This window comes from Perca fluviatilis, chromosome 14 (genome assembly GCF_010015445.1).
Source record: "Perca fluviatilis chromosome 14, GENO_Pfluv_1.0, whole genome shotgun sequence".
Lineage (NCBI taxonomy): Eukaryota > Metazoa > Chordata > Actinopteri > Perciformes > Percidae > Perca > Perca fluviatilis.
In genome coordinates, this window is record NC_053125.1 from 3,672,397 (window position 1) to 3,816,575 (window position 144,179).

A 144,179-nucleotide genomic window follows, 5' to 3' on the forward strand; every position below is an offset into this window, starting at 1 on the left:
CAATGCATTTGAGCGTTAAGATTTTTCATACAATTTGTTTCATATTTCTGCATATGTGAGTCATTATCAGTTAGAAAATATACTCAGACCTCACAATGTTCTACATATTTTGTCATATTCAACCTTTAAAGGCAACAGTTCAGTTTAGCATAAGCTTTTAACTTTTTAATGAAATTCATACTTATTAAAACGATTTCCATTTTTTCAACTATTCTCACTACTTCAACTTCTTCTTACGGATTTAAGCTATTCAACCAGTTTAGCTTTAGCAATTCAGCTATTCAGCATTCCCACGCATTTTCTGCAGGAAATGCATTTTCTAGTTTATTTATTTTTCCTGCTGTCATTTTTAGTCCTCCATATTTTAATGCAGTTTGTTATTTGCATGAATAAAAAGCCGTCAGAAAAGTGTGACTTGCTCTGAAACTTTTTTTAAACATTTTTGTAGTGTTCCCTGGACACAAACCAGTGAGAGCCATTAAAAAGAAATAATGATTATACATTATAGTTCTGTTAATGATCATGGTGCTGCAGCCTCAGAATGGGATTAGTATAGTTTACTTTTTCGGCCACAGGATTGCACCTAAATGTAATTAGGCTATAGGTGTAATACAATTCCAGTTTTCACCAGTAGGCTAATATTATAAATTAACTGTGATTAAATATGAAATTAATACACTGTTAATGCTTATATGTATTGACTCGAGCAGCAATTTTTTCCCACACCAATTCTCTCTCTTTTGCAGCAGCAACCGCTGTCTTACTTTTTTAACAAAATGCATGTTCAAACCAAGGGGGTAAGCTTCGCTTCAGAACTCAAACCTCCGATGGCGCCATTTTGTTGCTACAAAGGTATCTGTCAGTACCCGATCCGTTCCACCGGCACGATTCATTCTGCGCATGTGCAAGATGACACGTATGCCATGACGTATGCGCAGATGATAATACCGTTTTACGACCTGCCCAATCTGTTCCACGCTAGCCTCCACCGGGATAGCTAGCAGCTAATTCGGCTAACCGCTAGCCGACAGCCTTCAGTCTAAAATAACGCATGCGCAGAACGGATCGTGCAGGCAGAACGGACAGCTAGATTCAGTCTAAAATAACGTTAGGTCAAACATAATGGGAAAAGCAGGCTACAGCTAAATTAAGACTTTACAGTAATAACAATAAAGACAAGTATTGAGTGATTGTATTTTAAATGAGCACAAGTAGAACTGACATAACAGCTGTTATATATGTTTTATTTTGAGGGTCTTTTAAAGTTTACATGCTGTCTCAGCTAGCGGTTAGCCGAATTAGCTGTTAGCTAAACTAACGTTAGCTTAACTGTGGAGGCTAACGGCAGACCGCTATAATCACTTAGCGGTTAGCCAAATTAACCGTTAGCTAAACTAACGTTAGCTACCCGGTGGAGGCTAACGGCAGACCGCTATAATCACCTAGTGGTCCGCCGAATTACCTATTAGCTAAACTAACGTTAGCTGGAGGCTAGTGTGGGAACAGATTGGGTAGTGTCGTAAATTCTCGTACCACAGCACATGCGTGAACATTTTGTGCATGCGCACAACGGATCGTGCCGGTGGAATGGATCGGGTACTGACAGTATCACCTCCTGTTAGCATTCCACTGACCGCCATTTTTTTTTTACGTCACTTGACTGCAAATAACTTTACATCTGAAGTGTTTAAAGAGTCCATTGTTTAGTTCTAAAGAAACACGACAACGTATAAAAGGCTCCATTACCTTGTACCTCACGTTATGGCTCCATAGCAGACGTTTTTGTAAAAATAGGCTAACGATTGTGTCATAACCAAGTGACTTACTGTCGCACAGTAGAGGAATTACCGTATAGTACAGGAGAAGCTCGCAGGCAGTTTCGACTTACATTAGCTGTTTAGGTTTAATTACTAATGTTAACTAGCATGTTAGTTAGCAATAATTAGCCTGTGCTTATGTTATCTCCTTACATATACCTACGCTCTCCGTCTCTGTAAGATTGGGAATGATTGAGATTTCTCTTGGCACAGCTACCAGAAGACTTACAACTTTCAGACACGTTGCTCACGTCACATTTATGTTGTCTCTGTCAGTTGGAGGCTGCGCAGTAAAGCAAGAGATCACTGGAAAAGTGCTTCTAATAGCCTTCACTGGTCTCCGTCCAGAGCAACGGGGTCTATCTACAGTTTTCATATATATGTCAATGGTTCAAACTCGCTGTTTGTGCGCATGAGTATTTGGGTCATTCTACAGATTCGGTGCCATTTGTGATTGAGGAGGATGAAACAATGAACATTAAAATCTTAAGCTTTTTTTTATTTGATGTGACAAAGTAATGTGTGTACTTGACAGAAAATACCTTTTCCCATCTCAACGTAGAGTATTAACTTATTATTCTGCATTATTTTCTCAAACGAGTCCCAATTTAATTCAACCCCGTCACAGTCATTTTGTTATTCAACTATTAATTTTTCCAATAAGCTTGAGATCAGCTTCTGGCATAATCTCACAGTTTAGATGTCCCTTGTAAATAATGGCATATTGTAATTAATGAGAAAATCAAGGAAAACTGACCAGCACCATCCTTTCCAGTTTACGATGAAGAAATTTCTAATCCAACTCCACATTTTTGCTAGAAATGTGCAAGAATGTGCGTAATTCCTGACAAAATTTAAATACTTATTTACCCTGATTTAATACACACAATAAAAACACTATTGATTTTATATTTTGTGTATTTAATACAAAAATGTAAAAAAATTATCTCGTAACAGGGATGAATGAACAGGGTTGAAAATCATGTAACAGGGTTGAGTGAAAAGCATCACATGTGATATGTTTTATCCTTATTTTGTGAGATCAATCACATGTTGCCATTTTCTAAAAAATTTTAAACTTACTGTCAACATATCTAAATCTAGATGAAATCTAGACAGATTAAAACACATTAATAAACTAACAACAGTTACAACATTTAATTGATTTCATAGAAATATCCAGAGTAATGGCAGGAATGTCTCCTTGAACATTGAGCAAACATCTTAACATTATAGGCAAGGCAAGGCAGCTTTATTTATTAGCACATTTCAGCAACAGGGCAATTCAAAGTGCTTTACATAAAACATGAAAGAGCATTCAGAAAACAATTAAAAACAATTTAAAAACATTCAAAGTCAAGAATAAAATTTACAGTGCAGTATAAGAATTTAAGGTACTGTTAGGTAAAACATTAAAACAGTTAAACTTTTAAAAGCAGATAAAATAGGTTATTTAAAGAAAGGCAAGATCAAAAAGATAGGTCTTCAGCCTTGATTTAAAAGAACTGAAGTTGAAGCCCCCCCCCTTTTTTCTTTTTTCCCCCCCCCCTGCCTCGTTTAGTTACTTTACTCTGTTTGACAAATCAAGTAGACCTGTCCCAGACGACCTGAGAGGTCTGGGTGGCTCATAGTGTAGTAGCAGATCAGAAATGTATTTTGGCCCTAAACCGTTTAGCGATTTATAAACCAGCAAAAGTATTTTGAAATCAATTCTTTGAGGCACTGGAAGCCAGTGTAGAGACTTCAGTACTGGAGTGATATGATCCACTTTCCTGGTTTTAGTGAGGACTCGGGCAGCAGCGTTCTGAATCAGCTGCAGTTGTCTGATTGATTTTTTAGGGAGACCTGTAAGGACACCGTTACAGTAGTCAAGTCTACTGAAGACAAAAGCATGGACAAGTTTTTCCAAATCCTGCTGAGACATAAGTCCTTTAACCCTTGATATATTTTAAGGTGATAATAGGCTGATTTTGTAATTGTCTTAATGTGGCTTTTAAAATTCAGGTCTGAGTCCATGACTACACCAAGATTTCTGGCTTTGTCTGTTGTTTTTAACATTGTCGTTTGAAGCTGAGCGTTGACTTTTAATCGTTCCTCTTTAGCTCCAAAAACAACCACCTCAGTTTGCCCTAAGCCTACAGTTTGTTCACCATTTTCTAGGGCTGTGCTCGATTGAAGAAATTCTTAGTCGACTAACACTCATTCAATTGTATCAACTAATCCATTAGTTGATTTAATCGACAGATCTGTAAATCGGAGTTTCTCCACTAAGAATCATGTTAAAGCACCACTTTAATTCTTGTGTTTACCAGCGATTTGCTTGTACGTTTCTTGTAAATAAGTCATTCAGCATGAAAAAAGCATAAAACATGACTAATCGACTAAAGAAATCTAAGTTGACCAAGACCAAAACGACCGATTAGTCGACTAATCGACCAAGAGGGAGCAGCCCTACCATTTTCACTTACCATTTTTAACTTATTATTTTCAATAATTCCTTGTACTTTTAGTTAATACTTTAAAACCGTAAACAACAAACATTCACATCAACAAGAAAATATGATTGGTATTAAGCAATATACATTAAATATTGCTAAGATTTAACAGCTATTCAACCCTGTAACAGCCATTCAACCCTGTAACATTGAAAAATGTAGGGTTGAAGATTTCGTGCTAATCTGTTGCTAATTCGGGATGCTAGCAGCTACTAGTGTGTCACATGGCCTTATTCAATTCAGACATTGTTATACTTCATAGCTATAAAAACCATTTTTGGTAAAATCTTCTTAACTATGAATTTCCCGCCCAACAGAGTTGAATACCTGAGATTGACAAGGCCCATATGTGCTTAAAAAACATGAAATATTTATAAAAGGTGAGAGAGCAGCTTACCACTTGTCACACCAGGATTCTCTGAAGACTTTTATGATGTGACTTCCTCATAAATTTTGTCCCAAGGATAAAAACCATTATTTCATTGTGAGTGGGGGAATTGTTACGTTACGGGGTTGAAAGAAATACAAGGACAGGGGTAAAAGCCTAAATTTCTCTGACAATAAAATGTCTTTTGCTGAGAAAATGCATTATGCATGAAAAGGGGCATATACAATTAATTTAACAAAAAAAAACATTATTATTTAACACTGCGTTCTCAAAATGAGTCACGCCATTTACATGATGGTCAATGGGGACAGGCGAAATTCTTAATACTCTTAAGAAAAGCAAACTTATAAGTATTGAAATTCATCTCTGTTTAAAATCATATTCTCTACTCTATATTAACAACATGTAACACTTTGAAACGTTGTAATTTAAGTGTAGTTTGATAACTGTTCTGAAAAGTTATAACAGTAGTACATCTTGGGACACCGACACAACTGAAATGTCACCAAATCTGTAGAATGACCCATTTCCGCCGACCCGTTTGTTTGTGGTTGTTACCATGGTGAATCGTAGAATCATGGCTCCATTCATGCTGCCTTTTTATAGTGGTGGTGCACGTGCGTAACCCTGAGTGAACCTACTGTTGATTGAACCAACTCAAATCAGCTGTTCTGGAAAGTTTCCCAACTTAGGGTAAATCAACTCAGACATCAGGGTTAGACTCAGAGTTTGTTAAACCTCCTTCCTGGAACGGACCCTAGGACGGATGCATGTTTATGTAGGTGTTGTTGTTGTTGTTATGAGACGTCATCGCGGGAAGAGGTTTTAAGGCAAGAGGTCGAGGGGTGTGGCGATGACATCATCGATACGTAAGTATGCGGCTTCGGCGTCCAAACGAAGCTGCGAGGGCGGCGTTTTCAAATTTTTTCACCCTGGGACCAGGGGCTTGTTTCACAAAAGCAGAATATATAAATCCAGTATAACAGATAAAGCGAGGCTTGACCTAGTCTAATCTGTGCATCCTGGCTTGGTGCGTTTCACAAAGGCCAAGCCAGGCTGAGGAGGAGTGACTAGGTCGAGCCAGGCTAAAGTAATTCAGATAGATGCGCGTCCACGGCTTTCCTCAAAAGACCGCGAGGTCGATCACAGATTTACTGATGCCAAAATGGAGAATACGCGTTGTACATACTTTATACAGAGTGAGCAGCAGCTTCTTGTGGAAGTATGACGACGTGAAACACAGTATTTATATAAAAAGAAAAGAAACACGGCCGCAATCATTTGCACACATTAACAGTTGTACTCTTTGCCTTAAAAGTGAGCAGAAGATAATGTTACTCAGGAAATTTACAATGAAGATCAATTTTCTACAACGCCAGAATATGATGCGTAAATATCTCTTTCACTCTGTTCCTCCCTCTCTCTCATGGGCTAAAATATAAGTTTCCTAAGTCATATTAACTTCCACTGCTTTAATGCAAAGTGTACAACTGTTTTTGCAAATGACAGTGACCCATTGAATGGTTTCAGTTAAGAGCAGTAGTTCATAAATGTATATTTCGGTCCGCTATTATCTGCCACGCTTTTTCTCGCATTTCATTTTTTTATTTTTTATAGAGGACGAGTTTCCTTCTACATGTCTACATGTGTTTTGTGGATTTGGAGAAGGCGTATGACCGGGTCCCCCGGGAGATACTGTGGGAGGTGCTGCGGGAGTATGGGGTGAGTGGGTCTCTACTCAGGGCCATCCAATCTCTGTACGACCAAAGTGAGAGTTGTGTCCGGGTTCTCGGCAGAAAGTCGGACTCGTTTCGGGTGAGGGTTGGCCTCCGCCAGGGCTGCGCTTTGTCACCAATCCTGTTTGTAATATTTATGGACAGGATATCGAGGCGTAGTCGGGGGGGGGAGGGGTTGCAGTTCGGTGGGCTGGGGATCTCATCGCTGCTCTTTGCAGATGATGTGGTCCTGATGGCATCATCGGCCTGTGACCTTCAGCACTCACTGGATCGGTTCGCAGCCGAGTGTGAAGCGGTTGGGATGAGGGTCAGCACCTCTAAATCGGAGGCCATGGTTCTCAGCAGGAAACCGATGGAATGCCTTCTCCAGGTAGGGAATGAGTCCTTACGCCAAGTGAAGGAGTTCAAGTACCTTGGGGTTTTGTTCGCGAGTGAGGGGACAATGGAGCGGAGATTGGTCGGAGAATCGGCGCAGCGGTGCGGTATTACATTCCATCTATCGCACCGTTGACGAAAAGAGAGCTGAGCCAGAAGGCAAAGCTCTCGATTCCCACCGTTGTTTCGTTCCTACCCTCACCTATGGTCATGAAGGCTGGGTCATGACCGAAAGAACGAGATCCAGGGTACAAGCGGCCGAAATGGGTTTCCTCAGGAGGGTGGCTGGCGTCTCCCTTAGAGATAGGGTGAGAAGCTCAGTCATCCGTGAGGAGCTCGGAGTAGAGCCGCTGCTCCTTTGCGTCGAAAGGAGCCAGTTGAGGTGGTTCAGGCATCTGGTAAGGATGCCCCCTGGGCGCCTCCCTAGGGAGGTGTTCCAGGCACGTCCAGCTGGGCGGAGGCCTCGGGGAAGACCCAGGACTAGGTGGAGGGATTATATCTCCAACCTGGCCTGGGAACGCCTCAGGATCCCCCAGTCGGAGCTGGTTAATGTTGCTCGGGAAAGGGAAGTTTGGGGCCCCCTGCTGGAGCTGCTCCCCCCGCGACCCGACACCGGATAAGCGGACGAAGATGGATGGATGGATGGAGTTTCCTTCTCTACATATTATATGCCTTGCTCCCTGTATATATGGATATAGAAAATAAAGACACTGAAGAAACTGGACTCTAAAATCTAGAAACTATGAAGATAATTAAGTGATAAATTCCATGCACACTGTAAACATGAATGGAACAGAGTGATATTAATCAGTTATTTCCCCCCAAATATGAGGTCAAAAACCATTTGAGGTGTCCTCTCCCTGTTGTTACATGAATGTACAGTAGCCTACATCACTAGATAGTTACTGGTCCAGTGAACTAAGACTATCATTTGGGAGGATTGTACAATTAGGATATGTTCTTAAATTGTACAATCCTCCCAAATTATATTCCCAGTTTACTGGACAACATAAATTGTGTGCTAAGAATGCCAAATACAATGCACATGGAAGTGGAACAAACATGATCCTTATTGTTAAAGAATTAAAAAAAATTAATCAACTAAAATAATTCAAGGTGCATTGGTAACAGAGTAACAGACTTCATTTAAAACACATTTGAAATTTTATCAGCCTTTTCTAATTATCTCAACAACTGCCATAATATATTCATCAAACTTCTAACAACAATATGAACAGCAGTCTTCATACAGCAATATAACAGTAACAATGACTGTCACATGAATAATTATAAATAAAAAAATAATGGTCACAACTTTAAATAATAACAGTACTTAAATAAACAGCAATATGCACCTGTTGTATTTTAATCCAGGCTGATAATAACAATAGGGTAAAACCACTGCTGGGTGATCAGAAAAGGCTCCAGGATTAAATAAATCCTGACTGTTAGCCTGGTCAGGAGCAGGCTAGCTGTACAGAATAAATCTCCATGGTGATTTATGTGCCTCCGCTTTCGTGAAACCGAATCAAGGCTAAATTCATCCAGGATAACTGGGAAATCCCGGCTTAATCCCTTATCTTGGTTTTGTGAAACAGGCCCCAGGTTTCAAAAACGTTTGTCTTCAGGCAGTGCGTTTACAGGATTTGTTTGGACGATCAGCCAAAACAATGTAAAACGTGCGTTTGCACCAAAAAGCATCTCTTTGTGGATGGCCCCTTAGAGAGAAGGGATATAAAACCGACAATGTCTCTACAACCCACTGAGGGAGGGGGTGGGGGTCGGATAGGGAGAGCTCAGAGGACGAAGGGATGGACAAAGAGCGTGAGAAACTGACTGTGATGTCACTCTGCCTGCTGGAACTCAAGTAGAAACAAAAACAGAAAACATGTTTTGGTGGGAAACAATTCCGAGCTGTTCAGAGCTGGGTCACTGGTCTGCCAAGACCTCAAGACTAAGTGGAGACCTCTTTAATAAATACATCCAGACAACATCAGCAGTGACATATTCATTTAAAAGGGACCATGTACAGTTTTTAAATGTTCATGTCACCATGAATAGCAACATACACGGGACATTCAGCTCCACCGATTGGTCGCAGTGTAAAGCGCATGAACATTCCTGCTCATTAGCAGGCTTTACTTCATGTTTCTGCTTCTATTATTGTCAGATCATGTTGTGTATCCATTCTACTGACTCAATGGCTACATCTACACTGCTACCTTTTCATTTTTAAGCTGTGTTTTAAGACAAAAGTGATCTCCGTCCACACAGTTTTAGCTCCCTGTAGCAGAACTAATCTGCGTCCATATTAACACGTCTGACAACATATATCACATGACCATTGACACACACTGGGCATGGGCGGCCCGGTAAACAGGAAGATTGTCTGACGTCACTGCAGTTGAAAATCATGGATGTAGGAGTTAATAAATACAGAAAATCCTTTGGAGAAAGAACAACAATGGTAACTAGAAAATGCATTTCCTGCAGAAAATGCGTGGGAATGCTGGATAGCTGAATTGCGAAAGCTAAACTGGTTGAATAGTTCGCGTAAGAAGCAGTGTGAAGTAGTGAGAAGTAGTAAAAAAGCGGAAATCGTTTTAATAAGTAAGAATTTTATTAAAAAGTTCAAAGTTGAAGCTAAACTGAACTGTTGGCTTTAAAAGTTGAAAATTGACAAAATATGTAGAACATTGTGAGGTCTGAGTAGATTTTCTAACTGATAATGACTCACATATGCAGAAATATGAAACAAATTGTATGAAAAATCTTAAAGCCCAAACGCATTGCACCGCACTGCTGAATAATCTGGAAAATTGTCAGAGAAGGAAGCTTAACTGCATTACCTTAAAAAGGTAAGAACTGAAATACATTTCTAGAAAAGCTGGAAGCTAAACTGTAATATTGTCAAAAGTGGAAGTTCAAATAAATTGACTAGAAAAGGTTGAAAGAAGAAATACTTTATCAGACATATACACTGCATAGAACGAAAAAGCATCAATCTAGCTGAGATGAGATGTGAAATATATTAGGTGCAAAGAATCGGGCTGAACAAGAACAAAGAGAGGAAAGAGGAGGAGAGAAATAGAGAAGAAAGAAGAGCATGGGAGAAGAGAGGAGATGAGAGAAGAGAGAAAGAGAATAAAGAGAGAAGGAAAGAGAGTGGGAAAAGAAGAGAGGAAAAAGAGAGGAAAAATAGAAACATTGAGAAAGAGAGCAACTTTGACTAAAATTGACTAAAAAGGCTGAAAGTTTAAAGACTTTGTATTATTATCAGCCATATCCATTGCGTAGAACAAACAAGCATGACCCTAAAGAGCTGAGAGGTGGATATATTGGCTGAAAAGAAATGGGCTATCTACATGGATGAAATCACAAATCACAAATGACCCTGAAAGGAGAGACAGAAGGAGGAAGGGAGAGAGGGAGTGAGAGAGAGGAAAGGAGGGAGGGAGAGAGAGAGAGAGAGAGAGAGAGAGGAGTGATAGAGAGAAATTGAGAAGGATGGAGGGAGGGAGAGAGAGAAAGGGGGAGGGAGGGAGAGAAGGAGGGAGGAAGACTGAAGGAAGGAAGGAGGGGAAAAGAGGAGGGAGGAAGACAAAAAAGAGAAAGGAGGGAGGGAGGCATAGAGAAAGAGAGAGGGAGACAGGAGGGTGGGATACAGACAGAGGGAGGGAGACACAGACAGATAAGGAGACAGACAGACAGACAGACAGACAGACAGACAGACAGACAGACAGACAGACAGAAGTGGAACGCAAATGATATAGACTGATGATCATAGTTAGTCTAGTTAGTTGACTCCTACAGCAAGCCTGGAGTAATCAGGTAGACTGTCTGTGAAAGGGTTGTCATGGTTACTAAGGGCCTGGGCCATGTTTATAAACATCTCTTTGATGTGTTAACGATCGCACCTGCTCTTAATATGTCTCCTGTAGCACACCGCAGCAATTCAGACACTGAGAGCAAGCTCTCAAATAAAGCCTCACCCTGCCAAAACTATAACTCCTATCAGTCAAATGACGTCATCGTGAGCACCACAAGGCCTTTGTGAACGTATCGGTATAAAATTTATGTTGATAAACGTAGAAATGTGGGCATATCAGCGATTTCATTTGGAAGCTCAACCAGCCAAAAGTAAAAGGCGTATCACAAAACTGAGCAGATTGGCTGAAACTAGACAAAAATACCTACGTTTTGATGTATAAATTGTGTATGACAAGTAGATATTGTGGGCGTGAGAACAATTTATTGAGAAGGGACAAAGATAATTTTTTCGAAGCTTCACCCTCTAGCTATGACATCATCCACTCTAAGCAGCGCAATACACACTCTGTTTAATCGATAAAATTTCCTGAAAAGATCACTAAACTTAAACAGCTTTTTCATAAAAACTGTAAAAGGTATCAAACTGAAAAGCCATAGCCGGATAGCTGAATATTTTGTGAACATTTTAAAGTTTGTTTGGCGTCTGTAGGTGAAAGTATGAAGGAGCTGAAAATTTTGGGAGCGGAAGAAGATTTTAAGGATTTGAAGCAAGCTCTCATTCGCTTCAATGTTAAAAAAAAGTGTTAAAAAGCTTAAAATTTTAAAAAGTATAAATAGTAGAAAAAAAGTTGAAGAAGTCATTCAATTAGCTTTCATTTTCATTTCGTTAGCTGAAAGAGGTGAACATTTGAAAAGTTGAATGGTTTAAATAGGTGAAAGTATGCAGAAGTTACAGAGAGCCAAAAAACGTACGGAAGAGGGAATAATAAATAAAATCGAACTAGAAAATGCATTTCCTGCAGAAAATGCGTGGGAATGCTGAATAGCTGAATTGCTAAAGCTAACTGGATGAATAGCTCAAATCCGTAAGAAGTTGAAATAGTGAGAATAGTTGAAAAAGTGGAAATCGTTAAAAAGTTCAAAGTTGACGCTAAACTGAATTGTTGGCTATAAAAGTTGAAAAATGATAAAATATGTAGAACATTGTGAGGTCTTTAGCTGAAGCTGAAGAATAGTTGAAACACAGCTCTTACTGACAGAAAGAAGAAAGAAGCGGACAGAAAGACGACAGAGGAAAGAGAGCGAGAGGACAGAAAGAGGAAAGAAGAAAGTGGAAAGAGGAAAGAAGAAAGAGAACAGAAAGAGGAAAGAGAACAGAGAGCGAGACGATAGAAAGAGGAAAGAATAAAGAGAACAGAAAGAGGACAGAAAGAGGAAAGAGAACAGAGAGCGAGAGGACAGAAAGAGGAAAGAGGACAGAAAGAGGAAAGAATGTAGAACATTGTGAGGTCAGAAAGAGGAAAGAAGAAAGAGGACAGAAAGAGGAAAGAAAGAGGACAGAAAGAGGAAAGAGAGTGAGAGGACAGAAAGAGGAAAGAAGAAAGAGGAAAGGGAACAGAGGACAGAAAGAGGAAAGAGGACAGAAAGAGGAAAGAGGACAGGACAGAAAGAGAGTGAGAGGACAGAAAGAGGAAAGAGAACAGAGAGCGAGAGGACAGAAAGAGGAAAGAAAGAGTACAGAAAGAAGAAAGAGGACAGAAAGAGGAAAGAGGACAGAAAGAGGAAAGAGGACAGGACAGAAAGAGAGCGAGAGGACAGAAAGAGGAAGGAAAGAGGACAGAGGACAGAAAGAGGAAAGAAAGAGGACAGAAAGAGGAAAGAGAGCGAGAGGACAGAAAGAAGAAAGAGGACAGAATGAGGAAAGAGGACAGAAAGAGGACAGAAAGAGGAAAGAGAACAGAGAGCGAGAGGACAGAAAGAGGAAAGAAGAAAGAGGAAAGAGGAAAGAAGAAAGAGAACAGAAAGAGGAAAGGGGACAGAGGACAGAGATGAAAGAGAACAGAGAGCGAGACGATAGAAAGAGGAAAGAAGAAAGAGAACAGAAAGAGGACAGAAAGAGGAAAGAGAACAGAGAGAGAGAGGAAAGAAAGAGGAAAGAGGACAGAAAGAGGAAAGAAAGAAGAGGACAGAAAGAGGAAAGAGAATAGAGAGCGAGAGGACAGAAAGAGGAAATAGGACAGAAAGAGGAAAGAGAGTGAGAGGACAGAAAGAGGAAAGAGGACAGAAAGAGGAAAGAGAGTGAGAGGACAGAAAGAGGAAAGAGGACAGAAAGAAGAAAGAGAAAGAAGAAAGAGGAAGAAGAAAGAGGACAGAAAGAGGAAAGAAGCGGACAGAAAGACGACAGAGGAAAGAGAGCGAGAGGACAGAAAGAGGAAAGAAGAAAGAGGAAAGAGGAAAGAAGAAAGAGAACAGAAAGAGGAAAGAGAACAGAGAGCGAGACGATAGAAAGAGGAAAGAAGAAAGAGAACAGAAAGAGGACAGAAAGAGGAAAGAGAACAGAGAGCGAGAGGACAGAAAGAGGAAAGAGGACAGAAAGAGGAAAGAAAGAAGAAAGAGGACAGAAAGAGGAAAGAAGAAAGAGGAAAGAGGACAGAAAGAGGAAATAGGACAGAAAGAGGAAAGAGAGTGAGAGGACAGAAAGAGGAAAGAGGACAGAAAGAGGAAAGAGAGTGAGAGGACAGAAAGAGGAAAGAGGACAGAAAGAAGAAAGAAGCGGACAGAAAGACGACAGAGGAAAGAGAGCGAGAGGACAGAAAGAGGAAAGAAGAAAGTGGAAAGAGGAAAGAAGAAAGAGAACAGAAAGAGGAAAGAGAACAGAGAGCGAGACGATAGAAAGAGGAAAGAATAAAGAGAACAGAAAGAGGACAGAAAGAGGAAAGAGAACAGAGAGCGAGAGGACAGAAAGAGGAAAGAAGAAAGTGGAAAGAGGAAAGAAGAAAGAGAACAGAAAGAGGAAAGAGGACAGAGGACAGAGATGAAAGAGAACAGAGAGCGAGACGATAGAAAGAGGAAAGAGGACAGAAAGAGGAAAGAAAGAAGAAAGAGGACAGAAAGAGGAAAGAAGAAAGAGGAAAGAGGACAGAAAGAGGAAAGAAGAAAGAGGAAAGAGGACAGAAAGAGGAAATAGGACAGAAAGAGGAAAGAGAGTGAGAGGACAGAAAGAGGAAAGAGGACAGAAAGAGGAAAGAGAGTGAGAGGACAGAAAGAGGAAAGAGGACAGAAAGAAGAAAGAGGACAGAAAGAGGAAAGACGAAAGAGGACAGAAAGAGAGCAGAGGACAGACAAACAGACAGAGACCAGGACAAGAGAATAGAACAGAGAAGACAGACAGACAGAAGTGGAAGGCAACAGATCTAGACTACTGTTCATATTACTGCCTGTAGTATCTGTATAGACTACTGTTCATATTACTGCCTTGCCTGTAGTATCTGTATAGACTACTGTTCATATTACTGCCTGTAGTATCTGTATAGACTACTGTTCATATTACTGCCTGTAGTATCTGGGTGTGTCTGTGAAAGTGTTGTCATGGTAACGAATGGCAAGTGGATATGTTTATAAACATGCTTTGATGTCTGTAATCAAGTTGATGAGCAACACCTGCTGAATCTGTCAGCTGTGCTGTGCTTCAGCTATTCAGAGTCCCTGAGAGCGAGCTCTCAAACAAAGCCTCACAGTGGCAAAACGATAACTGCTATCAGTCAAATGACGTCATCCTGAGCACCACAAGGCCTTTGTGAACGTATCGGTATAAAATTTATATGGATAAACGTAAAAATGTGGTCATATCGGTGATTTCAAAAAGTGGTTCGTTCAGTGTTTCGCTGGGAAATATCCAGGAGTTTTAACATTGGAGCCAATGCAGAAAGATATGGACCTCTTGTCATTTGGAAGCTCAACCAGCCAAAAGTAAAAGGCGTATCACAAAACTGAGCAGATTGGCTGAAACTAGACAAAAATACCTACGTTTTGATGTATAAATTGTGTATGACAAGTAGATATTGTGGGCGTGACAACAATTTATTGAGAAGGGACAAAGATAATTTTTTCAAAGCTTCACCCTCTAGCTATGACATCATCCACTCTAAGCAGTGCAATACACACTCTGTTTAATCGATAAAATTTCCTGAAAAGATCACTAAACTTAAACAGCTTTTTCACAAAAACTGTAAAAGGTATCAAACTGAAAAGCCATAGCCTGATAGCTGAATATTTTGCGAACGTCTGTAGGTGAAAGTATGAAGGAGCTGAAAATTTTGGGAGCGGAAGAAGATTTTAAGGAGTTGAAGGCTGCTCTCATTCACTTCAATGTTAAAAAAAAGTGTTAAAAAGCTTAAAATTTAAATAAGTATAAATAGTAGAAAGAAAGTTGAAGAAGTCCCATCGTTAGCTGAAAGAGCTGAACATTTGAAAAGTTGAATGGTTTAAATAGCTGAAAGTATGCAGAAGTTACGGAGAGGCAAAAAACGTACGGAATAATAAGAAGTATATAAAGAACCGAATAACAATAGTTGGAATGCTGTTGAACAGCATTCCCACTAATAACAATAGGTGGAATGCTGTAAAACAGCATTCCCCCAATAAAGAACAGGATAACAATAGGTGGAATGCTGTAGAACAGCATTCCCCCAAAAAGTAAGAGCAGGGAGTTATTATCTTGGAGTAAAGACGAGGTGGAACTGTTACTGAAAGGTATATAAGCTACCTCACCGATAAGACTGACTGACGGGTGTCGTTGTGTCCAAAGGTCTCCGTTTGTGCCCGTCTAGACTACAAAGCAACCATGGAGTTTTTAAACCACAACGGTGCTGCAGTGTTTCCAAATGTTAAAGTTTTAGGGGCTCGGAAGGATGCCAGGCGTAAACGCAGCAAATATATTAGTGTTTAAACCAAAACGTAGCAGTGTAGATGTAGCATTTGGTTCAAATGGAAATCAGAAAGCGTATTTCATGTGTACTCCATTCACGAAAATCCATTTAGCCTGTTGTTGCGTGGGCACACAAATGAGTAGCCTACCTATTTCCTCTTACGCAGAAGTCAGTCGAGTAAGCTCTTCTTCAGTGTGGCCCAGGACACATTCACATACACACTGCTAAAAGGAGTCCACTTCCGAATGTTGTCTGAGCCATCAAATCCCGACTAAACTCGACAATTAGATGGAAACATCACTACTGTTGCTGGTCTCTCTTCTTGGGTTGATCACATTTTGGGTCTGGTCTATTATCCTCTGGGCTGCAGAGATTTGACCAAAACCCAATCTATGACATTCCATTCAGAATCAACACATGCCACTATAACATCAGCCACTTTCCAATCTCAGTGCTGCTGCCTGAAAGACCACGATGTGACACTGTCCTCCCCTGAAAATAACGCCCTCATAAGTCATTTGTTCAAGCAGCAATTACGACACATATTTATATTTATAGTGGCGCCGCCCTCTAGTGGCCTTAGTTATGATGGGAGCAAAGCAGGAAGTAAGGTGAGAAATAAAATAATTTACTCATACGATGTGCCAGCAGTAGTAAGAGCCTCAGCATTTAATAAATGGCTTTAATCGGTTTACTATTTTCTATGTTTCAATATGTTTTATGCGGTTTCGCAGGGACACCAAATGAATGTGTATGTAAGTCCTTAAACTTTCGGCAAACATGTGGCCTGAAGCTGGTCTCTAATTGGTTTCTTAAAGATTTATTAAGATTCTAATTGGTTTCTTAAAGATTTATTAAGATTCAAATTGATTTCTTAAAGATTTATTAATTCTTCCGGTTCTCCTCCGGGCACAGCTTGCTGCGTCCCTGGCCAATCAGAATTGGATAAATGTTATTTTATCCAATCTGATTGACTCTCGACACCTGTCATTCAACTTTATGCTCTTGGCCGCTACTCGCACAGGCGATGCCGTCACTCCGCCAAAACCTTGCAAGCTGACAATCACACAAATCACTTTCGTAGAGATAATGGCAGCAGTTTAAACCAAATTATGTCAATGATTTACAAAAAAAAACTTTCACAAGACGTTCGCTGGAAGAAAAAAAGATGATAGAGGACCAGACCAACCCGATTTACAAATCTGTCAGCAGGCCAGTGACCGAGGACGAAGCTACACCGGGGCTTCACCGTGGGCTTCACCCGCTATTGTTATGCGAAACGGAGTCGGCTGGCTGGATGTGATGTTAGCAATGCATTTTTTTGCTTTCCCTGTCGGCACTGAGGTTTTGTGAAGGCTTATCTCGTAGCTGGTAACATTACGCTAGAAAGGCCTGGCCAGCAGGATGCGGTCATGCAAATTACTAATAACTATTTTGCTTTCATGCTTGCTTTTTAAAACAATGGGGACTAACCCAGAATGGACCATACCGGAGTGAGGGCTATGAAGTACCTACCTGTCTGAAGAAGTAAACATGATAACACCAGAGCACACATGGATAATTCAGTTAAGCTATATTCGGAAGAGTGAACACTACTACGCAACTGGACGATGGGCCACAGAGTTGCGGTGAAGAAACACAGGAGGTGGATAAAAATCTGCATATCTAATCCCAAATAATAAACTGTGTAAAGTTTTATGGGGCTTTTGAGTTGGCCTTGCGTGGGCATGACGAGATCGACACCTGGAGCAATCCTGGCATTTTCAGGGGACTGGTGGACTTCGTTGACTCCCTCGAAAGTGTGCTGGAGGAGCGCTTTAACCCTCATTTTGTCCTCGGGTCAAATTGGAAGTTTATATATCATAAATTTGTGTTTCTTTTAACCAAATTGCAACAAAATAACACGGATGGTTCCATAAGATGCTCTTCACAAAGTAAATTAACAAAAAAGCAACATAAACATAAAAACAGTGTATAAGAGTGTTAATTTTGACCCGGGAGGACAACACAAGGGTTAAGACAGCCACCTTTTTTAGAGGTACATCAAAAACCTTACAAATCGAGCTGTCAGTGCTGAGGGATTACATTCTGGAGTAAATAAAGACTGCAGATTTTATCGCCATTCAAGCTGTAATTTGTGTTAAATTGTGTTGGGGTGGCTACTGAAACTGACTGATTATGGCACAGCCCCACCTAGGATATTTTTCACCAGTTGCCACTGCTGGAACCGTCTCACAACGTTAACGATGTGTTAAAAACCATGACTGTTACCTTCTCTGGTTCAGATATGAGGACGGAAAATGCTCATGTGCGTTGTATCATAGGGTAGGAATAAACGACCGATATCATGTATACCCTCCAACCCCCACCTGCAGATCCGAGCCAATGACACAGAGAAGAATGGGTTGGAAGAGAAATATCAATTATTGCTGGGATTGTCTATTATTTCTACAAAATATGCTATAATCACATACAAATTCCACACAAAGGGGACTTTAAATCAGTAGTCTTGGACCACTGAGACCCTAGTCTCGCATTTCCAGACCTTCCTCCACAACGCTGCAAAGGAGGGTCTGGCTAGTCCACACAGCATTCCTGGATGGGACAAAAACGTGCTCTGGTTTATTGGCATTTCTTTAAACCAATCACAATCGTTTTGTATTGGGTGTGGATGGAGCCACGGTGCCTCTGCAAAATAGCCTCCGGAAGGAACTTGTTTTGGTGGAACATACAGTATGTACGTTCAAAAGTAGTTTTAGTCGTGCAACAGAAAACTCAGATTGGACAGATAGTCTAGCTAGCTGTCTGAATTTACCCTGCAGAGATCTGAGGAGCAGTTAACCATAGTCCTCAGAAATCCACCAGAGTTTAGAACGCCAACACAAAGAAATAGGAAGGAGACAGACATCCGGCCGGAAATGCGGCACTGGAACAATCTCATATCACGTGTAAAATCAAAACCTGCAAACTCTTTTGCAACAAACATCTTAAAGTGTCTTAGCCACAATGACAAGACAGTTCCTTAAGTGGAAAGGATGCTTGTGCCAAGACCGTCCATCACCATTGGCAATTCTGTGGTGGTGCCAGCTGGGACACCATGAACTGTTCTCAGCAAACATGGCAGCAGTAGCCTGCTCCTGTAGATTCTGATGTACACGTTCAGAAGGTGCTGGCCAACTTACCTCCAGGCCATGGTCCAACCCTCCACTCCTGTTGACCATTGTGCTCCTCTGCCCCTGGCTGACTCATAGGAGGACCCTGTGGTTGCTCATATCCATCAAGACTCTTCTCTTTTCTGGGCCCCACAGTGGTGGAACTTCCCACTGAAGTCAGGACAGCAGGCACTGCCCATGTATTTTGCTGCAAACTTATTTACCTCAGTATTTATCACAGTATTACCACTTATGACCAAAATGTATACACTGATTGATTCATTTATTATTTATTCAGTTATGTCCATTTATAATTAATATGCATCATCAGTTAGCCCGACATACTGCAAACAGCATCTCCTTTAGTGACTGCATATTGCTCCTCCATAGACTTTACAGGTTCATAAGATGGAGAAAAAAACACACACAATGGAGAACTCAAAACAGCAGACCAAGCAATATCAAAACATCACAGTGGCCAATGAGTTAATTAACCAGTGACTGTTTATGGATTTTGCAAGTGCATATAGTGAAAGTTAACTCCTACACACACACACACACACACACACACACACACACACACACACACACACACACACACACACACACACACACTATAGCCCTGCAGCTGGACACCTAGTCTGACAGGACTTTGCCAGATGGTCCAATGGGACGCTAGAGAGGGAGGGAGGGAGGGAGGGAGGATATAAGAGCTAAAGAGAAAGATGGAGAGGAGGGGACAATGCTAATGGATGCAGAAGTGTGTGCGTATGTGTGTGTAGGAGGGGAATCATCTGTTCCTGAAAGAATGGAAGAATAAGAATAAGGGTTATAGGGGGGTGTATGTAGTCCTGCTGAAGCTGCATTTGCACTTGAATGGATACTTGGACACATGCAAGTACTCATGCACACAAATACACAGAAAGACACTGGGCATACACTAGTGTAGTACTTTATTTTGGGTAATTTGATCTTGTTATTTACTACAAGGAAGAATAAGGTCAACAACAATTGAACAAATTGAATTAACATGACATGAGCTTTCATTCATTATAAATTGGACATGAATTGGATCACTGGCTGCTACCCACACAGCTATATGATTGGTTAATATTTTAATAATATCACAGGACTTGTCTGTACTACTCTTATTCTGATATGGCGCATATTAGCATTAATATAACATTGTTAATCATGAAATTCAAGCTGCATTCAATATGCAAGCTAAGACCCCGCCCCCACGAGTGTCAGTCAAAAATACTCGCGTTGTGACCACGCCCATTTCCCCTCACTCCCTTGCGCTGGCTGCACCCTTCCGAAAACCAGGTAGAACGAAAAAACTGTTTTGGTCAACTTCCGGTTGTAACTACCAGAGTAAAATAAGCAACACAATTTCCGTAACAGAAGTTAAGGAACATGTTTTATATTTTATTTATTGGGTTAGCTATTTGATTATATTGGCTATTATATATATATATATATATATATATATATATATATATATATATAGGAACTGATTAAGAAAATGATGGACCCATTACAATGCTCTCAATGCTTTTTCCTGTAGCCAGAAATAACATGGTGGTGAAAATTCTGAATCTTCTGAATGGGTCTTAAAATATTGGAATCAGTTTAAAAAGATGGAGGCCCACATTTTTATTGTTGAATGTAAACAGGTGCTAAGGAAGATCTGATATTTCCTGAGATTTGAGTCGGCTGCCAAACCATAGGCTACTGAGTTTAACAGGTTCTGTATGACGCTAAAAAATCACTCCCAAAAGACCAACAAAAGGCAAACACTGACCAACAATTTTTTTTTATTACATTACGACATAATTGAGAGTCTTTAAAACAGTCTCTTCTTATATCACAGATGTTTTTCTGAAGTTGTGAGCTTTTATTTTGAAGCAAAGACATAATGTTCCCGTATTATTGTTGCGAAATGTGCCAGCTTGATGTAACTTCCTGAAAGATTGACAGCTTGTACCGCTCTCTTTTACTAGTGGAAACGATAGCACCCGTTGTGTGAGAGACGCAATCACAACTCGCCAACCGATTTTTCTCGGATTTAATTTTGTACTTTTTGAAAAAAGTTTAGAAAAAACGCACTCAGTTTGGAGTTAATAACAATCTACGTGGTATGAAAGTGGAGCGGACGATTCAAACTAAGTAAAAGAGGAGGTAACCGTGTCCGTTTGATGGCTGCTGGGGATGGAGCCCAGCTGCCTGCCACAGTAGCGGCCAGCCGGAGCGTGGAGAAGGCGCTCGAGGAGGCTGCCGCGAGCGGGGCTCTTAACTTGGCCAACCGAAAGCTGAAGGAGTTTCCCCGGAGCGCCAGGAACTACGACCTGTCCGACATTACACATGCAGGTCGGTTTGCTTCCCACTGTTTCCCTCAACTCAGAAAGCAGTACGAGCGAGCTAGCTGTTATAATGAGAACAGCCTTTTGTTTTATCGCCACCTGCTTCTTTCGGAGAAGGCACATCCTCTCTCGACACGTTTCACAAGACTCCAGTTATTTTGCCCTGATGACTGTCACAACCGTATACCTCGTAAATTATGAAGTAAGGACTTCTTTCAAATTGTCAGGACCTACCTCTTATTTCGGCACACGGAAACCCCACAAAACTGTTGTTAAATCAATAAGAATTATTAATTAAAACTGGCCCGTAACGCTTCTTTTACCAAACTGCAGTGTGAACTCAGTGTTGCCGTTACCACGCATTGTACAGCAGAATTGTATTTATAAAACAAAAGACCCTTCTTGGTGAAGTCGAGTCTTACTTCATGGAGCATTTACTACTCTCTTTAAACAAATCCACATGAAGTTCCAGCTCTTTAAACGAAGCTTAACTTGTTCTCTTAAAGTAGACTTCAAAGAAAAAATGTCAAATCGTCAGACATCTGAGTTCCTCTTCCTCAGCATACACTCCTTTTAAGCGACTGTAGCATTTTTTACATTGCCAGTCCCCGTATGTTTGTCAGTGTGTTGTTAGAGCTTCACTCACTATCGTGTCACAACTTTAGGCTACTGTTTGGGTTTAACAGTGGTTTTGGTATTTTTTTTTTCTGTTTTGAGTGATGAGCCCATCGTGTAACAACATGGCAACCTTTTAGTAACCAGCTTCCTGGTCTGAATGTGTTACTTCATCTCTTTGAGCTAAATTGCCCAGGCCATTGTAGAAGGCTATTGCTAACAACAACAGAGTAAAACTGAACAGTGAAGTGGGTGTGGATGACACTGTGGATTACAGGTAACTACCTTGGCCTCACCTGGTTGAAAAGAGGATTACCCCATCCAGGTTGCTGAAATCAATGTGACTATGCAGCACCCCCTATCCTCTGCTGCTGCTTTCTGTGCTTTGGTAATTATGACCATCTGCTCATAACAAGCCAGGTCTAGGCCCTGTGGGAAGAGGAGACCTTGAAAACACACACACACACACACACACACACACACACACACACACACACACACACACACACACACACACACACACACACACAGGCACCTGCCACTAGAGCAACCCAACCCTAATGACTATACATGCATGCCATACCTACGGTAATGCTACTTGATTAGGATATGTTTATCCAAGTGCAGGTTATTGGATAAACTAATAATCCAGCTCGGCAAATAGGGAAAAGATCTAACTCTGGTTCTTTTAGTTAGGTTTAAAGGGGCACACACACTGATTTTATACAGTTTACTCATTGGATCTGTATTGCTCAGCCTGTGAAAATAGTTGTATGATGTCTTCTGTGGCTCTGGAGGAGCTTTGTCTGACAAAATAACCCTAAAGATTTCATAGTGATTGTAATCTAAATCCACAATGTTCCACTTCCATGATTGCTCCATTGCCGACGAAAATTCTGCTGGATTCCAATCGTTTAGGTCGGACATCCTTTCTTTGTGTTGGCGTTCTAAACTCCGGTGGATTTATGAGGACTATGGTTAACTGCTCCTCAGATCTCTGCAGGGTAAATCCAGACAGCTAGCTAGACTATCTGTCCAATCAGAGTTTTCTCTTGCACGCCTAAAACAACTTGGGGGTTGGAGGAGAGAAAAAAAAGAGATTTTGAGAAAAAAGTAGATATTTTTATTAAAGGGGTGATAGAATGATTATTTATGGTATTTGACACTGTTCCTTAAGGTTTCCTAATAGGGTATGTAACATTGGTTGGGCTGAAAATTGCCCAAATGCTATTTTATGGGCCCTTAACTACCCTGTGAATATGGCCCTATTTGTAACAAGAGCTTTTCTTCCAAATATGGTATGCTCATGAATATTTAGATGAGCTGCGCGCTGATTGGTTTGAGTGAACCACATAGAAACACATTGGAGACGAGACAGCAGGTCTCATATTTCAGACACTGCAAAGTTATACATTGTTTGTCTACTATTTCGTTATTAAATTCACTTCTGAGACTTTTTTATGTTAGAAATCAACTATATGCTATACGCCACTTATATTACAGCTACCCCAAGGTCTTATAAAGCTAACAATTGTGTCCGATTTCAATTTAAAGTGCCCATATTATGAAAAAAACACTTTTTCTGGTATTTGGGGTGTTCTTTTGTGTCTCTGGTGCTTCCACACACATACAAACTTTGAAAAAAATCCATCCATGCTGTTCTGAGTGAGATACGGTTTCTGAATGTGTCCTGCCTTCAGTCTCCTGTTGAGCTGTTCAAAATCGGCTCGGACTGTGACGTCACAATCCGAAATGAGCTGGCTAACCGCAACCGTTAGCTCGTAGCGTTAGCATTAGCATGCTAACGCTAATGCTAACACTAGCATGGTACCTCGTTCTCAATAGCAAAGCACTGCTACAACACACACAAGTTCACCATAATCTACAAAAGAACTACTTACATGTGCGCCCTCATTTAGAAGTCTCCCAGCTAATCCTGCCTTGTAACTGACTGAAGTTGGAGAAACAGCCTGTCTTTTACTTCTATGGAGCTAGCTAGCTGACATGCTCTACATCTGAGCTACTGAGCATGTGCGAGTGCAATCAAAGATAGTACAGAAGAAGAAAAGAGGTCTCACTCTGTAGCTAAAACAGAAACCAGGTGAAAAGAGGATCTACAGCAGTGAGAGAGCTGTGCAGTACAAAAAAAATATGGTGTTTTTTGAAAATTAAACCATGTAAACCTTTTCTGGTACAACCTTAAAATACAATTATGAACCTGAAAATGAGTATAATATGGGCGCTTTAATAAATTTTTGTGAACACCAGGGGTTTCGTTAGCTGCTAGTGTCCCTTCAATCTTATGTGTACAGATTGCAGCTAGTTAGCTACACTTTCAGCATAACTAGAGTATATTTACAGTCTGAATTTCGTCACGCCACTTATATATCCGCTACCCCAAGGTTTTATAAAGCTAACAATTGTGTCCAATTTCAATTTAATGCATTTTTTCTGAATTTTAGGGGTCTCCTTAGGAGGAGCTGCTAGCTAGGCTATATGTCCCATTTAATCCTATGGGAAAAGATTGTTGCTACACTTTCGGCATAACTATCGTTTATTTACAGTTTGAATTTCGTCACGACATGTATATCACAGCTCCCTAAGGTCTTAACAAAGCTAAGCTTTGTCCGATTTCAATTTAATGCATTTTTGTGAATTTTAGAGGTCTTGTTAGGAGGAGGCAAGCTAGCTATCTCTCATTGATAGAGCTCCATCCAGCTCACTCGTGGACAAGAGGCGTTTATTTCGCGATCGTTTGTTTAAATAACTCAATACACATATCCATTATAAGATTAACTGGAACCTGTGGTAAGAGATTTGGGGGCGTAACAAGCTCGCTGACCGCGCCTTCACTTACACAGACCGGTCATTTAGCAGGAAGAGTGGAGCTGCAGGCCCTGGAGCTCTGTCAGGGCAGCGGCGTTTGGTAGTTCACTAACCCAGAAATGGTGACTTTGCGCGGGTATCGAGCACCGTGGGCTGCCAGCCGTGACGGAGCTCCATCTACCTCATAGCAGGCCGGTTTAGCCATACATTTTCGTAGAACAGCCCATATTTGACCTCTACATAGTTGATTTCTCGCAAAAAAAGTGAATTTAGTGGTAAAACAGCAGATTAACAATTTCTGAGATCTGCGCGACCTATTCAGAAGACTAACTGACCTCAGATCAGTTAGTGGCCTATGTAAATTTTGGGGCGTTACAAAGATAGAAGGTAGAGCCAAATAAGGAGGAGTTGAGAAGTTGACGTCAACTTTTAGCTTTGTTCAGATTCGCCCGTTTTCAGAGGCAATTTCAAATTGTGAGATGCAGAGGAAAGAGGTGTCAATGGGATTTTGAGGTTCTATGTATGTCCTATTTACCCACCAAACTGTCGTTATTCAACTATGACAGGGTAAAATCGGTTTTGCATTCTATCACCCCTTTAAATAACATTTGAAAAACCTGTATAAACTTTTTAAAGGTCAAAGAACAATATTAACTATGCTAATTATTAACAATATACCTTAGTAAAACAAATAAATAGCCAAAGCTATAACACTTCTGTTTTCTTTGTAACAAAATACGTTTTAAAAACAAACTCCATTGTGGAGATGATTTGAGCATGTTCAAAATTCTTCTTCAATCAAGTTCTCTTACATTTACAAAGTAAATTAAATGGCCACTGTTTCACAGCACTGTGCAGGGTCTGAAATTAACACTCGCCAGCCGCCAAATGTGGGGGCGGTCCAACACACAAACGCATAAACACTGGCGCAGCCACTACCTTCTGTTTACTGATAGCTAGTGTTTAACTCAGGCTAATTAATTAGCTAGTAAGGTGCGATTTCTGGCAGCCAGCCTTCCAAAAGAAAGCACAGGAAACCGAGTCTCATTTCACCTGTCTGGAAGTCTCTGACACACTTTCCACACTCCGTGTCCACGGACAGCTGTAGGCTTGTACCGGTGTTGATGTTTTGTGCATTATCAGACACACGGCGCCACTTTCCTGAAACAGCTTGCGGGACTGACGCAAGTCCACAGCAGCGTATATGTCCGAGTCGGTCTCCAGCGTTTCCACCTACAGGTTGTCAGCTGTATGTCAATATAGTTTTATATGTCACGTAGCTCTCCACAAGCAGAAAAAAGAGGAGCTTAAAACGCAATTTGCGATGTGATCTGGACGGGAAGGATAACCTGGGAGTTGGAAGGGGTGTGTCGCGATTCTGCCTTCTCACAGCGCAACACAGGTTCGTGGATCTGAGTGTTGCGCTTTCGGTTTCATATCGTTACAGCCCTAGTTGTACGGAATTATTATTATTATTATTATTATTATTATTATTATTATTATTAGATGTTTTCCATGGCAGACATTTTGACACGTCATAGCAGGAAAAGCACAGGAGGCCTATGAAGCTTTTCCGTAGTTTCTGTCAGATCTGTATAGTTACAATATCAGATGTTCATGTTAAACCTAGCCTAAGCTTCAAATATTAAGATTTCCAACTGTTCTGAACGCTCTGGTTTCAACAGTTTTTCTACTCTCTGCCCGGAGTCAAACCGATGTCATACCGAGCAGGTTTTCTAAATATATGGTCATTTGCTCCAGGCAGGCACGCTATTGCACTGTTTATGTTATGTAATCTTGACCCCAGTTTTGAGTCACATTCATGCTGGAGCATGTCCGGCTGTGTAGTTTCTGGTTTTAGAAGCCTTTATTGGTGATTTTTCACCGTAGGAAATCTCATTATGTACTCTGTTGCAATGGACTGTACAGAGGCAGCAGATGCAGAGACCTGGAAAAGCTGACCAATCAGAGCAGACTGGGCTTTTTAAAGAGACAGGCCCTCCAACAGAGCTTCTCAGACAGAGGGTGAATAGAGCTCAACAGTGCCGCCCCTCCTCCGAAAGACCTTGGGTTCCGGAAGTAAATTTCCCAATTCATATCTCTCATTGACATCTGGAAAAATCATAAAACATATAATTCTTAGTGAAAAAATTCAGAAAAAAAACAGAAAATCAAAAAGAAGTCAAAGGTACAAGACTGTGTACATATTTTCATTATCGAGCGAAGGAACTACTTACTCATCCCATAAACCACCACGCACCACTGAATACAGGAAGCTAACGTTAGTTTAGCTAACAGCTAATTTGGCTAACCGCTAGCTGAGACAGCATGTAATGACTTTTAAAGACCCTCAAAATAAAATCTGAAAATATATAAAATATATAACAGCTTTTACGTCAGCTGTAGTCTGCTTTCGCCAGTGTTTAGTTTGAGTTAACGTTATTTTAGACTGAATCAAGCTGTCAGCTAGCGGTTAGCCGAGTTAGCTGTTAGCTAAACTAACGTTAGCTTCCCGGTGGAGGCTAACGGCAGAAGTGTGGAACAGATCGTGATTCGTGCAGTGTCGTAAATCCTCGTAAAACAGCATTATCATTTTGCGCATGTCAGATTTTGCAGGCAGCACAGATCGGGTACCGACAGCTCACTGTGGGATTGTGGTATTGTTCAGGATTGTGGGCAATGAAGTACTTATCCAAGACATTGTGAATGAAAGACATCTCAAAACAAGGTTGGTGCCTCATGAACTTTTGGCATCTATATGAGCATATACAATCGCTTAGTCATGTCGTAGCTGGTTTCAGGTCTACCATCGACGGTTACGACAATGGAGAAATTGCATTGTATTTTTACTTCCGGAACCAGCTGTGGGTGGGACTGTTGAGCTCTATAGGTGCAGCAGCCATGGGCAGTATGAGCTGAAAATAAAGTGTTTGAACATAGGCCTAAAACCTGTAAATATGTTCTAGTAGAAACCAGTCCCTCCAGGATTTTGCGATGTCGTGATCGTGCCAATTCACGCGAATTCAACCAATCGCCCTGAATTTGGTGCAAGTCGCAATTTTGACCAATCACCGCAACTTTTCCGCAAATTTGATCAATAACCTGAAGTTTCCCGTGACTTCAACCAATCCAATGTGACTCTGAGAGCCAATGACCAAGCGGGAGTGAGAATGGCCACGGCTGGATTATTTCCTTGTTTCTGATGAAGACGAGACGTGTGTGACCGACTCGAACATCTCACATTTACCAACAAAACGTACAGCGAAAGACAAGCGTGCAAAACATTTCAGACCGTCCTGCCAACCTGTAGACATTTTAACATCAATGTACGCTGTAATGTTTTTTCACTCTAAAGTCACTGAAGCTGCTGTTTCAATTCTGTCGGCTCTCTGCAGTGGGCGGTGCTGCTCAGCTCCCCCCGCGACTGACGCGCGCGCACACGCACACACACACACACACACACAGACACACACACACACACACACACACACAGCCCAGAGTAATTTTATTCTCCCCAAAACAAGTTTACTCTTTATTTTTAAAGCACTACTTGCAACTTTCACTGTCTCCCGCAACTTCATTGCAACAAACATACAAAAGACATCGCAACTTTTATCGCAGTTTTTTTTTTTACAAAAGCTCTTGCGAAATCGGGCATTTTGGGCCGCAACAATCTCAAAAAAAGGCAGCGAATCCTGGAGGGAGGGACTGAGAAACGCAAAATACATGAACCTGAAAACAAGTATATCCCAGATTCTCCACTGTGCTGCTTTCCGGTTTTGTTCCATCCTCCACCACGCGCCATGCCGCACTGGGTTGTTTTGGTAAATGCCTAGATTAGCATTTTTGGTAAATGCCTAGATGCTCTTGCGGTTTCACTTCCTGCCCGGCTGTCGGAACGGCTCGCGTGAACATAGACCTGGAGCGTATCTTTTATCTTTTAGCGGAGCCGAGAGCAGCTTCACTGTGGAAAATAGGGGTAACTAGAAAATGCATTTCCTGCAGAAAATGCGTGGGAATGCTGGACAGCTGAATTGCTAAAGCTAAACTGGTTGAATAGCTTAAATCCGTAAGAAGTTGAAGTAGTGAGAATAGTTGAAAAAGTGGAAATCGTTTTAATAAGTATGAATTTCACTAAAAAGTTAAAAGTTTATGCTAAACTGAACTGTTGGCTTTAAAGGTTGAATAATGACAAAATATGTAGAACATTGTGAGGTCTGAGTATATTTTCTAACTGATAATGACTCACATATGCAGAAATATGAAACAAATTGTATGAAAAATCTTAAAGGGGTGATAGAATGATTATATAGGGTATTTCACACTGTTCCTTATGGTCTCCTAATGGGGTATGTAACATTGGTTGGGCTGAAAATGGCCTGGTTGATATTTTACTGGCCCTTATGCATCCCTGTGTTTTGGCCCTATTTGTAACAAGAGCTTTTCTTCCAAATATGGTATGGTCATGAATATTTAGATGAGCTGCGCGCTGATTGGTTTAGCGACTTGCCATACGCAGACATTAGAGACGCGCACTGATTGGTTGAGCAAATCCCCAATACACATACATTAGAGAAGCGACAGAATCTCATATTCCAGACACTGCAATGTTTCATTACCAAATTCACTTCTGAGACTTTTTTAAGCGAGAAATCAACTATATAAAGCTGAAATATGGGCCGTTTTATAAAAATTGATGGCTAATTGCAAATTTGGTAAGACGTGTCGGACTTAAGGAGCTCCACACAGTCTGACGAGAAAGCGGCAGCCTGCTGGGCTCCATACCCAGCACAAAGTCACCCTTTGTGGATACTGCACTACGGGGCTCCGCGGCCAGCTGCCGGCATAACTCTTAATATATTTACGGTTTGAATTTCGTCACGCCACTTATATAACATCATTCCGCAATGTCTTATAAAGCTAACCGTTGTGTCTGATTTGATTTTAAGGCATTTTTACGGACGTGAGGCGTCTTTGTAGGACGAGCAGCTGCTTGCTATATGTCCCATTCATTACAATGGGGAAATACCGCAGCTAGCTAGCTACACTGTCGCCATAACTAAATTATATTTACAGTTTGAATTTCGTCACGCCACTTGTATAACATCATTCCACAATGTCTTATAAAGCTAACCGTTGTGTCCGATTTGATTTTAAGGCATTTTTATGAACGCGAGGCGTCTTTGTAGGACGAGCAGCTGCTTGCTATATGTCCCATTCATTACAATGGGGAAATATCGCAGCTTGCTCACTTTCGCATAACTAAAGTATATTTACAGTTTGAATTTCGTCACGGCATGAATATTACAGGTTCCTCAAGGTTTTACAAAGCTTAGCTAACACTTGTCCGATTTCGGATTTCAATTGAATGTATTTTTGTGAATGTCAGAGTTAGGAGGAGGCTAGCTAGCTCTCATTGATGGACTCCATCTCACCGTGGCTCTATCAATGAGACTCTGACAAGAGGCATTTATTTCCCCGATTGTTTGTTTAAATAACTCAACACACATACCCATTATAAGATTTACTGGAACCTGCGGGCTGCGATAAAAGATTGCGGGCGTAACAAGCTCGCTGACACTGCGGTCAGGGCGCGATGTAGCAACCCAGGCAGCACCAACACCGGCACTAAACTCCGACACACAGTCGGAGAAAATTTGCAATTACCCATCCATTTTCGTAAAGCGGCCCATATTTGAGCTTTATATGGTTGATTTCTCGCATAAAAAAGTTTCAGAAGTGAATTTTGTAATGGAATAGCAGAGATCTGCGTGACCTAGCTAGATTCAGAAGACTACCTGATCTCAGGTCAGTTGTGTAGCCTATGTAAATGTTGGGGCGTGACCGTTCTCTTAATACACCCATGGGCTGACAAAGGTTCCGGTTTTTGGGAGGTTGACGTCAACTTCCAGCTTTGTTGGGATTCGCCCGTTTTCAGCGGCAGTTTCAAAATATGAGATTTTCATAGTAAAGGGGTGTCAATGGGATTTTGAGCTTCTATGTATGTCCTATTTACCCACCGAACTGTCCTCATTCAACTATGACAGGGTAAAATCGGTTTTGCATTCTATCACCCCTTTAAAGCTCAACTGCATTGCACTGAACTGCTGGAACATCTGGAAAATGTTCAGAGTTGGAAGCTAAACTGCATTACCTACATAAGTGAAGAGCTTGTTAGAAAAGCTGGAAGCTGAACTGTAATACTGTCAAAGATGAAAGTTGAAATGAATTGTCTGAAAAGGCTGAAAGAAGAAATACTTTGTATTATTTTCAGACATATACACTGCATAGAATGGAAAAGCATCAATCTAGCTGAGATGAGATGTGAAATATATTAGGTGAAAAGAATGGGGCTGAACAAGAAGAGAGGAAAGAGAGAAGGAGAGAAGAAAGGAGAGGAGAGAGAAGAGTGAGGAGAGTGAGGAAAGAGGAGAGGAAAAAGAGAGAAAAGAGAAAATATTGAGAGAGAGCAACTTTGACTAAAATTTACTAAAAAGGCTGAAGGTTTAAAGACTGTATTATTATCAGAGGAGGAGAGACAGAAGGAGGGAGGGAGTGAGAGAGGAAGGGAGGGAGGTAGAGAGAGGAGTGATAGAGAGAGAGAGAAAGATTGAGAAGGAGGGAGGGAGGTAGTGAGGGAGGGAGGTAGAGAGGGAGTGAGGGAGACAGAAAAGAGAAAGAAGGAGGAAGACAGAAGTAGGGCAGGAGACAGCGAGAGACGGAGAATGAGGGAGGAGGAGGAGGGAGACAAAAACAAAAACAGAGGAGACACAGACAGACAGACAGACAGACAGACAGACAGACAGACAGACAGACAGACAGACCAGAACAAGAGAATAGAACAGAGAAGACAGACAGACAGAAGTGGAAGTCAACAGATCTAGACTAGTGTTCATATTACTGCCTGTAGTATCTGTATAGACTACTGTTCATATTACTGCCTGTAGTATCTGTATAGTCCAAAATTAAAAGGCTTATCACAAAGCGCAGCACATTGGCTGAAACTAGACAAAAATACCTACGTTTTGATGTATAAATTGTGTATGACAAGTAAAAATTGTGGGTGTACGAGCAATTTATAGAGAAGGAACTAAGATCATTTTTTTGAAGCTTCACCCTCTGAATGATGACATCATCACTCTAAGAAGCCACATACACACTATGTTTAATCGATAAAAAATCCTGAAAAGATCACTAAACTTAAACAGCTTTTTCACAAAAACTGTAAAAGATATCAAACTGAAAAGTAGACCCCGGATAGCTGAATATTTTGTGAACAGTTTAAAGTTTGCATCACGTCTTTAGGTGGAAGAATGTAGGAGGAGATACATTTTGAAGCAGAAGAGGATTTGAAGGATTTGAAGCTTGCTCTCATTGACTTCAATGTTAAAAAAAAAATGTTAAAAGGCTGAATATTTTAAAAAGTATAAATAGTAGAAAAAAAGTTGAAGAAGTCCCATCATTAGCTGAAAGAGCTTGAATTTGAATGGTTTCAATAGCTGAAAGTATGCAGAAGTTACGCTGAGCTAAAAAACGTACGGAATAAAAAAAATGGCTGACACAAATAACAATAGTTGGAATGCTGTTGAACAGCATTCCCACTAATAAGTCCAGTGTGTCCCCTATAATAACCACCAGGCTAGAGAAATAATTTTATTAAAGCGCCCATATTATGCTCATTTTCAGGTTCATAACTGTATTTTAAGGTTGTACCAGAATAGGTTTACATGGTTTAATTTTCAAAAAACACCATATTTTTGTTGTACTGCACAGCTCTCTCTCACTGCTGCAGATCCTCTTTTCACCTGGTTTCTGTTTTAGCTACAGAGTGAGACCTCTTTTCATCTTCTTCTTCTGTACTATCTTTGATTCACCCGGTACGCGCAGCTTAGCTCAGATGTAGCTAACTCTAGAGACAGTAAAAGAGAGCCTGTTTCTCCAACTTTGGTCAGTTACAAGGCAGGATTAGCTGGGAGACTTCTAAATGAGGGCACACATGTAAGTAGTTCTTTTGTAGATTATGGTGAACTTGTGTGTGTTGTAGCAGTGCTTTGCTATTGAGAACGACGTAGCATGCTAGCGTTAGCGTTAGTATGCTAACGCTAACGCTACGAGCTAACGGTTGTGGTTAGCCAGCTCATTTCGGACTGTGACGTCACAGTCCGAGCCGATTTTGAACAGCTCACTAGGAGACTGAAGGCAGGACACATTCAGAAACCGTATCTCACTCAAAACAGCATGGATGGATTTTTTTCAAAGTTTGTATGTGTGTGGAAGCACCAGAGACACAAAACAACACCCCAAATCCCAGAAAAAGTGTTTTTTTCATAACATGGGCACTTTAATGCCAAAAGTAACACCAAATCTCCTTTGTGTTTCCCCTGGATTCGTGCATCGCTGTGAGTCCATGAACGAGGCAGCTGTCTTTGGTTAGTTCAGTCTGTAACAGCAGGACAGTCCAGTGTGTTATCTGAACTGATAAATCTGTAGCGTAACGGTTACAAACAGGCTCAGTAGTGAAGGACACGCTAATGTGCTGATGGATTCGATGTTGTTTTTATCTGAGCTGGACCAGAGAATATTCGGTTAAAACGATCAGATCGGTGATGCTGTTTTGCCCTCATTGTTCTCTGGGAAGTTAGCTGAAAGTGATGTAATGTAGCATTTTATGTGGAGTGAGCACTTTAAATGCTACATTGCTTGTCAGGAAATGGAGTAACAGGTGAACAAGCTTTAGTATTATCTGTTCAAATAAGTGTTATGGGGGGAATCCAATTCATGCCTATGTGAAGAGTACTTCATGTGGATTCCAAAAAGTAACTGATAAATATTTGAAGAAAGTTTAAAGGGTTAGATCTGGTGTGGTGGGGGCTACTGCCAGGCTGCAGGCATGCTACTGACATTACTCCAAACCTAAATGGAACTGAGCTATCAGTAATGTTATTAATTACATTTGCGCTTTTCCTACTATGAATTATTATTATTATTATTATTATTATTATTGAACCTCAATAAGAAATAATAATTAGCCTGGGAAAACCCTGATGAACTTCCGGCAAATTTTGAGATTTGCAAGTCAGTCTGGCCAACTAACAACATCGAGGCACCAATCACAACCGTTGAGGCGGGCTTTACATAATGACGATAGCGCAGCGACAGCAAGCACCTTTTTGTTTACATTCAACATGACGGCCACCGAAGCGCAGCAACCCGTTGATGCCGCGGTCGCTGCTATGTCACCCGGATCATTGGTCTGATTGGTTGAAGGACTATCCAATTATGCCCAGAGGTGTTTGAGCGCCATCCGTTGGTGACGCCCCTTTGGAAATGAAACAATTTCATTACAGGGCTCTTCCAGACTTTTTAAAAAACAACTATTCTTTATAATGAAAATAATAAATATAAAGTGGGAATCTAAAATAAAGGTTACAGACAATATGTATTGATATGTTCAATACATATATCGATAATACTGGATTGTGGATCATATCGTCCAGTATACTTGTGGGGTCCCGACAGCTTTGTGGGGCCAAAATGCTGGACCCCACAAGTTTAAAGGGCTGTTTGAGGGTTAAGACTTGGTTGTAGGATTAGGGATAGAATTAGGTTATGGTTAGGGTAAGGGTTAAGGTTAGGCATTTAGTTGTGATGGTCAAGGTTAGGATAAGGGGCTAGGGAATGCATTAGGTCAATGACGGGTCCCCACAAAGATAGTGTCATAAACCTGTGTGTGTCACTGTGAGATCTGAGAGCACAGAGCTAACGTTACGGTAGAGACCAGGGATGCACGAATATTGGGCTTTTTGACGGGGTTCGGTTTCTGCCAAACCTTTTAGAATTTTTTTTTCACCGAACCCTACGCTTGCACTACGCGTGCTATGCTGGTTGACGTAATGACGCTGCTTTTGATTCTGGGAAGGTGTTTACATAGGTGAACCGTTCAATGCAGTAGGCTGTGAGAAAGTGAAAATGGAACTCAAAAGCAGAAAAAGTGTTTTTTGGCAGTACTTTGTTGTAGCTAAATGTTCAATTTGCAATGCCGATTTGTCTCGTGGTGGCAAGGACCCTAAACGATACACAACATCGCTGCTGTTAAAACATTTGCGTATGAAACGTCCAAAAGAATGCGAGTTGTGCATGAAGGAATCTACACACAGCAGCCAGTTAAAATAAAATAAAATGAAAAATACACTGCTGTGGACGTTGTTTACTTCATTAATGTGTTTACTGGGCTAATGGACTGAGATGGGAGTAGGATTCGGTATTTGGTTTCGGATTCGGCAGAATCTTAACCAGTGGATTCGGTAGTCGACCGAACCCCAAAAATCTGGATTCCGTGCATCCCTAGTAGAGACTGAGTAACGTTAGTAAAGAGGGAGTGACAGGCTGGGGATCTAAAGAAGGATGGGAAATACTGTTCTAAGTTATAGGAGCTTAGCTGGGAGCTTCATGGAGACAGCTAATGCTAACGTTAGCTGCCCTTCAGCTGTCAGTCCGCTTCCACTTCATGTTACCTTCTAGTAGCTGTATTCTCAGTAACGTGAGACAATCTGCAAGAAACAGGTTGCTTATAAACCACTAAAATAGGCTGAGGTGAGGCCAGTAAGCCTATCATCAATGTTTGTTTTCACAAATAGGCTGATTTCTATTTGCTAATATGTTGGATTCATGTTAAGACATTTAAACTTGTAAGTGATTTTCTCCAGTGATTTCTTGCCCTGCTGCTTCCACACAGCTCAGCAGGGAGTGTTGCTGGGCAGCGAGAGGGAACAAAGAGCTTTGCGTCATGCCTAATAATAACAACATAACATGGTGAATTATTTGAAATTATGGTAGTTTTTTTTAAATAATTGATTCGGTGGATGACTTTTTCCTTTTCCAGCACATTTTCATATTTAAGTTTCAGCGAGGCATTTACACCGGTAAAGACGCAGCTCATCTTCTATCTAGAGTGAGTTGGAAGGCTATTATAGAAAGACATGAATATGAGAGGCCCAGCAGTGTGTATGATAACATCAGTGGAGCAGCTTCCCTCAGGAAGGTCAAAGGTTTACAGGAGACTTGGCGTGCCTCCCCCAGTGTTTCCTGCTAGCTCAGAGCCTCGCGTGGAACAAAGCCCAGCTATTGTATGTTGTGTGCACCTTGTGGACCCACAAGAGAATATCCACAGCCTACCCTTGGGCTAATGCTTTAATAACTATTTGACCAAGTATTGGTTTTGAAATGATGATATTGGTGTTACTATATAAAAGATTAAAGCTGTGAAATCAGTGATTTAAAAAAATAAGATCACTTTCATGCCAAAAAGGAATGCATAAATATTATTTTATAAATTACTTTGTCCAATGTCCCACTGAAGTGTGCAAAATGACCGATAGGCAGTGAAATAGGAAAAAAAAAAAAACTGCAGGTGTTCTCTGTAGCGGTGGATGATATGGCCCTAAAATACAATGAGGATATTTCAGGGTAGTGGTCGTTTGACCTAGTTAGTTTGAAGCTTACTTTAAGGACCTGTAACTTGTGTTGCCAGCTGGGCATATAAAGATTTCATTTCTTTTCTCTAGGAACGTCAGCTGTAAAAAGCATTGTGAAGTGAAGTGTACAACACAGTTAATGAATTTTCAACATTTGGTGCTTTGGTTTAAAGCAGCCGGACCCCTTTGCTTGTTTGTCAATATCATTTTGCACCTTGTATTTGCTGCTAGATGAAAACTTGAACTTTGAACTTGTGTTCATTTAAGTTCAGACCTTCCTGCCACACTCATCTTCATGGATTGAACTTGCTTTTCTCATTTTAATTTAGGCCTACCTAATAATTGAGCACTGAAAAGTAGAAATGTAGAAAATATTTGTGTAAATCAGTTACTCAATATTAAAGAAGTTTTATTCCTTCATTTATTCTTTATTCCTTTATTTGGATCCCCATTAGCTGCTATCAATGTAGCAGCCACGCTTCCTGGGGTCCACATACAACAATCACAACACCAAACATACATTTAAAACAAGACATACAGTATAGTCCAAGTAAGAGTATCACTGTGTATGTTTCTTAAATTAGTGTCAAATAAAATAACCTCACATTCTGACAATTAAAGTCCATCAGATTTTGGATGAAATAATGTTTAGTTATAGTTTTCTAAGTAGTCTTTTAAAACTGGCCTCACTGGTGCCTCCACTATGATAGTTGGTGAGCTATTCCACATTGTAATGACTCTAAACATAACCGACCTGCACACTGCATCAGTCCGGGGTTTTTGCTTGACTAGATAACCCCTAGCAGCCTGCCGTGTACGGTTGCATGCCAACCACTTGAGACTATGAGAGACTGGCATGCACACTCTCTGTACTCAGCCTGGCACCTGATGGACAGGCCAGTGCCAGTTCTGCTGCTTATTTGGAGCTGTTTGGAGCTTAGACTGATCTTTTTTTGCTGCAACCGACCAGACTGGTGAGCAGTAATCAAGGTGAGATAAAACTAGTGCCTGTTTCATCAACACTCTAGTGGCAGGGATAAGAAAAGGAAAACATATTTTTAATATATGATATTCCATTACCCATTTTCATAACAACTCAGATTGGGATCGGGACATCCCTCTTAGTATACAGATATTGAGTTGTTACTTTTTTACTTTATTAAAAAAGGATTGTTTGGACCAACAGCAGCTCATGTAAGTGCAGTAACAGAAGCAATGGAGATGTTGCATGGGCACAAAGTTAATAAATGAAACTGCGCTCTCATATGTTCTCTGGGGGAGTGAGCACAGCCGAAGGCCAGCAGCTTACTGACGTGTGTGTGTGTGTGTGTGTGTGTGTGTGTGTGTGTGTGTGTGTGTGTGTGTGTGTGTGTGTGTGTGTGTGTGTGTGTGTGTGTGTGTGTGTGTGTGTGTGTGTGTGTGTGTGTGTGTGTGTGTGTGTGTGTGTGTGTGTGTGTGTGTGTGTGTGTGTGTGTCCTTTTCCACATTGTGTAAATTGAAGTGAAAATACTTAATTGTCCATGGTGTTGGTTTGTGCTGTTTAGGCTTTTAGTTGAGCAGTTTTAAGGCCATGACAGCAACTCTATTATTGCCATTATTCAGACACTATAACCCTGTGTCTGTAGTCAAAACCCCCAAATTCCTGTTTATTTCCTCCTGTTGCTTCTCAGGCACTAATGCCTAGAAGAAGTGGAGCTCCTCAGGGCAGCTTCAGCCCTTTCTGTGCAGGGACTCTGAGACCAGTGTAGTTTAGGCGCTAGCTCTGGGACCCCCTCTAGCTCATACCATGTAGGCTGAGTCCTGAGTCTGACCCGCGGTCCTTTGCTGTAGATTTTAGCTTTGTTTGTGACCTGGTACTAGGGTTACTAGGAATTACAGTGTTGGTCAGTCAGTCAGTCCACTGAAAGATGTGGGCAAATATCTTGACTTGGTTTTGAGTGTTGAACACTTCATTTCCTACATTCTGGTAAAATTGTGTGCACCAATTCATGTTGAGAATGTCTGTATTTATGTAAAGGAAAACAGAATTCAGCAAGATGGTGACAATTCAACATATAAAATATGAATGGAATACAACGCAGGAAGGCTCTCAGTCTGTATTCTGTAGATCAGGTTCTCTCATTGAATCTCTGCTGAGTCAGCACACGTGTGGGCATGATTTAGTCTTCTGTCCTCTTTTGTGTCATCTGTTTGGGGAAGTAACCGCCTTAAATGTGCATGTGGCACCTGTTCACGTCAATGATAGCCTATAAACCCTTGGACTTTATTTACTTTATGTGTTTTAGCAAGATTTCTGCTCACGTTCAAAACTTTAAAAACATATTCCACATATCTGTTTTCGAGAAAGTAGTATCATTTTGAGAAAATTGTCAATATTAAGAGAATAAATTGTGATTATTATGAGACTAAAGTCATAACATTTTCAGTTATAATGGTTATCTAGCTGTGCTCCAACATTTAAGGCTGTGGGCATGTCAATAAAATTGTCAAGTGATACTGCCTAGCTCTGATCTGTTTAACAAAGTAATGCAAATCATTGACTGAATAGGACAGTAACACTTTAGATGAGTAATCCAGAACAACACATTGTTGAAATTGTTGAATTCATTAAATCAAAGCATTCCTCATTTAATTGACTCAAACGTAACTTAACTATGTCATGTGATGTGTTACTTCCGTACCCTTTAAGAACAAATATTTTTCTGGTAGCAGCTAGAAGCTGCAAGAGATACACATGCGCGTGTGTGCGTGCAGTTTGAACTCAACATATGGCTGTTATTTACTGTGTGTGTGTGTGTGTGTGTGTGTGTGTGTGTGTGTGTGTGTGTGTGTGTGTGTGTGTGTGTGTGTGTGTGTGTGTGTGTGTGTGTGTGTGTGTGTGTGTGTGTGTGTGTGTGTGTGTGTGTGTGTGTGTGTTTCCTCTGGGCTGCGGATGTGGGCTCTTTTCACTCAGTCTTCACTTCTGCTTTGTCTGTCTTCTTCTCGGAGTCCTTTCTGGTTTCCCCACACTTTTTGTCTGCCATATCCAATTCAATCCAGTTATTAAAGGACTTTTGTTGAAAATGTCACAGGAAATAAAATGCCAGATGGATACATTTCCTCAAAGATATGCATGGGGAAACTGGAAGGAATCTTTCATGAACTGATAAATCCTGTCTTTGGTGTCAGCTAGTGAATGCTATGGCTTGTATCATTCTAGAATGAAGTTCCCCACTTGTAGCACAGAGTAGCGTGTACATCTTCATGCATTATTGCATTACCAGAAGTCAGTTTATTCCAATGGGACAGCAATTTTATAATTCTTTGACATGCTTTAATTGACAGTATTTCCAGTTTCAGGTCTGAACATTTCTCTCTCTGTCTCTGCATCTGAAAGCTGGCAGTGTGTTTTCTCTCTCCGAGTGCAGCAGCTGGTATCCCATGGGAGGTAACTAGAGAGAAGCACAGACACAGACATGGAACGCTGTAGGACAACACCAGCAGTCTGCCAACAAACATATACTGGGCCATACATAGCCTGCTCTGGAGTCTGGCTGGGTGCATGTGTGGAGGAGGCAGCATGGGCCACTCCCCCCACTGCTCATAGCTATTGTTTCTATCCAGTCAGGAGGTATAGACATGTTTCAGGACCTGGATGTCCGCAGCATTTAGCTGGTCTCCCTGCACAAGCCGTTACCTTTAAAGATGAAAGATGAGACAGCCAAACAGCCAGCTGTTTGTTAACGCTGTTTGAGCATTTTAAGCTTTTCATGTTCTGGTGGGAACTTGCACAAGTTGCATCATATCTGACACTTGAGAGTGAGATTGCATTCACAAGCTAACTTCTAAATAGGGAAGTCCCTTTTTCTAGCCTTGATGGTTGTTTACAGTTCTTTATTCAACTGCATTAAGGTTTAAAGCTAATATTCCTATACATTATGTTATGTTCCGCACATAACACCCATTCAACTGTATCTCCATCCATTTTCTCACCCGCTTATTCTGTTCTGGCTTTTCTGTCCCAGCTCATACTCTGTGAGAGGCAGGTACACCTGGATAGGTGTAACAAACCACAGTATGAGTAGGGCTCAGTTAGTTATTTTCACTATCTACTCATGTACTGATTCATTTCTCACATAATTATTTAATCTGTAAAATGGCTCTGTAACTACATTGTAAAGAAATGCCCATCCCAATTCCCCATAGCCCATAGTGATGTTTTTAAATGTTTTGATATCCAATTAACTAACATAAAAACAGAAATATGCATTTAAAAGGTTGGAATCACTGAATCTTTGCCTTTTTTGCATAAAAAGTTGCTGAAGTGGTAAATCAATTATCTGAATTGTTCATTTATTTTGTGTTGATTGACTAATTAATGCAGTTTACTAAGGTAAAGGGATTTGATACTGCTTTTACAGCAGACGGAACACTGAAAGTGTGCATGCAGCAGCATCCTTGGAGTACATGAACACAGACTTCAGCATGTTCTGAATCACTTGATAACATCTAAGCTGCCCTTATTTACAAATAAATAATACATTGGTTGCTGACGCTCAGCCGTCCTCACCAAAACTCCAGAAGCAGCCGAGCTTAGAACATAAACACGACGCACGTGTTTATGTTCGTAATGTTTCACCCTCCTACTGGTTCTGCCCTAAGGAACGTACAGCCCGGTCCTACCAAACGGTTACAGGCCATCATAATGTTGAGAATGGACTTTTCTGCATCGAGACATAATCTTTCAAGAGGGTATCCCGATGCATCTTAGAAACTGTTTGTTTGCCAACGGCTAGTCTCTACTTTATTTATTTCCTTGTTCTGTGGTAGCTACTGTGTGCTCGGGCTCAGCAGGCTGCCATTAGTTAATGGGCCTCAGATCCAGGCCTTCTGGCTGTGGGATTGTTCCGCAACACAATGTAACACTATAAGAGTGTGTGTAAATAATCTAACGGTGTGGAGTGGCCTGCTTGGTGAATAATGGAAGCTCTTATGTAAGCCAGCAGATCCATTAACTCCCTCAGTGTTTGCTGTCCAGATGGCTGATTCACTGAGGAAATGGGCACACCATAGAGTAGGCATGGGGCCTAGCAGGGGTTGAAATGGCAGGGTTTGTGGAGGCATATATAATACTTGCTATAGACTTATCATAGGATTAGTGTTTGACTTATTACATGTGCTCTTCTCAGTCTCAGAGGCTGTGATCCAAGAGAGAAGCATGTTGCTGTAACTTTTCCTAAGGATAGCTAATAAAGGAAGTCCAGAGACTATGTTTAATGGACTGAAAGACTTAGATTTATACAAGGTGTAATTGAGCAGTGATGTGTGGAGAACAGGCCTGTGGGAACTGTGATGACAAGGTATTAACCATGACCTTAGTCTGGCTGGAATGGCTCAAAAGAGAGTTGAATGCATGTTCAGTATCCTGCATTGTGTGTGGAAGTTGTATGAAGCACTTGCTCCTGGATAACAGTAGTAGTAGTAGTAGTAGTAGTAGAAGCGCTTTGAGTGTCTATGATAAAGCAATGAATGAATGAATGAATGAATTAATTAGTAACAACAAAGTCTCTTAGGATAAAAGCGTTAGCTAAATGAATGTAATGTAGTAGTATTGAACACAAATGCTGCTCTTTTAGATTACATAAATGCTTTAAGATAGTTGAGTGAAGCATAAAAAATACAATATCGTACTTAAATACACTGTATTTTTATTATTATTATCATCTATGCACATGGCATAAATCGTCCTTAACTAGACGTCCTAAAACCAGCAATTATAAAAACTATCCATTTTTGAACAAGTTTAAACTTAGTGTTTAAACTGTAGTGAGATCCAGGCTATATGTGTAGTATTTAGTAGTATTTGTGATGTGAAAGAGTTTGGTTTTTATCTGTTTATTATCATACAGTGGCTTCACTTTTTGCACATTTTATTGTGTAGATAGATGTAGATGCCATTTTAAATGGATAAAATTGTCATGTTGTCCATCAATCAACACTCAATAATCCATAATGACAAAGTGAAAACAAGTTTTTTAAACTTTTTGCAAATGTATTAAAAATCATAAAGGTAGGCTATATAAGGGTATAAAACTATTTCAAAACCAGACCATGCTGGAATTGCATAAATACTTACTGCATTTTCTTTTCTGTGGTGATTTGGCTTTGACACTACTGCAGTGCCCATGTTGTTGCCATGACGATTTGGATCGGTTTTCTTGTTTGTCACTTCTGTTGCTCAGAGTTGGAGAAGTTTCAGCTACAGACAACGTCCCTCTGCCTTCAGTGTATTTTGAAACTGAAAAAGCTGAAGTTTCTGGAAGAGGGCTACATGTTGCTGTTAGCCTACAGTAAGATTAAAACGTATCCCAGTCTGTTGGGCCCATTGAACATGTTTTCTGTGTCCTAGTTAGGTGCTGCAGGAGTTCAGAGTGTGTTCGTAGTGTATTTCCCCTTTTGCATAAATGCACTAAGCTTTGCATATGAGAGCTAAAGCAAAGCCTGCAGTCTGTAGGAGGGAAGGAGATAGAAGATGGAAAGGAAATGGAAGGAGAAAGACTTAGGGAAGTGCAAGTGAATAAGGTCGGACCTGATTTGCCAAAGACAATAACTCAAAAGGAGAGTTCCTCCCTATCATCTGGAAAGGAATCTCTCATCAAGGGTCTCATTCCACTGCCTTTACTCACTTAAACTGCTGTGAGAAGTAAAAACATCCCTCCTTGGTCTCTCTTTAGCCTATTTTTCACCAGACTAAGGCCCCTTCTCCACATTCAGAGTATGGGTATAGTGTGTATAATGTGTGTTTGTAACATGCCTGCAGTTCAGTGTGGCTGCTATCTTGTGCTAATCTCTCCTTTTCTCTCTGTCTTTGTAAAATGAGTCATCTGGTCTCTAGGGGGCTCCAGCAGAGATCTTCAGCTATGCTAGGTCAGGGTTAAATTGGCCCAAAACCTCTGTAGTCTGAGCCCGTCTGAGCCTGAGCACAAAGATCAGAAGGCTTTGATGGGAGTATGCCAATGGAGCTCCACCAAAACTAAAAGAGTTGACTAGCAGAGCTCAGCAGAGATCTTCAGCAAGGCTAGGTCTGGTCTCTAGGGGACTCCAGCAGAGATCTTCAGCAAGGCTAGTGGTGCATTCTTTTGTAATCTTGTAATCGCGACTAGTAGCTCGAGCGTGACGTCACATCCATGTCGAAAAACGAATAACCGCGGGTGGTTGCATTCTTTTTGTCACACAATACTAAGAGTCGGAGAAAAGATGGATTTTTGTAACATTTTTAGTAACATTTAGGATTCTATTCACCCAGTTATTGACATATTACACACATATATTTAACAGTTTGATACATGAAAATTACGTTTTGATTAACGTTAACGTTAGGCTACTGCTCTGCTTTCTGCTCAAGACTCGGCTTAAAGCCATTGTTGTCATATAGCAACCGAGCGTCTCTAGCCAATTTCAGCTGCACAAGCTACAAAATAACTAATTAGGCGGTATTTAACTCCTAATAAGACTGTAGCGACATGCCTATAGGTAGCAGTATACAGTGCTATGTGTACGACTTCTTCATTTGGTTACAACAAAGACAAAAGTGCTTAAAATTGTAGATAACCACAATGTTTACTAAGTGTGATGCACGACGTAGCCATCTTTGAAAGTGAGCTCGGGGTCCTCTGAGTTCAGACGAGTTGACGAGTCGTAAATACGACCTCGGGAGCGTTCTTTTTGCAACTTCCGGGTCGTAACTCCGGAAAACAACTTGTAAAACGACTTCGGTGGACAAAAAGAACACACCATTAGTCTGGTCTCTAGGGGACTCCAGCAGAGATCTTCAGCTAGGCTAGGTCTGGTCTCTAGGGGACTCCAGCAGAGATCTTCAGCTAGGTCTCTAGGGGACTCCAGCAGAGACCTTCAGCTGGTGAGTAGTTTGTGCTGAGTGAAGTTCAGACTGTTTATCGGTGTTCACTGGTTAGGGTTAGGGTTAGGTGTCTTGAAGGAGCAGTTGGGGGCAAAAAACATCATTGAGCATTCAGACTAGCCATGTAAGGGATGCATCTGTCATCTTGTTGAATTAGCAATGTGCTTTGTTTTTCATAATTGGTACACATAGCTAGGAAGTAACCATTGACTTTAGAATATTCAAATGAAGTTGAAATTGATTGTAACGATCTAAGTCCGGTAAGGCATGTCACAGAGTGTATTTCACAAAATGTTTGTTTTGATCAGATTGGGAAAAATCTGCCCCTCAATAATTACAGTAATAATATACAGAGTGACGGACTGAGTGAACATCCACATGTCTTGATCTGAATGTTAACTTATCGTAGTAGCCAGCACCAGTTCCATCTCCATTACTCATCTACAGAACAGTTAGCTCTCTCCATTCTCACACTCGGGCCATGCAGCGCTCTCAGCCACATGTACTCACGGAGCTGTGGTGTTCAGCTTCTGGCTACGCTTCTGCTCCTCAACTTGCTGTGACTAACAGTGTAACAGGAATCACCAGCACCACATCCTGTCTTACAGCACATACACAGTTGTTTTGTCATTGGCAACATTGTGAAATAAACCTAAACCGCATCAGACCGAATGGCGGGCTCAAAGAGTTAGGGTAAGGTGTGGCTGGTAAATAGAAAATGCTGATTTGACACAAAATGCACATGTTGTTATTCATACAGAGATAATTATATATTTTTTATTTTATATAATTTTCAAACCACCATTAGCTCCATGCCTGTAGCTGAGGGACTGGAGGTGGTGGACAGGATGGAGTCCTTCCTTCTGCCCCTGACTCCTCATTGATCAGTTGGCTTTCCACACATTTTATTTTGAATCAAGGCAGAGGAACAAAGCTACCTCTGTCAGACATACTCCACATCTTTTGCCAGCAAATATATTTATTTTCCTTCCATTTTTATGTAAATGTCAAAACCTTAAATCTAGCTATCACCTTACCGCTGCACTGATCAATAATTTATATTAACAATGGATTGAAAGACTATGTATAATGTGAAAGTGACGCTTGTAGCAACAAACCAACAGAATTATTATGAACTTTGCAGTTGCTCTCAATTTTCAGCTTTTTTGTGTTTTTGGGTGAATTATTTTGGTTTTGTTTCCAGCAGGCAGTTTTTTGAACTTCACAACAATACCTAATGTAGAAAAAAGCCCACAGTTATAAGTTGGCGTTGCTGTTATTAAGTATTGTGTTTCTATGTTTCACTTTTATATCGATTTATTCATTGATGGTAATATATCATGGGAGCCACAGCACGTGCTGGTTGTATATTATAGCTGACGTCGCACAGTAATAAGCAGTATGATACAGTTAGTCGATCAGTCGATGGATTACAGTTGTGAGCAGTAACTTTCTTCAAGAGTATGTGTGAATGAAAGGAAAAATCCCCACATAACATGGAACATGTATGTTACTGCAAAGGGAAGAGTGAAAATCAGCTCTTTATTCCAGACTCTGGAAGATTAGGCCTTAGTGGTGTTCTGGCGACACACCTGGGGTAACCCAGTGACTAATGCAGAACTAGATCCTAGACTGAGCATTTACCTGTTATCTCCACTACACCTAACGCTTGCTAACATTAGCCGCCATAAGCTGCCTGTCATCTCAGCCAAGTAGACTATAGCTGTGAAGTGGATTGAACTGAGCAGTAGGGATGTTACCCTACACTCAACTCACGATCCCTTACCATTTACGAGTTTAAGTTCACGATGAATGAAATCACTGAAAAATATTCCTTTATATCAACTGCAAAACAGCAGATGTGTCCCATTATCAAAAGTGCAACTGAAATAGTATTTTATCTTAAATTAAAAAATAATTAAAAAATCAAAGACTATGAAAGGCTTGTTTATTGCTAAGGCCATATGGTTATAATCAAATGATTTATTTTAAATGTAATAGCAATAACTTATAACAACCTTTTTCACCAGTCATTTGCTGTTAAACGACAAAAAGAAGAGAAACTAGATGGGAGAAGGGTATTTTACAATAACAGAACCAAATGCAACACTAAGTCTCTGTTGTTTATCTGACAGTGTCCACGGTGTCTCAAAGGTCAGCTAGTCTCCTCTGTGTCTTTAGCTGCAGACTGTTGGACGTCCTGCTGTAATTTCCAGTGAAATACAGACACATGTTAGACCATTTAGCTGTCAGCATTTTAACCCTGTTTAAAGCTTAATTTATGGTAGCCTGGTGCGATGTGCATGCGCCATAAAATGACATCACCACACTGTCGTTTCCAGCGTGAAGGCTCCGAAGCTCTCACGTTGCGTGGTCGTGCACCTCTGAATGTCTCTGTGCATGCTCGCACGCTAGAGGGTGCGACGGGAATCATTCGTCGCTCCCATCCCATCCCGAGCCCACGAAAATACTCCCGTCACATCCCGATCACGGGACTGCCCCCCCCAAAAAATCCTGTCCTGCAAAATCCAGAGAAAAAGACTCCCGAATCCTGTTCCGCTCCCGTTGTGTTCCCTATGTTGTCTAAAGTTATCAGACTCTCTCTGTGTGTGTGTGTGTGTGTGTGTGTGTGTGTGTGTGTGTGTGTGTGTGTGTGTGTGTGTGTGTGTGTGTGTGTGTGTGTGTGTGTGTGTGTGCGTAGCCCGAGGGAGCGAGAGCAGCTCTGCTGCGCTGATGTTGTTGTGTGAATGCAGCGCTGCAGAGCCGTACGTCTCTCACTGCTGGGTGGGTTAGGTAGTGACAATTTTTGCATGCTGTCACGCTTGAGTATAGCCAGCTAATGGTAGGCTAATGTTATCTGCCGTATGTTGGCTAGCGTTGTGCCCTACACTGTTTAAAAATGGCATCGTGATTCATTTTTATCTCAACCGGTTGTAATCTTTACACATTTAAATGGTTTTGAACTGATTCACGATGCATTTTTACATCCTTACTGAGCAGCGACACCTTTTACTGCTGTATGTAACCTTTCATTCCCACTTAAATATAAATGTTGCACCGTTTACTCAAGTATTGTACTGGTGGGAAATACTTTTGACAAGTAAAGTAAAATTTTAACATAAAATGTTGCATATTATTCCAGACGGCATTGCCATGCTTTGTAAACAGCAGCATTTGAAGTCCACCATAGTGCTCTCGCTGTGACTGAGGGCTTTCCCAGCAGTCCCCTTTTTGTTGAGTCATTCCTTTCGGGGGTTGTGTTGTCTTGGCTTCCTCATGCACGGCCTCTTTGTTATTTCATCCTCTTTCTTGCTGCTCCTTTGTCCATGCTCTCCTGCTGGTATTATCTCATTCACCCCTCCCCTCCCCCCTGTACCACACCTCCCTTCTTCAGAACGTGATATGAGTAGAGTCTCCTAAACATGTCTCTGTACACACAGGGAGGCCCAGCATCTCGGTGTCAGGCTGAGGGCTGAGAGGACTGTGAGTTTCCATGAGTGACATGGAATAAATCTTCAAGCTTGCTGCTTTTGAAATTGCCATTGTTGGTACTTCATTAACACCACACAGCTTGTAAGATGAGATGAATGCACAGTTTATGAACTCAGAAACACTAATCAGAAAACCTTAAATATATCTCAGGTAAATCCTAGATGAGTTAGTTTTAGAGTCTGCAAGTGTGAACACATTTTACCTCCTCATCTTTAAGCAGCTGAGCGTGGGTTGGGGTGTTGAGGTTGTATTTTTCTCCCCTTCATTCCTCTTCTTTGCACTCTAAGGTTAAGAACCTTCCTTGTCTTTTTCCAGTTCTAGTCAGATCTTCATCAGCTGCTCACATGTACTATTAATCATCCACTCTTTTTATGTTTGTCTTTCATGGAAAATACAGGTTATTAATGCCGCCTAATACTTCAGTCCCAGCCCTTAAGCAGGTGAGGCATTCAGAAATCTAATATCCTCTTATTTCTGAAGGTATTTCTTGGGTAAGCATGACAAAACATGGTAAAACACAGGGACGGAAAATCTGAGTATTTTACAGCTAAGGGCAACAGCCTTGCAGTAAATACTACCAATTTTTAGTATGTGTTTAATAAAATGCATTAGTCACATTAATACAGAAATGGTTCAGTATGGCAGGTGTCAGTGGTGCTTGACAGTGTTGGGTGTTACACCCAAAGTAACATAACTACTTTTTCGGGTAAAAAAACGCTCTACTACTGAAAATTTGGTAACGAAACATAGTTCCTTTTTCAATTCGGCGCAACTTTACTTTTCCCAGGGACAGATTTGACAGCGACGCTGCCTTCTCAGCTGCGCGCTCACAAGCTCCACACGGGACGTGACAGAGGCTGGTAGCACAGCCAAAGCTAACTTTTGAGAGCATTTTAAGCTAAGAGACAGGCAGACACAAAGCTGACAACCTCACAGATGGATGCGGTGGAGATGGCATTATACATACACGCAGCGGACCGCTGTGGACTTGTCGATTGCACGGACACGCAAGGGTAGGGTCCGGCGCAGGGTCCGGCGTAGACGCAGACCCCTCTGCGTCTACGCCGGACTACGCCGTAACCTGACGTGCACCTCTCGAAAAATGTAACTACACATCGCGGCGACGCATGTCGCTCGGCCGTGGCTTGGTAGCGTTGCATTTCCCTGCATTTCCTCCATAAACAACATGAAATCAAGGAGAGGGTTAACTTCTCCTGCTCCAGATTTCCCACCGTGGTCAGAAAGAACAGGGGAGACACTTTGTTTCTCTCACTATTAGGACTGGGTGTATCGATCTAAATATCGATAGTATCGATACCAAGATGAGTATTGGTATCGGATCGATACTGTCGTGATGAGATCGATACTTTTGTTGTAGTTTCTCTCAGAGTTCATGCGAGCAAACAGTCTCTCCAAGTCTGTACGCAGTGTGCAAACAGCGCATCTCTCTCTCTCTCCCTCTCTCTCTCTCTCTCTCTCTCTCTCTCTCTCTCTCTCTCTCTCTCTCTCTCTGCCCCCTCCCTGCTCTGCCGGAGGCGGAGAGTCAGAACAGTGAGAGAAGCCCGTGATGATGGCGGAAAGAAAGAGAAGCGCTGTGTGGAGTTTATTCACTCCAGCTGATACGGACACTGCCACATGTGATGTGTGCAAAAAAAGTAATTCGCGACTGTGGTAACGCCACCAATTTGCATGAACACATTAAAGCAGTTCACCCGAGAGAGAACTCCGAGCTGCAAAAAAAGTTGGAGGAGGAGGGGGGGGGAGAACCCCAAACCAGACCCCCAAACCAGACCCCCAACAGAGAGACAGAGATCTCTGGCAGAGGCTTTTCAGCCAAGAAATCAGGAGTATCCAGGTAATCTCCAGCATTAAGCAATGTTGTTCACAGTGATCAGAGAGGCAATTTTAGCAGACTGATAGAACCACTATCATAAATTCAGCCAGTTGAAAAAAATCTTAATTAAGTTTCACTGGAATTCAAAAATATACACATATATTATTTTATTATTTTTATACCGTTACATTGTTTTATATTGTTCTAGTTAGTAAATAACATTTAGATTTGCCTAAAATCTTTGTCCTGTGTTTTATCATAATCATAATCAACTAACTAAAGGCAAAATCACAAAATTATTCAATGATCATGACGTTACAAGTAAAAAGTATCGGTATCTATATCGTCGATACTAGCCCTGTATTTACTTGGTATCGGATCGATACTAAAATTCCCAGTATCGCCCACCCCTACTCACTATGATTCTAGAGTCGGTACTCGCTCCGAAGCTAATCGCCGGCACTCTCTCACTTCTCTCATTACCACACACTCCCCCACCCCACACACACACACATGCGGCTCGCTCGACGCACACACCAGCGCACAAGTATAAACATCAGGCCACTTTTAAGACTACGGCGAGAGCTCTGCGTGGAGCCTCCGCACAACTGTAAAACGGCCTTAACACCGTGTAACGCTGATGACCTGCTGATGTGCATTCAACCCGCGCTGGACTCGTTCATAATGAATCAGCCGTTACTCTGTGAGTAGAGAATCCAGTCTGCAGTGTAGTTCAGGCGTTTCACTGATAAACCCATAGATTGGCTTTATGGTCAAAGATAGTTTTTGTATAATTAACTTCAGTCTCTGCCAGAGACGCCTGCTTTTAAAAGTAACGAGTAAAGTAAAAAGTTACTTTCCATAGGGGGTAACTAAGTAAAGTAACAGATTACTTTTTTAAGAAGTAATGAGCAAACACTACTTTTTAAAAGTAACTTCCCCAACACTGGTGCTTTTTACACTTTTTTGGATTGTGTTAAAGGAGTTGATTAAACTCTGGCTAGTTGTGTAAAGATTAAATTCAAACTTTCACACCTCTGTACACCTGGCCAATCACTGTGTGTGGAGTGGGCATGCATTGGAAATGTGTGTGTAAAGGGTGACATTGTCTGACAATCCAGATTTCAGAAAAATAAATAAAACTTGCATGCAAATTAATTAATGTAATGTGGAACTACTGTTAGATACGCGTTTCTTAGGGTTAGGGTTACACCTAATCTGTAGCCCCCCCTTAGCTCTGAGCAAGGGGGTAAGCTTCGCTTCAAAACTCGAACTTCCTATGGCGCCATTTTGATGTTACAAAGCGATCACCTCTCGTTAGCATTCCACTGACTCCCATTCATTTTGACATCACTTGACAGCGAATAACTTTACATCTGAAGCGTTTAAAGACTATTTGTCCATTGTTTATTTCTTTTTTTTTAACATTCTCTTTATTACATTTTTCTAAATTGGCACACATACATACACACACACATATACAAAAAAAAAAAATACAAAAAAAACAATTCACTTTGTAAATACAGTGTGCAAAAATATTCTTATATGTAAACAATTCACATTTTAACACAAGTAATAATATACAAAGAAAAATATGAATAAAAGAGAGAAAAAAAAAAAAGGTAAAGTTGGTAGTAGTAGTAGTGGGGTTAAGGTTCAATTATTGCTGTCTTATTAAAATAATTTATAAAGGGCTTCCATACTGCATAAAAACGATCAGTCCTACTCTTTAAGGAAAATCTAATTCTTTTCAAGTTGAAGGTGGTGCATAACATCTCTAATCAGGGCAGAGCAGCTTGTTGGATTTTTTTGGTTCCAGTTGAGCAAAATCAGTCTACGTGCTAAGTACCATACACTGTTTTTTAGACAACTTAACATTGTCACTATTGACACCAAAAATAGCCATAATTGGGTCCGGGTCTAGTGGTTTTCCCAACACCTCTGACAGTAATTGAAAAACTGAAATCCAATAATTACGAATATTGGGACACTTCCAGAACATATGTCCTAGCGATGCTGGCGTTTGACTGCATCTATCGCATAATGGGTCCACAGAGGAGAACATCTTGGATAGCTTTAATTTAGACAAATGAAGTCTATGTAAGATCTTAAATTGTATTAAACCGTGTCTAATACACAAAGAAGAAGAGTGAACCCGTTCTTGTGCTTCTTCCCATTGCCAGTCTGCAATATCTAATTCAAGGTCTTCCTGCCATGCTGCTCTTACATGCTCCAGTGAAACATCACCTTCCAACTGTGATAATTTATTATATATGATGGATATTCCTCCTTTGATAAATGGATTCTGTAAAAACAGTGTGTCCATCTGAGAGGTTAATGGTTCATTAGGGAATAAAGAAAAATTCTTTTGAACAAAGCTGCGAGCTTGTAGATATTTAAAAAAATGTGAGCTAGGTAGATCGAATATCTGCTGTAACTGCTGAAATGTTAGAAAGCATTTATTAATAAACAAATTTTGGAAGGAACGTATCCCTTTTTTGAACCAGGTCTGAAATATTGGATCAATTTGGGAAGGGAGAAAAGAATGATTCGCAGTTAATGGAGTTAAGATAGAGCATTCCTGCCATTTAAAATGCCTTCTTATCTGGTTCCAAATTTTGAGTGAGTTGGAAACCACTGGATTACTCGGTCGAGCTGGACGGGGGGTGGACAAGGCTGAATAAATTATAGCTGGCCAAGAGGAAGGTGAGCATGACTTATTTTCCATATCGCACCACTCTATCGACCCCTCCTGTATGCAAAATGAGAGAGCTCTTATATTACATGCCCAGTAATACAGCTGAAAATGAGGCAGGGCCATCCCACCCTTCGGTTTAGTCCTCTGTAGATACATCTTCTTGATTCTGGGGGTTTTATTATTCCAAATAAATTGGGTAATTATCTTATCCAAATTTCTAAAAAATGATTTATTAATATAAGCTGGGATACACTGGAAAAAAAATAAATATTTGGGCAAAATACTCATTTTCACCATATTAATGCGACCTGCTAAAGAAATAATGAGTTTGGACCACTTCTTAAAAATTTGTTGGCTATATTCGTACAATTTTTTAGAATATTTTCTTTAAAAAGGGTAGAAAAACATTTAGTTATGGTGATTCCTAGATATTTAAAAGAGTTTACTATTTTAAACGGGAAAGAGGAAAGTGTTTCGAATTGGGCCTTAGGGTTGATTGGAAATATAACACTCTTAGAAAAATTTATCTTGTATCCTGAGATTTTCCCAAATTTATCTAGAATTGACATTATGGTTGGCACTGATTGTGAGGGGTTGGAGATGTAAACTAACAGGTCATCAGCATATAAGGATACTTCCCCCTCTCCTTATTCCACTATAGGCTGTAGATGCACGTAGAGAAATTGCTAAGGGTTCTATTGCTAAAGCAAATAGCAGGGGTGAAAGAGGGCAACCCTGTCTTGTCGAACGGCTTAATTGAAAATAACTAGAGTTATTATTGTTTGTTTGTATAGAAGCTTGGGGGTGAGCATATAACAATTTAATAAATGAAATAAAATTGGGGCCAAAACCAAATTTTCCCAGAGTAGCGAAGAGGTAATCCCACTCAACCCTGTCGAAGGCCTTCTCGGCATCCATAGAAATAAGTACCTTGGGCTGAGTGGGATTGGTGTTTGATGTGTAAATGATATTTAATAGCCTTCTAATGTTAAAAAATAAGAGGAGATTTCTGATAAATCCTGTTTGATCCGTGGAGATCACCGATGGAAGAACTTTTTCGAGAGATTTTGTTATCAACATCAAGAAGACTGATAGGTCTATAAGAACCAGGGTCTAAAGGGTCTTTATCTATCTTATGTATTAAAGAAACGTTTGCCTGATAAAATGTTGGTGGTAAACAGCCTCTCTCAAATGATTCATTAAAAACCTCTAGAAGCAATGGTGAGATTTGATCTCTAAAGGATTTATAAAATTCAGTTGTAAAGCCGTCAGGGCCTGGGGACTTTGAACATTGCATTTTGGATATCGCTTGATTTATTTCACTAATAGTTATTGGCTGTTCCAAGACATTCTTGTCTTCCGTATTCAAGGACGGAACGTTAAGTGATTCAAAAAACTGCTCTATACACGATGGGTCGTTAACAGATTCTGAGGAATATAATTTTACATAAAATTGTTTAAAAATATTGTTTATTTCTTGTGGGTCTGATGTAGTTTGTCCCGTCTCTTTCCTAATTTTAGTGATCAGTCTTGATGCTGCAGTCTCTTTAATTTGCCGAGCAAGGAGTTTACCTGCTCTCCATGTTCATAATATGTGGCTTTTGCCCGCATTAAACGATCAGTAGTTTCTGAGGTGGAGAGTAATTGAAATTCTGACTGGAGAGAGAGTCTCTTCTTGTACAGTTCTGATGAGGGAGAGACTGCATACTCCTGATCTAATTCTAAGATTTGGTCTGTTAATTTCTTTTTTTGTTCTTTACATTGTTTCCTAATCGAGACACTGTGAGAGATAATTTGTCCACGCATATATGCTTTAAATGCCTCCCAAATTGTGGATTTGGAAACGTCTGTCGTATTATTTGTCTCTAAATACAATCCTATTTCAGCTTCGATTTGTTCTACAAATGTCTTATCTGCCAATAAACTATTATCAAATCTCCATTTAAAAGTGTCATATTTAGTTTCAAATAATATTTGAAGAACTAAGGGGCTGTGGTCCGATAATACCATTGCCTCATAGTCACAATGTAAAACGGCTGGTAAAAGTTTATAATCTATTAAAAAAGTCTATTCTAGAATAGGAGTGATGGACCGGTGAGAAAAATGAATATTTTCTTTGGTTTGGGAAGGTAAATCTCCACGGGTCTATTATTTGAAGGCTTTTCATAAACGTTTGTAGCAGTTTGGCTGATTTAGGTAGGGGTACCGTTCTATTTGAAGTCCAACAATGGGTCCAATACGAAGTTAAAGTCACCCCCCATTATCACTTGATGAGTATCTAGATTAGGCAAAATGTTCAAAATAGATGAAATAAATTGTTCATCATCTATATTAGGAGCATATATATTAACTAACAATATTGGTGTGTTGTAGAGCCTTCCTGCTACTATAATATAACGTCCACTGGAATCAGAAATAACTTTTGTTGCAGTAAATTGTATGTTTTTCTTTGAGTATTGCTGCACCCCTAGACTTAAAGTTAAAATTTGAATGAAAGATTTGTTCCACCCACTTTCCCTTTAATCGGCCCTGATCCTGGTTTCTTATATGCGTCTCTTGTAGAAACGCAATATCTGTCCCTAACCTCCCCAAATGAGCAAGTACATTACCCCTTTTTATAGCTCCATTAAGCCCTTTACAATTCCATGAGACAAACTGAACTGAATTTTTCTTAACAGCATTTACTTTCATTCTAGCCATAATCGATCATTCAAAAAGTACTGTAAAGAACGGATTTTTAGAAGTAATATATAAAAAAAAGAAGACAGAAGACAGAAAAAAAATTAAAAAGTGCCAATTTGTTTTCCTAAACAACATCAAACAACTTGAACAATTTGAACAATAGCTCCATTTACCTTTCCTTAACTGAGTTACAAAAAAAAGGACAGAGCAAGTTTAGAAGTCCCTTTTTGCTCATCGTACGGTACAAACAAAAAAGTTAGCAAACGACCTGACTTTTCACTTAGCTCCTTTCTACAATAATAATAAGCTCTACATAGACTATTTTACATTCTTTTTTTTTTTTTATCTCTAACATGGTAGGTGATTAAGTTACATTTCCTTTCCCGATGAACTTGACTAATATACTTAGAGTCCAGAAATTAGTTTAAAAGTATAAACGCCTTACTTGCGTGCTGAAAATGATAACAGACATCAGCTTATCATTTATTCTAGACTTACAGTTCGGCCTTCAGGTTTGAATCTTCTTCCCAATAAATTTCTCCGCATCTCCGGGGTGTTCAAACGTGTACCTGATTCCGTCCAAGGTGATTTCTAGCTTGGCTGGGTAGAACAAACTGTAGTTTATCCCGGCGGCTCGCAGCTTGGCTTTCACTGGATTGAACACGGCGCGCAGTTTGGCAACTTCTGGGCTCACGTCGGGAAAGATATGCACAGGGGATCCTTTGTAGTAGAGACGTTCTTTATTTCTAGACAGCTTCAGGATTTTTTCCTTGTCAGAAAAGTAATGAAAACGAGCAATTATTGCTCGGGGCCTCTCTCCCTGCTTCGGTTTTGGTGCGAGAGCCCTGTGCGCGCGATCTACTGTCATACTGGAATCTCCCAAGTCATCACCTCCGAATATCTCCAACAGCAGGTCCTTGATGAATCGATTCGGATTTCCCGCCTCCACTCCCTCTGGGACACCAACGAATCTTAAATTCTGTCTCCGGCTACGATTCTCCAAATCCATACACTTTTCATGCATTTTCTTGTGTTCTTTGGACATGACTTCGTGGGATTGCTCTAGTGCCGTCACCCTTTCCATCGTGTCATTTAGCACTTTTCCCATCTCCGTGGTTTCGTTTGTCGAGTCGGCCTGTGCGTTGTGCAGAGCGGCAAGCTTGGGAAAGATTTCTTCTCGGAGAGCACGCAGGTCTTCTTTCATCTCTTCTCGATTCTTTTGCACCTCCTGATGAAGGTTTTCAATTTGAGACTTAATATCCTTAATTACAGCCTCTCGGTGCGTATGCAGTTCCGTTCTGAGAGCACGCAGTGAAATTGGAGAATCGTCATCTTGCGTTTGTTCGTCCATTTTCCTTTCACCGCTTTCTGTCTTCGTATTACGGATTGTCGGTGTAACTTTTTTGCACGAGCTCGGTTTCATGACGAAAGGTTTGTAACAACAACTCTTTGACAAAAAAAGGTAACTTTTTCACACGATTGACTATAGTCTATTGAGCAATAATCATGTATTTATTCGAGGAGCTCCCTTTTTCTGCTACTCACTCCATGCGGGCGGAAGCGGAAGTCCATCCATTGTTTATTTATAAAGAAACACAACAATGTATAAAAGGCTCCATTACCTTGTACCTCACGTTATGGCTCTGTAGCAGACGTTTTTATAAAAATAGGCTAACGATTGTGTCACATAGTAGAGGAATTAACGTATAGTACAGGAGAAGCTCGCAGGCAGTTTCGACTTACATGAGCTGTTTAGGTTTAATTACTAAATGTTAACTAGCATTTTAGTTAGCAATAATTAGCCTGTGCCCATGTTATCTCCTTACATATACCTACGCTCTCCATCTTTGCAAGATTGGGAATGATTAAGATTTCTCTTGGCACAGCTACCAGACAACTTTCAGACAGGTTGCTCACGTCACATTTACATTGTCTCTCTCAGTTGGAGGCTGCACAGTAACGCTAGCGCTCACCGGAAAAGTGCTTCTAATATCCTTCACTGGTCTCCGTCCAGAGACACGGGATCTGTTGGTCCATTCTTATACTGTCTATGGCTCTGAGGCTCCTGAGCTCCGCCTACATGTCGACGGTCCAGTGAGTGAGTCAGAGCTAGCAGCACTAAGGACGAGTAGCCTAGCCTATGGCGAGAGGGTGATCCACATACAGTAAGTACTAGGCGACTTCTAAAACTTTAAAAAACGTTGTTTCCGCCACAGTTACAGTAGTGTTGACAGGTGAAGAGGGTGTACAGGTATCGAGCTAGGGTGGGTGTTCAGCAGTTGTTGGGTTGTGAAGGCCGCTGCGAGGAGCAACCTCTATATATATGGCTCGCTCTACCAACTGAGCTTCCCGGGCGCCCTTTTTGTTAATTTTTAAAGTTCGGATTGATACCAATCCTGAGTATCTGACTGGTGATATGGAGGAAATATTTATTCATAATTCAAATTTGAAAGTCCAAAGAGAAAACGAAGCGAGATCAAATTAAAAATACATAAAAAAAAAAAAAAATTCCATTTGGCTTATCCATTTGGCTTTTTGATTTCAATTTAATATTGGCTTTTCATTTTAATTTAATAATTGGCTTTTTGATTTCAATTTAACATTGGCTTTTAATTTAATATTTGGCTTTTCGATTTCAATTTAACATTGCCTTTTCATTTGGACTTGACACATGTCAATGTAAATGAGAAGGCGTGGCCCAAAGGCTGGTGGGAGGGTCTGAAACGAAAGGGGTGCAGAGGCACCTTATGAGCAGCAGGGGGAGCTGACTGTTGGGGAGCACACTGTTAAGCATCTGCAGCTTCAGGACATCGTATTTCTGTATATATCTGATATGTTTGTCATTTTATCTCATATATTTTGTCACTTTTATCGAGAAATAAATACTTTTAAATCAAAAAACGTCGTTCTTGTGACTTCACAATACCTCTGAAGTAACTTTTAAGACGTGCTTGAAGGGAGCACCGGAGAATTTATGTTTTACTGTTGCAAAGCAACCAGGGGTAGGCTAGGCACGCCCAGGAGCACCCATCAAGCGAGTGCATGTCGCTCTCTTTTGTAGATAATGTGACTGTGGGGTAAGTGAGGACTAGATTAGGACTTCACCACCAGGCTGGCTTGGCCTCTTATTTCATATGATAGAAAATGATGATGTAGGCTAAACACAAACGACATTTCATGCAACAACAGTGAAGCTTTCATGTAGTTAATTGGGCCCGTGTTAGTGAGGACTAGATTAGGAATGTATTTAAAGCTGATTCTGGTTTCCAACTTCGCCCCAGGTGTGTCTGTTTATGTGTTGCATATCCTCATGCCCTCTCAGCTGCTGCTTGCTAATGTTATTTCAGACTCTGGCTCTATAGCTGCCCCAACAGAGTTTGCCTCGGCGGTGGACGAGGAAACATCAACTATAACATCTACACATAAAATCTTGCTAAATTTAGCCGTATTACTATGACCGGAAGAAAAAATCTTGTATCCTTTTCTGCGACATACTCTTCTCTACAACTAACGTTCCAGTCAACTAGTCTCATACAATATAAAATGACTAAGGAAGCCTAGTGACGAGTCCATAGCAACCAGTTCACGTGTTGAATTTGTGCCAACTGCACATTTTCTCCGATGTTGTCAGAAGCTTCAGTCTGACGAGACAGCCAGATGCTTTCACCACCCGGAGAAAAAAGTGAGAGAAAGAAAAAGGAGAGGTTGCAGTTCGGCCAATCGGCAGCTTTCCGACCGGACTTTTGCAGTTCCTATAACTTAAACGTTCCTAGAACACTTTTTTCATCGTGTTCCCACTGGACAAATTTGTTGATTTTTAAGTTCCTCTGGCCGTACTACGGGACTTTTTTAGCTCCTACTTCAGAGCAGGGCATTTTCCCTTTCCCCTTTTCCAAGGTCTACTTGATTGGTCGAACTTATAAGTCAGGCCCACTGCCAACCTGGATCTTGCAGCGCGCTGCCTGTAGCCTACTTGCAGACAGTGTCACTACCCAAAGTGAGTAGAGTGCAGATGTCAGTTGCGCACGCGTCACTTTGCGACAAGTAACCTACAAGATGCTAACGGCGGTTTGAGCTAACGTTAGCAATCAAGTAGCCTACTAGATGCTAACGGCGTTTTGAGCTAACGTTAGCAATCAAGTAGCCTACTAGATGCTAATGGCGTTTTTAGCTAACGTTAGCAATCAAACAATCATAGATAGCTAAAACGTTTTTGAAATGACTGCTAGCTACAAGTAAGCAATCAAACACAACATTGGCTGTCACTTGAATGGCGTTTTGAGCTAACGTTGGCAATCTAACAATCATAGAGAGCTAAAACGTTTTTGAAATGACTGCTAGCTACAAGTTAGCAATCAAACACAACATTGGCTATCACTTGAATTGCGTTTTGAGTTAACGTTCGCAATCTAACAATCATAGAGAGCTAAAACGTTTTTGAAATTATTTCCATCTTCTGTTATTGTATGTAAAGAGAAAAGTTTATTATTTTACAGATTTCACAAATTTCAGTAAGACACGTTATGCTGTAAACAGTTTAAATCTGAGCATGCGCAACTCACATTTGCACTCGACCAGAGCCGGTCTGACTCGGCTAACATCGGGTATGACACGTTATGCCGTAAACCGTTTAAATCTGAGCATGCGCTACTCAAATCTGCACTCTACTCACTTTGGGTAGTGACACAGAGCAACAGCGGGACATTTTTAACAATTTTCACCATCTTATTCATCATTAAAGTCACTTCTGACAACGTTTTAGGCGAGAAATGAACGGTTTAGATTTCGAATTTGGGCAGTCTTCCGAAAATCGTTGCCAAATTGACAATTTGCTTCAAAGTTTTCGGAGTTGAGAAGCTCCATAAAGTGACGGGACTGCCAGCCGGTGGCGGCCGGGATCGCTTGCTCGCTGGCCGGCCTGTCATCCTGGGACACCCGGCTGTCAGCCGGAGGTCTCTCAGACCGGTCTTGTAAATAAGAGGCTTTTATTTCGCCGTTGACGGTTTGTTTGTTTAAATATCACAACACATGTCCATCACAAGATTAACGGGAACCTGATTACTGCCTTTTGGCGTTAAACTCCACAAGCGCCTGCAGGCTTGACAACTTCGCTGGTCCGCCGTCACACACACACACGCACGGCCACAGGCAGAGAGAGAGAGATACCCGTTTCTCTTCTGGAGACTTGTTTAATATATACATATATACATTAGATTTAGTATAGTTCATACTTTTTGGGCGTATTTCTTTTCTGATTTTAATTAAGACTGTTGCTGTGCTTGCATACCCTACTATAGTAGTACTAGTACTACTAGTACTGACTGACTACCCAGTTGAGATTGTGTGCGTGTGTGTCCTCGAGATCTGACCACACACAAACACACGTAGCAGAGCTACCCACACCCATGTTTCTGTTGCTTAATTAAATAAAACATCAAAAGAGAGAAGTTGTCTCCGTCTGTGTTTTAAACACACACCTGGGACGAAGTTGGAAACCAGAATCAGCTTTAAATACAGTCCTAATCTAGTCCTTATTTACCCCACAGTCACATTAGCTACAAAAGAGAGAGACATGCACTCGCTTGATGGGTGCTCCTGGGCGTGCCTAGCCTACCCCTGGTTGCTTGGCAACAGTAAACATAAATTCTCCGGTGCTCCCTTCAAGCACGTCTTAAAAGTTACTTCAGAGGTATTGTTAAGTCACAAGAACGATGTTTTTTGATTTAAAAGTATTTATTTCTCGATAAAAGGGACAAAATATATGAGATAAAATGACAAACATATCAGATATATACAGAAATACGATGTCCTGAAGCTGCAGACAGATGCTTAACAGTGTGCTCCCCAACAGTCAGCTCCCCCTGCTGCTCATAAGGTGCCTCTGCACCCCTTTCGTTTCAGACCCTCCCATCAGCCTTTGGGCCATGCCTCCTCATTTACATTGACATGTGTCAAGTCCAAACGAAAAGGCAATGTTAAATGGAAATTGAAATGCCAAATATTAAATCCAAATGAAAATCCAATGTTAAATTGAAATTGAAAAGCCAAATCTTAAATTAAAATTAAAAGCCAATGTTAAATTGAAATCAAAAAGCCAAATATTTAATTAAAATTAAAAGCCAATATTAAATTGAAATCAAAAAGCCAAATGTTAAATCCAAATGGATAAGCCAAATGGAATTTTCTTTATTTTTTTTAAATATTTTTAATTTGATCTCGCTTCGTTTTCTCTTTCAATTTCTCTTTGGACTTTCAATGTGAATTATGAATAAATATTTCCTCCATATGGTGCACCCCTATCCAAAAGCACAACCAGTGTTATTAATGTTACTCTGAGTGAGCAGTGTTATCAGAATTTTTTAATTTTGATACTGTTTTGATCAGTGTTTGAACTATACCGTGGCCTTAGGGGGAGCCCGCTTTTTTCCCACGGGGTTGCTTTTTTTACTCGTGCGCTTGCGAATTACAATGACTTACAAAGATGCATGACAGCTACAAGTGTATGCACTACAGGATTTACCCTATTATACTTTATCAACAGGAATAGATAGGTCAAACAGCCAGCCACAAATAGTCTATAAACAAAGCATCAGGCTGTCTTTGAGATTTCACATGAACAACGGTTAAAGTTACTCAGGCTACGGAAGAATACCATAATTCCTCCGTTCAATTAGACCTTAGCGACGCACCCCAAGCTTCCATCCTTAACGAACAGCCATGTATATGTGCTCTTCCAGTCTCTCCACTGCTGGCTGTTCCAATTTAACGGGAGAGAGAGGAGCAAGAGGGGTTAGGATCATCTTCAGCCAGAGAGGACATTATTTCTTCAGCTTCTTCTTGCGTTGTCACCCCGGTGGGAGGTGTGCAGCAGGTGAATTAGTCGTGCTATTAACGTCATCACTAACGTCATCACTACACAATATCTTAGTAAAACCAAAATTAAACTGCCTTGTTTTCTTTTTGCCATGGCTATATGATGCTTACTGCAGAATGGATTTCAAGGACTTTGCGCGCCAATTAATGGCCTCCAATGTTTATATTTTTTCTGCGAATCTTTGAGTTAACAACATGAGTTGAATTTGCACCGCAGCACCGCCACATTTGGTGTGGTGGTGAAGTGCAGTCATGCTGCGTTCATGAGCGTAGGGTAGGCTCAGGTCTACGTCCGTAGTAGCCTATATTTTAATTTAACGTCTTTAATGGTAAGAGATCGCACAGGGATGGATAATGAGCGTTGATTAAGATTAAATTACAATGCCACATATGGCAGACACCTTGAGATACAAGAGACCCCCTCAGATTTTTGACTTTGGTGCTTTCATAGGAGCCAATCCTCACTCTATGGGAGCTCGGCTCCCTCTGGCTCCCACGTAATTCAAACACTGGTTTTGATTCACAATTAAGGTGGGAAATAAAAGTTTTGTGTTTAATGGATTTTTGTTGATGTAGAAATGGATTTTAAAACGTATAGTATCTAAAAAAAAGTATCATTAAGGAACCGGCATCGAAACTGAGGTATCGAAATTGGCCCCGGGTCGAACGATTTTGAACGATGCCCAGCCCTAAGTGTCTCTTATTCCCAACCGGCAGCAGCAGAAGCCCGCCCACCAAGAGTCTGGTTATGTCTGAGGTTTCTGTCTGTTTAAAAGAAATTTTTCCTTGCCACACACCAAATGCTTGCTCATGGAGGAATTGTTGGGTCTCTGTAAATTATAAAGTGTGGTCAAGACCTACTCTATCTGTAAAGTGTCCTGACATAACTCCTGTTGTGATTTGACAATATAAATAACATTGAATTGAAATTGAATTGATGTTGTTGGGGTGGAGCTGGACTCCTTAAGGACTGTGTCAGAGAGACTAAATTTTTTATTTCGGATCCATACTTCATCATTAAGCGTCAAGCCACTAAACCTGTATGGAAATGAGCACCTCTGCTGAAGTGTTTCATTTGTTAACGATCATACAACACGAGACAACGTCTCTCTCTCTCTCTCTCTCTCTCTCTCTCTCTCTCTCTCTCCCCGCGCGTACACACACACACACACACACGGTCCGGTTCTGGTGGTTGATGAACGCAGATAGGTGCTGATTAGCTCTCATAACTGGCTAGGTGGGTAAGCGCACTGCCATGAGTCCATGACGCTAATGTCTGATTACTCCACATTTTCATTGTGATATTTTGTGATTACATTCTGAATCTGCCCCGTTCTCTGTCAGGTAAATACAGTAGTGCAATGTCTTCTTGCATATTTTCAACGGGCACTGTACTAGTATTATCAATTATAACTTCTGCAGTAACACTATTTGTTTGCTGTTGTACATTGCTAATAATGACATAGTGTCTTGACTAGTGGTTAACTGCAGTGGATACTGTGCTGTTAGTTAACATTACTTACCACATACGATGTTGCCAATGAGCCTCAGACATGAATGTATCAAGTTAATGATGTCTCGGATGGAGCTCGCCAGCGCATGTCTGTCTGTGTGTGTGTGAGCGTGCACGCGTACAGCGGGGGTGGGGGGCCTTCTTCTTCTTCTTCTTCTTCTTCTTTGGTGTTTATTAAGGGTGGCATTACTGACTGGACTGAGAGAAAACACAGTAGATCTATTGTGTTATTATGAGAAGTGTAAAAATGAATTGTGAAACTGGCGGGATGGAGTCAGGCGGCATGACATGAGGCAAGGAAGACTGTAGCTTCTTATGGTGACGGTTTACAAGAGCAGTCATGTGACTTGAAAAGGTAATAAGATTTACCAGATTAGTGTGTTAATTTGTCAATTAACACACAATCTGTATATAGCAGTTTGTGCAGCCGTGTAAGTACTATTGACTTATATTTACCCTTCCTTTTAGAATGGAAAAGGGTTCTCTGTGTTATCAATGTAAACAATTGCCAAGTGAAACTAAGTGCTGAACTCTGTCTACATGATGTCTCACTGAAAGAATAATATACAACAAATCCACAAACCTCTGAAGACTTGAAACTGTCTTCTACAGCTATAGTCTCAGTTGCAAAATTAAGTGAGACTTTGGATAAGCTGAGTGAAGACTTGGCTAATTATGTCTGTGTTGAACGGTGCCTGAGTGAGGCCCCAGGTAATGCAATAGAATCTGGAATACGAGACTGTTGCCTGTATTTCCTTTGTTGTTACAATGAATTTGTTGAGCTGTTTTTATGTACTGATGGGCCTTGCCTAGCGCTGCACGATATGAGGAAAATATCTAATTGCGATTATATTGACTGATATTGCAATTGCAATATGTTTCACGATATTGGAGGGAATGTTAATTTTTGTATCATTTTCATTGAAAATGATTAGAATTTAAAAAAAAAAAAAAGTCAATGATCATAGTGTGACTTTTTTTTTGCAAGGATCTGTACCAAAGAAATATGTTGTCTTTAGTCTGTAGGATAGGATTTGTAGGCTGGGACGTCTCTGCAGCACCACAATACTTATTTCAGAACGGTTTGACACATATTTTGGCTTTAACAAATATTGCTTCGCGATTTAGATATTGCACTAGTCCATATTGAGATTTCGATACAATTGCGATTAATTGTGCAGCCCTAGGCTTGCCTCATTACGAGACTTAGGCTACTAAAGTCCTGCCTACCAGTGTGTAGATGTAGAGGTCAGTGGGTTAGTAGTAAGGGTGTCACGATTTCGATTTTAATTCGAAATCGACCAAAATTAAGTCACAATTTCAAACTTTGAATAAAAAAATGGAATCGTCGATGCTGCCACGCCCCCGTGTCACGTCCGGTTGGCTTGCCAAGTGGAAAAAAACACGTGTTGAAGTGCTGCAAGTCAAACTCCTCTAACTTAGCGACAGCTAGTCAAAAGACAGCATGGCAGTGATAGCAGTGACAGCACCGTTTGGCTTAGTTATCAATGCCGTTAGCATCGTGGCTAACACTTTTGTTTATTTTTTGACAAATCGTTTCGGCTCTGCTTTCTAAACATGATGTCATTGTGCTAACCGAGCACCATTAGCCTTTACAACAGGGCTGCTTCACTGTTAGATCATGTTTAATTACAGAGTTCTCTGTTGATTTGTGTCGCTGTGTGCTCGTGGTGGGAAATTAATGTAAACAGAGAGCGGTGTGTCGGAAATGCAACGCTGTGACATAGGTCCCCTTCAAGGCCAGGCTAATGTTAGAAGTCCCTCTAGTGGACAGACTATTTAACAACAACCACATGCTTATAGTGGCATTGACAATGCATAAGCCTGAGTAGTGTAGTACATATTAATAACAATATTATTTGAATAATGGCATAGCAACCTGTGCTTTAAAAAAAAAAAGTGAGAATCGACCTTAGAATCGAAAATGTAATCTAATCGAGGATTTGGAGAATCGTGACACCCCTAGTTACTAGGGATGTAAGTAGTGAAGTGGATCCTCTTCATCACATCCTGACCTGTAATTAGACACAGTGCTGTGCTCTGACAGGCCAATCCTCATTCTGCTGATCCTTTGACATCCTGAGACTGTTTTAGGCTGTATGACCTGCTCTCCTGTTACACAAGTCTTGAAGAAAACTTCCACAGTGAACAAATAATCCCAAAATTCTTGATGAATTGAAGTAATAAGGGGCAATGTACAGCAAAACTATATAAAAACGAGTCCATTAATATCTGAAAATGGACACCTCGAAGGGCATTAACTCGCTTATACCATAGTCTCCTGCCGACTTTTTTTTTTTTTAAATCTTTAATTTGTATTTTAATGCCTAAATCATAATGACAACTCAGCATCCGGTCCATCCACTGATGAAGACCTAGATGCTGGTAAAAGGTCTAGAAAAAGCTAGTAAGTGGACCTTGAGTTTTTGTCAAACCTTCTGTTTCCAAGGTCAAGACTGAACTTTGATGCCTAAGCTTTGTTTATTTTTTATATATATATATATATATATATATATACACACACACACACACACACACACACACACACACACACACACACACACACTCAACATTATCATCTTTTCTGTAATACACCCCTGCCCAGTGAGGGTTGAATTGATCATTCAACCACTTATGCATACAGGCACTTACATATGTTGGCCATTAAATCCGGCAAAAAAATCCGTTGGCCTTGGATTCAGCCTGTAACAATTAGGCTATATATTTGTATTTCCCAGCCTTTGCTGACAAAGCTTCAACCACAGTTAATTTGCCTATGGCGAATCAAACCAGGCTTTAAAGTGAGGTAACAAATAGTCACAATTATCCCCTCCATCTTTGGATGTAAGACTTCTGTTTGCATTGGGCAGGGAAGCCAAATTCCACAGTATAGAAGACAATTGTAATCACAAATGGACACTTACTGTAATGCCAGCTGTGAACTGTCTCAGCTGGATCTAGAAAATCTGGAAACCCAATAAAGAGTCTGTGTTAGTCAGCTCTTTAACCGGAAGGATCTTACTTCTTGTCATTGTGCATGTGTTTGTACTTATTAAGACCAAATATGGGCCTTTTCTGTAATACTGCATGGGTGTAAGAAAATATGTTTAGGATACAGGTTAAGGTGAGGAAAGGAATGAAGTCATTGCAAGGTGCTTACAAGTATTGCATTACAAATGTGTAATGGGTTGTGCAGCAAGTACTTTTGCAATAGAAATAAGTTCCATTCAAACCATTATTTACTTTTTAAACCAAAGTGGAGCGCCCAGATATCTGGTTTGTCTTTAATAACCATACGGAGGCTAGACAACCTCCATCCCCCAGAGCAGACACACGCTGTGTTTGTGTGATGCACGCACGTTGCACACACACAAACACACCCACACACACCCACGCACTCACTCCTATTTCCACCCCCATCTATTGTTCAGACAGCTCCCCTCCAGCTATGGGACAGTGAAGATGGAGAGAGATCAGGCTTTAGAGCTATTGTACAGTATCTAGCTACTCTCAAATTTACTGTACACACACACACACACACACACACACTGAACCATGCAGTCTGGTTTTGTGGTTCATTGTTCTTGGAACATGGCTCAGTAGTAAAGTGTGTATCCTTTCATGGTTTCCTTGTTTCCTTTTATGTACTGGTGTCCCCTTTCTTATTCTGTCCATTTTTAGTTTATTAGCTGTTATTATATATTTTTAGAGATCAGAAATTGGTTGAATTTACTATCATGTTTTCTTTATTTTGGTCGTTAAATTGATCAGTAGTTTATCCGTAGCTTGAGAAGGGCTGGAATTTACAATTATTTCCATTATCTATTAATCTGACGATTATTTATTTTCATTCGACTAATGAATGCCTATCACAATCACCTAAAATGTCTTCAAATTGCCTTTCCATCTAAAACCCATCAATATTTAATATCACATGAGGCAAAGAAAAGCAGCAAATTCTCAAAACGGAGATGCTGGAGCCAATCATTGTTAAGCATTTATATCAAAATATCTGCCTCTTAATTTCCTGTCCATGAACTAACTGGTTTATTGTTTCAGCTCTAAGCTTGATGAATAACAACTTAAGGACTCATAAAGAAAGCTTTCTGAATCCTGTGTAAAGCCTGAACCTAAGAGAGACTATGAACAGAAAGAAAGAACACTTAACTGTATAGGGAAGCTAAAACTCTGTCCTTGATCCGGGATACTAATAAATGGTCATAATGCTCTTTTAACAATAAATATGTAAATAATAAGACTGCACAATGTCTTACCAGTCAATGACACTCAATTGACCATGTCCCATTGTTATCAGCCCATCTAACTGTCATAGATTCTGTTTTCTTTCTTTTTTAAAGTCCTCCAAAATAAAAGCCCCAATAGAAGCCCTACAACAAAGAGAAGCCTCGCTGCTTCCAACAGCGATCAATAAAGAGCCATTGGGCTGCCGGCCATTGGCAGACTGGAGTCTCATCCTGCTGCTAATGCTGCAGCTATCTATTGATGCTTCGTTGTGTCTGCTGCCAGCCCCATTCATCCCACATGCAGCCTGATGGCGTTAAAGTGATACAGAGAAGAGGATATGTTGATGACAGAGTCAATACTGAGCACACCCAGTAATACTGGCATTAGGGAAGAAGAGGCTATGCTTGGAAGGTAGAAGACTTTTGAGGGAGAGAGGAAAGAAAATAAAGAAGATGGTGGAAGGTGATGTTTATAATCAAACTAAACCAGATTATTTTAGGGCATTACAAACCTCGCTGAAATGGCAGAACATCTTTGTCTTTAGTAGTGTGATGTTTTTCTGAGTGAAACAGAAAATGTAGGTGGGTGTTTAACAAACAAAGTTTGTTACCAGACATTAAGTGCATGTTGTGCCAAATTGGGGTGCTCAAATGCCACTTATTGGTGTAGCGAAGTTGCTCCTCCACCTGTTTTAAAGTTGGTCAATGTGTTGGTGATAATAGGGCCATAGCTAGCATACACTTTGTTGGACACACACCTGCAAAGGCGAGGTCTTGCAGTCTTAGACTTCCAGTGAGGTTTTGCTCTATTTCTCTCCATGGGACTGTAGATGAGGGGTCTATCCACACTCTGAGGGCCCGTAGTTGAAAGGTTCTATGGTACACTTTAAGGTTGGGGAGGGCCAAGCCTCCCGTGTTCGTGGTACGTTGCAAGGTAGAGTATTTTAGCCTAACTTGTTTACTATTCCAAATATACTGCCAGATTACAGCATCAAGTTTCTTCCAGAAATGTATTGGTGGTGATCATTGTACTTAAGAAGTTCACACGAGGAACTATGTTCATTTTAACAACAAACCGCAATCCTGGACCATAGCAATGCCGGCAGTGCAGACCAATTAGTCAGATCCCTTTTGAACACTACTAGTTCCATAGTTGTCCTGGACAACTCGCTGTAGCGATGCAGGGATGGTGATGCCCAAATATGTAATTTTGCTTTGGGTTGGTATTGTATCACTAATAGCTGATGTCACCTGTTTGTTCTTCAACAGGAGCAGATTAGATTTATTCCAATTGATTTTATAGCCGGAGATTGAGCCAAATTTGCACTTGGAACAGGTCAGATATGTACAGTAAAATATAATCTGCAATTAACGATATTAAGTTGTTATTGGATTTAATCTGGACATTAAATATTTTATTTTGCCTTATGGCCTGGGCTAACTGTTCAAGAGAGATCGCAAATAGCATGGGAGATGGCGGGCATCCCCCGTGCGATGGGGAATGGCTAAGAATGCAGGCCATTGGTTGAGACTATGGCGGTGGGATTCGCATACAATGTACATACCATGTCAGTGAATTTGGCTCCCAAACCAAGCCTCTCCATTACTTGCCACAGGTAGTTCCATTCTAGGCGGTCAAAAGCCTTTTCCGCGTCCAGTGATAAAACTGCTGCCGTTGTTGGAAGGTTTTTGGCTTCTTCTATTAAAAGGAGAAATCTGCGAATATTGTCTGCAGCTTGACGCTTTGGTATAAACCCTGATTGGTCAGGGTGGACTAGCTTCTCGATGAAGCGTTCTAGGCATACTGCTAAGACTTTGGAATAAAGCTTAAAGGTCCCATGGCATGAAAATTTCACTTGAGGAGGTTTTTTAACATTAATATCAGTTCCCCCAGCCTGCCTGTGGTCCCCCAGTGGCTAGAAATGGCGATAGGTGTAAACCGAGCCCTGGGTATCCTGCTCTGCCTTTGAGAAAATGAAAGCTCAGATGGGCCGATCTGGAATCTTGCTCCTTATGAGGTCATAAGGAGCAAGGTTACCTCCCCTTTCTCTGCTTTGCCCGCCCAGAGAATTTGGCCCACCCATGAGAGAGAGACATCATGATTTTCAAACGAGCAAAGTTGGTCAAGGTCACACCCCCACCCTTTTTAATGCTGATTTGAGTTCCTCTAATGTAATAGGTTGACCCAGTTCTTCTGCCTCCTCTGGGTTAAGAAGGCAGATTTAGCTCTTTTAGGAACTTTTGGCACTGCGTCGGATCTGGATTGCAGGAGGATTCATACAGCTTTGAATAAAAGGATTGGAAAGTGGCAGTGATCTCCTTAGGATTAGTTGTGATGCTTCGGTCCGTGCGGATGCTATTGATAGCAGCTCTGGACTCGCTTTGTTTTCATTTCAGAGCTAGCAATTTGCTTGGTTTACAGCCGTTAAAATAGCAATTTTGCCTCACTCTGTGCATTATGAATTCAGCTCTCCTTTTTAGCAAGTCATTTAGCTCTGCTCGATTTGTGACTAAAAGAGTATGTATAGATTTAGAAAAACAAGTCTTAAGAGATTGCTCTTAACAATTTACAACGTTCTTCCAACTCCGCAATCCTTGCCTCTCTCTTTTTCGGGAGTGACGTGTGTGTAAAAAAAACAAAAAAAAAACAAAGGTGTGATCCTTGCTAGTAGGATTGTGCATTCTCCATATATCTGTAAAATCGTGGGATTCCACAACTGCATTAAACATGTCCAATATGTATTTTTGGGCTTTCGTGTGGTTGACCCCTGATCTATCCTGATTGAAGTCTAGTACCGCATTCATGTCTCCCCCTATAATTAGTGAATATTCATTGAGAGAAAACAATTCATTGGTTAGGCGTGGGAAAAAACTTTCATCATACGTAGCCGGTGCATATACTGAGACAAAGGCTATTTTCCTACTCCTTATCGTAGTACATATATATGATATCCTGCCTGAAGAGTCTTTACTACTTTTGTCTATGGTGAGTGTGCATCTCCGTGACAGCAAAATAATGGAGCCCTTGGTTCTGTTGTCATCACTAGATGCAACTTTGAAATATTTATTTTGTAGACAATTTACATCTCTTTTACGTAAATGTGATTCTTGAATAAGAGCCACGTCTATGTTCTTCCTTCTTAAATAGTCCAGGAATTTAGCTCATTTGATCGGCCCATTTAGCCCCCTGATGTTAACAGAAAGGCTTGAAAGACAAAAAATAATATCTCGATATTTTTGGCGATTTTGACAATAAAGATAGTTAGATGATATCCTTTAAAAATGTGTTTTTAAAAGTCTGAGTTACTTAATCACTGATTTTAATAATGGGCACAATGTTGAATGAAAACTGTTCTTATTTATTTTCTTTAAAATGTAAGTATTCAAGTAAAAACAATTCAAAGACATACAAAATACTAATTGAACTAGTGTAGGAACATTGAATTCTGAGTAAACCTTCAGTTGTACACCACTGCTATAATGTAAATTGTGCAGCATACAAGCAAGATGAAATCATAATAAACAAAGGGCTCTGTTCTGTAACATATTGCACACAACCATGTCCTTATTGAAAGCAGTCCTGGAGCTGGGATAGGGCAGTGTAAGGCCAGGTTTTGATAGTCCTTCTACTTGGCTGTATAGTCCTTCTGACCAGAATGTATGCTGGAGTCAGGAGTAGTTGGATGTGAGGCCTAACAAAAATAATTGTTTGGTTCCGGTTTCCGACCGACCCTGTCAATTTATGTGCGACCCAAATTTATTTTATGAGCTTTGGGAAGAAATTATACGAATTAAATAAATACACAAATAAAAAGTTTGAGGCAAACTATAATTAAATTTTTGCACAGCACTCTTGCGATGCAAGGTGCCTGTTGTCCTCCAGCAATGCTGGAAGAGGACCTGATGTTGCCGCAGCGGCACTTAACGTTACCGTGTCCAGTTTTACGGCAGCAGCAGCAGCGTGCGGACGGCGCCTTCAAGCAGCCCTCACCGGCCAGCTACATCGTTACTGCGCCACCGGGGAGCTTCAACATGTTAAACAGGGCAGATGAAACCACTCATGAACTATATGTTGTGTTTAATGTCGTTCAAGAGGATGGCAACGTAGCAAGCAAACATGATCAAATGAAAGGTAAACACCCTTTAGAGTGCTCTAAAGTTACAGTCGTACGGCTCATTGGAGGTGGCGAACGGCAGTGAAGCTAATCACAACTTCACAATACAAGCGTTGCATTATTGAAGATAGACGGTATTCTGAACAGCGATGACCGCGCTGCACACACACACACACACACACACACACACACACACACACACACACACACACACACACCACACACACACACACAGCAGAGCCGATGTGTGTGTGTTACTTGATGCAGCACATGTAGCCTAGCTGATTGGAAATGATACAGATTATACATCACAGATGAACTAACGCTACACTTGTTACTGTAAGTAGCCTACAATAAACCCTCCATGATTCAAAAGTCAATACTTATCAATACCCACATACCTGTTCTACAGGCATAAACATGTAGAAACCATATTTCAGTCTGTTCTATCTGCGCTGTCCACTCCTGTCCACCGCACTGTGCAAATACAGCTCTACTCTGCAAATAGCGACTTTTTACAAACAAGCTAAAATTAAAGAAGTCAGTTTGTAGTCTAACTGTTTATCTTAGTTTGCAATGAATCTTGAATTTTGAACAAACTCGGCGTTGGCACGGAGGAGCTGCGATGCACAACGAGCAGAGAAAATTACCCAAGGGATCTGCAAGTTCATTGACATGGATATTGGAACCAGCATATCACATTCCGTCATGAAAATACGTCAAACTCAATACGAAGAACGGAATAAGGTTCCCCGGGCTGGCCAAGTTAGCACGGAGGTAGGCGACCTGTGCATCCCGGCAACGCGGCTGTTTTCGGCGGCTGGACTGACGGTCACCAGGTATCGGTCGTGTCTGACCCTAGATCATGTCACCATGCTTATCTTTCTCAACAAAAATCAGTAGACTGGTGCAGAAGTTGTATGTGAGATAGCCTACTGGTTATTTTTTATTAGGCTTTGTCCCATGCCTTGGATAGTTTTTAGTTACATTTTGACAGAAACTGTCAGCCTACTATTATTATGTTTTTGGTTAAGTTATTATTTAACATGATTCTTTTTATTTATTATTTTGGAACAAACGAGGGTCTCTGTTTAAGAACGCCGGCTCGCAGCTGCAGGTTCTGCAGCTTCACCGCACCGTAGCACATATATCTATAATTTATATCCATATCTATAACTCCAGTTTAATTGCCACAAGTTGTTCTTCTTGTAATTAAGATCTCATCGAGGAAAAACACGCTGTATTTTTGTATTTTCATTGCATATTTAACTTATAAAAAGTTAAATAAATAATTAATTTTAATATAAAAATATTAATGATTAATCGATAGTAGATTGTTAATTCCCCTGACAATCGACTAAGAAAATTTAATCGAATGCCCATCCCTAGTATACATGGTCTAGTGTGTTCTTTCCTCTAGTAGCACAATCTACATGCTGGAAAAGCTGGGGAGTACCGACTTTAAGGATGCCTTCTTAAAGTCCCCTGCTACAATATGTATCCTCTCAGATGATTGCGCTGCAGTTTGACTGTGGTTAGCAGGTGAGCCGAACTTGTTGCTAACGTTAGCATCGGGGGCTATGTAGAGGGCAGTGTGGTCTCTTCATGGTAAATAAAATGGTCTGCATATTACCGACAGGGCTTCCAGGTCAGGTGAGCATGGCTGGCCAACGATCCTGCTGTTGGTACTCTATTCATGATGCACAACAATGCAGTCCTCCTCCTCTGATCTCGCCGGAGTTCTTGTCTCGATCCTGCCGGTAGCTAGCTCGGCCTGCTAACTGCTGACGACAATCCACGGAGCGCTCGGTCTGGCTATGTCCTCCGGGATGTTATGAGCCACCTGGAAGGCTCTCGTAACGGCTGTGTTGTATCGTAGTCCTATATTGATTAGTTCAGTGTGGCTGTACTTGTTAGTAAGACTTTGACATGGGAACGTTAAAAATAAATCTAAAAATACACCAGGCAGAACAGGAGAGCTAGGAGCTGTTGCACAATTGCGCGCCGCCAAGTTTGGGATGCCTTTATCATGCAGCTTGCGCTGCACTCCTATTAATTCCTGGCGCCGCTGGGCGGATACTAAAGCACAGCATTGCGTTGGACTCTCGAATCGGGCCTTCCTGCTGTGCCTGTCTCGCCCCCTGAATAATTGCCTGACGGTCAGTGAAGGACTGGCAATCTGGCATTTGGGCAGATGCCAGAGGGGCCGCGGGCCCTCATGGGCCGTTTGGGCCAGCCGGCCAATCAGAGAGCCGCATGATTGTCACAGCCATACGGCCACTTAATTGTAAACAGCGGCCCATATAATTTCTCTCGGTCCCCTTTCAAGCCTCACTTTCAAAGTTCTTTCACCAAACCATAGCCAAATTTATCCAAATCCTTCGCACCTATTAATTGTGTAATCTGATTTGTATTTATACCACATGAGTCTCTCGATATCACAGTCATGGTTACCCTCTACAGTCACGAACTTTTACATCAGTCTGTATTGTTTTGTAGCAAAATTATTTATTCAGATCAGATGTAAACGTAAACGTGCATTGTTTGAAATAAAATAAATCTACCTGCATTTCTTTTATTTGAATATTTGTTTGCAAAAGTTAAAATGAAGCAATGCCTTCTGGGAATTTCAAGATAGAATCAAGTAGATCCGAGTCAATGAAGACCCTTTGCACGTGACGTCACACTCTACTCCCGCGAATTATGAACGCCATGACGGACGGCGGAAGAGCTATTCTGTAGACGGACGGCAAGTCAAACGAGAACGTGTTCGCTGCTTATATACTGTGTATGGTTCACTGTTCTTGTTCTCACGAGTAATTATACACAATCTGCAGAGTAATCCTCACCAACACAAGCATGTGTATGTATTGCCTTTCTGTTTTAAATGACTGATAAATAATAATAATAATAAAACTTCCTCACCCAGCTAGCTGCCGTGCTAACAGGTCCCACATAACTATCATCGGTTATTCACTGACCTACATATCCAAAAAAGTAAGCCGTTCCCTTGATCATTTAACTTAACACGCATACAAAAAATATTGGTTAAATTAAAGATGACATGGCACGGAAACTAGCTTCAAAAAGGCCAAACAACTGAATTAAATGCGGGTCTGCGGAGCTCCTACCCCGGTTAGCCGACCAGCTAGCTGTCGAAATATCCACCGGTCACCAGCGAATACAATCACAGATTAGACCATGGCTAGATGTTACATTATGTGTGGTTAATACTAATCATAGACAATCCATGATTTACTGCATGGATTAACGTGTGATGAATTATTTCCCAGAGCTGGGATGCGTTCACGCATCCATTAGAGAGTTGCATCGGCTCAGTCAGTGAACAACGGTAGCCTATGTGCCTGTAGCTAGTGGTGGGCAGATCGAGGCTTCGTGAAACAATGAAACAGTTGAAGCAAATGTGCCATATTGTGTCGAGGCTTCGAAACAATCCGACACCCGTCTCAACGATGACACCTAGTGGTCACTTGCAGGTGTTGATCTGAAACAACCTTGACAATGAGCCATTAAAAAAAATATGTGAGGCTTGTAGGCTCCTCACTGTGCATAATGTTATTTTGGTCATGAAAAATGAATTAATAAAAGAAATCAAGCCACAATGTCTCACTTTTTTATAGATTTTTATTCCAAAATTTCTCTGCTGTGGAAGGACTTAGCCTAGCCTACTTCTTTTTTTTACAGATAATGTCTCCAGCCTTTGAAAAAATCCTCATACAAGGGACACTTGTTGCTGGCATGCAAAGATATTTTGTAGCAAGGACATACAATTACAAAAACATTCCACTGTGGCATCAGCTGTACCATTTTGTATCATCTTGGTTTCACGGATACGATCATCAAAACGTTCCCATAAACTGTCCTGTGTTTCTACTGGTGTTGATGTTGATTATGATGGGCCTGATCTCGACATTTGTGGCTCTGAATGAAAATGAAAACGGAGCTTCCATTTTTATCTATCTATCTATCTATCTATCTATCTATCTATCTATCTATCTATCTATGTAGCTATATATGTATCTATCTATTAATGTGTCACTGTATGTAGGCTATACTCTGTCTGTCTCTAGCCTATCAGTCAATGTGTAAATTTAAATGTAAGCCTAAATATAACTAAACAAATCGCACTATAAATGTCACTATATCACCAAAAATCCGCTATCTCAAAATCAAACTCCTCTCACAAAACCCAAGAGATTGTGTGGTCTGTTCCAGACCCTGTCAATCAAACTCTGATTCGGCGGACCATGCCACCTGTCAAAACACTCCGATGCTTCATTTAGCCGTAGTCACGTGACATGGGTGTTTTGAATCACGCTTCGGATCAGTGTTTCGAAACATCTGCGCTTCGGGATCTCAACAAAGCTTCGGAACGACAGTTTCGCGTCAGCCATCCCTACCTGTAGCTAGCTTGCCCTGCTAGCTGTTAGCCGTTAGCTGCTAGCTGCCGTCTTGTGAGTTTATTCGGACAGGCTTCTGTGATAATCATCCCAATAACAATCCACGGTGGTGTGGCTATGTCCTCCAGAGGACAGGTCATGTCACGTATTGAAGTGTATTCCCCCCCCTAAAAAAAAAAAAAACAGTAGTGCGGTAGTAGCTGCTAGTTGTAGCAAAAAAGGTAAACAGTAGTGTGCCGATCGGAGCGTAGTGTGTGAAGAGCTGATTTGTTTACAAGGGAAGAAGCTTGGAGTAACGTAACTATGGAGAATATAGCAGATATACAACACAGGGAAGAGCCTTTTGAGTTATATGGTCGTCCTTATTTATTCGAATCCGGGTATACAGTCGAAGAACTAGCCTCACAAGAGTTGAAAAGAACGAGACAGACAGAGGGGCAACAGGCAGATGAACTTGCTGCTCCAAAGCGCAAGCTAAAGCTAGCCTTCAGTAACTGGAAGACATAGCCACACCACCACCGCTCCATGTATTGTTATTGGGATGATTATCACAGAAGCCTGGCTGACTACACTCACCGGATGGCAGCTAACGGCTAGCGGGGCAAGCTAGCTACCGGCAGGATCGAGACAGGGACCATGGTAGGTGAATTTAAACAATGTCTGAAGAAGATGATAGTATTATTATTATTATTATTATTATTATTATTATTACATTTTATTTAGTGTTATTTATTTGAAACTAATGAAACTTTCCGCTCGTCTAATACCAGCTTGTGCTTCCGGTGATTCTGCCGTCCGTCATGGCGTCGTCACATGGTCGTGGTCACGTGTTTGCAAAGGGTCTATGGTCTGTGTCAGTCTGCGTCAGCGTGGTTCTTGGAAGTTGAAAATTGGAAGTTGTAAGCTATGGTTGGAAGTTGTTGACAAAAAATAGTCGAGGCATCAAGCGACACAAGGGGGAGGAGGGGGGGGGCAGAGAAAAAGAGAGAGAAATATAAGAGAGCACTGTTGGCTGACGTTGAAAAATGCTGCAAACTGACTGATTTGTTTTTAAACTCAAGTGCAGCTTCAGATAGCATTAGCGCTAATACAGCTAGCATGTTAGCGACACATCTGAGCCAGCACACCAGGGAGAAAGACAGGACAGTGAAGAATATGAGGAAGAACAAAACGAGCAAGAGGAGGATGAAGAGATAGACATGGATAACGAATCTATGGAACTAACCAACAAGCCTGCTGTGGGTCTGAATGTGGATTACCAGAAGCAACAGAGATGGAGACCAATGCTGCAGGAGGGAGTGTAGGTACAGTAAGTTTGGCTACTTCAGAATATTATATTATTATGGAGCGGCTGGCTCTGATGATTTTATTTTTATAAGTCTATGTTTTGGTGCAGTTGTTTATAGCATGGGAGTTTACGTTCACCATCACTGGGGCTATCAAAAGTGCGTGTTCTTTCCATGCGTCAAAAGTTAAATCTACACCTGAGAATCAGCGTGCATGTTCCTGCACCCTTGCCCATAGGCGGCGCTAGGCTATTTTTAGGGGTGCTGAAGCTCCCCTAAAAATCATCTCAGCACCCCTGAAAATAAAGTCATTATTGTGATAATGTGAAATCGTTTAGTGCTCAAACTAGCGGCGGTTTTTGGCACGGGCGAACCGGGCAGCCACTTAACTTAAAAAATATATATAAATAATCCTCTGTGCCGCAAAGCGTTTTTCTGTTTTCTATCATTTCACTGTGTGGGGAATTGGCAGATCAGCGCCCCCAGCAGCTGCAGGCGCCCTGCTTGCTGAGAGAGGTCAACACCCCCCACTTTCACAATGAAATGGACTAGTCCGTCCCACAGTGCGCCGCAGCGCGAAAGATAAACACACGGTGACAGGAGAAATGGGAAGTACACAGAGACGGAGCAAGACGAGTCTAAACGCTCTAAACATTTCTTTTATGTCAATGGTCTAAACGCCAAAATGAAAAAAAGTTACCCAAGCGGCTCAAATAAAAGAAAAAAGCGAAAAGACATGTTTTCGGGAGTAGCAGGACCTTCATCAGCTCCCGTGCCCGTGGCCGATGATAGCGGTGCTGGTATCGGCTACAGTGACATGCACAGTGAGGAGGAGACTTTAGGAGGAGAGGGACAGAGATGAGGGAGTGAGGCTACAACTCCCCTTAAAACACTTAACCCCTTGATAAAACTGAGTGGTGGACAAACTGTTGATGATAACACTACAACAATAAAAAAAAGTAGGCATGCTTTACTGTATGATTGCATTAGTAGCCTATTTAAACGTTGCACATCATGCACATCATGCAAACGTTCTTAACGAGAATTGTAGCTTTTCTATCTGCATTGGCAGACAAAAAATCATAATAGACCTCTTCAAATTATAGCATAGGGCCTCTCGAAATGATAATCATAAAGCAAGCTACATATACAGTACAGGCCAAAAGTTTGGACACACCTTCTCATTCAATGCATTTCCATTTTATTTTCATGACTATTTACATTGTAGATTCTCACTGAAGGCATCAAAACTATGAATGAACACATATGGAATTATGTACTTAACAAAAAAGTGTGAAATAACTGAAAACATGTCTTATATTTTAGATTCCTCAAAGTAGCCACCCTTTGCTTTTTTATTAATAAGGGAAAAACTTCCACTAATTAACCCTGACAAAGCACACCTGTGAAGTGAAAACCCTTTTAGGTGACTACCTCATGAAGCTCATTGAGAGAACACCAAGGGTTTGCAGTTATCAAAAAAAGCAAAGGGTGGCTACTTTGAGGAATCTAAAATATAAGACATGTTTTCAGGTATTTCACACTTTTTTGTTAAGTACATAATTCCTAATAATTCATAGTTTTGATGAATCTACAATGTAAATAGTCATGAAAATAAAGAAACGCATTGAATGAGAAGGTGTCCAAACTTTTGGCCTGTACTGTATATATAGCTTGTTTTATGATTAATTAGGAGTATACAGTTTTAGTGTATTAATAAATGGCACTTTGTTGAAGTATTTAAGTGTCAACTTTCACTGATTCTTGCTTACTCATTACATGGCATTAGTAGTTTTAGGAGTAGGTATACATATTCAGGGGAGGGCAAGGACGGGTACAGCTTTATCAATACTAGTTAAACAGTTGTACAGTTTTATTCCCTATTTTGAATATGGGGGGGCGCTCGGAGGGGGTCTCGCCCGTCATTCAACACAGCCAAAGCTATGAATTCTAGCATATTTTTCAGTCCCCTTTCTCCCCCCCCCCAGTCCAACGCCCCTGGGTATGTGTGCTGCAATAATCATGCTTTGTAGTTTCCATCTTTTTTCACAGCAGATGCCTTGAATCTGTTGATAGTTTGTCATAATTGCATGTCTCAATCTGTCTATTTCTTTCCCCAAAACTCACAAGAAGTCATGATTTAAGGGTTTAAAAAACAAAAAAATCTTACGGAAGCATGCCCCTGAACCCCCCTAGCTTAACTGCTATCAACTTTTCATTAGGGGCTGAGCACCCCCAAAGGTTAGATCCTAGAATCGCCCCTGCCCTTGCCGTAGATTCTGTGAGCCCTGTCAATTTCAATGGTAGCCCTGTTCATTAAAAGACCTGTTACTTTGCCCTATCTTTTGCAATAAATCAGTCTTAGGTGTTGATCTGCCCTGTTATTTAATTTTAAGTTTCTCCTCGTAAGGAAGAATTTAAAATGGCTTTAGCATTGTCTGCCATCGTGTGCAGTTTGCTAATGTATGATGACAATTGGCTAGCAATTTCGCCAAGCAAATACCAACAAATAGGTTTGCAGCAGTTCGTCCCACAACTACACTTGCAAAATCCGCGATGGGACTGAGCTTGTATAGCTTCGGTGACTTTTTATAGTACAAAATTGCTGTCAATCAAAAGGAGATGCAGTCTTTCGACAGACCCTCCAATCATTACGCAGAAGCCTGGAGTCCAGACCAGCCTGCTGCTCCATTCACCCCCAGAGACGCTGAGCGTCCGTGGGCAGGACATAATCGCAGCATTTATTAGGGATGCTCGATTATGGAAAAAATAATAATCACGGTCATTTTGGTCAATATTGAAATCATGATTATTTAACACGATTACTCATTAACATTTGGATATAATTGATAGTGTCCAGGGTATAATCTGTTAGTGTCCTTTATCTCACAGAAAGAGTCTTTGGATCAGAATAAAAACTGTTTTACTACTGTTACAGATATCACACATAACGTTACACAGCTAATGAACAGTTCCACAGACATGACACAATGTGCATCTCAGATCACATGTTCACTCACTATGACTACTACGGTCATTACGAAACATTGTGCCAAAATATCAACAATAATGTCGCCGTCAGTGGGCTTATTCGCTAGCTAACCTTAGGAAAAATCCAGCACATAGATGGTACCTTAGAGTAACGTTACGTGAAACAGGTGATTTAACGTCCCTGCTCATTTACATACAGTTTAACAACAAAACTAAATGCTGAGGGAACATTACTATGTTTTTTCATGTTGTTTTTGAGCAGTATGCCTATGCACCCCCACTAAGTTGGAAAAAGTTTTAAACAGTAAGTGAATACAGCATGTCAGGGGAATACAACGACAGTATACTACAGCGGGGGGGCAAAGGCAGAGGGACCGCAGGGTTAGCTAACGTTAGCTGTTCCCAGACAACTGAGTTTGTTTTGCCTTTTTTTTGCTCACCAAACGCTGCTGCCGTCTTTACTCACGCTGAGGTTTTAAATTCAGAACACAAGACAAAATAAGAGTGTTCTTGCAAAACAGAACATGGCACAATAATCGTTTTTTCTCGATTATACTATTTTCGTGATCGTTGGGAGCCGAAATTGAAATTAAATTAATTGAACAGCCCTAGCATTTATCCAATGACTAGTTTCAAAGCACTTAAAACTTAAAACTGTTCAAACCAGCCCCATTGACGTCAATGGACGTAGGCTTTAACAAGGAAATGCACTGTAATGCTATGGGAATGTATGAGAAGGAAATCGAGTCAGCTGATTCTGAACAAACTTGTCTTCGAGATGAGCGTATTGTAACGCATTTTAAGTCAATAAAATACACAATAGTACATATTTGACCATTCATTTTTTGACATTTTAGGGGAAGCTGAGCTTCCCTTGCAGTCTTAAAGAAATCGCCTCTGGACTTAGGGTAAGTATATTTGTGGAAATGTGCATCTGAGCTATCTGTATCTCTCATCGCTCATGTATCCTTTGAGGTGGATGAGAATGTCTGACATCCAGTGACTTTGTAGAATGAGATGAGGGTTCACCTTGCCAACATTATGCTTTTTGAAAACAGTGTAGATGCTGTGACATGGCACAGAGACCAAAGTATGAATTTAAATGATGTCATCGGGCTTAAGATCTGTGTTTTTGGTTGGAGAATACACAATTAGAGAACTGTAGCAAAAGATGCTATCAAGCGGTGTCATGGGAATTGGAAAGTTCTGCCTAAGCTAACTTTGGGACTAAACATCTGGATATCTGGAATTCTTTTATATTGACATTTTTTTCTGTCTCTTGTGAATACTCAACTTTATGGACGTAAATCACTAACTCTCCAGGATCCACTTCTACTGAATTCGTCAGCCATGTTTCACTTCCCAAGTCTTCTTTTCTTGGTTCGAAAACATCCATTCTTTGTCTTTTGTTTGGTCTTAAGGGCTAAGAGGATTTATTTATTTGAACATATTTTGGTGAAAGCTGTCATTCTTTGTCATATTATTTTTTATGGCATATTGCCATTATTTGACCGTTAACGGTGACAGGAAACGGGATACTGGGACATGAATGCAGCCAGATGGAAAGAGAGGAGAGTCCCCAGCAGTCTAACCCTACAGCATCACAACTAAGGGCTAGTGTTGGCCAAGTTACTCAGGAAGTATAATACTCCATAAAAAAGTAATACTATTACTTTACATATTACTTACTATCAAAAGTAATCCATTACATTACTTTTTATATTACTTCCACTGCCCCATCGCAGTCACACAGCGTTACTTGGATTTTGTAATCTGTTACGCTACTCTTAACTGTGGAAAGTAATAATATTACAGTAATATATTAAGGACTGGTGTGGTTGCTGAGGAGCAGAAAGTCCAAGTCTTTTGTAATAAAGAAATCATTCAACCATGAATACCCGAGCTAGCGGGCGCAGATACCAGAGCTAGCAGGCGCAGGTACCCAAGCTAGCAGGCGCAAGTACCCGAGCTAGTGGACACAGATACCAGATACATGTGCACCGAGGAGCACCTCACTGGAGGAATAGAGACAGCAGTTGGCTCTGACGGTTGCCGCTATATGTTATAATAGTTTTGATAGAGTGAACCATAGGTCCTCAACTATGGTTCACTCTATCAAACTTTGTAGGGTGAAGGAGAGGACACTAAGGGGGCAGTGGAAGTAGTGTTTCATGAGCCCTGATCTGTAACTGTGGTAATGGCAGTTGAGGCCAGTAGGGAGAGCTAGCAGTGGGGAAAAGATTCGGACGTGCCACCAAGGGCGGAGGGGGAGTTGGGAGTGTAAAAACAGATTACCCTGTTAGAATGTTGCCTGACTTGAGGAGGGTTTGTTCTTACAGGAGTCATGCTTTAAGTAGTATGCATATGTAGTATACTTTGTGTGGTAGGAGTATGAATGCTGGAGAAACTGTGATGAGCCGTCTAATGTTGTGTCCCCTGTGTGTTGTCAGATCTGTCTAAGAACCGCCTGTGTGAGCTGCCGGAGGAGCTTTGTCAGTTCATCTCTCTGGAGACGCTAAGCCTTTACCACAATGGGATGCGTTCACTGTCCCCCAGCCTGGGCAACCTCCAGGCCCTCACCTACCTCAACCTCAGGTAACTCCACACCACACTCACACTCCATTCCCTTTCTTTTTCTTTCTAACCAGTTTTACAGCTCTTAAAAAGTTCAAAGTTCGACCTGTCCCCTGACACACCAACACTAGCATTGTCACACACTGATGGCTCTGTCTCCTCAGGTCTACTCACCTCTTGATAACAATCAGTTGCATTTGTTACTACCTGGGCCCTGTTTGCAAAGTTTAGGCCATCATTTCTATCTGCAATTTAGTTCCAAATCTGTATGTTTTTTGGTGGAGTGGGATGTGAAACTATGAGCAGAAATACACTAGACTGTGCCAAGTGAAGGGTAATTCACAGAAAAAACTAATATATATATATATATATATATATATATATATATATATATATATATATATATATATATATATATATATATATCAAAAAAGTTATGGAATTTATTATTCAGCATAGGAAACAGTTTGCACACAATAAACAGTAAATACGTCAAGGTTTAACCAGGAAGTTGCATGTAATTCATGAATTATGATTAAAAAGTTACACTTTAGCACACCAAAAAGACAGCAGCAACTCTCTGCATCCATTTCCCTGAGTGCAGTGCAGGGTGAAGCGCATCTACTGTGTATTTGTTTCTGCTGGAGTTGAACTTGTACAAATCGTGTCCAAAGCTCCTTCCAACAACAGAAGCACACAGCCACACCTCTCTCGTCCACATTATAATTATAACTGTACTGTTGCTAGGAGACCAGAGAAGCCCTCCAAGTGGCTGGTAATACAGGAAGGCTCAGAGCAGATATACTGTGCAATAAAAATAACAAAGATTAAATGTAGCTGCGTGTTCTTTATAGGTAACTGTAAGAACATTTACAAAACATTTCATTTTCAATTAATGTTTTTAACAAGTGTATCACTGATTAGATCTCTTTGTGTGTCTGTCTGTCTATCCGTCTCCACAGTCGTAATCTTCTGTCCAGTTTACCCCCGTCAGTGTTTGAGCTTCCCCTCCTGCGAGTGCTCATAGTCAGCAACAACAAGCTGTGTTCCCTGCCTGCCTCCATACACTCCCTCACACACCTCCGACAGCTGGTATGCTATACACACTCACACACACTTTACTGTCTCTCATCAACACTATCTTTCTGTGTGTACAACTCTATCAGCAACATCAGTCAAGTCAGTCACTGATTTCTGTTGTGATCGAGGAAGAATTCCACTAGTGTCCCTCTCTCACTCCCGATTTTTGGATGTCCTATTGGGTCATAGACTTTATAATGATACTATGGACTTGCTTTAAAGTAGGGCTGCACCATAAGAGGAAAATATCTACTTGCGATTATTTTGACTATTGTTGGGGTTGCGATATGATTCACGATATTGTAGGCAATGATAATTTTTGTATCATTATTCTCATTTTTATTGAAATATATGATCATAGTGTGATTTTTGCGAGGATCTGTACCAAAGAAAGATGTTTTCTTTAGTCTGTAGGATATGATTTGTAGATTGGGACTTCTCTGCAGCACCACAATACTTGTGATTTAATAAAATTGCAATTAATTGTGCAGCCCTACTTTTAAAGCAAGAGGTGTCCAGATCCATTTCTGAGACAGTGCAACATGTCAGTGGACAGCTTTAGATGACTGTGTGTGTGTGTGTGTGTGTGTGTGTGTGTGTGTGTGTGTGTGTGTGTGTGTGTGTGTGTGTGTGTGTGTGTGTGTGTGTGTGTGTGTGTGTGTGTGTGTGTCAGGATGTCAGCTGTAATGAGCTGCAGAGTTTGCCTGCAGAGCTCGGCCAGCTTGAGTGTCTGAGGGACTTAAACCTGCGGAGGAACCAGCTCACCACTCTGCCTCAAGGTATGGAGCCCACACACTTCCATCCACTGACATCAAGCCTCCTCTACTCTTTTCTTTCCCAAAATGAATCCAGTGTGATCACCTCGGCTAATTTCTCAATGCTGAACCCAAGAAACCTCCGCAATGGTTTGGTCCAGAGCCCATGGAGTGATTCTGCACAGTTTATCAGTTCTCATCCAGTGGTATTCAGTGCATCTCCAACTATAGAAGATGATGATAAAGATATGGTATCCACTAATACCAAGCTTGATTCAGCCTAATGAAACTATAGCTCTCTGTAAGTTATGGATTGTAGATGTTTGATGGAAATTGTTTCACTTTTGTGAGCTATTGATTGTTTACATGTAGAAGTATTGACATGCTTCTGACTCACTGCAAGCCTAATTAATCTACACTGTTAGTGCCTCATCCTCTGGCTCTTTAGCAGAAAATGTCACTGACTACACACAGTTAAGAATAGAGTTAACAGGTTACCAGTGGACCGGAGCTGCTTGCATCACCTTCTTCTCTGTTCAAACTTTGCCACAAATTAAATTAAAACTAGCTTGCTAATATTTGTACTGGATAAAGTGAAGAGGTGTTATGGAATATGGTGGACATATCTGACCTGACACTTGATTATAATAGTGTTTAAAAATGATTTAAATACAAATACAGTCTGGGTAAAACAAATGTGGAACTGTGTGTACTACAGCGGCTCCCATGGTAACGTCAGTGTAACGTCCATCAGTACAACAAGAACAGTCATGTCATACACACCACTGCTGCTCTCCCTTTCTCTTCCCTGACATCACACATTCACTTGTTACTTCCACTTGCCTCCACTTTGCTTGTGTTTTTTTTAATGCTGTTAGGCTACCGTCAATAAAAGTCAACACTTCTTCAGGTTTTTCACAGCCAGGAAATGACTACAAGACTTTTAAAGTGAAAAATCTGTGCAGGAGTTGCTGAGAACTTTCAACTGAAACTTTACATATAGTTGAAACACTGACAGTGGAAAAAACAATTACTGAAAGAATTTAAATGGACAAATAAAGTGGGAGCAGCAAAAGTTAAAGTTTCAGTTTAAAGGTAAATGTGAAGAGTTTCAGACCCAGAAATGCTATGGAGAAGTTTTATCTGAGTTCCCGTTTTTGTTTGTATCGTGCACGAGAATACACGTGCACGAACCCATGCACGCGGGTGACATGATACACATTCCTGCTAATGGTTACACACTTCTCCACTGAGCTATAGGTAAAGAAATGTTGCAATGAGCCAGCCAAGGCAGGAAAAGAAGATGCAAGATAGTAGACATGGATGTAAACAATGCAGAATTTCAAATACTTAGGATATGGGCTTTGCAAATGTTTTATGAGCAAGAAAAAACACTTTTGCTGAACCTCGGGGATACACAATGAATGTAGGTAAGAAACTGAATGAAAACAGAAAGAAAACCCTCTCTCTGCACCATCCAGAAATATCAGAGCTCCCCCTTGTCCGGCTCGATGTGTCCTGCAATCGTGTTTCCCACGTGCCCTTGTGCTACCGCCACCTCCGGCATCTCCAGAGCATCCTGCTTGACAACAACCCGCTGCAAATGCCTCCCGCACAGATCTGCTCCAAGGGCAAATACCACATCTTCAAGTACCTGAACATGGAGGCCTGCAAGAGGAGCCAGGAGGAGCTGGAGAGACGCCTGCGGCCCACGGGCTTCAACAGCTGGTGAGGAAGGATAGAGGAACCAGTGCTAAACACAGGCACACGGAGAAACTCCCAATACAACCACACATTGTTATTTTTACTTTAAAAGAGTGAGAAACAACATATTAATCACTTACATATAGAGGAGTTGGTGGCTATATTTTTGTTTCCCCTTGCTTCCAGTCTTCATGGTAAGCTAGGCTAACCTCGTCCTGCTCTGTATTTACATACGTAGATATGGATAGTCTCATCTCACTCTGGGACAGTAGGAATATAAGCTTGTTTTCTAAAATCTCAAACTATTTCTTTAGCAAACCAGAATGAAGGCACTCTTGGTAGTCCTGTAGTCATGGAATATTATTATTATTATATTATTATGATCAGGTTTATGTTGAGACAGTAGAATCAGAAGGCAGGCTGAGCTTGTGTCCATACCATTCTTCTGGTTTCAAACCGATTTTACAGAAACAGATGGTGGGAAGTGGCTTCAGTGGCAACTTGTAATAGGTATTGCACTGGTTATTTCTAGGGATAAGGGAAGGAAGTTTTAAAGTAAAATAAAAAACTGAAACTTGACTACAACATAAATACAATCCAGAAAGAATGGAAAAAGTGTTAGTGCGTTCATATTTAAGTAACATTAGACATAGGTACAGTTTACTGACTATTGCTAGTCATAATAGGAGTTGGTTAAAAATTTTATATTTTTGCCACCACAATATCCACTTGAGGATCAATGTGAACAAAAGTGGAGACAACCTGTTCTCACTCCCAACTTGTGAAATACGGCAGCTTGGTCTATGACCCTCAGCATCTGATACAGGGCGCTGTTGAGCCACCGCACCGGCCTCCCCACTGGCTTTCCTGGCAAGAAAGCTCCGTGTAGTATTTCAGCGCAAGGTTTGGCCAGGTGTCCATGTTTGCGCGAGGCACTTGTTCAGTCAGGCTTCTGTGATAATCATCACGCAGCAGTTCCGCGTGAATTTGTAGCTAATCCATTTTGTGTGCAATTGATCTGGTGTTGGTGAGGTTTGGCAATGGCGATCTGTGTGGTAGTTCCCTAAGCTGGGCTAGCAGGCCCAACCGGCATACTCACCAACAACAGATCGATCGCACACAAAATGGATGAGCTACAAATACACACGGAACTGCTGCGTGATGATTATCACAGAAGCCTGACTGAACACACGGCAGCTAGCAGCTAGCAGTGCGAGCTAGCTAGTGGCCGGATCGAGACAGGGTATGTGAATTTAAACATTGTCTGAGTTGAAAACGCATTTTGTTGTCACGTAAGGGCCCTGTTCATGTTGCGCAGACATTTTAATTGCATTTTGTGTGTTAAGAGGCACAAAGGCACTCTAAAACTTGCCCTGACAATTTCCATTTTAGCTAAGTGGAAGCTCGTAGACATAGCTTCAGCTACTCCGTGTTGATCCCACCGATTCAGGTCTTTCTTTTCTTTTTTTAATCGACTGTACTCTCATATTTATAGCGATCAAGATTAGCGTAAAAATTGGCCGGAATTCACCTTTAACTAATGAAAGGTATGTTACGTCCTTATCAAAACAGTTATTTTAACCGAAACCAAGAGCTTTTCCTAAACCTAACCAAGTAGTTGTATTACCTAAATCTACCCATGCCCTGCACATTGACTTTGACTTTGGATGATGCCAAAGGGGTACCCAGAGCGGTAAAAACATGACGCCACAGCGTCCTGACCAAGCTGCCATATGTGAAGAGTTGGGAGTGAGAATGGGTTGGCTGAGAGGATGAATGGCAGGGTGTAAAGGAAATGTAGAGTAGGGAAACGCATGATAAATGAGCATGGTGAAAGGGTATGTTTACTGAAAGGAAGCAGGGTTTATCAAATATTTATAAAGTTGAATGGAGCCTTTTAGCTGGCTGCAGTGAGCCATTCTCATGAAATAGACAAAACCAAGGTGAAGAGAGAATATTTGACCGAGAAGCTCTAAGTCTGATGTGGAGAAGAGAAAACACAAGTCACTGGCCTTCAGACTAAGTGTGTGTGTGTGTGTGTGTGTGTGTGTGTGTGTGTGTGTGTGTGTGTGTGTGTGTGTGTGTGTGTGTGTGTGTGTGTGTGTGTGTGTGTGTATATAGTCTGTCAGACCAGGAGCTGTTCACAGGTCAGTTTGGAGGGTTGGACTCTGGCTTCAACAGTGTGGACAGTGGCAGCAAGCGGTGGTCTGGGAATGAGGTAACACTCACACTCTGCCCTGCCGGGGGCCCTGAGGGACTCAATTATGTGTTGATCACCAGGAGGTTGTGGCGCATTTCTGATCGGAAGAACAGTTAGAGGTGGACAGGGACATATCTGACCCCAACATAGTCAATGCAATAATATGTCAGCCAAAATATGACAATATCAAAAAACAGCATAGTACTTTAATAATCAGAATGAACTCATTGGCACAGAGCAGAGTCCCAGTGCTATCAGTATTCTCTGGTCCTGCAGCAGCAGGGAGGCCAAAGCTACCTGCAACGACACAGCAACACGGGCCGTCTGCAAATATTATAGGACATTGATCTAAGCTGTGTGTGTGTGTATGTATGTATGTATGTACGTACGTACATACATACATACATACATACATACATACATGATAGTTTATATATATTCTACTATATTTTTAAAATATATTGGTCACATGTCAGAAAATGCAACTCATACAAATACAACAACAGAAATACAGCCTGCATATCCTATTGTGTTAATAACAGACTACACATCAACAGTGTGTGTGTGTGTGTAGTCAGCAGATGACTTCTCTGAGCGTTCTCTTCGCCTGGCTGAGGGCAGCAGAGAGCAGAGGAACCTGGAGGAGGAGGATGAATCTCCTCTGAATGCTAACAAAGGTGAGGAAGGACATCTAACCTGTTTTTCATGTAATTAAGTATATTAAACAGTGAAACAGTAGATGTGTTTGCACATGCAGAGGAAATGTTCTTGTCTGTTGTGTTCAGTGAATGGCCAGGCTGAGCATGTGGACCTGATGGACAGCAGTGTGACAGAGGAAGAGGAGGACGAGATGAGGATGGACCGGCCCACAGCTGGTGTCCCAGCACCTCCTCTGGTATCAGACAGTCATGTGTCCCATTGTCTCGTTGCTCAGCATGTTGCCTTGTGTGTTATCTTAGAACAGGGAAGTTATTGATTATGTGTCATTGATTTCCAGGAGCAGAAGGAGAGTTGTTCACCAGCCCAAACCCAGGACTCCGCAGCATGCAGGTCAGTCTGGTGAACATACTGTCAAAGTGCATGGCACCGCATTACAAGTTTAGTACACAAAACAGTTGGTTTAAAGCTAAAGACAGAAATATTGGAATAAAAAGCCAAACAGTTTAAGGCATAATACAATATGATTGGATCAAATCACAGAGCAATAACTTTGTTTAAAAGAGCAAACTAGTAACAGTTTGTGAGCACAGAAGTGAAGAGGGTCAGAGCGAATGGATACGGATGTCAGAGTTTCTAGTGACAGCCGCTGATGGAAGGAGTCAAAACATCACTGCCTATTTGTTGGCTGAGCTTTCTGTAACACGGCTGCCGTTAGTAACGAACTCTACCAAGCTGTCATGTGTTTGCAGCTATCCCAGAATATGTAAAGGCATTTCGATATCACCTTTAATTCTACTCTGTTTCTGTGGCAGTTCTCCAGCAGTGTGTTGGCCTCTCTGGTGGGAAGCTGTGTACTCAGGCACTCCTAGTGACGGACAGAGACACGGTTTATCACTTTTTCTCTCTTTCCCTCCCTCGTTTTACAAGGTCACTTCCCAGGGTATGTGAAGAGTCAACAGACTGCTGTTCCCCCACACTGTGCATGCTGAGTGCCGGGGCTGCTGTTATCTGGGGAAATTGACAGTCCTGACTTGCTGACTTACCCTGATATTTATTACGCTGTAGCAACCACACAGTGCTGTCTGGATTCAGTTTTATGTAAAAAAACAAAGGTCGTCTTATACAGTACAATGCTCAAACTATTATTGCATTACGTGCTTAAGAAAATGCATGGCCACAATTTTGTTAATGGATTAATCGTTCAAGTCATTTATCAAGAACAGAGGCCTTCTCCGATTCCAGCTTCTCAGATGTGAGAGAATCACTTCCTGTAGTCTGCATGGAGAATCTCTGGAGCTGACGCAGCGCTGTTGGTCCTGTAGCTATATCAACACCTTAAAGGGATAGATTTTGAAGTGTGGTGTATGAGCTACTCCTTCATAGTCAGTGTTAGCTACAGCAGATGGAGAAGCAGGCAGGAGTACCGACACAGCAAAGCTAAACCGCAGTACTGATAAAGGCAGTTTAGACAATTAAAAAAATAAAACATCAGGACTGTCACAATATTCAGGTATTGACAATATATGATAACCTTGATATTTAAAAAAGAAATATTGATATCTTAATGTCACAAGAAGCGATACTTAGTGCCAAGTCGATGCCAACCTTGTGGAAAGCCAGTACGCCTCCAGGTGTTATGCTCTGCTGCTAAATGCAGAAGAAGAAAAAGAAGAAGAAGAAAGCAGGCAGCATTATCAACATAACTACAGTGTTGAGATTTAGCGTTCAGGCAGTCACATTGGCTACATAATAATATGTGACCATTGTTCTAAAGCTTGTGGAACAACATGCTTTATTCAAATGACTAACATTCATTCAGCACGCAAACCTTTATTACGTCCTCACATACCGGAAATGATTTGGATCTGGTAAGTGGACGGCCAGTGTGTTTCTTATGACGGAGGAGGATTTAGTCAGCTGTTGCACAACCTCGTATCGGCTCTACAAAAAAAAACTTGGAATCAGCTTGAACAAACGGATGTTCCAAATCTTGGCATCCAACACTTCCTTTGGGACTCCTAAAATAGAATACTGAGACTTAAAATGGAAACTCAACACACCCTTTCTAAACAGACTTTTACATTGAAATTATGAAATGATTGTACACAAACCAGCCTTCAGAATAAAGGTGCACATCTATCAAATCACTTCAATAGTTTATATGGTGTCTTTTTCCTGCTCCTATTTTTAGTTGTTAAACTGCTAAAAACCTAAATCCAACTGATGTACTGTCACCCAATGTGCTATATCCAACATTTGGATTGACCTGCATTTGATCAAAGACAGAAGTTCAAAAAGTTTATATTTCATTATATTTTAACCCCTTCCTGGAGCCAAAGTTGAGTTACCATTAATGGGGACTGGCCATTCTAAATTCAAACATTGTACAACGAAATTAAATAGCAATTCTAACTGCATTCACACATACCAAACAGTAATTCAAAATAAAGGAAAAAAACATAAATAAAAAATGTATTTGCTGTGACTTATAACAGTAAACAGCTGAGATATTGCACATTTGCTGAGTTGTAGTGACCCTATTTAGAAAAACACATTTAGGAATAAATACGTACAAAGCAAAGATGCAGTTGAAATGTGCGCTCTGATATGTGCAGTGATGTACAAAGGGTGGACTGTAACTGTAGCGCTGCTGTTCAATGCAGACACTGTGTTTGTGATTCTGTCGGTCTATTTGGGCAGCAGGTCATACACGTGTCCAGGGTGGATGATCTTTCAGCATGTTGGCTGCTCTACTGAGGCAGGAAGGCTGAGTACGTCCTCCAGAGAGGGCCCTGAGCAGCCTCTGCCGCAGCAGCAGGCTGGGGCAGCCCACTGTCCTACTGCTGGCAGAGCAGGAGAGATGGTCAGCCATGTGCTCACACAGGAAGCTGAAGGCAGCGAGCGTTTCCACCCAGGCCCCATGGTGTGCTGGATCCGGCTTTGCACTGTTCTTCTGGAGTTCTGAGTTTAGGTTGTAGGCTGTCTCGTCCCATCCTGAGAGAAGTCTAAGCCCAGATGATGGTGTTGGTGGAAGGAGAGCACAATCATGCTGAGTTTAAGGGTGGAGGACAGCTGAGGGCCTAGTCTAAGGGTCCTTCTCACTTCCCTTAAATTGCATCCCCAGCTCCTCCACTTGCCTCCTGTCCTTGCGCTTCTGTCTTAGTCTGTCCCGATGCGGAAGCACGGGAGAGACGTGAGGAAATCATGGGAGGAGATAGGAAACGATCAAATGTGTTAAGAGGGAGACATCCTTTCCTCTGAAGCATCATGAATTCATCAGCTGTATGGGCTGAGTTAGCAACTCTAATAGCTGCATGGCTTCCAGGAAGGCTGCTCTCATGTATCCTCGATGATCCCTCCTCGATGCTCAGTCTTTGGAGTAGAAATAAGAGCTTTGAGATGGCCTTCACGGAGGAGGGACAGAACAACTTCCGGTTCAGCCGAGGACTGAGGAGCTGTCAAATAAGGGACGTGAGATGCAGCCTAACAGTCTGGGGCCGTTGGTCACAAAGTGCTTGATGCAGTAGCAGGTGGGTTGGTACAGTCCTAGGACAGCAGGTTTAGTGAGCCGTCTCCCTTGGTGTTCCTGCTGGCTCAGAGCAGTGCGCTGGCATCCTCCTGTACAAATAACTGTTTCACATTCAGATCACAACATGTAATTCTTATAAGCCTTATTGGAATTCTCTATCTCTTTCTCCTTTCCAGGTCCAGCCTCCATTTGGAGGTGGGACCCCCATCATCGTCCCCCTCCAGCCCCACCCTGGAGGAGCGGCGGCGGCCAGGCACGCTGTTCATCTGGCAGGAGAGAGAGCGGCTGCAGCAGCAGCAGAGAGACAAGGCCAGGTACATGTCCTGTCTGACAGGAAGAAGCATTTGACATCTAAAAGGGCTGAGTTGTATGATTGGATTGGTCACAGTTATAACACGACATCATCAGTATGACATCGGCAACATGACATCATAATGTCACTGGAGTTCAGTGTGAATATGAGCAGTCTGTGTACCACACATACAGGTCTGTAATGATATGCTCTCCATGTCCAAACTCTAACTTTGCAGTTTGCTGAAGTCCTCCGCCAAAGCAGGAAGTCATGTGGCCACTACACCACAGACAGAAAGTAGCTCAGCGTAAGTACGGCCCATTGAGCAGATAAAAGCCCAGCAGCATAGAGACTTTGAGTGATGCCGTTCATCCATGCATTTGCTCTGTCTCTGCTGGATTAGACATGGAGCTGGAGGTTGTGGAGAGTGTTGGTTTCCTGTAGTGATCAAATGTTGGTGTCTGTTTCCCCCTAGTGGAACTTCTCCAGAGAACAGCAGCTCCCAGCCGGCCCTGCGGCAGCGATGTGCTGTGAGTAAACTCAGCTGACAGGTGCACAGCTGGCCTGTGTGTTTGCATTTTGAAAAATCTGAATGTGTTCCTTTATTATTAGAGTGCTGAACAGATGAGCGCAGTGTTTCCTTCAACTCTGGTGCAACGCTCCAGCAGCAGGACAGGTATACGCACGCACGCACACAAACACACAGGCTTTCAATGGGTATAAAGGAGCTACTGTATTATCTACTACATTTATTAATTTGGTTCAAAATGTAAACCATATTGAGGACTTCCGGTGACGCCATGTTTTGAGACACGTGTCGGGTCTTCGCTCCTTCAAAAGTTAGTCATGGTTAGTTATTTTAAAGTTTAAAGTTTAAAAAAAGTTTGAATGCAACTGGAACAATTGAAGTCCTCTGAGCAACTATGAGCACAAATAGAGCGGCTAGGAACACAGGGAAAATACTAGAATCTCAGGAAAAACACAGCATCAGCCGAGGCAGGCGAAAATGAAGGTATGGCGGAGATTCTCCGGGAGCGAAAATGAAGGTATGGCGGAGATTCTCCGGGAGCTGAGAGAATTAAGAAAATAATGTCAAGACTCGTTTACTGAGACGAAGGCATCTCTTTCCAGGCTAGAAGAATCGGTAAAAGACTTGAAACAGCGAGTGGGGGTCCTGGAGCAAAGAACCGCGGAAGATATTAGCTGGCACCATGACAGAATGAGACGGGAGACGGTGTGCCAGTTTAGCTGGTGATCATATTAACTGGTGATATTTGCATAAAATCAGTGAATATACTTTTTAAGAGCGTTCTGCTCTGCCTCGAGGGCCAGAGGTTCACATTTTCACGAAGTGTTTTCAAGTGAGACAAAATATGGATATCGCTGAAAACATCACCAGTTTGTGTAATACATGTCCGTTTAAGCATTATTCACACAAATACGACACATGCTGTATGAATGGAAAAAAATAAAACGAAACAACGCACTAGAGATCTAGCTGGGATTCGAACCTTGGATGTCATGTACAAAAAAGTTGACGGACTAGCTTCTACGTCATCGATACCACTACACTACGCACCGCTGAAATTCTTTTGTGATTTCTATCTGTATATTGGACGTTTATTGGACTTTTAGTCTAAGTTAATACAGGTGAGAGTTAATATGAGAGAAATATACGCCCATGTTAACTGGTGATATCACAATTTAACATGGACAAATGCAAGCCTTGAAACAGTACGTAGGTTCATCTTTGCCTCACATACCAAAACCTAATTGATGTACAACAAACTGGCATGACCCCCTTAACACTTTATTCCATTTTGGGGGTAAAAAGGGAACATGTCAGTCATGCGCAAACGTGATAATTTATCATTGTTATTGTGGGCCATCTCATACGAAGAATGTGTACGCCTATCTCAGCACAAACAGTCTCTTTCAACCTGTGCCACAAGTCAACTGATTATAGTTGTTTAATTTCATTAGACCCATATTAGGGTATATCTGTGCCGACCCAGAATTTTTGTCTTATGGTAGCCTATACGCTATTGTTATGACCACTGAATGTTTTGCAGCAAGGTGCTGATCCTCGTTTTCTCTCAGGCGACTTAGTGTTATCTTAGTCTCGGTTAAGTTATGAAGTGAGTTGCCTCAAAAGTCTAGTGATTTGAAGTGAAGAACATATGAAGCTTATTCTGAGAGAGTTAATATAACAGTTAAGATAACATTCAGATGTTGCTGTATCAGATTCCTAATATGGGTCTAATGAAATTAAACACAACTATAATTGGTTGACTGGTTGCACAGGTTGAAAGAGACTGTTTGTGCTGAGATAGGCCTACACATTCTTCGTATGAGATGGCCCACAATAACAATGATAAATTATCACGTTCGCGCATTTAATTTTTAACCACAAAATGGAATAAAGTTTTAAGTGGGGTCATGCCAGTTTGTTGTACATCAGTTAGGTTTTGGTATGTGAGGCAAAGATGAACCTACTTCACTGTTTCAAGGCTTGCATTTGCCCATGTTAAATTGTGATATCACCAGGGGTATATTTCTCTCCTATGTTAACCTGTGTTAACAGGTCCAATAAAAGTCCAATATATAGATAGAAATCACAAAAGCGAGCTTGGGGACTTCCGGTTGGCACGTAGACAAGATGGCAGGCTGACCGAACACTCTCCCCAAAACACGGAGTATTTCCCCAGATACAAGTGCTTTAACGCTGAAATATAATTGTTATGCTATGGAAGGGGACAAAACCAACAAAGCTAAAAGTAAGATGACGACAAGATCTGGAAAATATGATGCCGGCCGAACGTGACCCGGCTGAAACTAGCCTGCTAGCTAGTATTCACGCAGAGATTAAGGCGATTCAGTCCGACGTAAAGAGTGAGCTGCTCTCATTCCGATCTACGTTGAGAGAGGACGTGAAGAAGGAGCTGACTGAGCTTCGAGACGAGATTAATCAGGCCCTTGGAGATATCAGGGGGGACTTGAAAAACAAAACAACACGAGTCGAAGAGGCCGTACAGCGTGTGGCTGAGCTGGAGGAGCGTAACCTCGACCTGGAGGACTCGCTCCGACAAATGCTGCAAAAACAGGAATCCATCCAAACAAAAATGACAGACTTGGAGGCTCGGGCGCGGCAAAATAATATCCGCATTTATGGAATTCCTGAAGGTGAGGAAGAAAATAACACGATTGACTTTGTGGTCAAATTGCTGAAGTCAGAGCTGGCCATCTCCGGTGAGCTCGATCTGAAAATACAACGCTGCCACAGAGCTCTGGCTCCACGACCACCACAGCAAGCTCCGCCACTCTCCATAATAATCAACTTTCAGGAATACAAAACTAAAGAACTGATCCTGTTGTCTGCTTGGAAGAAGAAAGAGGTCTTTTACAAAGACTGTTGGAAAAGACGTGATCGTTTGATTTCTGAGGAGAAAGGAGAGGCTGGGGTCGAATTGAAAGTTAAGCAAGAGGTTTAATGAACACGATGAAAACGACAGTCAAAACACAATCAAACATAAAACATGAAAAGACGAGAGTATGCAGGAATAAGGAAAATGCTTAAGGAGAAGGGTGTGCGGTTCCAGACCCCCCGCCTGCCAAGCTCAAGGTGTTTTTGGACGATGCCCGGAGCAGATACGAGAGAAACTGCGCGCTTTCCGCCACAAGCTCCAGGAGACCTGACCCCAACGCCAGGGTCTAAATGTACCCGACCTCCCTCAGCCCTGACATGACTTGTAACAACGGTTATCTCCCCCCATCCTCCTTCTTTACTTTGATTTAAAGACTGACTTTTAGCTTGAGATTAGAGGTCGACCGATATGGGTTTTCTCAGGCCGATGCTGATGCCGATCTTTTGAAATCAGGGTCGGCCGATATATGCTGCCGATTATTTTTGGCCGATATTTGCTTGTTTTTAACCTCTATTTGAAAGATAAAATTTAACACTAATAAGTACTTAAGATACACAAAATTTCTCACAAAAACATTTATTGAACACCTGAACACCAATCTGCACTTGTATACTTACATTAAAAATGTATAATGTAAAAACATATATTTTTATAAATAAACAAAACGGGTAAGAAGAAAGAAAGAGAAAATAAATTTAACTGTCAAATAAACTTTTCAATTAAAAGATAAAGTTTAGTGCACTTAGCAGCATTTATCAAACAGCTGAGAACAATAAAATAAATTGACCATTTTAACAATAGTAGTGCTGACACACAGTAGCAACCAGCAGCATTTCTTTGTTTTGGTGTTGGCTGGGTGAAGCGCTGCCATAAGGGGGTGGTTTTCTTTTCAGCCATCAGACTTAATGACTAAAAAAGGGGGAAAATACAAGGTTAAGTTGGTATTTTTGTATAGTATCTTCTTCAAGTCATTTTATAGATAGGTATAGATATAAAATCTAACATTTGTTTTATATATCAGCTAATAATTCAGTGCATTGTAAGTGATACAAGGCTAAAAAGTTTCTATCATCTTCCTAAAAACTGTCCTGAAACATGTATTTTTGGTTTGTTTTGTTTGTTGACAGACAGCCAAATGGACAAAACCTAATTAAGGGGGGAAAACAACTTTAGGCCATATGGTCAAAATTAAATGATTTAATAATAATGTAATAATGTAATAACTATAACTTATAACAATAACGTATTTCACTAGTAAATTGCTGTTGAACGACAAAAACAACCACCATGGCAAAAGGGTATTTTACAACAACTTTGAATGCACCGCGACGCACCGTCTGTGTTGTTCTTCAGACAAGTAGCTAAACAACGGCTGCAGCACACTGCTTAACATACTGCTGTTGGATCCTATACAGTGAAATAAATCACACTTTACACCGTTTAGCTGTCAGCATTTTAATCCATCTGCTAGCTAAAGGTAGGCTAATGTTAGCTGCTGACGAGTGTAATGTTAACTAGCATCACGTGCTGCGATGTTTCTGTTATTCTAACATTCGTTTTCGGAGCATCAGAGAGCAACGCAGGCATATCAGTGGCGCCGAAATGAGGTACAGAAATCCGCGTTGCTATTCGGTCCGGTAGATACGGGTCGTTAAGGCACATAGATATATACACCTATGGTTAAGGCACTGGTGCCATAGCACCGGGTCTACTCTGTACCAACCCTAGCAACGACGCTAGCAAAGCATGGTGCGGTGGTCTCTTTTAACTACAACTTCTTTCTCTGCATTGAGTTGACAACCCTCTCAAATATAGACACACAAACAGAACAAATAATAAAAGTCTCAGATCCACTGTCTGTGATTGCAAAATTCTAGCTTAATTATTGCGACATTAGCATGACACGACAGGTATCAATATCCAAAGTAGCCGAACGTCATATCGCCTGTTAATGTTTTTTCTCGAAGTTGGCAGTAACATGTCATACTTTTTTTCATTAAATATATACGACTTATAAGAATTTAATCCTTACCGTTTTCTCCGAGGAACAGCCCCTTCCTTAGGCACTGGATGAGGTCTGCTCACTCTGCTGGTAATTGACTCTAGGGGCAGCGTGCGTCGAACACGTGTTCCACAACAACAACACCAGGCTGCCCGCAGATGCGCCTGTCTATTAATCGGCTTGATATTGGCCGATGCTGATTATGTAAAAAAAGCCAAAAAATCGGCAGATTAATCGGCCTACCAATTAATCGGTCGACCTCTACTTGAGATAAACAGGTTTGCACACAGAGGGGAGAGCGGACTGGTGTCAAGACTGCCATGGTAGAGTTCAATGCCAATTGAATTAACTTTTCCAACTTCAAAGAGGGGCCCTTTTGTTAAATCAGGCTTTCCCTTCAGTTTTGGAGAGCATGTAAGTTCTCTAATAGTGGAAGTCAACTTGTTGTATTCCCGTTGTGTTTTGTATTGTTCATTTTTCAATGGTTGCTTGTACCCGAGTTCAAGGGTAAGTTGTTACAGGTTGCAACAGGTCATTATTGACTCAAAGACACAAAGCAAATGGAATATCAGGAATACAAGATAATAACACTAAACGTGAATGGGCTACATAACCCAGTGAAAAGGAGCAAAGTTATAGCTAAAATTAAAAGGGAAAATATTAAAGTGGCTTTTTGGCAAGAGACGCATCTCTCTAACTCAGAACATGGAAAAACTAAAAAAGATGGGGTTTACTAATGCATTTTATTCCTCTCACAAATCTGGGGGTAAGAGGGGAGTGGCAATTCTGCTTTCAAACAAGCTGCAGTTCCAGTTGACAACTCAAACTAAAGATAAGGATGGCCGCTATATCTTAGTCAAAGGCAAAATTGACCACAAAGAAGTCACTCTACTAAACGTATATATGCCTCCAGGGCATGACAGATCATTTATTAAAAAAATATTTGACCTATTAACCCACGAGTCATCAGGAACTTTAATCTGTGGGGGTGACTTCAATATCCAATTGCAACCCAAACTTGACTTGACAAATCTACACAAGAGAAGAAACCAAAACTCAGTATTCATGCGGAAAATCCTACAGGAATTTGGTATGATAGATATATGGAGAGACCTACACCCCACAGATAAGCAATTTACCTACTACTCCCCTTGTCAGGCAGAATATTCCAAATTGGACTACTTTTTTATCTCAGCTGCAGATAGACATAGAGTATGTGAATGCAAGATAGGGGTTAGAGATGTCTCAGACCACTCAGGAGTATACCTGCATCTAGATAATAAAAGGAAGAATACTCTATGGAGGCTCAACACTAGCTTACTGAATGATGGAGCTTGTAAGGAATATATTAAAGAAGAGTTAAAAGACTACCTGCTAAATAATGACAATGGAACAGTATCACCAAATGTCCTGTGGGATGCTTGGAAGGCGGTGCTTAGGGGTAAACTCATAGCCTTTGCAGTCCATAAGAAAAAGGAGAAATATAAACGCCTAGCGGAGCTACAGTCAAAACTGAAGAACCTAGAAACTCAACACTCAACCCAAAGAGACCCAAGAAATAAATCAGATTTAAAATCGAAGAAAATGAAAAAAGTATGAGGTTTACCAAACAAAAATATTGTGAAACCGGCCCAAAGGCTATGAAGCTTCTTTCCTGGAGACTACATAAGCAACAACAGAAAGATCTGTGTACAAAATAAGAAACCCAAAAAACAACAAAATCTGCTATAAACTAGAAGAAATTCAGCAAGCCTTTGAAACCTACTATAAGGAATTATACACTCAACCTGACAAAGCTGATGACTCAATAATTAATGAGGTCTTAAAATTTCTGGATCTCCCCTCAATAGGCGAATGCCAGAATAATGTGCTCACTGCTGAACTGGGTAGCGCTGTTTCTCGACTAAAGACCGACAAAGCGCCAGGGTCAGACAGATTTGTTAGTGAATGCTACAAAACATTCAAGCCTGAGTTGACTCCACTTCTTCTCAGATTTTTAACCACACCCTTAAGGAAGGCCAGACGCCCCAATCATGGAGCGAGGCAGTAATATCAATTATTCCTAAGGAAGACAAGGACAAGGGAGAATGTAGTTCATATAGGCCAATATCCATTTTGAATACGGATTACAAGTTATTTGCCTCAATTATGGCCAAAAGGATAGAAAATATCGTCTCTGAAATGATAGACCCAGATCAGACAGGGTTTGTCCGGGAAAGACAAACTCAGGATAATGTTAGACGAACACTCCATGTGGTACACTATGTGATTAAGGGAAATATTAATGCAACACTGATCAGTTTAGATGCAGAAAAAGCGTTTGATTCAGTTGGGTGGGGTTACCTCTACCTAGTACTGCAACGTTTTGGCTTTAATGAAAAATCTGTTCAGTGTATTAGGTCACTCTATTCAAACCCCACTGCTAGGATAAGAATCAACGGCCACCTAACTCAACCCATCAAGCTAGAGAGAGGTTGTTGTCAGGGCTGTCCACTGAGCCCCGCCCTCTTTGCACTCTTCATAGAGCCCTTAGCTCAGGCAATAAGGGAGGACTCAGAGATTAAAGGGATCCCAATTGGAGATAATGATTTCAAGATAAGTCTGTTTGCAGACGATATATTGCTCACTTTGACTGACTTACAGAGAAGTGCGCCTAAATTGATGTCCCTTCTGAGATTGTTTGGCTCCTATTCAGGGTATAAATTGAATACACATAAGACCCAGATACTCTCATATAATTTCACACCGAATACTGACTTGAAGGGCAGTTTTGATTTTAAATGGGACGCCCCTGCTATTAAGTATCTGGGAGTCTTGATCCCAAAAGACATCTCCAAAATATATAAGACAAATTATGACCCAGTTATTAAGTCAATCAGGACAGTTCTAGATGGACTGTACTGCCCCTAGACATGTCTAATAGAATTGAAACGATAAAAATGAATGTCTTTCCCCGGCTTCTGTACTTATTCCAGTCACTCCTTGTAGAGTTATTCCTCAAGGATTTTAGGGAATGGAATAGAATGATATCAAGATTTGTCTGGAACAGTAAGAGGCCCCGAATTAAATATAAGATCTTGCAATTACCCAAAGAAGAGGGTGGTCTTTCCCTTCCATGTGTGGAGGACTATTATATTGCTGCCCAGCTAAGACCCCTAGTTTGCTGGTGTAATCCAAGCTACACTGCTAAATGGAAAGATTTGGAACTAATGCAATCTGAAACACCAGCACAATCTTTATTAGGTAACTGCCTACACCATGACCCCTACCTGGACAAAATAAACTGCTGGACCAGGGTTACCCTCAAGGTGTGGTTGTAAAAAACTCCATCTCGAGAAGCATGCAAAAATATTGAAATGGGTGGCATATGACTCAGAGTTTATACCGTCGGGTCTAGATAAGCGATTCAGGCAGTGGGCACATAATGGTATTACAGCCTACTGCACTATAACTGATAAGGACAGCCTTTTACCCACATCTCTAAATCATACAGACTGGGAAGAGAGGATAGGTTCAGATATTTCCAGATCAGAGACTACTTTAACAAGGAAATCAGACAAACAGACAATAGGGATACCAATCTGATCAGTATATTTACCAATGCATACAAGTCTAAGGACAGTAAACACTTAATATCACAAATTTATAAAAGATTACAGAATTCCAAGAACCAATCTATTCTTCACGTCAAGCAGAAATGGGAGAGGGAATCTGGCCTGGAGATATCTGAGGATGACTGGAGAACTGTATGGGCGGGTCAAGCTAAGACTACCTACTCCAGGGCCTGGCGTGAATTCTGTTGGAAGAACATAATAAGATTTTTTGTGCAAAAAAACAGCAGGGTTCCCAGGGACAGGATAAGTGCTGGAGACAATGTGGACAGGCAAAGGCAGGTCACTTTCATATATTTTGGTCCTGCCCCCTTATTCAACCATATTGGCAAGAACTTGCTGGAGAACTTGGTTTAAAAGTTGATTTTTCTTTTACTACACTGTACCTGGGTAAAATCCGAGCTGGACTCATGGCCCACGACAACTACCTTTTTATAAAGTGCTCTTGGCTGCGGGCAAGAAGGCCATTACACGGAAATGGCTGCAGACGAATCAGCCATCAAGGACTGACTGGATTACCATTGTCAATGAAATACAATGCATGGAAAAATTGACCTTCACCCTGAGATTGCGGGATGATCAATATACAAAGTACTGGGAGAGGTGGACTTCGTATTGTCTGAAGTGTGGCTCATTGTCTGTGTGAGTGATTGCTCCGTTTTGCACTGATGTGTGGCCTGCGCTGACCTGTCTGTTCTCTCTTGTTCGTTATCTTTGGTCCTTTTTGTTTATTTTGTTTTGTATATATATATTTTCTTTCTTTACTTGTTTTTGTTTGTTGTTGAAAAAAACTGAAAAATTTTAATAAAAAGAAAGTTAATAAAAAAAAAAGAAATCACAAAAGCATTTCAGCGGTGCGTAGTGTAGTGCTATAGATGATGTAGAAGCTAGTCTGTCAACTTTTTTGTCCATGACATCCAAGGTTCGAATCCCAGCTAGCTCTCTAGTGTGTTTCGTTTTATTTTTTTCTGTTCATACAGTATGTCGTATTTGTGTGGATAATGCTTAAACGGACATGTATTACACATAAACTGGTGATGTTTTCAGCGATATCCATTATATATCTCTCATATGTCTCACTTGCAAACACTTCATGAAAATGTGAACCTCCGGCCCTCGAGGTGCGGAGGCAGAGCAGAATGCTCTTAAAAAGTAGGCAGGGCCTTGTTGAATATTCACAGATTTTATGCAAATATCACCATTTAGAATGATCACCAGCTAAACCAATTGCCCCTGATTGCAGTACGCAGATTGGGGTTGGGCAAAATGTGTAGCCTGTGTGACGACCTTCAGAACCGTATGCGCCGTAACAATTGGAGAATCTATCAGGTCACTGAAGAAAGTGAGAAGGGTGATATGGCGAGTTTTGTCAAACGGCTCATAAAGTCCACGCTGCAGCTGCCGCCGTACTTGAACAAATTGAGAGGGCGCACAGATCTTTGGGGCTTAAACCAGCCAACTCAGCGGCGCCACGCTCCATCATTGTAAGGTTTCTGGACTACAGGAGTAGAAATTGTGTTAAGACAAGCCTGGGCACAGAAGCAAGTCACTTTTGAGGGGAAAGTAATATACTTTGACCAGGATTACTCGCCAGCAGTGCAGATGATGAAGGCGAAGGTCTGTGCGGTGATAAAGTAGCTGAAGGAAAAGGGATCCAGGCCAAATGTCGCTTCCCAGCAAAGCTGAGAATCAACCATAGACAGTATATAAGGAATCAACCTGAAGACTGCATTCCCAACGCTGATCGAGGCGCTGCCTACTCTCGGAGAGCTGGGTATTTCAGTGCAGGTGAGCGAGAGAGAGAAGCTGGAGCGGGAGCTCTCCAGGTAGTCATGGCAGGAGGTACGGAAAGGAAGAAGAGGAGACAAGTCGCTGTCAGATGCGGATTTGCGGACTCTAATGTAAGACCGAGAGAGGACAGTAAATATGCACAGGTGTTAAGCTATTATATTCGAGTATAACTGTACACCGGGATGATAATCAAGATGTTACAGATCTAGACTTATTCCGTTGTGATGATCCTGAAACTGCTTTTTTATTTGAGTAAATGAGAGTATGAGGGAGTGTTAAACTCTCCCACTTTTTTTGTTTTCGTGATGAGGAGACTCGTGATGCCATTACATCCTAACCAAGAGATGTATTTTCCTCTTTGGTTTGTGGATTGGAGGGCACTTGGTGCCGGTGGTTATGTCCCTACTGGTTTCCAAACTAACTGGTTTCCGTATGTTGTGTTTACCTAACAGCTGCCGTTGTGGCTGCCTCTGTCACTAGATTCGTCACACAATCGCAAACAAATTCCTGGTGATTTTCAAATAGTTTCCCAGATCTATTGCCGCAAAAATGTTTGTCTAAGTATGCACCACATCACAGCCACCTAAAAAAGAAAAGGAAAAAAAGATCTAAAACTATATTTTGCCCAACTCTTCCAACATATATTTAGCTGTTTTAGATTTTGTACCACGGGAAGTTTGTCTAATTTTGAGTTTAATATACAATTGAAGTCCCCTAGAATAATTATCCCTTTGGCTTCCTTTGCCAATATGGATGATACTACTTTAAAAAAAAATTAGGATCATCTTCATTTGGGGTATAAATATTCATAATGGTTAGGTTAGCCCCACCTATTGTACATATGATCATGATCATTTCACAACTTCAAACCAATATGGAATTGCGCCTAATGAATTGTTTAGGTATTTTCAAATACGTCACTATTTGACGACACAGGAGGAATGGGACAAAATTTAAAATTCACCGTCTAATTTCGAACAGTATTGGATCAAAGCAGTGGAGAATCAAAAGCACAAAAGTAAAATAATATCTAATCTATACTATTTGCTTGGATTTGACAGATGATACATTAGATGTGAGAAATAAATGGGAACTGGAGGCCAATACCATTATACTGGATGATGAGTGGGAACAGTCCTGGGTATGGAGTAATTGGGGATTTCTCACACACCTTTTGGGACTGTATACACTAAGTATACTGGAAGGAGGTAATGAGAGTAATTGGAGAGATATTGGGGTTGCACATATTAGTTGAACCACAGAGATTAATTTTAGGGAACACACATTTAAGAGGGTTGGGAAAAAACAAGTTGTATATGCTCAGAGCTCTGGTGTTAGTAGCCCATAAAATTATTACGGGGAACAGGCTTAAACCCCACCCACCCAGCCTAGACCAGTGGATCGAAAGAGTCAAAGCTGTCAATTGTATGGAAAATATAATAGCAAAATTACAATTCAGGATGGACATTTATTTAATGAGGTGGTCGCCTGTCATACAGTATACGGCAATTGAATAGTGTTGAATTAGAACTGGACACTTTCAATTAGGAAAGTAACCTCTCACATCTTGTGTGTCCGTAGTAGCATATTGATTTTTGTGTATATAAGTGCATGTCAATACTATCTGTTTTTGTGCCATGTTGTGTGAGACACTTTGTCAATGATCTTGTTTTAATAAATGTAAAAAAAAAAAAAAATGTAAACAATATTATAATATAATCTAAAAGAACAGAGGCTGCTGCTTGTGTCTTTAGCCTAAATGAGCAATCAGCTGGCCCGCCTGCTCATTATGGTCTGTTTGCTGACGCCATAAGTGACCCAGTGTTTGACCCATTTGGGTTGTTCAATGGCCGATGTTGATATTTAGAGAGCAAGGAGGCCTGTGGCCGATATATAAGGCTGATACCATGTTGTTTTTGTTTAATTATAACAAATGAGACACAACATTGCTGAATACGTACATACGTGTGTGTGTGTGTGTGTGTGTGTGTGTGTGTGTGTGTGTGTGTGTGTGTGTGTGTGTGTGTGTGTGTGTGTGTGTGTGTGTGTGTGTGTGTGTGTGTGTGTGTGTGTATATGTGTGTATATGTACGTATGTATATATATATATGTGTCTTGTGTGTGTGTGTGTGTGTGTATATATATATATATATATATATATATATATATATATATTTATATATATATATCTATTATCTATCTATTATATCTTCAGTCTGGTCATATGAGTTTGTGGTATAAAATGTGCTATGTGAGTGGATCTTTGATTGGTGACACTGAGCTGAATGTTTGTGTCAGATGATCCGTCCTCCCCGAAGACATCCCCTCCCCCTGGTCAGGCCCAGAGACCCAACAGTTTCCTGTTCCGCGCCTCGTCCCGCAGCAATGTCAAATCCACAGGTACACAACAACACAACAACCCAACACACACCTTTTACACATTCAGCAGAAAGGCTCAATAAACCCTGTCATGCTGTGTTTGTCAGGGTCGGGCTTTACTCTCGGGGAGTCGGGCAGAAGTGAGTCTCGCACCATGCTGCGTTCTACTAAAGACGAGAGAGCAGATGTCACCCAGCTACGCAAAGTAAGCACAATATGCACACACTTTACTTTACAATTTAAAATAGTAAAAGGAAGCCTGTGGCATTTGACGTATAGTTTGATATATTTATTGTAAACTGTATCACCCCCCCCCCCCAAAAAAAAGAATTATCCTTTGTATATCAGATACACCCCATGTTAAATCTCAAGTGTTTCTGATGAGATTTCATAAAAATGCATCACTGTAATAATGTTCTACCCTTTTTCCACTCTGTGACAGTATCACACATATATTCTGTAACAGCTTCTTCTCAGTTTATTGAAGGTGCTTCGGTTTGAATGAGTATGATGTTTCTACACATGTATGCTGAACATTATTAGTGGTGTGCAGCCTTTTATTGCTGACAGGAATAAAGCTATGACATAATACTCGTCCTCAGACTCTGGAGTCTCGGCTGAAGATCTCTCTGCCGGAGGATCTGGCCGATGCCTTATCCAATGGCACAGTCCTCTGCCAGCTGGCCAATCAGATCCGACAACGCTCTGTGTCAATCATCCACATTCCCTCCCCAGCAGTGGTGAGTCTGATTAACTACCAGACCCTGTCCTTTCTGCCTTTCAATGATTGGTCCGTTTCCTCTGGGGGGAAGGATCCAGACACTAAACGGCAACCAGGATCTGCTTCTCACTTGTTTGTTTAAAGAGCCCCTATTATGCTTTTTTTTTTTGTTTTCCCGTCTTTTATGTGCTATATAGTTGTTTGTGTATGCAGCAGTCTATAACAAATTAAAAAAAACACATTTCACTCCAAACTGAGCTTTCTCACCCACAGACAGCACTTTTTATCAACTGTCTGAAACTCCCCACCCACATTCCTGTTTGAAATTCCTCCATTAGTGATGTCACTGATTGAGAAAGCCAGCCTTTTGCCCCAGCAGCTTGTTTGAATTTGGTTGACCAATCACAATGGGCCACCTGACCAATCAGAGCTGACTGAGCTTTTCAGGAAGGCGGGCCAAGAGCTCAGACAGAGTGTTTCAGACAGAGGAGCTGCAGCAATATTTCCTCTAAAAAACAGATGTTACACCTACAAAAGAGTCTCTAAATATCTATTCTTCTGAATATCTATTTTTTCTTATTCTTCTTCTTTAGGGTTTTAGTCAGTTGGCATCCCATATGTTTTATTACTGCCTCCTACTGGTATTAACCCTCAGCTATTAATGTATCCCATTACAACCTTTAAATTCAACCGGTGTTTTTCAGAAATGTAAATCTATTTTCCTCCCGTCCATGGTGACCCCACTGTTAAGAGTCCATGTCAGTTGGGAGTCTTGTTGGTGAGGCTGACTGCAGAGGGGAAGAAACAGGTCTGAAGGGTTTAAACAGTTTGTGTCCGGGGTGAGAGGGATTGGCTACAATCTTTCATACACAGAATGAAGAAACACTGCGACCACTGTCTCTTTATTTACTCGAGCTTTCCTTATTTCATCCTCTAAACCCAGCCCTGGATCCATAGTGTTCCTACCTTTCATAAAGCTGTTTTCATAAGTAGCTACCATCCCTCTACTTTCTAAACAGTGCCTCTCATTTATCATACGCTCCATTCACTTACAGATGTGGGATGTCAGGGCGATTTCTCTGTAATTCCCAGGCCTGCTGGCATCTTTCCCTGGTTTTCCTCACGGGAATAGTTATGCGTTTTACCTTCGCTTTACCTACGCATAATATAGCACCAATCATTTCTCCAGGCCTGTCTTTGTGGCGTCTTCTTCTTCTTCCCCGTCGTTGTTTGATTACTTCCGGTAGCGCCAGCCGCATGATAGAACGCCATCAACGCGCTACACCCGCTCGGAAATACACCACACTTTGTCAAGTCAACAGCTGAACATGGAGGAATTGCATTACCAGCAGATGAAAGCAGCGAGGTTTTTTACTGACTTATACTTCACTTTTTTTTTTTTTTAAAGATTACTTTTTTCGGGCATAGGACAGATTTGGAAATAAAGGCCTAAAATGCCCGAAAAACTGAAAGAGAGGGGGAATGATATGCAGCAAAAGGCAGCAGGTCTGAGTCGAACCCGCAGCCGTTGCGTCGAGGAGTAAACTTCTATATATGTGCGGCTGCTTTACCAACTGAGCTAACCTGGCCACATGGTATCCTAATTTATTTTGTTTCTTCTGCAATCATTTCACTCCAAAATGAAAATGTGTTTATTTTCAGCCAAAGCTGAGTCCGGCAAAGTGTCGACTCAACGTGGAAAACTTCATCGCTGCTTGTCGTAAGCTGGGAGTCCCTGAGGTAAGACATGTCTCATGAGTGTCCCTCTGCTGTCCTTTCATCAAAACTCAGACACATTTAGCTCACTTTGATGCATCTAAATGTAATGGTCTTTTCAAATAACGCAATATTGAAAAAAAAGCAGTCGGTAGAAATTGAGTTTCCCATGTGCTTTCAGCTCGGTTTTGTTGCTACATTATTCCTGTCAGGGTTGGACTGATAAAGACTTATGGGCAATTTGGTTGAAAACATTCCTCAAAGTATAAAAGTCTTTGGCCCATATATCAGTCCAACCCTAACTTTGTTCCGTGTAATTCTACACTGGTCTTGTCCTTCTCTTGTCTCCTAGTTTGAACAATATAACTCCTTGTGTTTTCCTCCTGTGTGTGTCCTGTCCTGCGTCTCCTGTCCAGACGGACCTGTGTGTGTGCTCTGATGTGCTTCTGTGTAAGCTGCCCGCTGTGCTGCGCTGTGTGACGGCACTGCTGGCTGCTGGGGGGGGGGAGACGGCCGAGAACCCGTTCCCCCGCCACTCCTCGTCGTCCTCGTTGCTGTCCACAGACTTCCTGCTCTTCTACTGCGCAGCCATGGCCCTGCTCTACGCCCTCTACTGCTGTCTGCTCACCTAGAGGAGACACACAGACACACACACACACACACACACACACACACACACACACACAGATGACCGGGAAATGCCTTCACTCTGTAACAGCCAGCATGTTTGGAGGATGAGGTTGAGACATGAATGGACGGAGCAAAGGAACCACAGCCTCAGCTGAATCCCAATACTATACCTTTCCTTCCTACCTTCTTTACAACAATGAACACTGGTGGACACAGAGCAACAACAGTGTTCATGCACCGCACACTTGTGTGTGTGTGTGTGTGTAGGTGGAGCATTCAGACTGTGGCCCCCAGGGAACAGATGAGGGCCCGATCATTGCTGACCAACAGCTGAATACCTCACGGAGAATGTCTAATTTCGTCCATTGTAAAAAGGACTAAACATTGAGGGGGAACATTGAGCACTTGAGGGGGTTATGGTATTGTTAGTATGGACCTTTTTCACAGCAGACATTTTGACTTGTCATAGTAGGAAAAGCACAGCTGAAATTGATAACCTTAATGATGGCTCAATTCCATTAAGTGTCCCAGTCAGCATGCACAATACCAGGGCCTGCAGAAGCAGGCTGGCACCCTGTGCATGGGAAACATAGTTCAACCTAAAGCTGTGTCACTTGATGCACTGTTGCAACATGTGAAGTTGCAACAGAGCAGTGTTCTTTGTGGCTGAGCCCTCTCATACACTCAGGGGTTCCAGCCATTGATCACAAGCTTTATTGTTACGGTGTAACAAGGTGTATTATTCAGGGTTTCACTTTCACAGCTCTGGCCATTAGTGTGACCTGTAATGATAACAGTCACTTGATCACACAGTTTGGTCAAACGTATGTGAAAGAGAAAAGGCGGCAGAGACCTAAATCATAAACCCAAATCCTTCATATTCACTAGCTTCCTAACATAAGAACATAGTGTATACTTTTCAGTGTATAGTATGGAATTGGGAAACGGTGAGAAATGTCAGGAGTTTACTTGAATGCTGATGTTACAGGTTCTATCTAGATATCCTTAGAAAACTCTAAATGGATTGATTGATTTCTCTGCATCACTCAGCCAGAAAGACTGTTTCTTCAGCTCAGCTCTTCCTCTGAGAAGTATTGAAGTCATACTCCCGCTGAGAGAGAAGCTGTTGAAGTAAGCTGAGACTGAACTGTGAATGTGATCTTTTAGCCTTGAGACAGATGCACGTTAGTTTGTGGATCCTGGGTGTTACAGAACCCAATGATGATACAGTGCCTCTTACTGAACACTGACTGACCTTTTGCCCATCATGTCCAAACGGTACAAAACCCCTGCAGGAGGGGTGTGTGGAAAGTTTTTTTTTTTGTCGTCACTGTGTGTTGGAACAGCTTCATGTTTGTATAAATGTAAACAGGCTATTAAATTATGGCTTTTTTTTTTATTAATTCTGTTCTGTTTTTGGTTATTTTTGTTTGAGGTGAAATAGCAGAGGCGTCACTAATTTGGGCTTGTTGCTAACTAAACACACATTGGAATGGAATTAGAAGCTAATAGTGAGATTTTTGGGATTCAAAGTGCAAAGAGCTACAAATTCAGATAATGTATAGAAGTTACTCTTACCAAAGCCTCAAACTACATTTAACAGGGACACTAAAACTTTCAATGTAACATATCATAGGGAACAACAAATAATGTAAGAATTACTGAAATAGCATTTTTATAAGCTTCTTTCCCTGTAGAACATCAGAGGTGAACCATACAGAGATTTTCCCCATATCAGCGATTCAGATCAATATTAAATAAGTAATTATGAAAGAACTGACCACATTAATACAAATGAATTAAATAAGAAATTATAAAACTTTCATAATGTCACTTTTTCAATCCCTCTTTTAGGCAAAGTCGACAAGTGCTAGCAAATGTAGCCAGCTTCTTCCTGTTAGCTAGAGCTACAACAGTGTCAATGTCATCGACAACTAGCTGTTGCTGCAAATAAACCCACAGCAACTAACTCTCCTTGCATTTAGCTGAACAGCTAAATTGTTCCTTGTGAGCTAGGAATAATACTGTTAGATATCAAAGTGAAGACTCAGCATTAGCTAGCTCCTGTGTGTTTGAGCGACCACAGAGGAAGACAGAGTTGTGTGTTTCTCTGAAAAACATCCAATCTAAACGCGTTACAGTTAGCTGCAGCTGACACCAGCTCTTCACTTTGATGGCCAGTAATAATCCAAGCTGATTTACCCACCTAGCCAGTTAGCAGGCTAGGTGGGTTATCTCTAGTTTGTTTTTCAGCTTCTGATTGCTTCAAAATGACATTATCGTCATTGTCTAGCTAACAGGCTAACTGTGGGAGCTTTTTTAAGAAGCAGGGAAAATAAAAGTATCCCTGGGAAAAAAATGCCAAATCATAAAACTGACTTTTGAAATAACGGTATGCAATGTAATACAATTTAATTCAGTCCATTCGCACGGTTTGTGCGTCTGGACAAAATAGCCTAATGAAACATTTCATAGTAAGGGTAGTAGTAATATTTTCTTAAATCAATTCACAAGCTATTGCTTCACCTACAGCAGTAAACCCAATCTTTAAGGCTATTTCAAACAATATATGAATGCAAATGTATTTCATAATGTTTTATTTATTTTAAATGAAACACTTTTGAAGCTGCATCATAGTTTTATAACTTGATTAACTTATTTAAAAGGTGGACGGCACACTGGTATTTCTGTCCAGTCCACATGTCTGCTGTTGTCTCCAGGTCACAATGTCCACTGTAAAGCCGTTCCCCCGCCCCGTCCCAGGTCTCACGTTTCTTATCAGCCTGCTGTTAATATGAAATGTTATACCCTTTCAGTTGAAGATGTAGAGTTAATAAATGAAACTAGATAAGCAACATTTCATTCACATAATTTAATATGTTAGCGCCACACAAATACAGTTGTATTTTATATTTTATACCCTTGTATTATTGAGAATAATGTTTGTTTAAATAAATATATATGTAAAGTTTTTCTCCCCGCTGTAAAGAAATTATTAAAAAATGAACTATGACCATGTGCTGTTTGTCTGCTTGCTGCTTCTGCTAACTGAGCCAATAACTTCAGGGTGTCTGCAGCTGAACTCAGGGTACACTTACTAGCTTTTTATGGAGCGTTCAACTGCATCGCATGGTCTGGATGTTGAGTTTGCTCTGTTGTCATCACGTGACCTAAGTATGAAATTAGTTATTGTAAAACTATTATTTTTAGTAGTTAGATTTTCGTTTCAAACTAATGCAGATTAAAAGATAAGTGATATTCTATGTTTTTCTTGTCAACAAAGCCCATGTGTGGAACAAAACCAACAATGAATGTACCTTTTCTCTGTGCTATAAAGCTCACTGGAGTTTTAGATTAGGGAAAGCATGTTTGAAGTCAGCAAAGGAATCAAAACTTCACAACATGAACAAAGATGCTACACAGAGCTCTTACCTTGTACTGAGGACTGAGGTATATCTGACATCAAAATATACCTTATGTCATATTCAATATCTCCAGATCAATACAGTGCAGAGACTTACTTTTTGTTGTTCAAAAGCAGAGAAATTCCCCGTTTCAACGAGGTCCTCCATGCCTGGTAGGCCTTCCAGAAGCTTTTCAACCCAGCCAGGAATAACAGTGTCTTTGTACAATAAATTCAGGAAGTGATGTCAGACAGGCAGCTTGCTCAGCCGAAAGACAAGCTGATACAGCAGGAGGGCCGTGTGCAGTGTGTGTGTGTGTGTAGTGTGTACTTCTGTTTCCCCTGATTGCAAAGAATTGGGAGAAACTTCTTTAAAAGCCCCTCTTCAGTATGTTGTCTGTGTGACAAGCATACATATACTGATATACCGGTTGTTATGAAAAAATAAATAATTATTTCTTTAACTTGATTGTGTATTACAAGGAGACCAGGCGAACCAAAAATTGGAAAAAATGGCATAGACCCCCGCTGCCTTCACCCTTCTTGTGAGGTGTGTGTGTGTGTGGGAGGCAACGGTTCTCAGCCACGCCATAGTCCCACGGCCCTCGGCATGGGTGTTGGAGCCACTGGGACAGATTGTTTGTTGGTTTTAGTCTTTTCATGAGAGTTGTTGACAATAAATAAAGAATAACACCAGACTTATTCTATAAAGAATTGGAAAGGAAGGCAGAAACCCATGCACATCCCCTCCCAGATCAGTACAGGACAGGTTAAGAAAATATGACAAAGAGCTACTGTGATTTTCCAACATGTTCAAACTGATGGAAAGAGGTGGCATGGTGAGGAAGTGTGCAGATATCCTGATGTGCTTTAACCTCTGCTAACGCTCCTTTGTGCTCTCCAAATAGTACTGTTAGCATCATTAACTCCAACTGGCCATGTTGGAGAGGTGAGTGTGTTGAGCCGGTCCGAGAAAAGCAGAATCAGCCTGAAGGTTTGTACTGCACCATGCACAGGCAGAGACTCTAGACATAGTGCTGATCCTGGTACAGCTACAAACAGTGATTCACCCAAGTTTATTGATCAGAACAATAACTTTATTGCCATATATGTTATTATAAAAGTTATTTATATATTATAAACAATGGATACCCACCAAAGATAATAATTTAAAAATCACACACACACAGGTTTGTGGTACTATTTGTGGGGACCCGTCATTGACATAATGCATTCCCTAGCCCCTAACCCATAACCATCACAACTAAATGCCTAACCATAACCTAATTACATCCCTAATCCTAAAACCAAGTCTTAACCCTCAAACAGACCTTTAAAGTTGTGGGGTCCAGCATTTTGGCCCCACAAAGCTGTCGGGACCCCACAAGTATACTGGACTACCGGTTTTTGGACCCCACAAAAAAAAACACACACACACACACACACTGACACACACCCCAGTGGCTGTAACATGTAAGCACATGATCCAGACATCAGTCTGACAGCAGCTGGACTTAATATGGCTTCATATCTGATGTTTTATACTGTACTATTTCTGACATTGAGCAACCATGTTCCCAGACCTCATCATTAGTTCTAGATTCAGCTCGTCGGCCCACACCTGATGGGTTCAACAGAGCTCTGTTATGCAGGACCTAGTCTACTATTTATCCACAACGTTTCATTTAGGGGATTGTTCCAGGTGGTTCCCCGGATGTCCCTCTTTTCGGGAGGATTTCCGTCACCTTCCTTTTGTGTTGGCGTTCTAAACTCTGGTGGATTAATGAGGATTATGGTTAACTGCATTAATCTCTGCATTAAAAGATACATATGTGTCTCACTCCTGTCTTCGTCCCTTCCCAGGATTCCTTGTTTCCCCCTCAACTCATCATGGAGGACGAGGGGCTGAGTCGGTTGGCCCAGACTGTCCAAGTGTTGGTGGACCTGGCCGACGGTTCCCAGCGGCTCCCCAAACAGGAATGGTTTGGGGCTGCTGGCTCAACACAGAGCTAGCACAGCATAGCTGTATCTGCAAAGATTTAACAGTATCACACCAAAGAGATCCATCTCAGGGCCAGTGTTTGTTTTACATGCTTTAAAGCTTCTGAACAGCCACACAGGTGATTTCACTTATCCTGGCTGATTAGACTGCTCAGGTTAAAGTTATTAATGATAAAGCTGTCATTTGTCCCGCCCTAACAGATGCTGTTACAAGCTAACAATAGACTCAGGAAGATGTCATCAGTCAGTCTAGACACACCCACAATCCTGATAGGTCCAATCAGACACATTAACTGAAAACACCTGTGTGCTGGGCCTTTCAAAGGTTTATTACATTGACTTTACAGCAGACGTACTGTGTCCAAAGATTAAAATACATGAAAGACAATAACAATAAAAAGACGTGTAAATGACTTCAAAGCCTTGCTGTCTCATATACAGACTAAGTTACTTGAGTTAAAGGAATAGTTCAACAATTTCTCATTAAGTGTAACAATTTAACGTTTCAATATCAGTATCATGTCTAGTACAAAGCTGGAGCCAGAACTTGGTTAGCCTAGCTTAGCATAAAGACTGGAACCTGGGGGAATTAACCCTCGGTCATTTTTTTTTTTCATTTTGTGATAATTTTTGCTGTATTACTGCTTATGGCATGAAATGTTGTAGGAACCGTTCTCTTCAGCCATATTTCTTAAATCCAGTGTTTTTTACTCTTACATGTCTTTTATACTTAAATGATTCATTTTGTACCCTTTGGACACCTTAGTGGCAAAAGTGTTATTAAATCATCATATATCAATATTTTTTTCTGCTTTTTTTTCATAAATCAATTAAACAACTTCTAACCTAATCAAAACCACCAAACATTCAATCATTTTCAGGATTTTAACCCTTTAAATGCCAGTCTATGTATTTGAAGTATGTCATTATTTATAAAAAAACACAAAAAATGATTTTTCCCATATAATGAATAATATGTAGATGGGGCTTTGGTTGGTGATTTAGAGGCTTGGATACATATAGATAAGCAACAAAACTGATTTGATTGCATTAGTATTTTTTATGTAGTTCCAGATACTCCCTTTGAGTCAAAAATGGCCCCATTGACTTCCATTATAACCACATGTTTTGATCTCACTGCCTTTACAGTATGTACAGTATATTTGACATTTTTACAGTATTTCACCAGATTCAACCATTTTGCCCTTGTAGGCCGATGCATGAAATTAGTTATATTATGGAGCTCTGTGTGTGTGTGTGTGTGTATGTGTGTGTGTGTGTGTGTGTTTCTGTATGTGAGAGAGAGTTTGTGTAAATCTGTCTGAAAAAGGGCTTCTTTTGAAGGAGGCATTTCAAGTGCCTTTGAAGACGTGCTTGAATAAAAACATTGTCTCCTGCATTTTCTGTAAACAAAACAACTATTAGTGTGTTTATGCACCTGGCTATAGAGAAGGAGAAAGACCTGGAGCAAAGAGAATGAGCCATTATCTTCCAGCGAACTGCAGGACTCATCTGAAATGATACAAGTTTCTGGAGTCTGACACAAAATGGTCACGTGTCCTCCAATTCTGTGACTGCCTCCAACCCTTCCTCTGAAAGTGGAGAGGACACTGAAGATCCTGTCCATCCTAACATTGTGAAGGACAGTGAAGAATTGGCAAGTCTGGTCTCCATGTAATACTGAGACGCTGCGCAATATTCAAGCACCGACAGGCATGATGCCAGAGCCTTTTCTTCACTCTTGATCAAGATCCAGCTGATTCAGGAAATGACAAACCTACACGGGAGGTGTTCAATTTCAGGATGGAGTGATGTGGATGCTCAAGAGATTTTAACATAGATGGGACTTCACACTTGTCAGGTGTGTACCGGTCCAAAGGGGAATCCACCCGGAGCCTGTGGGATGTCCATAGTGAGAGACCAATCTTCAGGGCCACCATGTCCCACAAACGATTTGAAATGATAAGCACCAGTTTACAGCAAATGCAAGAGACAATGTTTTTATTCAAGTTTATTAACTTCAATTTATTAGGTTACAAATCATTTCCACCATTATTAATGATAAAGCTGTCATTAGAATATTCTAGCAACAAGGGCAAAATGGTTGAATTTGGTGAAATACTGTAAAAATGTTAAATATGACCACTTTTGTACAAAATGAAATGCTGACATTACAGAATGCATGGTTTTATACTGTAAAGGCAGTGAGATCAAAACATGTGGTTATAATGGAAGTCAATGGGGACATTTTTGCCTCGAAGGTGTCAGAGGGAGTATCTGGAACTACATAATTTTATAAACTACAAAGATAACTTCAAAGATTTAAAACTGGCATTTAAAGGGTTAAAATCCAGAAAATGATTACATGTTTGGTAGTTTTGAGCAATTTCGAAGTTGTTTAAATGATTTATGAAAAAAAGCAGAAAGAAATATTGATATATGATGATTTAATATCGGTTTTTTGGACATGTACATTTTTGCCTCGAAGGTGTCCAAAGGGAGTATCTGGAACTACATAAAAAATACTAATGCAATCAAATAAATTTTTGTTGCTTATCTTTGACATATCCAAGCCTCTAATCCCCACCAAAGCCCCATTATATGGAAAAAATATATATTTTTTTGTGTTTTTTTTTGTAATAAAAAATGAAATACTTCAAAGGTCCGTTCCAGGTAGGAGGTTTAACAAACTCTGAGTCTAACCCTGATGTCTGAGTTGATTTACAGAACAGCTGATTTGAGTTGGTTCAATCAACTCGGAGTAGGTTCACTCAGGGTTACGCGCGGTCACAGCCTCTATATGAATGGAGCCATGATTCTACGATCCACCATGGTAACACCACAAACAAACGGGTCGGCGGAAATACTCATGCGCACAAACACAGCGAGTTTGAACGGTTTGAAACATGCATTTCGTTAAAAAAAAAAAGCAACACAGCGGCTGCTGCTGCAAAAAAGAGAGAATTGGTGTGGGAGAAAATTGCTGGTCGAGTCAATGCGTACGAATTAACAGTGTATTAATTTCTTTAACTTATAATATTACTGGTGAAAACTGGAATTGTATTACACCTATAATTTCATTTAGGTGCAATCCTGCGGGCGAAAAAGTAAACTACAGGCTACTATTCCCATTCTGAGGCTGCAGCACCATATCATTAACAGAACTATAATGTATAATCATTTATTTCTTTTTAATGGCTCTCACTGGTTTGTGTCTATGCGTCTTTATGTGGTCGTGTCTGCCTCGTCTCTACAACCCGGGCCCGTATGTGACCGTGGACGAGCAGCTGGTTCCCTTTCGAGGTGGGAGTGCAGGATAAACGGTTGTCCTTCAAATTCCCTCTGCACGCAATAAATAGATCAGAGCCAATCAGAGAGTTGCCAGACTGACCCTATGGGACGCGCGTGTAGTTTTCTGCCTGTGGAGCGCGTGTGTATGTCGTTTTCTTTTTGTTATTCTTGTTCATTTTTATCTTCTTCTTGTTCTCATTTCGTCTCTTCACTCTTATTCGGCTCCCTCCGAGTCCTTTCCCTGTGTCCTTGTCATTCTCCTTCTTTGATGACACGTCCAACAACAACAACGACGACAACAAGGTCGATGCTCTTTCCGCCAGTGCATACCCAGCAAGCCTGGCAGGTACGGATTCAAGGTGTTCCCACATAGAGACATGTCTACAAGAGATTAGAAGCTCAATGGAGGCCAAATTGCAACATTCACACATAGAGACAAGTCTACAAGAGCTGCTGGTGAGAAATTACAGGGAAGTTCTTTAAGTGGCAGAAACAGCCTTTACACATTATTAGAACCTCACTGGAGGCCAAATGCATGTTTCCCACATAGAGACATGTACAAGAGATTTCAAGGGAGAAACTACTGTAAAGTTGTTGAAGTGAAAGAACAGCCTTTACATTAGAAGCCGCAACCAGCTGTTTAGAGCACTTTGAACATGATTCTGACACGAAAAAACATCTTGATAAGTACTTCTGGTAGGAAATGACTGACAAGCTATTTCAGATTTGGAAACAAGCTTGCCAAGAAGCCATTTGGAGCACCTTACATGATTCTGACATAGAAACTTCTTTATAAGAGATTCTTTTTTTTTATTGAGGAGTAAAGTAATATAAAATATAGTATAGTATAATAGTATAGTATATAGTATAGTATAATAATTTAATATAATGTAATAGTAAAGTAAAATACATTGAAACCATGAAAATTACATTTTTTTTTTCCTCCTGTGTTTTTAACTATAATGACCCCCCCTCACCCAAAACATATTTTCCCTGGGCAGCTTAAATACAACAGAATAACAATGCATCTGGTTGCAAAGACAGAATATAACCATTATGTCACTATTCCATCTCAAGGCATGCCATGTATGTCAAAACAAAAGTACTGATGACAAAAGTATCATTATTGCAGTATAAATGCATACTGAAAAAAATAAAAAGTAATATATAGTAGTATATAGTAATAGTAATAATTTTTCCATTCTCTGAGACAAATTACACAAGGGTCAAAACAACAAAATACAGTGTTACAGAAAGGTATAAAGAGAGAGATGCATGAAAAATAGGTTAGCTGGGTAATTCTTTCATATTTTTCAAATATGACAAAATAGGTTCCCATTTCAAATAAAATCTGTCCACAGATCCCTTAAGTGAAAATGTTATCTTTTCTAATTTTTAAAAGAACATCACATCCTCTATCCTGTTGCAGATGGTGGGGTAGGGGATTTACTTTTACGGAGGTATAAGCAAGGTAATTGTTATAGAGTCACTGGGAGATCCAAAAATAGCTATTGAAGAACAAGGCCAAGTGCCACCCCAAGGGCCTCCCTAATAGTTTTAAAAACCAATTCCCAGAAATTATTTAGAGAGGAGCAAGACCAAAATGTGTGTGTTAGACTGGCTGGGGAGAAAGAGCACAGGTTGCGTCTAACCTGGGATATATTCTCGCTAACCATTCCATGTTCAAGTGAACCCTGTTGAAACACTATAAATTGTATGAGCCCTAACCTAACAGAGGATGACGATGAGTGTACTCTTTTGAGCGCCTCCCTCCAGAAAAGCCTCAGACAACTTTTATGCCCAGTTCATCTTCCCATTTGGATTTAATTTCATCCAGATCATACCCTTTCAAAGACACGAGCTGAGAATACAATCTGGAAATCAATCCCTTATTAAAGTTGAGAGTAAGACTGTCTAAGGGCGAGGTAGGGGGGAAATCAGGGAAGGGTGGAAACTTGTTCTTAACAAAATTACGAATCTGAAAGTATCTAAAAAAATGGATTTATGGGAGGTTGCACAGTCTGCAGAGGTTCTCGAAACTGTTAAATATACCTTCAGTATATAAATCTTTGATGCAACCGGAAGTTACCCATTGTCTAAATGATGGGTCTGTTGTAGACGGAGGGAATAAATGATTTTTGTAAATAGGACCCAAAACTGATGCTTATGTACATTTATAGTGACAGCGAATTGGTTAAAGATCTTAACCCTCATGCCCTCCTTAAAGAAACTTACTCTCGACACCTTCGAGGCAAAAATGTCCACGCACACAAAAACTGTTATTAAATCATCATATATCAATATTCTTTTCTGCTTTTTTTTCATAAATCACTTAAACAACTTGTAACCTAATCAAAACTACCAAACATTCAATAATTTTCAGGATTTTAACCCTAAATGTCAGTTTATGTATTTGAAGTATTTCATTTTGTATTACAAAAATATAATGAATTATCCATATTATTTTCCATATAATGAATTATATCTAGATGGGGCTTTGGTGGGGATTAGAGGCTTGGATATGTCAAAGATAAGCAACAAAATTAATTTGATTGCATTAGTATTTTTTACATAATTCCAGATACTCCCTTTGGACACCTTCGAGGCAAAAATGTACATGTCCAAAAAACTGTTATTAAATCATCATATAATATTTTTTTTCTGCTTTTTTTTCATAAATCACTTTAACAACTTCTAACTTGCTCTAAACTACCAAACATTCAATATTATTTTTGGAACCTCACCCTTTTAAATCCCTTTTTTTTTTTTTAATTTACCAATTTTTAAAAAAGGGGGGGGGAAAATTTTTTTTTTTTTCCCCCCCCCTTTGATCTCACTGCCTCTACAGTATAAAACCATGCATTCTGTAATATCAGCATTTCATTTGGAAGAAAACTAGTCATATTTGATATTTTTACAGTATTTCACCAGATTCAACCATTTTGCCCGATGCATGAAATTATAGTTATATTATGGAGCTCTGTGTGTGTGTGTGTGTGTGTGTGTGTGTGTGTGTGTGTGTGTGTGTGTGTGTGTGTGTGTGTGTGTGAGTTTGCGTGAACCTGTAAGCAAGCAATGATCATTTTAGGGCTGAAAAAAGGCATCTTTTGAAGGATGCATTTCATGTGTCTTTGAAGACGTGCTTGAATAAAAACATTGTCTCCTGCATTTGCTGTAAACTGGCGCTTATCATTTCAAATCGTTTGTGGGACATGGTGCGCTTATCATTTCAAATCGTTTGTGGGACATGGTGGCCCTGAAGACTGGTCTCCCACTATGGACATGGGTGGATTCCCCTTTGGACGAGTACACACCAGCCAAGTGTGAAGTCCCATGTATGTTTGACTCTCTTGAGCATCCACATAACTCCACTCTGAGATTGAACACCTCCCGTGTAGGTTTGTCATTTCCTGAATCAGCTGGATCAAGTCAAGAGTGAAGAAAAGGTCGAAAGAGGATGCCACACCATGGATTCCTGATATGGCATATCTCGTGGGCTCTGACATCATGCCGGTCGGTGCTTGAATGTTGCGAAGCGTCTCAGTATTATTGTATGTTTCTGTGTGTGGGAATGTTGTCTTTCTGCACCTGCTATTCCCACACAAAGTTACCAAATTGTTTACTCTCTTTCACCTGTTTTGATTAAGTTCTGTTCTCAGAAGCACCAATAAGATCTAAATTCTTTCCATTCTAATACTTTTTAATAATTGAATTTCCTTGTTTCACACAAAAAACGAAAATGATCATATGATCATAAATGTGATCTCACAGGGGTAAATGGCTAATATGAACCATAAATTATGATTATTATCATTGGTAATTGAGCTAAATCAGTTACATTACATTGTTAATTTTGTGTAACAAAAATATGAACACTACACAAGGGTTAAGGCTTCCAAACAGGATTTTCTTTCGATGTTCTGCCTCTGTAGGAGCAAATCAAGCTCACGATCACTGAATCGTGTTTTTCCCCCATTTTTCCGTTTCGTGATTGGTGATCAAGGTCTCCTTTCAAGGCTAGAATATTCATTGATTGATTAACATGGACCTTATTAGGACAAATATGGGACGACCTTGGGAGGAGCGTGAGGCTTGTGCAGGACCGCATAAGGTAACGCACGTCCGTATTTATAACGCGAAGAGTGTGTACCGGTGTCCGCCGCAAGTGCATCAAAAAAGTGCCAAAACCGAAAAAAAAAAAATCATTATTAGTGCTTATTTCTTAGAACTTAATCAAAAAGTGCTTGAAATGTAACAATTTTTTAACTTTGTGTAGGAATAGCAGGTGCAGAAAGACAGCATTCCCACACACAGACACCTACAATCAGACACGACCACATAAAGACGCATAGATACATCAACCAAAGGCAGGGGAGAGCAGCGGCAGGGGAGAGCAGCGGAGGAAAAGCGCATTTCCTCCGCTGCACGGTGTGGGAGGATCCCCTACCTCTCCCCGTTGCTGGCAGCCCCTCGCCGTGCGCCGCCACCGGCTCTGGGTCGGCTTAGAAAGAACGGGATTGTTGGGTTCAGGAAAACAAAAACTGGGGTAAATTCGGAAAACGGGCATACCATCGGAGTTCACTAAAACGCAGTCTACAAAACCTTAGGAGCATTACGCACAATCACACGCATGGTCAAAAGGCGGAAAACTGGGAACATTTTTACGCATGGAAATTCTTTATAAATCCCGACTATTGCGAGGAATATTGCGACGACAAATTTCTCCCTGCTTCACCCAACTTTTTCTTGCGTAACAGGTTTTAAAAATGAGAAGAAGTTAATTTACAAGCATAATTTTACGCCAACCAATTGAACGGAAAAAGGATTTGGGCAAGAAAACCGGTAGGGACTGAAACAAATAAAGAAACCTGGGAAGGATTGTCATTTTCACTGAATTTATTCTTCCAGCTAAAGTAAGGTGATGACTACGCCACCTGTCTAACTCAACCTTTGTTTCTTTGAACTGAGCTTTATAATTGGCTTCAAACAAAGAAGAAAAGGAGCGCGTCATATGATTCCCAAGATATTTAAAGCCATTTGGAGAAAAACGAAATGATTCTTGTTGAAACATTCACTTTTTTGGTAAAAAAACAGCTCAATGGGGTTTCAGGTCTGGTGACTGTGCTGGCCACTCCATGTTTTTAAGCTTACCATCTTGTTCTTTTTTGCTAAGGTAGTTCTGGCATAGCTTGGACTTGAACCCCTGACCAACTAGGCCCATATACCAGAGTGTACTGCATGGCGCTGCAAAATGCAAAAAACCTTCTTCCAGTCTTCAGTAGTCCACTGACGATGTTTCTTGGCCCAGGCAAGCATATTTATCTTATTCTGACATCTTAGCAATGGCTTTCTTGCTGCAACTCGACCTATCAAACCTGCAGCTCGACTCTTTACAGTTGAACCTGAGTCTTGCTTATTACGACCACTATTAAGCTGTGCTTGAAGCTGTTGTCTTTTGAGTTTCCCCCAAAGTGCCTTTTGATGGTGAAGAATACTGTACTCACACCTTGACTTTCTTCGCAATTTTTTCTGTAGGAAAGACCAACATTCTTAAGTGTTATGATGGTCTGTCACTCTTCCATTGTCAATTGCCTTTTTCCCATCATTTTTAGAGCAACACACTTTCGCAGTACAATACTGTTCAAATAATGCTCACGAGGGTACACAGTGTGTTCCAACAATACTTTTACAAACAGAGGGGGTTGTAAGTAATCCAGGGAATTGGTAGCACCAATTTTCAAAACTCTATCAACCTCCATTGCTGCAGAACAGCTTTACATTATTAACCCATTTATTGTTCCCTGAAAAAGGTCTTTTTGTAAAATTCTGAAATGTACATTACTTTTCAGTTTTTGGGTAACCTAGATTTTTTTTTTAACCTCAGGCCATTGTACCATTTCAAGCTATTCATTGGACTTGAACTACTAAAATTTCAATATAAAACTAAAAAGATTGGGGTGTTCTAAAACCTTTGACCGGTAGTGTATATTACAGCACAAATGTCTGATTCTCAGACACATGCTCAGTGTCATTTTATGGGGGTATCAAAAGAACAGAAATATTTCTAACAGATGACAAAGGCCAACGTCAGTATATTAAGAGAGGATGACATTGTTAGATTGCTTGAGGAAAAATTACACTCCAAATGCAATTTTGAGCATGTTGTAAACCAAGAAACTTCCCCGTTTGCTGTAAAAACTTAAGAGATGGCTCTGATGTGGTAGAGGTTCATCAGAAGGGAGCTGATGGACAGAAACCATCAACACTACTAGGCAAAACGATATGAGAAATATGTTAAGGGAAATTTTATTATTAAATTGTAATTATATTTGCCCTTATTTTTTGCAGAAATATGCTTGTAACCAATTGCTTTAATATATATATATAATTGTTCTTGTAATCAGTTATTTATCATACAAATATGCTAATTAGAATATTACATGGCCAAAACATGTATGTAATGGGGAAAATGGGGCCTCTCTTGAAGTCAAACTTTGGTAAACTTTTAGTATGTTTTTAAGTACATCTGATACTACTGTAAACCACTGAAAAATCTTTTGTTAGAATTTTTTTGGGGTCAACAACCATAGTTGCAGCTGATATGTAATGCTTAATTCCATCGCTAAAAAAGATTTATAGTCATTTCCTTTAAGAAACTGTAAAGCTATTTTAGCGATGAAAAGAAGCTTTACACGCCGCAAGAAGCTGTTTAGAGCACCTTGAACATGATTCTGACCTAAAAACATTTGATAAGCACTTCTGGTAGAAAATGACTGACAAGCTATTTCAGATATGGAAACAAGCTTTACAAGACACAAGAAGCCATTTGGCGCACCTTACACATGATTCTAACATAGAAACATCTTTATAAGAGATTCTTGAAGGAAATGACTGTAAAGCTATTGTAGCGATGGAAACAAGCTTTACAAACCACAAGAAGCCATTTGGAGCTTACCCATGATTCTAACTTCCTTTATAAGAGATTCTTGAAGAAGCTTTGGTAACACTTTACTTGACATAACCAACTTCTGGTAATATCACTTTGATAATATCACTAATGTTATATCACTTTGATTAATGTATGTTGTTATAATCAAGACAAGCCAAACAATGTCAACTTAATGACAGAAGTCATAAACATTTATTTGTCAGGGTGCCTTTCACTCTGTACAAATCACCGACCCTGGATCCAGCAAAACAGCCCCATGACTTGTTTATAAGGTTTATGACACATTCATGACAGTGTCATGTCATATTATGACAGTGTCATGTCATGGTTATGTCGGTTATGTCATGGTTATGTCGGTACTGTCAAGTAAAGTGTTACCGAAGCTTTTTAGCGACGGAAACAATTTTACATGCCGCAAGAATCTGTTTAGAGCACCTTGAACATGATTCTGAAACAAACATCTTTATAGGAGTTTCTGGTAGAAAATGACTGACAAGCTATTTAAGATATGGAAACAAGCTTTCCAAGCCACAAGAAGCCGTTTTATTCATCCCACTTCCTAATTTTATTCTTCATTGTACAGCTGTGTACCTCGTGAGGCAGTAGCTGGAATAAGGAGACAGTTTTTCAATCACAGGACAGGTCCAAACTTTATTTTTTCCACTGGTGCTGTAGAACAAGGGACTGAAAGCTACAGATCCTCAGACCAAGTAAGGTCATGACAAAACAGTGGTGCTTCTCCAACACTGAACTTCATTCACGCACTTGGCATCAAAAATCAATTTTGTATGAAACTTTCTTTTCAGCCAAATTTTTTAAATCCAGTTTTTTACTCTTACATGTCTTTTATACTTAAATGATTCATTTTGTACCCTTTGACTTTGTTTTTATTCAAGCACGTCTTCAAAGACACATGAAATGCATCCTTCAAAAGATGCCTTTTTTCACCCCTAAAATGATCATTGCTTGCTTACAGGTTTACGCAAACTCTCACACACACACATACACACACACACACACACACAAACACACACACACACACACACACACACACACACGGCTCCATAATATAACTACAATGCCTACAAGGGCAAAATGGTTGAATCTGGTGAAATACTGTAAAAATGTTAAATATGACCACTTTTGTACAAAGTGAAATGCTGACATTACATAATGCATGTATACTGTAAAGGCAGTGAGATCAAAACATGGTGGTTATAATGGAAGTCAATGGGGCCATTTTTGCCTCGAAGGTGTCCAGAGGGAGTATCTGGAATTACATAAAAAGTACTAATGCAATCAAATCAGTTTTGTTGCTTATCGTTGACATATCCAAGACTCTAATCACCACCAAAGCCCCAGTCCCCTATTATTTATTTTATGGAAAATAACAAAATAAGTTTTGTTGGGTTTTTCATAATTGTTACTTCAAAGATTTAAAACTGGCAGTTAAAGGGTTAAAATCCAGAAAATTATTAAATGTTTAAGTGATTTATGAAAAAAAAAGCAGAAAAAAATATTGATATATGATGATTTAATATCAGTTTTTAGGAAATGTACATTTTTGCCACGAAGGTGTCGAGAGTAAGTTTTTTTAAGGAGGGCATGAGGGTTAAAAACTGTTTGAAAAAAGGGCAGTCAAAGTTCATGTGGCACCTTGGTCTATCGTCTACGTCTATCACGTCCGCCATTGTTGTTTTGAATGTCGCGACAGTCACACACACCTAAACCATGCCTGTAGCTCCTCACCGGACTTGGTTTGGTCCAATCAGAGTGTCAGAGTAGATCAGACACAAACACACTCAACTGAAGCCTAACAAGATGGATTTTATTTTTTATGGATGTGATCACCGCATTCCTGTACTCGTGTGTGCGCGCCCGAAAATCTTACTGCGGTCAAGCCAGCCTCCACTTCAAAATGAGCGGTCAAACTAGCCACCCCTATATTTCGCGGTGCGCGTATACACTTGCTATTACGGTGAAACTAAAAAGAGGGAATTTTCTGACGAAGGCAATTTCCCATTCATTTATTCTGTCTGCCTGTCTGTCTATCTGCCTGACTGTCTGTCTGTCTGTCAGAAAGAAAGAAGGAAAGAAAGATTTTAGCACACCTACAACCTCTGTGACAACTGCATGATATGCTGAATTCCAAAATAAGAGCCCCCCCCAAACTCAAATATTAGCTGTTTTGTCTACACATTAAGAAAATCATGAAAATAAAAGTCCTAGCTTCCACAGACCAATTTCACCTCAGATGGAGAGGACTCCTTCTCAATGTGTGATCTACAATGTTTCAGGACATTCTGATGTTGCTTTCCAAAATAAGAGCCCCCCCAAAACTCATACATACGCTGTTTTGTCTACACATTCAGAAAGTTATAAAAATAAAAGTCCTAGCTTCCACAGACCAATTTCACCTCAGATGGAAAGGACTCCTTCTCAATGTGTGATCTACAATGTTTCAGGACATTCTGGTGTTGTTTTCCAAAATAAGAGCCCCCCCCAAAACTCATATATTAGCTGTTTTGTCCATACATTCAGACAATCATAAAAATAAAAGTCCTAGCTTCCACTGACCAATTTCACCTCAGATGGAGAGGACACCTTCTCAAGGTGTGATCTACAATGTTTCAGGACATTCTGATGTACAGTTTCAAAATAAAAGCCTGTCAAAGTCTTGAATATGAGACAAATTAGATATGATTTTGGATTCAATTTAAAAGTAAACACCCTGTTATCAAACAATAAATCCACTTCAGGGTTATATTACACGACCCCGTGGTGTGACTAATTAAGTATCAAGACATTCTGATGTACAGTTTCAAAATAAAAGCCTGTCAAAGTCTCAAATATGAGGCATATTTAGGCTGGTGACAAATGGTCAAAAAGGGCTTTAGTTTTTGAGATACCCCTACTGGAGGTAGAACTAAACCCAACAATGTTTTTCCTCATCCCTACGGTCTCCCATATATGAAATTGATTCTTGGCTAAAGATATTTTACTGCTAAGATTGTTAAATTAACAGATATTGTTACACAACCCAAAACCAAAGAAGGACTAAAATATAGCCTGTCCATGGGAGTTAAGGCATCTAAACTAATGCAGATCAATCACACAAGCTCTGAGAGCTTTGAAACTTAGCGTGTTTGTAGTCAGGAAGTTGCTTTACCTACTAGAAAAGACTGGATGTGAATATAATGATGTATGGAATAAATAAAGATTAAAATAGGCGAACATGCAAAAAATTAATATCTATGCAGAATGTTTTCATTTACTTTGTGGTTACTTTGCCAGGGATTATAATAGAAACACATATGATTTCTTGTTGGAAAAGTGGGGTTGTGCTTAATCCAGCAATACCAAATGTGTAAATATAGCATGACAAATCAGGGTGTTCTTTCACTCAATGTATGATGTGTCTAAAATGAAAGAAGATGGAACACTGACATAATTTAGTTTCAAGTCCAAAGCCCATTATCAGTGGTATCATATGGCACCTTGTACTATATAGTCCATATGGAAACAAAGATTGAAATCGAAAGATAACACCTTACCATAGCACAAACAGGAGACCAGGATTCAGGATTGCAGTTTGACCTTGATGAGCCTTTTAATAAAACTATAATTTAACACAATACAAATTAAATGACTTAAACAAACAAATGGCAATCTAACAAAAGAAACACTGTGAGGGGGAATGACCCCCCTCATCACTGAATCTCAAGCTCTTTCTAGCAGCAACCATTTGGAACATGAACTGCTTTTGGTAGTCATTCTGGGGGTTAGGCCATCTCCAGTGGCCACTTTGGGGAGGTCAGCTCCCCATGATGTTACCACTGCAACACACCACTGTCACTCATCCACATTGTCATCAGTGACAAAGTGGGTCATATTTGGATAGCCTGGGGCAGAGCAAGACTCTGTGCAGGTCAAGCCCACTGAAAGACACTGGCATTTGGTAGCATCGTTGCAGTTTCCGTCTTTACAGTATAGTAGTGGGTGATGTCTCTAACTTCTTTAGGTGCTGATGTCTTCTGTAACATCACAGGTTCAATGCACCTATCTTCTTTGAGCCTCCATCCTCCAACTGGGTTCCAGAGAAGAGGTTTGACCAGGTGGCTGTGACGCCACACTGCTGTTTGGTACAAGGCTCTCAGCACTTGTTGGCCGGCGATGTAGGTGCTGACAAAGCTACATACAGGGATATTCTTGAGCAAAACCTGTAACACTGTGCGTGATTTGAGGCTAGGACGGAGGTTCACCTTCCAGCAGGACAATGACCCCAAACACACCTCAATCCAATAGAAAATCTGTGGTCAGACTTAAAGATTGCTGTTCACAAGCGCAAACCATCCAACTTGAAGGAGCTGGAGCAGTTTTGCAAGGAGGAATGGGATGATGTAGATGTGGCAAGCTCATAGAGACTTATCCAAAGCGACTTAGAGCTGTGATTCTCGGGGTGCGTTACAGTATAAGCTTTTAGGGGGGGGAGTAGTTATGCACATTGCTTTTTTTCTGTTTTTTTATTTCTAAAAAATAATTTTATTATTATTTATTATTTTCTCATTTCACTTCACCAACTTAGACTATTGTGTTTTGATTCATCACATAACATTCAGATAAAAAAGACAACATTGAACTCTAATGTAATAAAATAGGTAAAAAGCCAAGGGGGGTGAATACTTTTGCAAGGCACTGTACATGCAATACACCTTGCACAGTCACATTCTTGTCTAATTGTTGAATGTGATGATACAGATGTAATAGTTTTGCTGCTATACTATTCAAGCAAAGGGATGTTTGGATCCTCAGTAGTGTTTATGCACTCGGGACATGGCCTTAAGGAAAGATTTGTCCCTAGTTGATCGCTCAGAAGCTTGGATCAGTGCTTTGTGATTGTTTACCTGCATGACACGTCCTCACAGGTTGTAACACCACAAGCAGTTTGTACAGAATTGGGAAGGCCACTGCCCTCACAAGACTGAAGACCCATCTTTGTAAGTTACAGGCAATTACTAAATGTGGACTCTCTGGTAGCCTGGAAGAGGCTTTGCCCTCCTTCTGTATGGCCAAAAGAAAAAGTTGGATGGACATCCAACCTGGATGTGCTGAGGTACAGATTAGCATCTACCAGAGATTCGTCAGCAGCAAATCTACCCCCAACAGAAGATGCTTTCCAGCATGTCTTCATGCTTTCCAGCTTTCCAGAATGTCTTGATACTTACTGGGTCACAGTAAGTATCAAGTGGAGGGAGTAGTGTACTATAACCCTCAAGTGGAAATAGTCTGTGATAACGGGGCGCTTCCTTTTAAATTGAATCCAAAATCATATGTTCTATGCCTCATATTTGAGACTTTGACAGGCTTTTATTTTGAAACTGTAAATCAGAATGTCCTGAAACATTGTAGATCACACCTTGAGAAGGTGTCCTCTCCATCTGAGGTGAAATTGGTCTGTGGAAGCTAGGGACTTTTATTTTTATAATTTTCTGAATGTATGGACAAAACAGCTAATTTATGAGCTTTGGGGGGCTCTTATTTTGGAAAACAACACCAGAATGTCCTGAAACATTGTAGATCACACCTTGAGAAGGTGTCCTCTCCATCTGAGGTGAAATTGGTCGGTGGAAGCTAGGACTTTTATTTTTATAATTTTCTGAATGTATGGACAAAACAGCTAATATATGAGTTTTGGGGGGCTCTTATTTTGGAAAACAACATCAGAATGTCCTGAAACATTGTAGTTGACACCTTGAGAAGGTGTCCCCTCCATCTGATGTGAAATTGGTCTGTGGAAGCTAGGACTTTTATTTTTATGATTTTCTGAATGTGTAGACAAAACAGCGTATATATGAGTTTTGGGGGGCTCTTATTTTGGAAAACCACATCAGAATGTCTTGAAACATTGTAGATCACACCTTGAGAAGGTGTCCTCTCCATCTGATGTGAAAGTGGTCTGTGGAAGCTAGGACTTTTATTTTTATAATTTTCTGAATGTGTAGACAAAACAGCTAATATATGAGTTTTGGGGGGCTCTTATTTTGGAAAACAACATCAGAATGTCCTGAAACATTGTAGATCATACCTTGAGAAGGTGTCCTATCCATCTGATGTGAAATTGGTCTGTGGAAGCTAGGACTTTTATTTTTATAATTTTCTGAATGTGTAGACAAAACAGCGTATATATGAGTTTTGGGGGGGCTCTTATTTTGGAATTCAGCATATCATGCAATGACAGGTTGTGAGGTGTGCTAAAATCTTTCTTTCTCTCTTTCTGACAGACAGACAGACAGGCAGGCAGACAGAATAAATGAATGGGAAATTGCCTTCGTCGGAAAATTCCGTTTTTAGTTTTGACGGTCTCACCGTAATAGCAAGTGTATACGCGCACCGCGAAATATAGGGGTGGCTAGTTTGACCGCTTATTTTGAAGTGGAGGCTGGCTTGACTGCAGTAAAATCTTGGTGATACAAATGCACTTCCAAAAAGAATTATCAAAATTGAAGCAGCAGAAACAGAGATTTCCTGACTTTTAGTCTATAGTATGGGTCACCCACATTTTTCAAACCCCATGCAGCTTTTCGTTTATAAATTTGCATTTTTCAAGCCCAAACTGAGGCAACCCTGATGACATCACTTATGGCATCATGGGGTTATGACTTGAAACAGCTACCTCAGAGCTACGGCAGACATTAAACAACTGTTTTTACAAGCTGAGTAATGATCTTAATATGTTAAGTTCTTCTTTAATGGCCTCAAATGAGGGATTCATGTGTGTTCTTTAGAAAAGATGTTGGCCTCAAGATTGCATATGACCTCATACATTTCCATTAATTATTGTTAAAGTTGGAATGAAAAAAGACGTGATAGTTTTGTTAAAAATATTTTATGTAATTCAAAAGTCATAACACACAGACATTCAAATCAACATGAACGACTGAGGTGTGTCCTGCAAGTCCCAAGCATTCATCAAATCCTCCACCATGTAAACAGTGTTGAAAAGAAGCTGCTGTGTGATTGGCTCTCCTTCCTACCGATAGGCCACAGTATCTCCAGATTTGTATTTTAGACATTCCTCATACAATACAATAAATTATAAAACCTAAAAATATGGAGTTGACTTGTTGTAAACTTAACGTGACATAAGAAGATAAGATTTTCAAGCGTTCGGGACACAACCCCAGGTATGAAAAGACCTCTTTGGCACATAACATAAATCATAAAACAAGACATAAAACAAACTGTAAACAAAACAAGTTACAAAAACGGTTTTTATACACAGACAGCATTAACAGATTAAAAAACAATAATCATAAAAAAATTTGGCAAATGTGACTGACACCCAGCGATAACACTTGTCTCAGTCTGCAAGGCCTCCGTGCAAAACCGCGTCATGGTGGTTAATGTGAGCACGCTGGGAGGATGTGGGGTGGAGGGTGTCAAAATTGAGAATGAGAGGGGGGGGGTAAGGTTTCCTTTTAAAGTCTGAACTGTTAAGAGTCCTGTTTGTTCTTTTGTGTCTCAGGTTTTTACTTTGTGTTCGTCCTGCTCTGGTATGGTCGACAGCTCTGTGGTTTACCAGCCAAGTCCCTTTAGTGCAAATAGGCTGTCAGCTGCTGCCTCCTCTGAGGGTGGAGGGGGGAGGAGAAGGTCATTTTCGTGGCGGAGGCGAGGCTGTGTTTGGTTTGGCACCTGGGATCGGTCTGGAAGGAGAAGGACAAAAAAATGATATTCTAGCTTAAAGTTAAACAGCATATAAGAACAGTGTTGTGTGTGTTTCCTGTAACTACACGTTACAGCAGATACTTCTTGTGTTTCTGATACCGGTGGAGATTAATGAGCGTAAAGAGAAGAAAGCGAACAAAGCCATTCCACTACAAATCATTGTTTAACCATACTTTGAATACAAAGACACATGTTGCTGTAAAGTCTCGTACAGGCTGCTTTTCGTTCTCGTCAGGTCTCTGAACTAACAGCATCACAGCAGCAGCAGCTGGTGTTCAGTGTCAAATCTGATCTTGGTGTTGCCAGAGAGAACCAGATGTAGTCATTTTGATTGATCTGGTTGATTACAGGAGCAGAAGAACCATAAAACCTGAAGAACAATCATCACCTTGCGACAGGCCTATGCACAAGTGTGTGCTTAAAAGTCAAGAACAGTTAGGTAAAAAATAATCAATACAAAAATGGATGAAACAAAAGAGTTGCACAGCAATCTATCAAAGTGGGTTTGAAATGATTCAAATCACAGTCAATTAGTTAGTGTTGGTGTCAGATTGATGTCAGTTTTGGGTGGCTAGGCTAACAATAGCCATGTTCTAATATTAGCTTGGGTACATCGGCAAGGATAAAATTACATAATGGACATTTCAAAAGCATTGCACAAATCCCAACAGCAGAACGAACGAGAGAAACTTACACAATCCTTGTGTCTTGGGATAATGGTTTTGCTAACCTGACATGCCAATGGTTTAACGCAGAACCATTTGAGAAGCCCACATTGAAAACTGTTTGAAAAAGGGCAGGTGATTGGATGGTTATCTGTCTATCAAGTCTACCATTGTTGTTGAACAGGTGCGGTGGTACAGCTCCAATAGCTGCCAATAGCTCCTCACTAGACGCTGATTAACCAATCAGCGTCCCAACCGGGTTTGCTGCGCAAACGCTTTACTTGAAGCATGTGTGGGTGTGATTGCGATGTTAAAAAATATAATTTGCCTGTATCCTTGGTTTTGCACTTAAGAGTGAACAAAATAATTATTGGGTGTAGACTAAAGACAGAAACTGTTTTAGTCTTAACTAAAGACAGAACTGATCATAAGGGGTGATTTATTTGGCTTTTGATTCCTTTATTGGATAACTGAGAGGAGAGAGAAGTTTTTAATGTAGATGCAGGTCAGCCATCATGCCTGTCAATTATTGGACCAGCAGTCCAGTCATTGAGGTGGCACTATGATACTGTACACACCAACTCAAGCACTCAAGCTGAGCACTCAAAGGGCTCAACAAGGGTGTTACTAACTTCTTTCTTCATCACTTTTAATGTGCATTACCTTTTTGGATTCTTGATAAGACTTTATAAATATTGGCCTGAGAAGTGCAGCAGTGCATCTCCTCTTAACTTAACGTAGATACTGTGAAGTTAAATACCTTTTATTATTATTTAAATCATGCATTACACTGAAACTTATCTATTTTTCTAGATATGCATTTAGTCATCCACACAGCTGCCATGAATTAAAATGGAAAATATGGGTTATATATATAGTTTTAAGAAACTGATCTGACACGCATCTCCTCAACAACTTTAAATCAACTCTCTCGAAGTGTAAATTAAACTGATAACTTTTATTACAGTAATTTTGTGTGTAAGAGATGAAGATTGAGATATTCATTTACAGTGGTACAAGAAGCACATTTCTGTCTTTCTCTTTCTGTGTTTTACTTGTACAGCTGCAGCATTTACGTTACTCTGATGGCATAGGATAAATAATGATAATGATCTTATTACAGGGATAACTACCTGAGCAGCTGAGAATAAACTTTACTACAGTATGTCTGTGTTGTGTGTTTGCCCACCTGAGAGCTCTGAGAGGGGGGATGGCTGAGACTTTGCCCACAGGTTTGGGTCCCACTGCCGGGGACATCATGACCAGTAGGCCAGGGGACGGTTTGGAGACCAGAATCCGGGCTGGACTGACTGTGGGGGAGGCGCCTCTGGCTGGGCTAAGTGGGAGAGGCCTCTGAGGAGGGAAGGGGGACGGTCTGGGCTGCAGCTCAGACACTAACTAAAAGACAACACACAAACAGACATATTGACTACTGACGTTTCCATTATTCAACATTCAGATGCAACTGGACACCAAGACATGCAAACCACATTGTGTAATAATAATTATTATGCATTTGTGCTAATTTTGAAAACTGCTGTGGATTACAGAGTAAAAGACAAAAGCAAAATTTTAAAAGCAATTTTAAAAAGCAAAGCGAGAAAGAGATATGGTAATCAAAAAGGAGAGAAAGTGCTATCAGCACCAATATGATACACAACTCTAAATCCCTGGCAAATGGACACAGCAGGGAGAAGAACTCCATTCCAGTTTCAGTACTGGACTGGATAGCAATAAAGGCATTTTACACTCCACAGAGAAAAACTGATGATATAAATAAATCAATAAGAAAGCAATTAGATAAGAAACATACTGCAGCTTTATTTATTATTTCTTCAGGGTTCAGATAAAATTCTCTGCAATTCATCTAAGAAGTACTCTGACATTTTCTCATTAGCTCTATGTATTTGGCAATAGCTCTGAATTACATTTACAAATTAGGCATTTAGCTGCAGTCAGGAGTAATGATCTCTTAGAGCATTTTTTTTTTTATATATTCTTTTTAACAAATCGCGAGCTTCATCTTGTTTGAGACGACAAAAAGACACAATGGGGCCAAGTGGTGGAGTTGCTGTTGCCGCCGAATCACTTGTTCATATCTCTCCAAACGTGCACGATGTGCACAACATTTTAGTTATTTCAAACAGAAACATATTAAAACAAAAGCAGAAAAACAGCACAGAAAATAATATTAATAACCATATCTATGGGCATGTGGACAATTTACATACAGCATCTCGTACCTACATTTTATCCAGGTTGTGTTTATGACCTTTTAATCTTCAGACATTTTAAAATATTCTCCCATTTTTTAAACAGGTGCGATTTACCATTGAGACAATACCTCAATCTTTCTAGAGTTACAACTTCAAATATCAGCGATTTCCACATCTACTACATCGCTACCAACCCATTTGACCATTATAGCCTTTCGAGCCAGCATTAGGAGAAACAGAACAGTCTCTTTGTGAGCTCTCTGAAGGTCAGGTATAAGCCACAGTAGGCCCATGAGTGGGCTGAGTGTGGCTGTCTGTCTTGTCACCAAACTTATTTCACTGCATACTGCCTGCCAGAATACCTTGATGTCCTTGCACTTCCAAAGACAGTGATATCTAGTGCCCTTAGCTGAGTTACATTTAGGACAGTTCGGAGAAACACCTGGAGTGTATTTATATATACATATAAGGTGATATGTAAACATTATGTAGAATATTGAACTGCATTTCTTTGTATCTATTACAGATGGATATTCTAGAAGGCAGTCTTACTATTTCCTCCCACGACTCAGAGTCAAATGTCTTAAATTTACCTTTGTCCCACAGATCATACATTCTCCTGATACCAGCTTCTTGCCATGACTTGAGATTGAGACCAGCGCCCTCTGCTGTTAAATCTGGGGTATCTACCAGAATTGCAAGAAAGTTAAGAGCCTGAGACTTCCCAAATAATTTCTTCAAAATACTCCATGCCTTGATAACATTGTTAATTAGGTAATTGTCTTTGACAGCAGGTGGCAGTTGTCTTGCACGTTTACCTAATAAGTTTACAAGACAAGGGTTGGCTAATTACTTTTTCAATCTCCACCCAAGATGTGATGTCACATCATGTTCAGTTGCCCACTCTGAAACAATTCTAGCATGAATAGACAGTACATAGTTCTCAATCTTTGGTAAGCCCCACCCACCCTGTTGTGTTGGAAGTTGTAAAGTATCCATTTTAAGCTTAGGTTTTCTGCCTGCCCAGATAAAGTCTGATATCAGTTTATTAATGTCCTTAAGATCATTTGGATTCAAAAACACAAAAAGCATTGACACTGGATAAGAAATTTTTGGAAGTAGTACCATTTTAGTAAGGTTAATCCTACCTAGCATTGATAAAGGAAGCTTTTTCCAACTTGTAACTTTTTCTTTTATGTGACTAATTAAAGGATTGATATTCTCCGCATACAGCTGACCAACTCTGGGTGTGATTTTTATTCCTAGATACTTAAATCCGTTAGGTGCCCAGCGGAAAGATTTAACATAAGCAGGCTCGACCTGACCACTGTTTGTTAAAGGCATTATTTCAGACTTTTCAAAATTTACCTTATACCCCGATATTTGTCCAAATTCTTTAATAAAATCAATCAATGCTGGAATTGATTTATCGGGATCTGTCAGTTAAAAGAATATCATCGGCATATAGTAAAATTTTGTGCTGTTTTGTTCCTATTAAAGTTCCCCCTATGTTTATATTCTGTCTGACGGCTATCGCAACTCTATAGCCAGGGAGAACAGCAAAGGTGATAAAGGACTGCCCTGAGCAGTACCGCGTGTAAGTTTAAATGGTGCAGATAAAAGACCATTTGTCAAGACAGGCAACTTGTACAAGATCTTCACCCAATCTATAAAAGTGGATTTAAAACCAAATCTTCTTTGCACTTCGAGCACGTAGTCCAATTCAACACGGTCAAAAGCTTTTTCGGTATTTGATGGTGATTAAGATGATTGATAATATTAATCAAGCGTCTTGTATTGTTTGAAGACAAACGACCCTTTTTCTGATGCAACCCGCTCTAATCTATTGGCCAACACCTTTGACAATATTTTCATGTCTACTCCTAGCAAGCTTATCGGCCGATAGGAAGAAGGCAGTTCTGGGTCCTTATCTTTTTTTGGTATTACTGTAATATTGGCAATATACATAGTCCCTGGGAGACTTGAGTGTTCAAAAGACGCATTAAATACTCTCTGTAATAATTTATTAATCTTGCCTTTCAAAACCTTAAACTCAATGGGATATCCGTCAGCTCCAGGGCATTTGCCCGATTGGAGTGATGAAATGGCTGTATCAATTTCTAACAATGTAATGGGACCTTCTAGTAAGTTAGCCTGGTCTTCAGTTAGTTGTGGTATATTCAAGCTATTTAAAAAGTAGCAATCCTTTAATTTGTCACAGTCAGTCTCAGAGCTATACATTCCTCATAAAATTGTCTAAAACGCTCATTAATGTACTTATTATCCATATGTCGCTGACCATTCTCATCCTTAACTGCCGAAATAAAGAGTTTAGGGGGAGCATGGTTTGCCAGCCTCGCCAAGAGTTTGTTTGGTTTATTGCCGAATTCAAATAGTCTTTGTTGTGCAAATAAAATATCCTTCTCAGCTTTCCTTGTCATTAAGTCACTTAACCTGTCCCTGGATGTCTTTAATTCCTTAAGGACTTTGTCCGATTTTGATGCATAATATTCTTCTTGCAGTCTTCCAGACCACTTTTCTCTCCTTCTCCGAGCGCGGGTCCCGTGTGATGAGCTCTCTCAATCTTGACCCTGTCCTGCTGCATATCCAGAACTTCAGGAATCCATTTCTCAAAGAACGTAACCGGATCTTTACCCTCAGAGCCAACCTTAAGCCCTGTGATCTTTATATTTTGGCGACGACTTTGATTCTCATAATTATCAAGGCGTCTATCTAGTTGCAAGCATCACGTGATCCCCAGAGCATGGTTTTTTAAAGTTTGATAAGTGTTTGCTAATGTTCTGTGATTGTGGAAACCCCTCAACCCCTAATTTGGCTGATCCCTCCTCATTTGTGTACATAGTTATGTTTTTAGGACTAGGTGAAACAATCCCGTTTAAAACCTGAAGTATGAGTGGTGACGATGCATCCATTGGAGTGGTTTCCTCGCTGTGCTGGTGACAGGTTTGATTGAGTCCAATGAGCATGGGGGTTTTAAGCTTCATTGGGATCATCAGGTGGGTACCCTCCTTCTCTGGTGTTTCAATTATAGGCCCATGACACCTCCAGAGGGCTCATCGGCAGCACCTGGCGTCCCAGGTATGCCCCCCTCTGCTTTCAACCCTTACGTGCCGCAGGTGTTATTAGGGGCCCAGGTGGAGTCTCATCAGCATCAGCTGCCAGCTCGGTGTACTTAAGGCTCTTGCACTCAAATGCCTCCTCTACAGCAGCCTCCCAGGGAACGGTAAGCTTTATGATGTACGTTGAGTGAGGAGGACCAGAGCTCGAGGTCTGGTCTGAGGTTCATTGTGGTGATCTCAAAGCGAAGCAGAACCTTTGGTTCAGATCTGCCGCCAACTTCCAGTCATAAGCCCCTCCGAGCTGGCCGATGTCCGATGTTGTATGGACTTTGGCTGTCTTTGCACCTTCTCGGATGAACTCCCTTGTGGATGAAGGATGGAATGATGGAGGAGGCAGGGCATTGATCTTTATCCGTCTGACCTCCTAGGCACTAGTACTTTCTCCTCTCAACTCCCTCCCATCTCATCCACTGTCCTTGCTTGGCTTGTGAGACAGCCTTTGCACACCTCGTTGCCTGCTCGTGCCTTGGCACCTCCTCGACGACCAGCCGTCGGGGCTGAGCTAGAGCTGCCCTATGCCACGATAGTCTGCTCTCTCGCCTGTTGCACAATGCCAATGATGTCTATGTGCCTGAGGTCTGACTTCACCTGGTGAGTTGCTGCAGCTGGGCTCCATTTCCTTCCGGTCACCAAAGTCGGAGCTGTTTGGGAAACACATGGGTCACGGGACTCTGTTAGTGTCATTTCCAGCCTTACTTTAAAAGCACTTAAACTCTTCTACAAGGCTGGAAACAGGAATCTCCAGGATGCCTCTTCCATACAGCCCGATGTTAGTAAAGCATCTGGGGAGTCCCAGCCACTTTTTGGCAAATGAGCTGACCAACAGTTTTTCTACCTTTGAGATTGGGACCTCCTAGATGGTAAGAGGCCACATCAGCCTGGGTAATAGCCCAAATTGAAGGCACCACAACTGCCAGGGAGCATGGTCTTGTTGATACTCTCAAGGCCACACATGGTGTCCTGCCTAAGCTGGTCCACTTGCTCTGTGTCGTTGAGGGTGGGATGGTACCAACGTCCAAGACTCTTGACTGGCAGAGCTGCCACTGTTGGTCCTCGCCCACATAAAACCGATGTTCCGACCGCTTCCCCTTGATGACTGAAATGCTCCTGGACTTGCTTGGCTTTATTTCCATCCGGGCCCACTGGCTGTTCTCCTGTAGCTTGTCCATGTAATTTCAAGCTGCCTTGGTTGTGGTGAGGATGGTCAAAACCTCTGGTTGTGTTCTTATAAAGCCGGTATGGGACTCCATTGGGCCCATGCAGCTCTTGACCGACGTACAATTCTCTCCACTTCACTCCACTTCGCTCCATTTGGGGGGGCTGATGTCCAGCTGATGTTCTGGGGAATGTATCGGTGGCATATCGGGTGGAAGAGTTGTCCGTCCGCACCGCTGGCTGTCAGTGTGGCTCTGTTTGAGGTAAGCTTCGAAATCTTTCTTAGATGTTGTGTTTGCCACTTTTGTCCTTTGTGAATAGGCTTTTTGCAAACTTGTAGGGGTCTTTGAAGAAGTTTGATCTTGCTTGCTCCTTCATTTTATGCATCCTTCTCAGATTCTCAGCCCTCCTCAAGGTTGACAGTCAGTTATTAAAAGGTCCAATATGTAATACTGACTGACAGCTAGTGTTTAAAAAAGTTACTGCCCCCTCCTCCCCAGACTCGAACCTTTCCTAAGGTTTAGGAAATTACATTTAAATTAGCTACTTTGAAACACATCAGTCTGCCAGAAATTCAGAAGAAGAGGAAGAAGAAACACCTCCTTCCCTCTCTACCCCCGTAGAAGAAGAACGCCCCCCCTCCCCCCCGCAGTTGTTGAAATTTTGAATTTTCTCACAACAGTCGTTGGAAATAACTGTCGCTTCGCGCTCGATCCGTTTTGGCCTGTGCTTCTTCGGTGCAACTTCGGCGTGTATTCAAGGTAAGCGAGTATTTTCACTGTTGATGTAACGTAAACTTTTCTGTGTCCATGTCCCCGTTGCTAGTTTAGCACCATTTGCTGAAGTAAATGACCATGGCTTAGCTAGTTGCTACGTTGAGACTAGTGTTAGCCGTGGTAATTCTGTGGTTGGCATATAGCCGCGGCTATCGCGACGCAACACAATAATTGACTAGTGTTTACCAGCTGCGCCGTGCTTATCATATGCTCTAGCTACTGGTTGAAGTAGTGAGAGTTAGCTAAAGAAGCGGGTCAAGTCTTCGAATTGTTGCTAATCGTCTAGCTATATTGCTGTTTTCTCCAGGTTTCTCCAGGTATTCAGTTTTGAATGGACAACTTTGTTGCTGATAAGCTAACTGAGTGGCGGCTGCCTGAGCTGATCAAGGGGGTAAGCTTCGCTTCAGAACTCGAACCTCCAATGGCGCCATTTTGTTGCTACAAAGGTATCACCTCCTGTTAGCATTCCACTGACCGCCATTTTTTTTTTTACGTCACTTGACGTAAAATAACTTTACATCTGAAGCGTTTAAAGACTCTATTTGTCCATTGTTTAGTTCTAAAGAAACACGACAACGTATAAAAGGCTCCATTACCTTGTACCTCACGTTATGGCTCCGTAGCAGACGTTTTTGTAAAAATAGGCTAACGATTGTGTCATAACCAAGTGACTTACTGTCGCATAGTAGAGGAATTGTCAGTTGGAGGCTGCGCAGTAAAGCAAGAGATCACCGGAAAGGGGGACTTCCGGGTTAAGGATGGAGTAAGACGTGTTTTTGAAGCTCCGCTGACTTTCACTCAAATTTCAGTAAAACAAGACAACAAAGGTCGCTAGTGATCTCGAAGCCTCTATATTGTTGCATAAGTTCAGTATAATTTGCAACTTGTAAAATGCCGGCGAAGAAACAACAAGGGAAGAAAGATGTTGCTGAAGGAGAAAGCTCGGGCGAGACCGCGTGCTCGCTCGGAGAGGCCTGCTCACCCGCGAGTGACGATCCAGTGCTACTGGCAATTGAATCACTCCGAGTGGATCTGGGCAAGGTTAAAGCTGATATTACAGAGAGCTTGAAAGGAGAGATGGCGATGCTGGAGAGGAAAATTGATGTGAAGTTTGATGCAATTCAGTTAATTATAAACGACCACCGTACAACTCTCGACATCCTCGAACAGACCGCTACGGCCTCATCGGATGCTGTTACGAAACTACAAGCCAAAGTTAAAAGTTTGTCCGAGGAGGTGTCAGAATTGACGGAGAAATGCATCGATCTGGAAGGCCGTTCTAAGAGGCAAAATCTAAGAATCGCGGGAGTCCGAGAAGGTTTGGAAAGCGGTCAAGGTGCTAGAGATTTTGTGGCCAAGCTGCTCATGGAGGTGCTTGGATTAGATGAGCTTCCTGCTCTGGACAGAGCGCACCAAGCCCTTCGCTCCCGGCCTGTGGACAGCGACCCGCCGCGCCAGTTCATTGCTCGAGTGCATCATGATCACATCATGGAAAACATCATGCGCAAAGTGTCATCACAAAGAAAGCTGACCTTTAACGGTCGCTCCATCCAGATCTTCAGAGACTACCCTTCGGCGGTGGTCAAACGTCGGGCAGCTTTTACTAGAGTACGACAGTTCCTCCGGGATAAACCCGGTGTGAAGTTTGGCATCCTGTACCCTGCAAAGCTGCGAGTGACGTACAGCGAGGGAGAGAAACTTTTCACCGATCCGAACGAGGCATGGAAATTTGCAATCGAACAGTTTGGGGCAGCAAAGTAGACAATGAACAATAACTCAAGAAGAATTCCTGTTGTTTTGTTGGAAGTTTCTTTTATGTAGCGGACTCGATGTCGGACCATTTGGAAGTCCTTGAAGTAATATGCGGAGGTGGGCTTTCCTTTTTTACGTTTTATTCTTTAGTGTTCGTTTTTCTTGCCTTCAACTTCGTGAAAAGTTGTGCTGTACGTTTGTTCCTGTAACAGCTAAACATGTTCTGTTATCTATGGGTTTTTTAAGAGGGTGGATTGGTGCTAAAGGTTCCCACGGTAACAAATACCAGTATGTAGGTAACTGGCTGAAGCAGATTACGATGTCTGTTATATTCACTGTTTATGTTCAATAATTTAAATGTAAAGGGGGCTTCAAGTTCATTAAACTTTTCAACTTGGAATGTTAAAGGACTGAACGAACCAGTTAAGAGGGGAAAAATACTATCTCATTTAAAATCACTGTCTTCGGATATAATGTTCCTGCAAGAGACTCATCTGAAACGCTATGCCCACGTTAGACTGAGGTGCAAGTGGATTGGACAAATATATCATTCAAATTTTTCTGCCAAATCTAGAGGCACTGCTATCCTTATCCGTAAAGGAGTTCCATTTAAACATAATCAGACTATTTCAGATAAAGAAGGGAGATATGTGATAGTTGTTGGTGAGGTATTTTCTGTGCCACGGACGTTAGTCAATGTTTATGGACCAAATTGTGACAAACCTGAGTTTTTCAAAAAACTGTTTGACTTAATTCCTGATATTTCAGATACAAATCTCATAATTGGGGGCGATTTTAATTGTGTCCTAGACCCTTATTTGGATAAATCCTCCTCAAAAATAGTTAGTTCCAACTCAAGTAAATTTTTGAATACATATATAAGCAATTCTAATATGTTTGATGTATGGAGAGTGCTCTATCCGACAAATAGGGACTATTCTTTTCATTCTCAAGTCCATAATGTCTACTCCCGAATAGATTATTTTATTCTGGATGGTAAACTTTTGCCCAGGTCTGTACGGCTAAATATCATAATATTATTATCTCCGATCATAGCCCAGTGACCTTTTCTATTAAAATAGATAATATGGATAAACCACATAGAAATTGGAGACTTAACTCTCATTTACTTACAAATAAAGTCTTTATCAATTACTTAAAACAGGAGATAAAAACCTTTTTCGAGTTCAATGACAAGCCTGACATGTCTATAGGGGTGATATGGGATACATTTAAAGCATACATTAGAGGTTGTATTATCTCCTATCAGGCATCTCAAAGAAAAAGAAGCAGGGTTGAATCGGAGGCACTGGAAAATAAAATTAGAGAATTAGATATGGAAAATGCTAAACAACCATGTATTGAAAAATATAAAGAAATTTGTGCACTTAAATACAAACTGAATAAAATTCTCTCTTCTAAAATTTCAAAGACCTTTCTGTATGTGAAGCAGAAATACTTTGAATTCGGTGATAAACCCCAGAAACTTTTAGCTCGACAACTCCGTAAAATAATATCTGAATGCACAATATACAAAATTAGATCAGACACAGGAGAAATTCTTACTTCCTCTAGAGATATAAATAATAGGTTCCAGAGATTTTATGAGGCACTATACTCGTCTAAAGGAAGTATAGATCATACAGTTATGGCTCAGTTTCTAGACCAACAGAATCTTCCCTCATTAAATCAAGAACAAGTTGACCAGTTAGGTGCAGAAATTACTATCAAAGAAATATCAGATACTATAAAATCTCTAAAAGGCTGTAAAACTCCTGGTCCAGATGGATTCTGTAATGAACTCTATAAAACCTATAACGAACTACTATCACCTTATTTATATAGGGTTTACAAACAGGCATTTATAGATCAGTCCCCCATTATTATTGTAGTCCCTAAAAAAGGAAGGAACCCAGAGGAATTGGGCTCTTATAGGCCGATCTCACTACTAAATACGGATCCAAAATTCTGGCTAAAACTTTGGCACATAGATTAAACACAGTAATTGGAAAATTGGTGCACCCAGATCAA

General features: G+C 40.8%; 2 protein-coding genes across 3 annotated transcripts in view; one reads left to right on the top strand and one right to left on the bottom strand.

Moving 5' to 3' along the window:
- Positions 1-20,641: 20,641 nt before the first annotated feature.
- On the top strand, positions 20,642-114,899 carry lrch4 (leucine-rich repeats and calponin homology (CH) domain containing 4). 2 transcript variants are annotated; one of them, XM_039822048.1, is made up of 18 exons: positions 20,642-21,032; positions 82,458-82,602; positions 83,544-83,673; positions 84,335-84,440; positions 85,898-86,144; positions 88,242-88,338; positions 88,895-88,997; positions 89,106-89,215; positions 89,318-89,370; positions 92,686-92,823; positions 93,040-93,108; positions 93,277-93,331; positions 93,414-93,477; positions 105,928-106,029; positions 106,116-106,213; positions 106,611-106,748; positions 108,392-108,469; positions 114,342-114,899. In XM_039822048.1, exons 1-18 carry the CDS (start codon positions 20,861-20,863, stop codon positions 114,489-114,491), a joined length of 2,055 nt encoding a protein of 684 aa, XP_039677982.1. In that variant the 5' UTR covers positions 20,642-20,860; the 3' UTR covers positions 114,492-114,899. The 2 variants fall into 2 exon arrangements, with proteins under 2 accessions (XP_039677982.1, XP_039677981.1); XM_039822047.1 differs by lacking the exon at positions 114,342-114,899 and adding an exon at positions 108,862-112,088.
- Positions 114,900-131,589: 16,690 nt separating this feature from the next.
- adam19a (ADAM metallopeptidase domain 19a) overlaps positions 131,590-144,179 on the bottom strand; it is a 314,399-nt gene continuing 301,809 nt past the window's right edge. Inside the window, exons 22-23 of the mRNA XM_039822508.1 lie at positions 134,299-134,507; positions 131,590-132,422 (exon numbers count right to left, since the gene is read on the bottom strand). Of these exons, the coding sequence (XP_039678442.1) occupies positions 132,371-132,422; positions 134,299-134,507 (261 nt within the window). The 3' untranslated portion in view covers positions 131,590-132,370. The remainder of the gene's footprint in view (positions 132,423-134,298; positions 134,508-144,179) is intronic.

Coding starts and splice junctions, on each gene's coding strand:
- lrch4 (XM_039822047.1), top strand. CDS start 20,861: ATGGCTGCTGGGGATGGAGCCCAGCTGCCTGCCACAGTAGCGGCCAGC. Junction 92,824..93,039: donor CAGCAGAGAGACAAGGCCAG/GTACATGTCCTG, acceptor CTAACTTTGCAG/TTTGCTGAAGTCCTCCGCCA. Junction 93,478..105,927: donor ACGCTCCAGCAGCAGGACAG/GTATACGCACGC, acceptor TGTTTGTGTCAG/ATGATCCGTCCTCCCCGAAG.